The sequence below is a fragment of the Parasteatoda tepidariorum genome, chromosome 1, assembly GCF_982258835.1.
Source record: "Parasteatoda tepidariorum strain Cologne lab strain chromosome 1, Ptep-v5.0, whole genome shotgun sequence".
Taxonomy (NCBI): Eukaryota; Metazoa; Arthropoda; class Arachnida; order Araneae; family Theridiidae; genus Parasteatoda; species Parasteatoda tepidariorum.
Genome location: NC_141755.1, coordinates 87279710 through 87423888, shown reverse-complemented (window position 1 = coordinate 87423888; position 144179 = coordinate 87279710). Strand labels below are relative to the sequence as shown.

The window sequence follows — 144179 nt, the reverse complement described above, 5'->3', positions numbered from 1 at the left end:
CAGCATTATTGTTTGTACGCGGCTGTTACAGCATCATTGTTTGTACGCGGCTGAAACCGGTTTACACTTGCTTTGGTTCGTGTATCACTTGGTTAACATTGTAATGCAATACGTTTAAAATAAACACAAATCGGAAGTATATAAAATAACTTCTAATTAAAAACCTCTTACATGTATGTTTAAATATAAAAGTATTGCATATAAACTCGTGCAAAACATGCAATTATGAAAACACTGCAGTGAATCTAATAATTCGGTCTAATTATTATAACATACTAATATAATACCTTATATAATAATTATTCTATATTTATATAATATATATCGTCTAATTTATCCAATCGACGAATTTATATTATATATCGTCTAATTTAACCAATTGATACACGAACGTAAACAAGTGCAAACCGGTTTTAGTCGCGTAAAAAACAATAAAGCCGTATAGTATCACTTGTATACATATAATCTTATAGTGTGTCTAATAATTTTGCCAGCCTTCACATTTAATGGCCTAGAATTATATTTTTTTCATTGACATTTGGAAACCTTCTTAGTTTTCTAGGAAGACTTTATAAATAAATTCATTTAAGAGAGACGAGTCTGTTTTCCTTATTTATTTTGACAAAAGAATGCTCCCGGAATCAAGAGTAGCGAATGAATTTAGAGTTCAAATTACCATAGCATTATCTTGATGTGTAAAGAGTTCATTTAAAGTGAGTATCACTTATTCAGTTTTACTTCATTACTCGAAGGGTTGAGAGACAATTTCCCTTTCCATAAATGACTCAGGAGTTTTAAAAGGGAAGGAAATGATTAAATGGTTAGTTTGCAATCATTAGGAAAGTTGCACCGTGCTTATACTATGCCACTGGCATATTTCATGCAAATTTAGTGTTTGCTGCCATTTTTAAAAATTAATTTGCGGAGTAGTGGAAGCAATTCTTATTTTATTAGTTTTTTTTCTCCATTGGTGTATTGAAATAGAATTGAAAGCTGAGAATGCAGCTATAAAAACTTGAAACTTCTCTGAAAAGCAACAAAAACTTGCAAACTACTTTTATTATAACTCTTCAATTAACAATTAATGTTATATCCGATTTAATATTTATGTATTCCTTGATATTTTCATATTTATTAGATATTCTACTATCTGCTGAGGACATATTAAGAGAAACATCAGTATTCGGAGTACAGGTTTAATGCATACTGGGAGTGGTACTTGATCAAAAAAACATTGATGTAGGACATACCGGGCAGTGGCATTTAACTAGACTTAAGGTATTTCGGACATTTAACAAAGCGGCTATGTGACTGTCAACATTCACCGGTGGCGTACAACAACTACGGTCATTCACAGTAACTAATATATATAGAAAAAAAAAATAAAATAGAATAGAAAATAAAATCGAAATAGAAATAAAATAAAATAGAATAATAAATAAAATGTAATAATAAATAGAATAAAATAGAAATAAATAAAAATATATAGTAAAATAAATAGAATAAAATAGTACAGAATAAAATAAAATAGAATAGAATAAAATAAGATAGAACTAAATAAAATTGAATAAAATAAAATAAAATAGAAAAGAAATGTCTCCATCTTTATGTGGATGAAACAATTCAAATTTTATTTCATTTTTCTTTAACTTATTAATGCGAAACTACATTTTCGGTTATTTGAGTATCATCAAAACCAAAAAATCGGAATCGACTTAATCCTGCGCCTGCTTTATATGCTGTTGTAACTGGTTTGACATGTAGAACTCACATGTTAGTCAGCAGCAAGCAACAGCAATCACATTTAATTCAGTGATTTATATTTTTTTCAATCTTTTTAAATTATTTGTGTAATTATTTCGTATTTAGTACTTGCATTCTTTTGCAATTTACATAATTTGGTTTCACTATTTTTTTTATTTGTGGTGCAAAATAAATATATGTCAATTATAATCAATATAGATTTTATTTATATTTCAATAGGATTAGGCTTTTAATATTTTCCATTATAGATAGTATGTGTATGTATGAGAAACAAGCTGGTTAAACAGTTACCACAATTTTTTATTTGAAAAAAAAATTTGCTTTTAATCCTAATTACTAAACTAAAGCGGTCTGCAATAAAATATAGAATTATTGCAATTTCCTTCCGCTTGAGAAATAAAAATCATTTGTTTTAACCTTTTAACTGTCACGCCCGAGTACTACTTGGGGTAATTATTATTATTATTTTGAGTGCATCCATCGTATTGCTATACTCGAATATATCGGGGGATTTTTTTTTTTTTTTTTTTTTGGCTTTATCTCTTTGTTAACACCGAATCTATCTCAGGAAAAGTTAATTTGGATGCAATTTAGAATAATAGATGGCAGCACTTTACTGAAGGTTTCAAAGGATAGAGGTTTTTGTTCAAAGTGCGTAGAATATTTTGTTGCAAAATGGCGCCCTGCTCTTTGAAACGTCATATAGATTATTTATTCTTTTTAGAAAATAATTAAATTATTATTTTTTCAATTTTTAGAAAACAGCGCTCTACTAGAAACGAATTTCATCACTGCCACGCTGATATGCAGCCGCTTCAAACGAATATGCAGTGGCTGCAAAACCTTATCATTTTTATGCTTGTAATTCGAAATATCAATTTTTAATTACTAAGTATATTTTATATCGTACTAAACATTTGATTTTTACGATCCCAATCATCAAAATAACTTGACAGTTAAAGTTCTTTGAATCATCAAATGCTATTCTTGACTGAATGTTATTATTTTTTATATATATTATTATTTTTTATTCATTTCTGTTCTTTTTCTGAAGATTTGTACATAAAAAGCTAAATTTTAAACTTATCGATGCATCTGACCTATAACTGAATTAACGCGATCGATCATATCAAGATGGTTTGAGGAATAGTTTTATTATGGAAGTTTAAAAAAGTCTTGCAGTGCACGAAAAAAAACTTATTGTTGTAAAATTTTCAATTCATAGTATTGAATCTCCAACCGTCTTTATGTCCTTTGTATACTGATGTTGGAGAAAAAATATTTAATTATACGTTTTGTTGTATTATGCTATTAAATCAATTACTTCACCTCTTTTAAAGTTAATAAAAAGAGAACTATAAAAAATCTGAAAATAAAGTATCATTGGTTTTTACTACAACAACAAATAAATAAAAAAAATATTAAAATGTTCTTTTTTTCTCTAAAAACAAATGTTTTTTTTCTTCTTTCCTATGAAATACACTTTAAAAAGCTCCATGGAACACATAAGCACTTACGAAAAATTATAAAAAAGGAAAAGAATTTGTTTTATCCATTGATTGTTCCAGTCAAAACCACTGAAGCGTTATTTTTCTGCAATTTCTAAAATTACATTTCCTTTAAGAATTAAAATCAATGCTAGCAAACTATTTGTTTACCACTTTTATTTCTTTTAGAACCTTTTTATTGGAATTTAAATGCAATACGAAACGCTTTATTTTACTGTAACGCTGAACAACGTTTTTTGTTTTCGATACAGAATGTGTCCAAAGAAAAAAAAAAGGCTTATTTACCAGCTTTAATGTAAGGAGATGTATTTTTTGTTTTTAAGTATTATGTTACGACGATATTTATTATCATTGCAGATTTACAGTAAGTGCATTGTATTTTCGAGATTTGTCCCTAGAGTTACAAACGGTTTAAAACTTTTATTGAAGATAAAAGGGACAAAAATTACTTTATAACCAGCGTTAAACAGCCGGACTAAATTTGAGCTTACGGCTATTCATGTTCAACCACATAGCCTCTTAATTTTCAACCCCACCCAGAAGACAAGGCAATTCCCACTATTAGTTCGACGACAAGGAAATTCTTACCCACAATCCTTCCGCCACTGAGGATATTTAATATCAGCACTCTATTCAGCGCTAGTAGGGAGCATAATTCGAATCAACCAGTCACTGGGATTCGAACCTGGTATGCTTTATTGAAAAGCGAGCTAGTTGACCAAGTATCCAAGCATTAAAATTAGTTAAGGATTTAGTTAATTTTTTGTTGTTGCTGAAATAATAATTTGCTGTCATAGCGGGATACAAAAATATATCAAGATTAACAGAAGTCCGGGCCATTATTTAAATTGAAATGATTTGTCATGAGGCGGAAAACATTGCTTCGTCATTTTTCCGTTATTAGCGCGATCTGTTGATGCATTTTGAAACTAATTTTGAATCTCAGGGAGAATAAATCTTTTGGTTTCCTAAACAAATCAAAATTACTTTGTCCTTCCGTTTGTAAGTGATTTATCTGATTTCGGGTCACTTTTTGATTCTCTAGAATGAATAAGTTTGTATTGAAAAAATTAGTTGCTTATATGAAAATGCAGATCAAAAATACAAAGCAGTAAAAACAGTCCTGTTATTAAAATTTGGAGAGAAATTCAAAGCGTTGTTAAAACTTTCTTTTAAATGCTGTGTAAAATTTTTTTTTAAATAAAAATTCTTGCATTTGTTTGAATTTGGTATCATTAACACATTGAATGCCATGGGGTTCAGCAGTGACCGGCACTGAGTTTGTTCGTAGGGCCACCGGCGATGACAAGATTATTAGAAACACATAATTCGAGTAAATTTTTAATGCTTTTAATTTTTTTATATTATTATCGTTTCTAAAATGGTTTGAAGAAATTAATGCAATGCATGCTGAGAAAATCATTTTAGCCGGACGGGCAAGCCATGTAAAATTAGCGTGGCATTCAACGTGTTAACAAATATGCACTATCTAAAAGTTTAGAGCATGCTGAGCAAGAGTACTTATATACTGTCAAAATAAATTATACTGGAAAAATTAAATCTTTTTAAACTTGATTATACTATTCTATGATTAATTAAAAAACTTTTTAAAACAGGTTGGAGGTTTTTCTTTTGCAATATTCTTTATAAGTAGAGCCCGGATTTTGATGACCTAAAAAATCTCAATTAATGCCCTTAAAAAGTGCAAAAAATGCCCTTATGAACTGCAAAAAATGCCCTTAAAAGTGCAAAAAATGCCCTTAAAATGCGAAAATTGCGCTAAAAATGCCTTATGACATGACTTAAATAGAAGTAAAAATATTGAACTAAAACAATGTTTTACTCTTTAAAATTATTATGAGTCGTTTCAAAAAATATAAAGCAATGCAATACTTGTTCTACGTTCATTAAAGTTTGACAAATATGTTTTATATCCAAAAATAACAACAAAAAAAAGGAAAATATATTGACTCCAAAACATTTTCATTTTGTATAGAAATTTAAATGAATATAACAACTTCAATCTCATAATATTATTAAATATCAGAATTACAGTGGATTATTAAATTTTTTTTTAATATTTTGAAATGTAAACTAGCGTCTCTTGTCTGAAAGCAAATTTTTATACCAGGAGAAGCTTCTTTCAACGTCTACTGATGTTATTGGTGCGTACTTGAAAAGGACGGTCACACTTACTGACAATTCTTCTTCAATTTGAAAAGATGTTGCTTCACCTGTTAATATCCTAGAAATTTTCTTCATTGTTTGGAAGCCAGTGTAATAATAAAAAATTATAAAAATTAGAAAAATTTAACAAAAAATTAAAAAAATGCTTTAAAATGCAAAATACGCCCCAAAATTTTAAAGAAAATGCCCTATAAATCTCAAAAAATGCTCTAAAGGACAAAGAATGTCCAAAAATGCAAAAAAATGCAAATGTCATCAAAATCCGGGCCTTATTTATAAGTTATTATTTTAGAATTAAAAACACATTCAGTTTCCCGCAAACAAAATAAAATAATATTTCCTTAATGTAAACAAAACATTATTTTTTTGCTTTCTACATGAGATAAAAATATTTTTTCCATTATGCATAAAATTTATTGTGCATTAACTTCGATAAATTTTTTTTTATCATACACTCCTTATCAATGCGAAAAGTAAGTGGACTTAGGGTTGTCTTTTCATAACGATCGGCACTCAATATTTTTCTCCTACAAATAGCTCGTTGCTAAGTCAACTATTATTATGAGTGTTTAGTGAAGGAATAAAGAAAACTATTCAATGAAAGAAAAGAAAAAATACAAATTTGCGAATCGGTGATTTTCGGTTTTGTTGAATCAATGAATCGGAAACTGTGACCGTTAATGAATATGTAAAACAACATGTTAGTGATTCGGCTAGCTATGAATCATTTGAAAGGTGAATTACGAAAAATCTCTTCAGTTTGAAAATGGTCGTAACTCCAATTTCCAAAATTTTTAAATTAATTAATATATTTTTTCACTCCTTTCTTTTGATATAGCTGATGAACAAATGGAAGAAAACCCAATGAATGAATCAGCGAATTAGTTGAGTGAGGCATTTGTTAATCGGTGAATCAGCGTAGTTGCTATTAAATGAATTTATAATAAAGCGAATCAGTGCAAACGAAATTTGTCGAATGCTCTCATCACTTAGCACGTAAATAAAAAAGGTTTATATACTCTAATATAGGGTGCAATATTTAATTCCCAAGAGTTTTGAAATTTTTGCCCTTTTTTTAACTAAATATAATGATTTTTTGATAATGATAGATTTGTTTTTATTTTGCCTTTTCTCTATAGACTAAGAAAAAAATAAAATAAAATGGGAAGTATATTCTGATATATATTTATTGCAAACTAAAAGCGCTTTTAAGTCGCATATGATTCGTATGCATTCTTTTAGCCTAAAAGAGAATTTATCTTTATTAGCGATAAAATTTGTCGCAATTTCTAAGGTTAGTAAACAACATTTTACTACAGTGATAAAGGAAAACCATTTCGAATAGTTTGCTTAATTTACAAAAGAAAAAGGTTGGATCTATAAAATCTTCGTTTATCTCACAAGACAAATAAAAAATTTTTATTTTATGAAAATTGTGTTAGTTCTTTATGAGGTGTTACAAAAAAAAATTTAAAACTCTCTTAAAACCGTTAAATATAGTCAATATATAACACAATTTAAATTTAAATACAGAAATTTGGTTCTGTTTTTTTACTAGCTTTACTTAAAAGTAAAATAACGTGTATCGTAAGATATTCAAGCGAGAACTTCTCTTTACAAGTAATTAACCAGATGAGAGCGAGGAAGAATATAACTAATATTTATATATATACTGTTTTTCAAAGGAACAAAAAAGGCATAGTTAAGAGTCTTGATAAAGCAATAATTTTTAACTATATAAACTTGCTGTGAAGAATTATCTGGTCTTTAGAGCAGACAAATAAATTAAATACATATTTTGAAAATTATTAAACCTTTTTTTTAAATCGCCAAATTGGCGTCATTTTCACTGCCGCTTTCACAGAGTTTACAAATTTTTATGAGCCTAAGTAATAAAGCCTTGGAGTAAGGTTTTAAGTATTGAAAAATTAGACCAAACTGTTACTTTATATATATATATATATATATATATATATATATATATATATATATATATATATATATATATATTTTATAAGTTCAATATATAAGTAAGGCCCGGATTTTGATTTGCATTTTTGGACATTTTTTGTCCTTTAGAGCATTTTTTTTAGATTTATAGGGCATTTTTCCTTAAATTTGGGGGCGTATTTTGCATTTTAATGCATTTTTTAAAGTTTTTTGTTAATTTTTTCTAATTTTTATCAATTTTCATTATTACACTGACTTCCAAACAATGAAGAAAATCTATAGGATATTAACAGGTGAAGCAAAATCTTTTCAAATTGAAGAAGAATTGTCACTAAATGAGACCGTCTTTTTCAAGTGCGCACCTATAACATCAGTAGACGTTGAAAGAAGCTTCTGCAGGAATGAAAATTTACTTTCAGACAAGTACGCTCGTTTACATTTCAAATTATCAAAAAACATTTAATAATCCAATGTAATTCTGATATTTTGTAATATTATGAGATGGAAGTTGTTATATCCATTAAAGTTTCCATACAAATTAAAAATATTTTGGTGTCAATATATTTTCCTTTTTTTGTTATTTTAGGATATAAAACATATTTTTCAAACTTTAATGAACGTAGAACAAGTATTGCATTGCTTTATATTTTTTAAATGACTCATGATAATTTTTAAGAGCAAAACATTTTTTTAATTCAATATTTTTACTTTATTTAAGGCACTTTTTTACATTCTTAAGGGCATTTTTTGCCCCTTTTGAGGGCATTTTTTGCACTTTTTAAGGGCATTAATTGAGATATTTTAGGTCATCAAAATCCGGGCTCTAATTATAAGTATATATTATAAGTTCGAAATGAAGATAAAACAAAGGAAAATTACAGACATATGAAAAGAAAAGGGGGGGAGGAAAAAAATAATCAAAAAATAACATACAACTGGGGAAAAAAAAAATTTTTTTTAAAAAATCCGGAGAATAAAAGATATGATCTTTTAATTTTTTAAAATTTTTTATCCCCCCCCCTTTGTTATTTTATTATTATTATTTTTCTTCCCCCCCCTCCTTTTTTTCCTTCATGTGTCTGTAATTTTCTTCGTGATTTTAGTATTTATTTATTTTGTTGTTATATATATATATATATATATATATATATATATATATATATATATATATATATATATATATATATATATATATATATATATATATGGGTCATTCTCACGAAAATGTCATTTTTCAGTTCATTAAATCCCAAAAAAGTAAAGTGAATAAAAAGCTCTGAAACTTTTTATATTAATAGAAATCTGTAATGGCATTATGAAGAAAGTATATATCCTATAAATTATACTTAATATTTAAATTAATTAATTAATTTCACTTTTAAAAAGTGAGGGAATGACATTTTATTTTAATACTTGTTTTTCTCTAAGTTACAGCTACCTCAAGTTTGAAAATGATAACATACTAAGTATATCTAATATTTATTATAATTTAGTTTTATATATTTAATAGTTTTTACAGGTTTGGGAAATAAAATTGGCTGGCACGATTGAACAAAAAAAAAAATTTCATAATATACTCATCTTGAATCATTCCCTCACTTCAGCATCATTCCCTCACTTTATACACTAGTGATGGAATGACAAATTTAATAAAATTTAAAAATAACAGTTAGGCCTAATTAATTTCTGAAATCAATCACACACAATTATATTCATACAAGAAAGCAACATATAATTATCCACTTTCTCGATGAAGTTGTATTTTATTTTACTCTAAAAAACGACATGAGGGAATAACAAATGTAAAAAATTTTACCTGGTTTGATTCATTCAAATTTATTCCACAGCAAAGCTTCTTTAAGTTGAAGATGGAAACATACTGCAATTTTGTTCTATGATGCCAATTGTTAACTTCTGAAGTTTTTATTAAAATATTTTTATTCTAAGAACATTGCAGGTGATAAGAACATTGTTGTGAGGGAATGACGCGAAACACTGGGGACAAAGTTTAAAATAGTGCTGTGTTAATATTTTTATCAGAAATTAAATTTAAAATTGATTTTCTGAATTCTATATTTCAATATTCTGAAATAAAAAACACGAATTTGTAAAATTATTTTTTTAATTTCAGAAACAATTTTTTTTTTTTAAATCAACAGTGGGGACATGTGAGGGAATGACATATTGGTATATTTCAATTACCTAAAGTAAATAAAAAATAAAAATTGATAATTTTATTTTTATTCTTGTGTTAGCCTGCATTCTGAAGGACACTTTCCCTGAAATTTTTTTTTTTCGTAAGTTGTAAAACAAACATAAAATGTACTGGGGACATGAAAATGACTGTTTTTGTGAGAATGACCCATATATATATATATGTATGTGTGTGTGTGTGTATGTGTATATATGTATGTATGTATGTGTGTGTATGTGTATATATGTATGTATGTGTATGTGTATATATGTATGTGTATGTGTATATATGTATGTATGTGTATGTGTATATATGTATATATGTGTCTGTGTGTATATGTGTATATGTATATATGTGTATATGTGTATATGTATATATATATGTATATATATATATGTATATATATATGTATATATATATATATATATATATATATATATATATATATATATATATATATATTTTATATGTATATTACATATTTTATACTTGCTTGACGAACATTTGGGAAGTTGATGTGTTAATATGCATTGATTTAGATTTTATTTAATTCCCTGAAATTTTTTTTTTCGTAAGTTGTAAAACAAACATAAAATGTACTGGGGACATGAAAATGACTGTTTTTGTGAGAATGACCCATATATATATATATGTATATATATATGTATATATATATGTATATATATATGTATATATATATATGTATATATATATATGTATATATATATGTATATATGTATATATATATATGTATATATATATGTATATATGTATATATATATATATATATATATATATATATATATATATATATATATGTATATATATATATATATATATATATATGTATATATATATATATATATATATGTATATATGTATATATATATATATATATATATATATATATATATATATATATATATATATATATATATATATATATATATATATATATATATATATATATATATATATATATATATATATATATATATATATATATATATATATATATATTTTATATGTATATTACATATTTTATACTTGCTTGACGAACATTTGGGAAGTTGATGTGTTAATATGCATTGATTTAGATTTTATTTAATTATTTTATCAATGAGAGTAGCAGAGAGATATATATCTTTATATTTCGCATCAATTATAAAGCACCATTTATGCGGCTATTTATTCTGTAAGACACATTCACCTGAGCAGCATCTTAAAACCTAAAAGCTTTTTAAATAAATATATAAAATATTCTAAGAAGCTTTAATGACATTTTTTATTTTAAAAATGCATGTTAACTATTTGATTATTAAACAACCACTTAGTCTCAGATCAACGATCGTGCTTTTACTTGATCTTTCGTCACTTAGCTTCAATAATTTACACAGAAATACTTTATTTATGTATAATATTTAGATTATTTTGACTTAATAATTTAAATCGTGTAATGTATTTCTAAAACTCATTACTGTCAATTATATCATGTAATGCATAAACGTGAGAGCTAATTTATTGAAAGGTTATTATAGAATGAAAACAAACTAATTCGTTCCGTATGATATCCATTTATATTTAATGCCGAAACTTAAAATTTACTTTAATTTTCTTGTCAGAAAATTCGTTTTCTCAATTAAATATGCTTTTTATTTCTCTATGCAGTAAGCGTATTTACTTAGTTATGTGAGTTGTAATATAATCCTAGTTACATCGATGTTAATTAATTTAAGTTAGTTTTTTAAATGTTTGAAATTATTGAAATCGATTAAAAATATTTTATTAGTTAATGTTTTGTTTTAAAATAATTATTTTTCTTTACGTTGATTCCATTTTATTTTATCCAGTTTGTTATAAATAACTGTTTCGTCATAACATAATTTTATAAAAATTGGGTAAAAAAACATTCCAGATTTTTTTTTACAGACAAGTAACCATTACAAATTATTGACTAGATGTAAAATTTAAATACGATTTAATTACAATTCATTAATTTAAAAACATGGAACTGCCTATGCAACGCTAATTTAAAGAAGCTTCTAAAATTTCTCAAGGTATGTCTAAATTCGCAGAATGTGAAATTAACAATTAATGATTTGATAGCTCTCCTTCCGAAAATATTACGACATTTTTATCCAGATTACGGCTATCCCAAATATTTTAAAAATCAATGACTTGATTAATAGTTAGCACTTATTAATCTGATTATGCCCCTTGGATTCATTAAGATAGCCTCTTATTTTGTTAGAATCTGATGATTAGAAAAATAGTTATTTAAGGACTCTTTTTTATTACATGTTTTATACATCATTTGGGAAATTGAGCTTTGCATATGTTGATATGAATGATCGCAATTGGTGGTTGCTGATTTTCACCAGTGAATGTAAACAATCACATAATGGCTTTGGTAAATGTCCGAAATATATTCTAGGTCTAGTTAAGTGCCACTTCCCGGTATACATTCGCCCGGTATACCCTACATCAACGTTTTTTTAGGGTTCAGGGCCACTGCTCGGGATACATTTGCCCGGTAAACCCAACACTGATGTTCTCTTTAAAGTTGAGTGCTACTGCCCGGTATGCATTTAACCGGTACTCCGAACACTGATGTTTCTCCTAATCTATTCTCAGCAGATTTTGAAATAACGAGTAAATATAATGATATCAACGAATAAATTAATATCAAATCCGGATATAACAAATATTTCTGACATTCACTAAAGCGACAATGTGATTGTTGACAGTCATTGGTGAAAGTCGACATTCTCTTCATTTTGGTCATTTACGGTAATATATATATACATGTAATACAAAAATAATAAATACTTTTGTATTAATAAAAGCATTAAAATTCTTTCGTTTTCATAAAATGTCTTTGTTAAAAAATAAGCGTAGAGATATTCTATTTTGGGAATTCAAGGCTGAAAACATACCATTGAATTATAATTAGATTTTTATTTCAAATGAGGAGTTATTTTTAGAATCTTTCCCTCTATCACTTCCATATTTGGAAGCATTAAATGATTTTCCTTAATGCGTAAGGTTACAAGACAGAGAATTATTACTCATTTTCTATTAGTATTTAATGCGGGAACGATGGTTTTCGCATGTCTCTTGCTGAATAATGTGTTCCATGTAAGATCTGACGGAACCATCCGGAGTTTTGTCCACGCCCCCTCCCTTGTGGAGTGTGGATGTGAACTGTTATAACCACCATCCTACCTTTAAATAAACCTTTTGAGAACGTATTATGCTTTCTGACTGAATTATTCAAGCAGAATATAACAAGGATGTAGCCCTGTTATTATATATATATATATATATATATATATATAATATATATATATATATATATATATATATATATATATATATATATATATATATATATATATATATATATATATATATATATATATATATATATATAGTGAAACTCTTCATTCATCTTAATGGAGTGGTGATAATGAACGCTGATCTGATTTAATACTTTCATTTTCTGCTTTGCTCAACGACAAATCGTCTGTCTGTTTCAATCTTTGAAAGCTGATACTTAATGAAGATTGGTTTTACCTCTGTAGGCTGATGCTTAAAGAATTAGAAGAGAATATTTAATATTTTGAGAAAATAGAATCCTATGATGTTTAAAAAAAACTCGTAATTTAATTGACGCATTACATTTTTAAAAGGAATAAATCAGATAGTCCGATCTATTGAAGTAGTTAACTGTAAATCTGTGAAAATAAAGAATTTTTTGCCCTTTTCAAGCAACCTTTAAGTTTTGTTAAATCTTTTCGCCAAGTTTTGTCCAAACTTTTCGCCAAGTTTGGTTGAAACTTTTTACCAAAAACATAATTTGGCGTGTTAAAATCGTAACCGAGGCATTATTTTAACTCATCTACACTATTATCATATAAAAATTAGTTCTGACTTAAAAACGGCAAATATCTTAAATATTTTAAAAATATTAGTTTGGAAATAACCTATTTGGCGATACTTACATCCCGTATTAAAATCATTTACACCCATGGATACTTCTAAATGATTTAATTTTCTTATTAGTCCAAACAATACTGATAAAAAAATATTTTATTTCCCTAAAATTATGACTTTTCTTGAAGCGCGTTTTTATTATTAGCTCAGTTTCAATATTTTTTTAATAACTTGAAACACACTTATAATTATTTGCTAGTAAGTATACGCATTTTAAGATTTAAAAACACTCTTTAGCTAAATAAGATACCTTTTCAGATGAGAATAAAGATCAAAGTCAAAATAGGCATAAAATATGCAAGAGACTAAATAGTTATGTTAATATACTGTAACAAGAATGATGATAAGATGTATCTATTAAGAATTTTTCCGGGTTTCATTGCGTAATTATAACTTAAGTATAATTTTGCTTTTATTTAAAATGAAGCATCTTGTAATTAGGGGTTTAAAAAAGCTGTCTGAGAGTTAAAAGAAATATTTTATCTGATAAATAAACTTTTAAAGGGATATGTCTGGGGAAAAGCATAAAGCAAAATCCCGATACCTTTTTTCTGTAAGTATGCATAAAATACTGAAAAAAATGTGACTTTCTTTAAGAGTTATGATATACTGTATTTAATGATTTATTACTTACATTTTTGCTGAAAAATCTATTGAAGACTTTTAAAAGCCTTTTAAAATAATTAAAGCAACTTAAATTTATTCGGTTTTTTGAAATTGAAGCATCTTGTAGTCAGGGGTTTAATAGACTGGCAACAGAAAGAATTTATTTTTTCGGATAAACACCCAGTCAACATAATATTGGGATAAAAAAAACATTTATAAAGAAACATAAAATCCTCAAAAAATTAATACATTTGAGAGACTGATAATAATTATTATAAGTATCATATTTGGCAAGTTAGAAACATTGCACTCTCAACAAAATGTTTTTCTACTTATGTCGATTTTGCAATCCTTGAGCAGTATTCCGTTAATTTTTAGAGTCATTTCGTCTTGATTTGAGACGAAACGCTAGCTCTCAAATTTATGACAAAATTCTTTACTCAACTCGAAATCTCATCGTAGTGCATTGTGGACGATTGTTAATTAGAATCACAAAACTGGAATAATCGCAAGACAATCAAAAAGGGCGGAATTAATCTAAACGATTAAAATGCTGGTTTAGGTGTTGGCCTTGTACGAGGAAGCTCCGGGGTTCGAATCAAGTTAGATACATTAGCGTTACGTGTTTAGTTTTTTTAGGGGGGGGGGGCAAAATAGCATGACGAATTATTTAATTTCGGCGAAATTCCTTTCGTTGAAGAAGCGACAATGGTTATTTCGAAAAGCTTCGGTAGCGCAGTAGGCAGCGGCTCAGTTTCAAAACAGTTAATTCGCGTGGTGGCTCAAGGGAGCGTTCGCCTTCCATTAAGTATAACCAGGTTCGAACCCCAGCGATGGATGGTCGATGCGAGTCCTCACTCAGCTCGCATTGACCACAGTGCTGACGTAAAATATCATCAGTGGTAGACAGATCACGGATTAGAATCCCCTTTCCGCCAGGCTAACCGTGGGAGGTTTTCGGGGTTTTCCTATCTTCCAAAAAGTCCTCCACGGAAGCAAATTTCTCCCAATATTTGATCCAAGAGTTCTTTTGTCTTCTAGATTGGGTTCAAAATTACAAGTATCCGGAGTTGAACATAGGGTCGGCTGTTCAGGTACAGTTATAAAAATAAAATAAAATATACTTTGACAAAATATTCACTCAGAGATTATACTAGAAAACGGTTTCGTCAAAAATGAAGATATTTATTGATGTTTGTATATCCAGTTTTTACAGTGAGTATGAATAATAAAACTACATGGGGACATGTAAACGTCATGTATTTAAGAGCTTCAAAATACTATCTAGTAATAGAAATTATCTCAGATAAACACATTCTTAGAATGAAAAACCGAGAAATAAATTTATGTGTAGGAATGCTAGAGAGATAAAAAGTAAAATACGCGATGCCTTTTTCTTTCTACTTTTTTTTGTGAATAGTATATTTTTTTGTGTGAATAGTTTAGGTATTAGCGGGAGGAAGATAAGTTAAATTGGCAGAAAACTGCGCTGGTGATTCAACTCTTTCAGACCACTTTCGATTTCCCTACAGTGTGAAATAAAATGGTAAGAGAACTTCTATAGACGCGGGTAGAATACCAAAAGAATTTTCGAGAAAGAAATAGAGAATTTCATGTTAGGAGATGTTATTTTCCTCTTTCCAAGGAAAATAAAATGATTTCTAGGCTGAGAAAATTTTTCTGGAATAACGCAATTCGTTTGAGTCATTCTACAAAGAAAAAATATTTCACTTTAGATTGCTTTTAAATTTCAATGAGTTGCAATTGGAGCTCGTTTGAAATCCCTTTTCTATGTCCGTGATTTATAATATGGGTCTATAACGATGTTAGATTAGATAATTATTTTATTGAATAACCATCGTTGAACAGCCGACCCATTTTGAGCTTACGATAACCAATGTTCAAATTCCTAGCCTTGTCATTTTGAACCCGATCCAGAAGACAAGAGAACTGCTGGATCAAGTATTGGGATAAATTTCTCTTCTTTGCTAAAATTAATTCTAATTTGCGTTACAAGGAGGGGAACACCTTCCACGGTTAGCTTGGTTATCATTATTGTCAGACACTATTGCTCATTATTGTTCTTAACCAAATAAAATTAGGGCAAATTAAATTAGCCCTGCAATTTTGTACCCAATCCACAAAGCAAGAGAACTCCTGGATCAAGCATTGGGAGAAATTTTGCCTTCGTGGAGAACTTTTTGATAAACTAACCCTCATTTGCGTTACATGGAGAAGAAAACCTCAAAAACCTCCGATTAGCATGATGGCAAGGGGACTCTAACCCATGATCCGTCTACCACTGAGGATATCATTACGTCAGCACTGTGGTCGGTGAAAGTCGGGTGCGAAATTCGTATCGCTGTGATCCGAAACCGGGTTACCTTTGGGAGGCGAGCGCTCTACCTCCTGAGCCACTGCGACTCGGATTAAATAATTAGAGGAAATCTTCGATAAGCCGAATATATTTTTCTAAACATTTCTTTTAACCGAAGTCCATCACGAACTGTTTTTCTATAGAGTCAAAATTTTTTTATGGTAATCTTAACCGTGTGTTGCCACGAGGAAGCTCTGTTTGAGTTTTTAGAAATGAATTAATATGTTTAGAAAAAATTCAACAAAAAAAAGCAATATCTATGCAGCAAAAAATTGATCAATTTATGTGCGATCAAAAAACCTATGTCATCACCAACTTGGATTTGATGAAGTATATTTTACAATGTTCTTGAAAATTATTTCTAGAATATGTCAAAAGAAAAATGAGAATTTGTAGTTATTTTGATTCTTTTGGAAATGATTAAAAATGCCGGTTTGATTTTCAATTGTTAATAAGTTGGCGATCGATGAAGTAACAATATAGGTCCCCTATCTCTCTAATCATGAATTTTGCAGCAACGGGAGATTTTAATTATGGGTTTTCATTGCAATGAATAAGAAAAGATGTTGCAATACAGAACATTAAATAGATTCAAACTGCTGTAGTTCATGCATCTATATGTTTCCGAACTAATATTTAAATATTTAGAATTTCGCACTATTCAGTGACTCAATAGCCGGAAAAAAATTGAAAGTTACATTAAAAAAAAAAACTTTTTTTTTTCAAATGCAGCGCAAATTAATAAAAAAAACATGTCACTACTACTTTTTCTTCAACTGTAAATAAACCATTACTACAATTCCTTCATTAGGTATCCATTTAAAGTACCTTTAGTAGTACATCAAGTGCATTTTTTATAACTTTAAATGCCCTACCACTGTACCTATTTTTTAATTTATTTTATAACTGTCGTTGAGCAGCCGACCCAAGTTTTTGGGTTTACGACTACTAATGTTTAACTCCGTAGCCTTGCAATTTCGAACCCAATCCAGAAGACAAGGGAACTGCTGAATCAATTATTGGGAGAAATTTTGGCTTAGTGGAGGACTATTTGATGGTACTCACCCGCATTTGCGTTACATGGAGAGAAAAACCACGAAAGCCTCCCATGGTTAGCCTGACGTCAAGAGGTCTACTACTGAGGATATTTTAGGCAAGCACTGTGGTTGGTGTAAGCTGGAAGCGGAGTTTGTATCGACAAGCCATCGCTGGGATTTGAACCCGGTTCACCTCATTGGAAGGCGAATGCTATATCCCCTGAGTCATCGCGGCTCTGCAGTACCCTTTACCAATTTTTACAATGCCTATAGTATTTTTTATCATCATTAGTTAAGCATCGCTAGCGTCAATAATAGCTTGGTGATTCTTTTAAGACTTCCAGAAACAGAATAGTACTGAAGCTAACAAAAATATAAACCTTTTTAATTCTCATTTGTGCAGTATAGCTTTTATTTTTGATAAATTTCACCGACTGATTCCTGATTTTACGAGTGAAAAGTAGAATTTCAGTATTCAAAAATCAGTTTAGTTGCCTAGTGGGAATGGTGCTACACTGGCTTTTCTCTAAGAACTACCCTTAAATTTCATTCTCAAATAATCTTTCATAATTACTATTTTATTCATATTTTTTAAAAATTGCTGATTAGAAATGATCCCGAATCGCGAATAAATGATCTTTACTTTGTTTAGCAACCTTTTTTTCAAATTTTGCTCTTGTGTTAGTCTCATTTTATAACACTGTTCAATTCCCATTAAAACTACTTATAAAGTCACCTAAATATTGCATAATTAACCATTCTTCCCGCTCTTGAGCCATTAGAATGTAATTATTAACTATGACAAAAAGTAGGATTAAAATATTCAAAAACCTTTTACTGAAAACGCGATATATGCTACTTCTAAACATTCAGGGAATTATTTAAATTGTTTATAGAATCTTTTATCTTCCTTTTTAAAATATTTAATTCGAATGTTCATTTAAAATATCATATAAAATCCCTTAAGTGTAAACCAGGCAGCCTTTCTACAATCGCATTGCAACTTCATAAATAAATCTTAATAAGTCTCGTCAGACAAGATTTCGCTCTCGCCTTATAATAAAAGTTTTGCATTTAAATGAAGGTTTGTATATCTCGCGAGAGAGCTAGCGGATAACTAATGATTGTTGTTTAACATAATTCCTCAAATTTTGTTTCGGTTTGGTTTGAAAGTTTGTTCCCAGTTGGTGGTTCATTCAGAAGTGTGATTACATAGCATGCATTAGTGCTACAGTCACAAATATTTCTTCGAAATAAGTATAATTCGAATAAAAAACCAAGGAAGGAAAATTCTAATTTAGATGCGTCGAATAAAAAATATTTTTGAAAATATGCATGAATAATTTCGGGGTGGAGTTTATTTTATTCAGACCTGAAATCTAAGTGAAAAGATCAGTTATATTTTATTTTAAACTAGCCGCTTAAGGCTGCCAGCTGTCCGCCACGCTAAAGGTTTTCACAAATAAAGTTTTTTTTAAAACATAGCAGGAAATCGGAAGATTAGTGGACAATTAAAGTGTTCCTGTCCAGCAGTTTTGTCTATATATCCAGATGAACAGCGACAAATATGAAGCGTTCTATTTACGTATCGAATATGTTGCCTCATTTTTAATACAAAAGTTAAACTTTCCTCTACTTTGATAAATGTAAACTAATGCGAATCTTATAATTAAATTATTAATTCCTTCGTATATTATTGGTTTAAGTTGTCGAAAATTAATATTTCAATTGTAAGGTTCGCATTAGCATACATTTATAAGAGTGGAGAAAAGTATATGCATTTTTTAATTCGCGATCGCAACGAACTATAGGGGGCGTTGTTGTATGAGACGCTTACCTGCGATTTCCATATGAACCGTCATTCAGTTATTCTGGAGACCTCGTTAATGTAGCGTGTAGCATTGAAACGTTCCTTCTTTAATGTGGCTTATTAAATTTAAAAAAGAAAAATGCTTGATCTTCTTTCTTGTACAACCGAAAACAAAATGGTATCTCTTTTTATTAGAGAAGGAATATCCAAAACACATCGGAAAAATATTTGTACATTAACAGAAAAAAATATGTATATTCTTATAAGAGTTAAAACCTAATGCCCGAGAAATAGTATTACTAAATTTAATGATATAACATGAAAGGCCCATTTAAACTTTACATTCTATAGTTTTAAGAATCATATTAGTTCAAAAATTAAAATGAACAAAAAGTATACATAAGCCTCATAATTTTATGAAATTTAATTTTGTAAACAACGTTTTTTGACAACAATTTTTATCAAAAAATTTCAAGTTTCAATAAAAATCATTATTTAGAAACTAAGAAACGTAAAATAAAGAATGCTGACGAAACAAAAACAAAAAAAAAAACAATTCTTTTTTGTCGCCATTTTTAGTGCTACGAATATTCGTCTTTGGGATTTGCCAAAAACAAAACAAGATGCAATTTTATTTTTTCAGGAGGGAAATATTTGACCGAAAAAAAGAAAATGTACCAATTCCCACAACACAAAACTTTATCTTGGCAAACGTACGTTTTGGAAATGTTATTTCATTTGGAATCTTATTCATCAGAGTTCATATGGCGATATGATTGTTTTGAATCTATGCTAAACTCTATATCGGCTCATTTTCCACTGAAATCCAATTAACTATTTTGATTTTAAATAAAGTGTTTTATTTTATGAACTGTCGCAAAAATTTTAAGTGTAGATTGGCGGCACTTAAAAACCGCCAAATCTGTAGCGGCGGTGGCGTTAATACGTAAGTACCAAATTTTTATTCCATACTTTTCTGAATCATATTATTTCAAACATTGGAATATACAAGAAGTATACATAAACACATAATGTTATACCATTTAATTTTTCAAAAGTATTTTGAGAACAATTTTTATCAATAAATTATAAACTAAAAAACGGAAAATAAAGAATTCTTAGGATAAAAAAAACGATTTTAAGAATTATTAACATTGAAATAAAAACTTTCATACTGTTTCTTTTCTTATTATTCTTATAGTTCTTAATCAGACGTAAAAAACCATTCTGTAGAGAACCATCATCAAATGAAAAAAAAATATTTACAAGCAAATTTTTTATTGTAAAAATCATTGCACTTACCTGATTTATGATTCCCGGAGAATTCCAAAATGATAAGTTCCTTGTTTGAAAACTTTATTCTCAAATAATAGATACATAGTTTATACCTTCATTACTTTTAGATAACATACTACACAGCAAAATTTTATAATTGATATGAATTTGAATATGTAGCTAAAAACAGAATAGCTGAATTCTAGTTGAACTTATTCTTTCAAAATTAAAAAAAACTTACCAAGAAAACGATTTAAATTAATTAAGAATCAGCACAAATGGCACTATTTTAAGTAACTTGGATAATTTTTTATTGTTGTTTTCCGAATTATATGGATACAGAAATATATACTATTCTATAACGAAGAAGAATATGCTATAACTATTACAATTCTGTATGTTCTGAATTCATATTTATTCACTGGAATGACGAAAGCAATGTTGACTTCACTTTAATTCGTAATGAATTGAAGACAGAAGAAATGCATTTTACCTTAATACACACATCTGTAACAGTATCCGAAATCGGAAGTCATCAGTTGCAAGTTTGTTGATAATAGAAATCAAAAATTATTGAGGAATTTTTCTTCAAATGTTTGGCGTGTTCTGTTCCTGAAAGATTTACTAATATTCTGGAGATTTTTTTCAAGTTCTTCGGCCTTTTCCTTAAGGAAATTTTGTTTCTTATTTGCTGCTAAAAAATGGCGTCTGATTCAGCCAATGACTTTGATGGAACTAAATGAAAACGTGATAAATTAATGTCCGATATTTACAGGCTCCCGCTAGACGGCGTACTCGAGCGTTGCGATCGCGAATAGTTTTTTGAATATGGCTCTTTGAAGACGAAAAAGCATAGATTTTCTTACAAAATGACTGATAACTAAAAAATTAATCCAAATTTTTGAAAAAGAAAAAAAATACTTCTTCATTATGTCAAAACACAATTATGTGCCGAGTTTCGTGCCTGGGCGAGGCTTCTGGGGGTCGATATATTGTGATTACAGACAGACACACACACAGCCGCGTTTATTATTATGTATAGATATCAATTATAATTCATTGGGCCGGGAAAGCCTGATTGGTAGGGCGTTGAACTCATGTTCATGAGAACCGGAGTTAAAATCCAGCAGGCCGGAGACTCCTCGTGTATTAAAATGAGACTGGTGCTCGTTAAACCAGTCGGGGTCACAAAGCCCTCTAAGTTCCATAACAAATTAATACTTCTAGGGTTATTGATCCAGGATTTGAAATTTTTATTATTGAAAAATATGTTCCAACTTATTTGATGGATGGGTGATTTAATGATTTAAATTCTAAAATTGCCTGTTCGTTATAGTTTTCTGCGGCTTACAAAATCTTATAAATAGGTGTCCAAGCTTTTAAAATTAGCGAAGTTTGAGTTTGAATTGAACTTAAGGTCTGAACAAAGCTTAGGGTTTTCAAAACTAGTTCATAGTCCCATGAAATGCGATGGCGATTTTGCTTAATTGTTTTGATTGAAATAACCTCAGAAGGGCAAGACAGCAGCAATCACTATTACAATAACTGAAACACGTAATGTAAACGTAGCTTCAACTTACAGATCCATTTTTTTTAATATCCTAATGTCCAATGTATCCTAATGTTCAGAATAAATTTTTGATTTATAATTTTTAACTCAACATAATTTCTTGATTTTTTTTTTCAATATAATTTTTTGTCATTATTCATTTTCGAAAATGATAGCAAAAATACCTTTTGATCAAGTGTTTGAAGAACTTCTTCACTGGCGTGGCAGTCCTGGGTGGGCTCTGGCCGTCTCTAGCTGTTTCCTCCAATTTTCCCTCTGGAGACTGTCCTTCAGTTTAAAGTGCTGATGTCCTTCTCTACACTGTAGATCCACCTAAGATGTGACAAAAATATTTTCTTGCAGTTTCTGCCTTCCTGCATTCTGATTAAATGCCCTGCCCATTTCAGTCTGTATTTTTATGTATTTAAAAACATCCGGGCTCCCTTAGGATTTTATACAGTTCCGAATTAATTCTTCTTCTTCACGAGCCGTTTACCTGAAATCCTCCCCAGATGCTTCGTAGTACTCTTCTTGAAAAATTGCAATCGCTACCTCGTCTTTCCAAGTCAATTCCCAAGTGTCAGAAGCATAAGTAAAGACAGGTCTTATAACAGTTTTACATAATCTAATTTACTTCCTAATTTTAGAAAATTGAATCTCGTACATTTTTTCAGACTCAGACAACTTCTATTGGCATTTGTGATTCGTTTATGCATTTCTGTAATAATAGCCTTGTTGTTGTTAAATTTTGCACCTAAACAGTGAAGCAATTCATTTTTTCAAACTTGCATTCCTCATTTTCTAAATGACTAATTTGGAGATCTGAATTTAAGCATGTCATATAATTCTCTTCATGGTCTTCGTTTACTATTAAATCCAATGTCTTTAACTTTTGTTTCTAAATTAAAGGCTTGTTTAAGTGCTTGGGTTAGTCCGGTTCCCAATAGCGATATCACCTGAGTAGTCCAATAATTTGAGTGACTTTCTAAAGATATTTTTCCTGGTGTGCATGTAGTGCAAAGAGACGATTGTAATAGATCAGCTGACAAACAGCTGAAAATAAATAATCTTATGTTTACAAACCATTACTTACTTAACTGCATTACTTAACCATTACTTATGCTTACAAACCATTACTTAACTCTTTAAGAACCACCAATAGTTTCCTATATCATTTATATTATGTTACATGTGCATTATTTTATTTGTCACCTTTCACAGCATAAATTAAAATTTTTAAAGCCTTAAAGTTAAAAGTTTAACCCTTTAGGTCTCTGCTCATTATTATTTTTACTCCTAAAATATCACTACTATTTTGATCAATAAAAAAATATATCACAACTATGATAATATTTATAATTAACTATATTTTAGTTGAATTTATGAACTGTTACAATTGGCCTCGTAAGTGGCGACAATTGTAACAAGTGCACGACTGTCAAAAATTGTTAATAATTAATATAACAACATTTAAAATAAGGTATTTATTTTCTTTTCTAGTGGAGGATAGTCTACTTTACTCGTCTGTCAATTAATACTAATAATATATTGGATTTTTTGTTAGTTAAAAATAGTTAAGCAAAAAATGTTACAATTGACCCCACTCTCCCCTATTATATTCAGTTTTGAAATCTATGAAAAGATCATGGTCGTCAATTCCGCACTTTTTCCAAAGCTGTCTTTGGCAGAAGATATTCTCGACTGTTGATTTTCCCTATTCTAAACCCACATTGATAATCACCATTCATATTATCAACATATGTTGACAGCCTATCAAATAGAAAAGTGGAAAACATTTTATAAGATGAACGAAGAAGAAGAATTCCTCTATAATTACAGAAATACAACAGATCTCCTTTCTTATGTATCATACATATGGACAATAATTTTCAGGTGGGATATCATATGGGCCGGATAATTTATCATGTTTAAGTTTTATTTAATTGCAATTTCTATTTTAGCTAAAGAAGGTGGTTTAATTGTCTTATTGTGTTTATTGATGCACTTTTTTGGGAAAAGATTAGCATTCAGCAATTCATCGATGTGTTACCCCCATTTGTCAATAATATCACTTGCGTTACTAAGGATGGCTCTTCCTCTACAGACCGTAGTTCTTAATTTGAAACTTTTCTGTACAAAATTAATTTTACGACAAAGAATCTTTGCTTTCTCCTTCTCCCCTAAGATGTTTAACATCTTTTAAGAAATTTCATGATTTTTTTTTCTCACTCTCTCTCTTTTTTATTTAGTTTTTCTGGAATTTTGCATTCCTCCACAGCATTTCTTGAATGTCTTATTGTAGCATATTTCTGTATGCCCTATTTTTATTTTCAGTGGCCTTGCAGTCCAGGTCAAACCAGTTTTTTCCTGTTTAGGAAAAAATAATGCAGGCAACCACCATATCAGGGTCAGCAACAAAAAACACCAAGTTTCTGGAATTTATTGTTGTTAGCATCATGCTGGCTATGTCTGCCAATGATAAAGCGAAATTTAACCTATCTATTTTACAATCTTATTTTACATCATGATTTGGACACTTGGAGAGTAAAATATGAATTTCCTCAAATAAGGCATCCTTTTCCTCCTACTCCTTATCCTCAGTTGAATATTGATTAGATTATAAAGAACTTCTCGTTTCAATCTAATTTTACTTAACCTAGATGTTTTTGGTTGAAAGTCAATGACAAGGTGTCTTGTACACTGAATCCTTTTCCGAATACACATTTATTGGGGTCACAACTATAAAAATTTGTGGGATTCTTACTGTCATGTATTCCTTAACCAATCTTTCTCATTACCTGAAAAGCCATCTTATTACATTTACCCATTATTTGCGTCAAGGACCACCCATTGCTTCTATAGAGAGAGCATAAGTTCCATGATCTTATTCTCAAGTTCTTAAAATTTTTTCAAGTCGCCTACGTAGCAGCAGTCCAGACTATTCTCCCTTCGATTTCGTAACGGTAAATTATTTTTACAGAGTAAGATTGTTGACCTTACGCCTAACCGCAAACTTGCAGGACCAGGGTATTTCACTTTTTCTGGTACCTACTCATCGTAGTGCCCGGCATAGGAAACCCTACAGGCAGCCATGCTACCTCTGGTGTATTTCCTCGGGTCATTGGTACACACAAACGTTAAGGTAGCAAGCAAGGATAAAAATTTGAGTCAGTAGAAGAACAAGTTAACTCTATATATTTGAGTTAAATCCTTCTGCTTTCTTTAAAAAATGATTCAAAAATATGTCAATTGTAGCATTTGGTGTTATAAAAATTTCATAAATTATTTCAATGTAACTATTTTTAAATTAAGTTACAGTGCAAAAGTATGTAAAGAAATCAAGAGATTGCAAAAATTAAATAATTGTTTTTTCGTTCTTTGTATGATATTTTTTTTTCAACTGACAGCGATAGCATTACACGAAAGGATAATTCCAAACATCTGAATATTTAAATATATGCTACACATTTTTTTCTATTAGAATTGTTCCTTTTATAAAAAATAAAATAGCAATCTGTTTACGTAGCTTGCAAACTAAGAGTTGCAATAAAAAGTTACTCGTTAAAAAGTAAAAGCGTAAATATAAGTAAAGCAGGAACTATTTAACAAAAACTGGAATATAATCTATTGATAAATGAAAAAAAAAAATATTGCGTAGAAAAGCTTAACAAAAAAAGTGAACGCTGACTTTTTTTTTAAATTTATTTTTTTATCGTTTGTGAGGAAGGAAACAACGTTGTGAAACAGCGAAAGAACTATAAGAACATTTAATACTTCTAATGATATTTTTTTTATTGATAAGATAAGCTTCTTAAAATCGATTTTATTTAAAGTCGGATTAATACATAGGAGATTATTTTTTTTATAATAGATTGCACAGATAAATAGTGGCTTGAAAACAAAAAAATAAAACATTTTTTAGTGAAATTTTTATTATAAAAGAAAAACTAAGAGTTAGACTAGATTGCGCTGCACAGAAGTGACTCACACACTGTAAAGATGTTCTTAAAAATACAATGAGAAAGGCACGTATCTCTGTTCAATTATGTAAGTTCTTTTTCAAGAGAACATAAGAGTTTCTCGTCAACGGAGTTACAGAAAATGCCGATTTTTCCCTGCGCAATTTTCCAAAAGCAATTCAGATTTGATATTTAAATATATTTCATTAGTTAGCAGCAACCGGTTTGATGTAGTGAGTAGATTTTGCCTTTTATGGTTAACACCGGAATTTGACTTCCCGACCTAAAACTGGTTGTCCTATAGACTTGCACTTTATCCTAGTTGTGTCTAAATAGTTCAAATTATGTAACATCTTCAGAGTCGAAAAAGTCTTATTGTTTGAAAGCTGGGAAGTTGTTGTTGCCGAAAGCCTTTAAAGCAAGGGATTATCTTTGTATACAAGTGGCGCCATCTATGGCCAATAATTCGTCTTTTGCAACACCCATACGTCACACCCGTTTATAAGGCGGACCCATTCATGCATCCATTCATTCATTCACAAATCCTAATTTTGTCCTGAACCAGAGAAAGATCAATCTTTAATTCAGTACCCCCAGAGGTATAATTTGCGATGAGAACGTGGAGGAGTTCGTAACCCGACAGATTTAATGTGCACCAGTCACCATTTACTACATGGGGACTCTTGCCAGTTGGAGTCCAGCTCTCAGCCAACCTGGCTATCCCGGCCAAAGCTGGGAAGAAGTAGATAATTTTGCTTACGTAATATTTACTTTCTGTGAAATTTTTTGATATGTAACTTTCCTTTTTTTAAGTTTCTGTAATTTTACATAAGACTCCGGATGAATAATTTCCAGTAGATTATCATGTTAACATGTATTAAAGTGCTTCTTTTATTCTATTCTCGTCATGGTATTGTGTTTATTATTGACATAAAATCTTTGAGGAAAGAATGATTTTTAATTTACCACAAAATGTTTCTTTAACTTCATATCTTTGCTGCTGAAGTAATTGGATTTGAAGTGAGCAATTGGATCGAGAATCTCACCGAATGTGAGCAAGTCTACGTGCAAGCAGAGAGTACGCTTTTCATTTGAAAATTTGCCTACAATTAGAAACCTAAGTTTAACGTTAAAAAAAAGGCACACTTTCTTGGTGCGTAATTTCAATTTCTATTTTTCACTAATTTATTTGTTTATCTTTGTACGAAAAATAAAACCTTGTTGCCGCTTGCAATTTTTTTTTTTTATAATGCAAAAATTCATTCTCGCTTTTTGTCGTTAAAATTTGTATTATATTGAGGGGAGAGTTGTTATAGACATTGTCATCCTTTTTCTATGAAAAGGTACCCCAACTTAGAAAGGAGTTAACATGTCTTATGTACTAGTAAACTGGCGCTGTATTTTTTGTAATGGTAGACACAGTACTGTACTCCCGCACCAGAATTTTAGCTGTGCTAGAATTCGATGAATGAATACCACTAGTTGAGTCATTGCTGTTTTGAGAAAAGCTGGGAGAACTGTATTAAGATCATCATACTTTTGAGTGCTGATCATGAGAGCTGTAATAAATTCAGCGTCGTGGTTGCTCCTGTATTATCTTTAGCAGTCGAGTATATGCATTGTACGTTGTGTGTGATCGAGACTGAGTAGCAACAGCTCGAGGTGGATAACGTCGCAGTCGCAAGTCAACAGTTCAATGTGGAATCCATCGAAGTAGGCATGTCCAAATCGATGTGGGCGTTTCTGTCAAGGTAGACGTGTTCACATCACGTCCGGGTCACCAATGCGGGACAGTTGTTACGACAATGTCAACCCTCATCTATGAAAAGGTGACCCAACATAGAATCGAGTTAACATATCTTATATACTAGTGAATTGGCTTGGTATTTTTGTAGAGGTAGGCACACTACAATATGAAAACATTGCAAACGGCAGCATTCTCCCCGCAACCTTATATAATAATTTATTTATAATATAAATGTATGATGTTTTCTTTTTTTATATTATAATAATTTATTTATAACATAATAAAAAATAATTTATTTATAATGTATACATTATAATAGCAGAAGAGCCTTTATGACATAACTTTTAGCCAACTTTATTTTTAGATCGATAAGTACCTCCTATATTGGGAAAGTAATAGCGGCCGATGCGCAATGTAGAAAAAATAAACACAATCTCGCTCTTAACCTAAATGAGCCTCTTGGTTGACAATCGGCTTTTGTGGGCATTCTTTACATTTCATGTCATCAGAAAAGGTAAAATTTCGCCAAATGAAATTTTTTGCTATTCAATACCTATTTTTGAATTCACGTTTCAAAGGAAAGAAAATACTTTGCTTAATTTTTAATTTCTGTTTTTGTTAATCTTCGTACGAAAAAGAAAACATTATCTATCAAACCCACTCTTTCTTTTTAATTTTGGTTTTCTCTTTATCTTATTCTCGTCTTTCGATTTATTTGTATGGAAAGACGTCATTAACAGTTCAACTTAGAAAAAAAGCCTAAGTATTATAGGCGCTCATAATACGAATTATCTAAAATCTAAAGCTGTGAGTTTCACCTTTTTTTTGTTGCTGTTCTGAGGAAAAATATGCAGTAAAATATGTTTATGAGGAAAAATAAGCTGTAAAAAAATATTCTTGTGAAAAATAATCTTTCCTATTGCCGTTTTTATGTTTGTTCTTTTCAACTGTGATTTTGTGTATTTATATATTTTGTATCGTTCCGAGAGTCGATATCGTTCCGAAGTTAAAATATTTTTATTTATGATGTTCATTTGGAATTTTGCGAAGTTAACGGATAAGCTATCTCTCCTAATTTAGCATTCAAAAATTTTCTAAAAATTCTTGTTTGGTATTCTGAGGTGTTCCTTTCCAAATCGATGTCTAAAAATCAATTGAAATTATCCCCACTACAAATCGATGTTTAGAAATCAATTAAAGCTACCACCGTTATAAATCAATATTTAGAAATCAATTAAAATTACCACCGTTATGAGTCAATGTTTAGAAATCAATTAAAATTACCACCGTTATAAATCCATGTTTAGAAATCAACTAAAATCACCACCGTATAAATAGATGTTTAGAAATCGAATAAAATTACCACTGTTGTAAATTGATGCTTAGAAATCAATTAAAATTACCACCGTTATAAATCGATGCTTGGAAATCAATAAAAATAACCACCGTTACAACTTTATGTTTAGAAATCAAATAAAATTACCACCGTTATGAGTCGATGCTTAGAAATCAACTAAAATTACCACAAATATAAATCGATGTTTAGAAATCAATTAAAATTGAAAAATCACCACCGTGTAAATAAATGTTTAGAAATTAATTAAAATTACCACTGTAGTAAATCAATATTTAGAAACCAATTAAAATCACCACAGTATAAATAGATGTTTAGAAATCAATAAAAATAACCGCCGTTATTAATCAATGTTTAGAAATCAATTAAAATTGCCAACGTTATAAATCGATGTTTAGAAATTAATTAAAATTGCCACTGTTATAAATTGATGCTTAGAAATCAATTAAAATTACCAATGTTATAAATCGATGTTTAGGAATTAATTGAAATCAACACCGTCAAAAACCAATATATTTTTATTTGAATTCAGATGTTGTCTTCTCATTTGAGCAATATATACAAGGTGATTCATAATGACCATCCCTTAACATATATTTTTGGAATCTTTTTCAAGAATGAAGATAAAAAAAAGTAATGATTGTATGCATGTTTCACGGTAAGTTTTCTTTTATTGCTTTTTTGAATTTGCCTGTTGAATTTAAATTAATACTAGTAAAAATACACTATAAAAATGCTAGCAAAAATATATTAACATGTTGAATGCCATAGGGATCACCGGTGGCCGGCATTGAGTTTGTTCGTAGGGCGAAGACAAGATTATTAGAAACACATAATTCAAGTAAGCTTTTATTTTTTTTAATATTATTATCGTTATTAAAATGGTTTGAAGAAATTAATGCAATATAGAACACACAAAAATAGTTTTATTAATATTCACAGAGATGCCAACTTGCTCCGGACAGCGAATAAATATTTTCAAGTGGTAGTTTATTAATTGTGATTCTTGGTTTATTAAATTCAAATTAGTAGATTTTTATCCAATACTATTTCTAAACAATTTGTAGGCTTACATAATTCACCACTTTTTTCAGATATGTCATGCTAAACCTTTTAAAAAAAATTAGTAAAATCTGTCTAATATTTGCAAATTTAGTTTGTAGTTATTTACCGTTTGGCCAGATGGGCAAGCAATGTAAAATTCGCGAGGCAATCAACGTATTAATACTAGTAAATTAATACTAGTAAAACCACTGAAATTCTGCAACGAATACAAACACTGCTTTAATAAATAAAATAATGGATAAATGCGTCATTTGTAACAAATAACCTCCTTTCATTCAGATCTCAACACAATTTCCTGTTTAAGTTAATCCTTTATCTACGGAAGTTGAAATTAAATTATGACTTAGACTAAAGGCCGCTCTCTTAGAATATTGACTATCTCATAATCAATTTCCATATCCTATCATACCGCTAGACTGAACAACTATGTACATTCTTCAAAGAGCTCTTTAGCGGGCATTTGCTGGTCAGTTAAAGTAAATACCCGGTATGGAATGCTTTGGACTTAGCCCTTTTCAGTTTCCGGACGAATAGATGTTGGCATTCCAAGCCATAATCATATTTCAGAAGTGTTTTATTAGCTACTATTTAATAACTCGGGCGGAAAAGTGTTAGTTGAATTTGCGATTAACACGGGAATAGTATTTAACCAGCTAACTTGAGTTTGGATCGGGATTTAATATTGCATTACGAATATTTTGACTTGTATTTTCTGTCTGAATGAAAGATAATCTTTTGTCTGACGCACAGATTTAATTGCAAAATGAGAATTCAGTCAACCTTGCAGTGAATGGAAACTAATTTTGATACTTTAAGAGCAAACCATGATTTATGTGTAGAATTTAATTCCAATATAGTCTGCATTTTTATAAACTAATAAGCTAGTAAATCTTGAAAGTAACAGAAACAGAAAGACATGCTTGAAGATATGAAGCTTCATTTGTATCTAAAAGTAGGGATAATAAATGCCTACATGTATATGAATGCCGATTTCCTTGTAAAGGACACGAGTTTCTCGCCACTTGTCCATAGCACGTGAAAATACATTTTGACCTGATTTGACTTTCTCGGCTGCAGCGGTTCTCCTAGTTTATTATTTTTCTTTTACCTTAATTAATTTTTTTTTCTGTTTCACTCTCGCTACCACAGTTTTTCAAAATTGTTTTTTGAGAACTGTGATGGCTTAGGGGATAGAGCGTTCGCCTACCAATGAGGTGAACCGGGTTCGAATCGCACCAATGGCTGGTCGATACGAATTCGCATCCGTCTTGCACCGAGCACAGTGCTGACCTGAAATATCCTCAATGGTAGACGGATCCTAGGTTAGGGTCCCTTTGCCGTCAGGCTAACCTTGGGAGGTTCCCGTGGTCTTCCTCTCCATGTAACGCAAATGCGGGTTAGTTCCATCTAAAAGTCCTCTACGAAGGCAAAATTTCTCCTAATACTTGATCCAGGATTTCCTTTGTCTTCTGGATTGGGTTCAAAATTACAAGTCTACGGAGTTGAACATTAGAAGTCGTAAACCCAAAAATTGGGTCGGATGTTCAACGACTGTTATAAAATTAAAAAATATATATAAAAAAAATTTGTTTTTCTCTGTTATTTTCCGTTAGCACGTTTTCCGTTTTAAATCACTTTTGATTCCCTCATTCTCGACTGACAAGTCTTGAGAATCGGTAACTATTCTTGAGCGCTTGAAACAATCTGGCTATTATTACTATCATCATATTTTTGAAGCAAATGAAGTTTCGTAATTTCAAGTTTATGAAACAGACCATATCATATTTTGTATTATTTCTTAGAAACTCATTTAATAATTCGAGTGTTTAATGCAATGGCTATACTTCCATTGTTCAAGAGGTTTTTAGATCAGTTTTCGCCATTTTTTTTATTACATGTGAACAGCTAATTCATGTCAAATTTGCGATTATATCCATCCTATTTGGATCGGAAAGAACAAAATAAATTATTTTAGCTGATCAGCTTTAGTCTTGTCTCCAAAGTTTCTGTTTTTATTTTTAAAAAAAATTCTGTCCCATTATATAATTTTGTTTTTCTCGAAATGAGTTCCATGAAATTGAAAAAAAAAATATTTAGAGAATATAATTTAACAATGCACATAATTATTTTTTTCTTAAATTCTTTAAATTCCATACCTTTTAAATGTTATACCCAATCTTTATTGGGCATTTGTTGGTCGGATGAAGTAAATACCCGTCGTGCAAGGCTTTGGACTTAGGCCTTTTCAGTTTCCAGACGAATAGATGTTGGTATTCCAAGCCATAATCATATCTCAGAAGTGTTTTATTAGCTGCCATTTAATAACTCGAGCGGAAAAGTGTTAGTTGGATTTGCGAATAACGCGGGAATATATTTTAACCTGCTAACTTGAGTTAGGATCAAGATTTAACATCACATTAAGGAAGCGAATATTTTGAGCTTGTATTTTCCGCTTGAATGGAAGATAATCTTTTACCTGATACGGGTTTAATTGCAAGATGAGATTCAGTCACCCTTGTAAGAAGTGGAAACGAGTCTTGTTACATTCCTTAAGAGCAAATGTTAATTCATAAGCAGCATTTAATTAATACATGCTTTGCATTTTTCTAAACTAATAAGCAGGTAAACAAAGAAACAAATTCATAACTTGTATTATTTTTTTAATATTTGTTGAAACGATTGTATTTCCTTGCTTGACAGACTATTAGATGAGTTTGCCATTTTTTAAGCGTTTTTCTTATCTATGTTGAATTAGACAGGGTATGTAGCGTTTTTAAAACGTGCTTAAAGGTACTTGTTTTTGATTACATTTTTTAAAAGCCCTTAAAGGTGCTTTTTTTGTTCGGAGTTTGTAAAAAGTGCTTAATTTTCTATCCATTAAAACAAGATTTTTTTTTCTTTTTGCATTCGATTGTCATTCTAAATTACTAAAAATGCGTGATTTTCACAATTTTCTCTGCAATATTTATCAGAAAATAGTTATTTTATCATGATTATGCAAAGTTTTTTTTTAAATGATTTTGTGTTCTATTGATTTTATGTTTATAAATTAAGAACTTTAAACAATAGAAAGAAATAATTTTTATTACTACACAGATCCGAATCATGATTTATTTTTGGAAAAAAAAGATTAAAAATATTTTTGAGTGCTTGAAAAGTACTTAAAAGGTGCTTACCCTGGTTTAGATTAGCAGAGACTTCAATTATTCGATACTGTTACATATTTTTTTCTTCATTTTTTTTTGTAAACTAAAGCAGAATTTTTGGAACAAATAGAATTTTGTTTTGAAAAAAAAATGTTTTAGAACTTATAAGTTTAGCCTTTGTGACTTTTACATGCATCAATTTAAGTTACTTCTGCTTAGTGGAAGACAAAACTGTTTTAATTCTAATTTGTAAAAAGATAATATACATATTGCTCTTTTTACTACTAGGAAAAATATTTTCTTAAACTGCGAATATATCCTAGTAGTGGAACTCGCTGTAACACTTTTGCGGTTGTATCAATTCGATGTGCATCGTTAAGTAAACATATTAGCTGCTTATCTGCAACACATTTAATACTTTTTTTCAGATTTGTTTCGAAAACATCGGTTTTTGTTTAGAAGATTCTGTTTCTTATAGAATTTCGTTTTTCCCTAAAAAAATTCGATACAAATAAAATCATTAAATTAATGCACTGATTTTTTTTTTTTTTGAAATATTTAATTCTCCAAAATAAAGGGAATAAATAAATTTGATTCCAAATACCTAGATTGAAGTCGAACTCAGCTATAAAACCAAAACTTATGGATTAAGTAATGAGACAAACTCGGGTTAATGTACCGTTTTTGAGTTTAATCATAAAGAGCGCTTCATATCCTCAGTGGTAGACTGATCATGGGTTAGAGTCCCCTTGCCAGCAGGCTAACCTTGGGAGGTTTTCCTCTCCACTTAACGCAAATGTTGGTTAGTTACATCAAAAAGTTCTCGACGAAGGCAAAATTTCTCCCAATGCTTGATCCGGGAGTTCTCCTGGATCAAGCATTGGGGATCAAGCATTGGGGATCAAGCCTTCTGTATTGGGTTCAAAATTGCAGGAATGCAGAGTTGAACATCGATAGTCGTAAACTGAAAAATTCGGCCTGCTGTTCAACGACGGTTATAAAATAAAATAAAATAATCAAATGCTAATTTTATTTGATTAAGCGCAATAATAGTTTCTTTCAATTCATTACTTTCATTTCGGTAGTTTAAATTCACTATATTCACTATGAATCATAAATGTAGTGTATTCTCTGAGTTACTTAAATTGTTGAAGAACGTAAAGAAATGAAAAAGTTTTATTTTCTCAAATGTCAGAGAATAAGGATATCCACCTTCCATTTCCATTCCATATCACCTGGAGTTAAGTTGTTCAGTAGAATTGATAAAAGGTAATTAACTCATTAACATTTTAATCCATTTCTCTTTTACACATTTTAATCGATTTCTCTTGCAGTGAAAACTCATGATGCAGAAAATACTCAAGACAACTGCAGTAATTTTGACAACTTTGCTCTAATTTTTTTTTCGTTTTTGTTTCGTATGAATATGATAGTTATTTCATATTCTTAATGTATTTTTCGATATCTTGATGAGATGGAGTTATGATATTAAACTGATCCGTTCAAACGTTTACGTTTAAACAGAATTACGTTTAAATATTTGTTTCAATATTTTTAACGCAAGATACCTTCTGCGTTAAATTTACATTCTGATTGATTCATGTCTTGGAAATCCAATTACTTCAACTTCCAATTAAAGTTTACATCTTAAAATAACAGCTCTATTTCACTTTAACTGCATAATTGAGGTGCCATCAATCTAAACTGAAATATTTGTCTTAAATTAGAGTAAGACTGCTTCAATTAAAGTGAATTAGATTTATTGACTTTTATTGATGAAACGAGCCAAACCTGATTAAGATGTTCCAATCTCGGACAGAATTTCTTCGAAATAGAATTAAAACTTTAAACATATACGAAAGGAAAATTGATCTCGATATCTTTTCTTTTTGTTCAGTTTTTACAATATCTATATGAGAAAAATCTTCGCACTTTAATAGTATTTGTCTACATAGATTTTTTTTATGTATTTTAAAACATTTATGATTTTTCACAAATGTTTCACTAAAATACTTATGATTTTTCACTAACACTTATGATTTTTCACTATGATTCTTCGCTTTTGACCCAGATGAGTCACCGGCCGTGACACTTTATACGGTGACACTTTTATATATTTTTTTCTTATGCTGTAGTTACAGAAAAATATATATTTTAGTATTTCTTAAGGTATTACTATAAATAATATAAAATAATTAACATGAAATAATGGAAAAAAGTATGGAAAATATATTTAATAAAAATTCTGCTTTAAAGGGTTAAAGTGTTTAAAGAAATAGCTCTGATTAAGTATTTTATTTTATTTTTTTAACTGTTTTAAAAAAGAAACTTTGCATTTAATGCTCTGCAGTATTTTGAATTATTTTCATTTGATTTTATTAAAATGTTTTCTTATTTTAACAAATCAATTTAAAATTATTCCTGTCAGTATTCCTGTGTTAATCCTGTCCAGTAGTTTTGAATTCCTGAATTTCGAAACTGTTTCTAAATTTGCGAAAACACCAGTAAATGAAGCATATGAATTATTAAATAAAAATAATTTTGTTTCTCTTCAATAACGAGTAAATTCTCTAAAATGCTAAAAGAGAGAAATGAAAAAAAAATAAAACATTTGATTTTTGGAACAATACTAGTTTTTTTTCTGTTACAGTGTTTCTCAATCACAAAAGTCACAGGATGAAGCGCTTTGCATTTATTTTTGTATTTATATAGCATTTGCTTTGCATTTATATTGCATTTTAATTTTTAAATGTTTTCTTAGATTAAGAAACTAATATCAAATTATTCCCCTGATGTGTTGCCTGATGAAGAGTTGTCCTGCTAACACTCATATCTTTAATTTTTATGGTTTTTGTTTTCAGCTGGAGTTGTTTTTCTGACTTTTTTAAATTTCAACAATCACATAGTCACTTTGGTGAATGTCCAAAATATTTGTTATATCCTATTTGATATTAATTTATTCGCTTTAATATCTATTGAGGAAAGATTAGGAGAAGCATCAGTGTTTGGAGTACCAGTTAAGTGCATACTTGACAATGGCATTTGACCTTAAAGAACATTAATGTAGGACATACCGGGTAAACGCATACCAGGCAAGGGCACTTAACTAGTCCTAGTATACATTAGTAAGTAGATTGTCAACATTCATCGGTGGATGTCAGCAACCACCATATTCGTTCATTCACAGTAACATAAATATCATTACCCACAGTAAATAATAAAGAAAAATAGTTAAAAAAATAAATCGTTTTTCACACTAATTTTTAAGTGGGTTCCTTTAGAGACTCCTTGAAAGAAATAATCTATAAATTTGTTAGTATTTTGGGCTGTAATATTTTTTTCCAGTGCCCACCTGGATAATGACCTAGGTCATACAGGCGCCTGAAGGGCGGATTTGTTAGCCACTCTTTCAGGGGCACCATATTAGGTGGGCCAACGTTGCCCCCACAATAGGGACAGATAGTACAAAGAAAGAAAGAACATCCATGCCTTACTCGGGAATCGAACCCAGAACCTCTCTGACGCAAGAGTAGTTCCCTAACCCCTACACAGGCCGGTTGCCTGGGCTGTAATATTGCTTCATAGAACAGCAAAGAAACTTACTTATTAACACATATTGGAAAGGAAAATTATAAAAAAACACTTTTTAACCAAATATAAATAGAAAGAATGACTTAAAGTGTGTACTAACTTTAAAGTTTCTGTTAGGTGTTTTTTTAAAGTTGCAAATGCAATTGTATTCTTAAAATATGCAATAATGAAATATTTAATGTAAAAATAACTTTGAATTTTATATTTTTCTACCCAAAAGATTATTTTAAGAAATTAAAAGACTTTGACTATGTTGACTATACTTTCTTTGACTATGTGACAGAATGTTTCCTCCACTTCAAGGAATTACTATTTGCATTATCTGTTCCATCGTTCGAGCATTAAAGAAAAACTAAAATGAGCACTTCCCTGTACATAACCTCAGCTTTTTATTTCTGCTCTCCTCTCAAAATAATAAGAAAATTCAATTTCTGTTCTGTTTCTTCCAGAACAATGTCATCCAAATGTAATTTTCAGAAATTCAATTATATTTTAGTAATGGAATAGAAAGATATAGGTCAGTGATTTAGAAAACAATTGTGAAAGAAATACAATTTCCAGAAAATGAAAGAATAGAACACGATTTTCTTTACTCTTTGTAATTTTCTGAATACGTTTTTTGCATTTTATTTTTATCTTAAGGCATTGATGCAAAAAGGTGATTTAATTTCCTTCTTTGCGTTGTGTTATTTATATTTTTGAAGTTTCTACTATGAGCATGGTAGTAAAACTAAAAATTTTTCTTTAAAAAAAATTTTTAAAAAATAAATTTTTTAAAAAAATTAAATCAATTTTTTTTCATATTTTGTTTATCAGTCAAATCTTGTGACTGAATTTATTAACAGAACTTAATATTATTTGAAAACAATAATATATTTAAAATAGTTGATATTTCTGACTAAAATGTTTCAAAAACTATTGTATAATTATTACAAATCTATCACCGAATGAATGAAATCGTGATTATTTATGTTCAAATTAAGGACCCTGAAATGATAAAGGCAGATAAGCAATTAGTTGGATATCCAATGAAGAGTTAATTAGTTTCGATCAGAATACATGAAAGCAGAAAAAAATATTGCAAGTTTTTCTAGGAAAAGCAAGACTTCCATTAGTATTCGTAAACACTACACTCTAAAAACTGTACCTCTGATTTCAGAGGCACATTTGAATCATTTGTGCCTCTGAATTTTAAGGGCACAACGTACCTTTAAAAATGAAAGGCACAATGTACCTCTGATTTCAGAGGCAAAATCAGATGTACCTCTTAACTTGGAAGGTACATTGTACTTTAGATTTTGCTTTTATATACCGCTCATTGAAACAAGCATTTAGTGGTACCAAAACCTGTTATTTACCAGATTTGAACACATTTTTTTTTACCTATTTGTAATTTGCTAGCACTTTATATAAAAAGGGACTTTCTGTTTGGTTTACACTATTACCAAGATATTAATTATAATAATTATTAATGAAAAATATTTCTCAATTCTTTGAATATTGTCCACTTGAAAGTAATCATTTCAAGGGATTCCATCTAAGGCTTTTTCATAGACAATTATGAAATATGTAAATTTATACCATTTCTTTAATTATGTAGCGTTTAATGATACTTCAACAACTACAGTAATGCTTTTCTAATCAGATATAGGTACAAAAAGATAATATTTATTTCTGTTAAGCCAAGTCAATATAATTCATGGATTTTTTTTCTTTTCCAAAAAGCATCCTCAAAATGGAAATTTATTATAAATTTAGATATTTTTTAAATATTTAGAGATTTCATAAAATAGTTTTATAAGGATCAAAAATTAAACACTAAATATCATGAAATCTAATATCTTTTATTTTCACACATAAACAACAATTTTACATAATTTAGTAACAGTTGCTATATGATGTATACAGTTGCACAAATTTGGAAAAACATAGAATATTTTATAATGATAGATGTAGATTTTGACAACTTGGATATTTTATAACATGAAATATGCTTAAACAAATGACTTAAAAAGTGTAAAATGAAAGATTTCTTTCCATTGAAATGAATTTTTTGAAAATCCAGATTTTGGCGAAACGTATTAACCCGTTAGGCGCCATCATTCCCATTTTGGGAACATTAGCTTTCAATTTGTTTAGAACTAACTGTACTTAATATTATTTAATCGATGATTTTATTTGAGCTCAGAATATATGAAAAGCCTTCTGCAATTTTTTTGGAAAGCTTGTTTCAGAATTTTTTTTTAATTGTATTTTAAAAAACGTGAAATTCTGCATTTTTGCCCCAATCATTAAACATGCATTTGTTTTATAAATATTATTAAAATAAAAATTACTTTCGTGCTTAAACTTGATTACAACAATCGGATATAATTCTCTTTTCTATAATCCGAATTTCGATGTCTACAGTATTTCTTAAAATGTCCTCTTTCACCACAATAGAAACATTCACGTTCAGATCTAAATTTCTTCACAATACTTGGCGAATTCCATTTCTCATTAAAATGTTCTTTCTGGCGATCGTTATTACACGGAATAGCTTGTGGATCATACTAAAAATTGGCAATTAGATTTTCTTTAAAGTAATAATAATTATCATCATAAATTTCTGACCTTTCAGCAGGAATAAGCTGTTAAGCACACGAAAACCAAAGATCGAAATTCTTACTAAATCTCTTCGCTTTCTGTTCAAAGAGTTCGAAGTACCGTCGAATTCCACACTTCTTGGCATCAATTTTAAACATCTCATTCACTAATTTTTTCTAAAGTAGGAAATCCTTAATAACAATAATATTTGTCAAAAATTCTTTCAAAAACTTAAAACATTTCTGGAACGGATCCCACCGCTGCCATCAATTAATACATAGCTGTAGCGTATCAAGCTATATTAAAGAACTGTTCAGTTTTTTTATAAAAACATTTTTTTCACACCACAACAAATACAATAACAAATATAAAGTACCCGTAACGGGATAGTTAAATCTTATAAAGGAAACTAGAAAAAGTGCCCGTAGCGGGATATATGAAAGCTCACCCGTAACGGGATAGATAAAATATCATAAAACAAACTAGATAAACCCGTAACGGGTAATATGAAAACTCAAATTCAACACAAAACTAATTCTAAAAAATCAACAACTTTCTGCTGTTCTAATTTTATCGTCTGCTTTTATTATTTGTATTTCGTCATAAAATATTTCATTAATGTGCGCATGCGCTTCTTCTCCGTTACATCGTACCGAAGAAAAAAAAGGGAAGCCCATTTGAGAGGTACAGGGAACCGGTAAAATCCTTTCGTACCGCGCATTGACTCGCGTTTGCTTTGGTGCCTTTCATTTCTTGTGGTGCCTCTCATTTTTAAAGGCACATTAGTTATGTGCCTCTAATGCGAGAAAATAAAGGGTACATTTAGCTTGTGCCTTTTATTTAAGAGGTACAGTTTTTAGAGTGTAACAATGTACACCGAAGAGCCATTACATTATGACCACCCTCCATCTATAACAATGGGCTCGCCCAGGTTTTCATGGTTTCTCGCCCAGGAACAATGTTTTCCTGGGGCACATTAGGACCCATAATCCTCATAGAACAATCCCTGACGTCTGTAGGCTACTTGAAGACCAGGTTACCCCATTCATGGCAGCAGTTTTTCCTGCGGGGGATGGTGTTTACCAACAGGATAATGCACCGTGTCATAAGGGTCGAATTGTCGAGGAACATTCCAGTGACTTTCAAGTCATGTCTTGGTCCCTAAATTCACCTGACCTTAATCCAATAGAGCATTTGTGGTCCTACTTGGAAAACCAAATTCGTGCTGCCACGCTACCCCCTCACGATGTGAGGGAATTGTAGGACCAGTTGGTGAGTGCCTGGTACCAGATACCTCAGACTACCTATCAGCACCTTGTGGAATCAATGCCACGGTGGTTGCTAGCAGTTTTGAGAGCTGAAGGTGGTCCTACATGTTATTAGCAGGGTGGTCATAATGTAATGGCTCTTCGGTGTATATGTTACCGTGAATCAGGAGAATGTTGACTTTCACCTGTGAATGTCAACAATCACAAAGTCACTTTGGTGTCCGAAACATTGTTACATCCGATTTTATATTAATTTATTCATTGACTTTATTATATTTATTCGTTATTTTTATTATCTGCTGAGGATAGATTAGGAGAAGCATCAATATTCGGAGTACTTGTCAAATTTTATAGTGGGCAGTGGTTCTGAATCTTAAAAAAACATTGATGTAGGACATACCGAGGAAATGTATTCGGGACATTGGCACTTAACTTGACCTAGTATATGTTACGGACATTTACCAAAGCAACTATGTGATCGTCAGCATTCAAAGGTGGAAGTCAACAACCACCTATTTCGGTCACTCACAGTAACATATATAATATGTTTTAAGGCCTTTCATATACACGTAGTATTATTAAACAAATAAAACTGTAGTATTCATAAACACAACGGTATAATTGAAATATGTTTTTTACTAGCGAACTATTTAACAGACAGCTTGATTGCTTGCTTGCTTTCGTATGCCTGTTTAGGCAGAGGGGTGCGATTGTTTTTGTTTTCCAGTGGCGCCATCTATGGCGAAGAATTCGATTTCTGCCACACCATACGTCACATTCGTTTTATAGGGCGGACCCATTCATACATCCATTCATTCATCCACAGATCGTAATTTTGACCTGAATCAGAGAGCGATCGATCTCCAATCCAGTATACCCAGAGGTATGGATTTGTTATGGGAACATGGAGGGCTTTGCGACTCGACAGATTTAACGTGCATCAGTCACCATGTACTACACGGGGAGTCTTCGGCCGGCGGGGTTCGAACCCACGAACTCTCGGACATGGTGGAAAATTATAATTTAACAGTTTAATGTTGCTCTTATCCACTTTTAGTTTCTAATGATATTTTTTTTATTTAAGTTTATTTTGAAATATAATAATTCACCCTTATTATTTCCCTAATTATTTCTTTATATAAAACTTTTTATCAATGAAACGAACCTTTAAAAAGATTCACATATATTAAAGGGCATATTAAAATATAAAATGTTTATATTTTCAAGCTTTTGAATGTTGAATTGGTTTTAGAGACAATTTAGAAGCATAATTCTTATTAACTACTGATATTTAAAGCATTAATTTAGCAATAGTCTTATATAATGGACCATTCAACTAAATATTTAATCGTCTCGCTAACTACAAAAGCCTTTGGTAATTCCAACGTATTGCCCACACTTTATATTATGTCGTAATGTATTTGGCAGTCTTATAATATCAGTTGTTATTCTGTATTTCGGGTACTCAATAAGGAAGATTTCAACATTTGAATATAACAGCTCTATAAACTTAATTGAAAGGATATGAATAGAATTAATTACCTTTCAGCGGAATGCCATGCATATTGTCAGAGAAGAATGAAATTCATATATATCAGCTGAAATTATTGCAGTGCATTATATTACCCAATTGGAAACTTGTAAGTGACGTCACGCATGGGTCACCCAATCAGGTTCAACACATGCGCTTGACGTTGCTTGCAGGTATCCATTTAAATCTGATCCGAAAATCGGTTCAGTGTGATAATAAACCCTAGAGGTAAAAATGTAATGTTATCACGTGGTTCGATGCAATTCGGGTATTGAAATTGCTGATGGTTTAATATAGTTTTAATTGTAATATTTATTTATTTTTTATTTTTCCGTAAAACTGTAGTAAAACAATATGGTTTTAATCTTTTAATTATTTAAATCTTTATTGAAATATATATTGAAACAATAAAATATTTATGAGTAAAAAAAACATGCAATTTTAAAATTTTTAATTAAATGTAAAATAGATATTATATTGATATATATTATTTAGTGTAAAAATAATTTAGATTTAGATACTGTGAATGTGAAATAATAATATTTCTGAAGAATTAGTTTCTAACAATGCATTTTAAAATAAATTTGTAATGATTTTTATTAATTTTTAAAAGTTTTGCATCTTTCCCGTGAATCACCCGATTGTCACGTGATTTTCATTAAAAAATCATATAAAAACAACGTATTGTAATTAAGAAAAGTGTAAATGTTCAAAAAGATTTCTTGCTATTTAAAAAAAATCTTTTTATACGTAAAAATTCATCGAAAGCGTTAATAAAAAAGAATTGCGTTCATGAAATTTCTTAATTTTGATGAGGTTTCTATTAATTTTTGAAACTCCTTTTCAAAGATAGACTCATTAAAGGCAATTTTTATAATTCTTAGCAGGGTTTTAACATCATTTTTGGAAAATATCTTTTTTTCAGGCGTAAAGATTTACCAAAAATATTTACAGAAACACTTTTGAAAATTTGCTAAACCTTATAAATTTTTAACGAAGCGTTCTGCTTATTTTTAATAACACTTTTGGCCAAAAAGCTTTATCAAAAACACTAACAAAGAAAAGCAAAAAGCTTCCTGCAAAGTTTGTAATTTATATGAGAGTTTCTTATAATTTTTGAAAAAGAGAAAAAAACAAACAATTCGTTTACTATTAAAATGCATCAAAAGAATTAACAGAAAATAAACACATTTAAAATTTTATACTCTAGTAAATACTGTTTTTTTATAAATGTATAAACCTGATAATTGATCCAATTTATATTGAATGACCAGTTAACAAAGATATAGCTACGTTGTAAAAAATGCTGTTATGAAGTACTGGCATCATGAATACCAGTTTTGATTGCCGTAAAATTTTACGGAACAATAAATCTAATAAACCGTACTTTTTACAGTAATAACTAAAATCAATGAGTCTCTAAAATTAAATAAATATTACTGTAGAAAGCACGGTACTTCTTACAGTAATAACTAAAATCAATGAGTTTCTATAATAAAATAAATATTACTGTAAAAAGTAGGGTATAAAATTTTACGGTAAAATGGATTTTACGGATGCTGCATTCATGATGCCAGTACTTTTTAAAGTAATTTTATTCAGAATTGCTTATAGTGTTGTAGAAGACTATCACGTATTATCTTACATGTTTAAATACTGCAACGGATGAACTGAATGAAAAACTGAAGACTATCGAGTATTATCCTACATGTTAAAATAACGGAACGAATGAACTGATTGAAAAACTGAAGACTCTCGAGTATTATCTTACATGTTAAAATAACGGAACGAATGAAAAACTGAAGACTATCGAGTATTATCTTACATGTTAAAATATTGGAACGAATGAAAAACTGAAGACTATCGAGTATTATCCTACATGTTAAAATAACGGAACGAACGAACTTAATGAAAAACTGAAGACTATCGAGTATTATCTAACATGTTAAAATATTGGAACGAATGAAAAACTGAAGACTATCGAGTATTATCCTACATGTTAAAATAACGGAACGAACGAACTTAATGAAAAACTGAAGACTATCGAGTATTATCTAACATGTTAAAATATTGGAACGAATGAAAAACTGAAGACTATCGAGTATTATCCTACATGTTAAAATAACGGAACGAACTTAATGAAAAACTGAAGACTATCGAGTATTATCTAACATGTTAAAATATTGGAACGAATGAAAAACTGAAGACTATCGAGTATTATCCTACATGTTAAAATAACGGAACGAACGAACTTAATGAAAAACTGAAGACTATCGAGTATTATCTAACATGCTAAAATATTGGAACGAATGAAAAACGGAAGACTATCGAGTATTATCTTACATGTTAAAATAACGGAACGAACGAACTTAATGAAAAACTGAAGACTCTCGAGTATTATCTTACATGTTAAAATAACGGAACGAATGAAAAACTGAAGACTATCGAGTATTATCTTACATGTTAAAATATTGGAACGAATGAAAAACTGAAGACTATCGAGTATTATCCTACATGTTAAAATAACGGAACGAACGAACTTAATGAAAAACTGAAGACTATCGAGTATTATCTAACATGTTAAAATAATGGAACGAATGAAAAACTGAAGACTATCGAGTATTATCTTACATGTTAAAATAACGGAACGAACGAACTTAATGAAAAACTGAAGACTCTCGAGTATTATCTTACATGTTAAAATAACGGAACGAATGAAAAACTGAAGACTATCGAGTATTATCTTACATGTTAAAATATTGGAACGAATGAAAAACTGAAGACTATCGAGTATTATCCTACATGTTAAAATAACGGAACGAACGAACTTAATGAAAAACTGAAGACTCTCGAGTATTATCTTACATGTTAAAATAACGGAACGAATGAAAAACTGAAGACTATCGAGTATTATCTTACATGTTAAAATATTGGAACGAATGAAAAACTGAAGACTATCGAGTATTATCCTATATGTTAAAATAACGGAACGAATGAACTGATTGAAAAACTGAAGACTCTCGAGTATTATCTTACATGTTAAAATAACGGAACGAATGAAAAACTGAAGACTATCGAGTATTATCTTACATGTTAAAATATTGGAACGAATGAAAAACTGAAGACTATCGAGTATTATCCTACATGTTAAAATAACGGAACGAACGAACTTAATGAAAAACTGAAGACTATCGAGTATTATCTAACATGTTAAAATATTGGAACGAATGAACTGCATGAAAAACTGAGACGGAATTATTCTGAAAAACTAACTTATTTAAGAATTTTTTTTTTTTTACATAAAATCTTTAAATTTATCAAAAACCTTTTAACTGCTTATAGTTTAAAACTTATCTTAGAAATTTTTAAGTTAGTTCATTAAACTTTATGATTGAATAGCCTATTTTATAGTTCCATGGGTAGAACTATACATCATTGAATGATAGCTTACTTGACTTAAGACGTAATCTTTCTTCTTTAGATTCAAAAGAGATCCCTGAGAGAAAATTGATGATTTGTGTCTAAGAGGATTTATTTTGCTTTTGAAACTAAACTTTTATGTATCTTTCCAAAGATAAATGCTCTCTCTGTGTAAAATACTCCAACAAAATTAATGATTCATAAGCGATCAGTCAAGAAGAGCGTTAATATATTAACTTTTATTGTGCACTTTCCCTTTTAAAGGAATTGTTCATTTTAAAAAACGTGACTTAAACTTTCTTAAATTCACGCAACATGAATTTTAAAGTATACATTGTTACAGTTGAGTAATTCACACTCTTTCAGATCAAATTTTAAGTATTAAATATTCATATATAATGTAATAATTATATACAATAATATATAATAATTTATATAATTATTTATATAATAGTTTATTTGGAATATAATAAACATAATACTTTATTTCAAATGTATATATCAATATAGAAGAGCTTCTATGAAACAATTATTAGCGAACTCAATTCTCAGATCGATAAGAATCAGCTTTCTACGGAATGTGTAAGCGGCCGGTGCGCAATGTCGAGCACATTCTAAATATACCACTCTTGACTTAAATGGACCTCTTGGTTGACAACCGACTTGTGGGTATTCTTCACTTTTTTTTTAATTTTCAATTGATCAGAAAAGATAAAATATCATCAAGTAAAATTTATCGCCGATTAATGGTTCAATCTCTGTCCAATCTAAACAGACTAAAAGTAAAGAAAAAAAATGATTAAAAAAGTTTAGTTAAAAAAAGGCCTTATAATTATTTAATTCAATCTGTAAAATCGCGCGTGGAATGTATCACACCCTAGCCCACCTAAAAAATTGAATGTTTGTAATTTATGATGCCTAAGTTCTCTAATGCATGTAGTATTTGACTCTTTACTTGACCTTCTGAGAAAATTATCGCTTGAATAAGTGTTTTAGAATAGGATTTATTAGCATATTTTGTTGATAATGGGATATGATACACCCTCATGCACCAGCTCGTGTCTGTTTTCTTTTTTTTTTTCAACTCCTCATGTGTATATTTTATTTTATTTTATCCGTCGTTGAACAGCCGACCCATTTTTGGGTTTACGACTGCTAATGTTCAACTCCGTAGCCTTGTAAATTTGAACCAGAAGACAAGGAAATTTCCAGAGGTATTGATTTGTTGTGGGAACACGGAGGACTTTGCGACTCGACAGATTTAACCTGCATTAGTCACCATTTACTACACAGGAGTCTTCAGCCGGTGGGGATCGATCCGGCCTATCCACATGTGTATATTAGAAATAAACGTTTTGCTTGTAATAGTGTGAATATTTCTGCTCGCAAAGTTTCAAACTTTCAAACGGTTTTAAGTCTTGTTTTAGCCAATTATTCAATTACCTAATGACAATTTTTTTCTGCTCTAAATATTGCTGTAATTGATGCTCGAATCCTTTTGCTTTCAACTGCTAATCCTCATCCAGATCTAGATGTGGACAACTTTTTTAAAGGATTTAGCATTGAAGCTAAAAGAAGAAAAAAAAAAGCATTGAACTGAATTTTGAACAGCTTGAAATTTTTTAACTGTCACTTTTTGTAATAATTGTGATAAAGAAATTAATTTAAATGTAACCAAATTACTTATTTTCATAAATTATCTTCATTTTCTTTTTTTACTGAAATTAAATGGCAGAATACTTACCTAATTTTATTCAGTATTAATTATTATTTTTTTTCAGAATCTGAAATTTTACCGAACGAGCACCCCAAAGGCATCAGTAGAAATTTTTTCAGTGGGTGAAATCAGGAAAGCATCTGATATGTTTAAAAGTATTACAAAGTTTTTTATATGTATAATTAAGTTCACCTGGGCTTATCAGAATTTTTTAAAAAAATCCCATAATTATTTATAAATAATGTATTAAACCAATAATTGCTTTGTCAAAAAATTTACATTTAAATTTGAAATCCAACAACGGAAGAAAAACTACCAAATTTTATTTAAATTAAATGTGCACAAACATGTAATTGCATACGTGAATGAGACGAAAAAACACAACAATTTTATATCTAATTTTAAAAAGCTACATTTAGAATTAATCATCGAAATATAACTACCATCAATATCAAAAAATAGCTTCCCTCGTTTGATATACAACCTTTTGATGCAGTTTGCAGGGTAGGTAGCGTTTTTAAGAAGTCCTTAAAGGTGCTTATTTTTGATTTACACTTTTTAAAAACCCTTAAAGGGGTTTTTATTATTGCTTAATTTTCGATTTTTTAAAATTTTTTTTTTTACGGTGTCGATTGTCGTTCTAAATTACAAAAAATGGTTAATTTTCACATTTACAAAAAGTTACAAAATTTTAATTAGTAGGTAGAGATTAAGAAAAAAGTGTTTTGTTTTTGTACAAATATTTTTTTATTGTTAGAAAGAAATTTTTTTATTGCATTGGATATATTTTAATTTTTTGCTAAAGAAACTGACCACAGTTTCACAAATATATTCTAAATTACCTTCGAAGCAAAATTGTAAGCAATATATTTTTATGGAATATAATTTTTAAAAAAGAAATGAATGAAAAGGAATATTTTTTTGTTATATTTCCAATGGCCATTGTTACAAAAAGACTTCCTCGCCACAAAAGGGGAAGGAACAGATGAGAACATAAAGAAAAGAAAAACGTAACAGGCTCGGCGATGAAAGTCTGTGTGACCGCTATAGGACTTATTGAGTACATAAAGGGGTGTCCTTTCGTGACGGACAACGGCGAAGATGGTCTGCATCTATCTTTTCTTGAAATAACACACGCAAGGCTTCTCTTGATAGCATCATATAGCTTGCCAAAGTTTTAGATCAGTTAGCTGCAAAGCGTTACCTGGGTGCACAATTAGGAGGTAGAACTACACCCTGTAAAATGAGATATAAGATCATTTAAATGCCTCGTTCTCTGATCTGATTTAACGTTAAACGGTTTTTAAGATTGTGTAGATACATATTTATGGTGCGTAGCTTTTTTAAAAAGTTCTTAAAGGTGCTTATTTTCGATTTTCGTTTTTTTCAAAGCCCTTAAAGGTGCTTTTTTCATTGAATGTTTTTAAAAAGTGCTTAATTTTCCCTTTTCAAAAATGAGATTTTTTTTCGCTACCATGTCGATTTTTCGCCACGTATTATGCAAAAGCGTGCTTTTCACATTGTTCTATTCAACGTTTTCACAATTCATTTTGGCGCACGATCGGTCCATAGCGTATGAAAGAGCCAATCATTTTAGGGTAAACTAACCAGTGAAGAAACATTTAAGCTTCGCTTGCCTTTTAAAAAATCATATTTATTTCAAAGTTCATAATTTTAGTTAAATGACAGTGTCAACATGTTTGTTACTAATTGCAAATTATGTAAAAAAATTGTGGAGAACATATTGTTTTAAAGTTTGGGAGGCTCAAATAACAAGTAGTAAGAAGACCAAGTGAAGGAACAGCTCTTGCCAGTGAATGAACACCCAGTAAAGGAGCACTTAATTTTGGTTATTTTTTAATACACTTTATGAATTTATAAGCCATACAAATATTTAAAAACAAGCCTATTCTTGAAAATTATAACATATAAATACTTGGAAAATGTTAACTTTTTTTTGTAATCATGAATTGAAAATTAAAGTGTCAACATATTAACACATACTGTTCATTCACTGGGAAATCTATGCCCAGTAAAGGAACATGCCCGTTCCCTCACGGGTTAGAAGTTGTTTTTCGTATTTTTAACATACTTTTGATGCGAAACATCACTAAAGGTACAAGAAAATTAAAATTTATTTCTTATTTTCATTAACTTAGAAAAAAACCAAGTAAAGGAACACTTGTTCCTTCACTGGTTTTTCATTGTTTGGTGATCCAGTGAATTAACACCCCTTTATCTCAGTACTTTATTATGCTATGATGCTTAAAAAAAATAAAACGTAGCTTCAATAACTATATTTTGAATTCTCTTTTTCACAGTGAGAAAAATATAGCTCTTAGATGCAATTAATTCCACTTCAAACATATAAATACAAACACTCACCTTATAATTTTTTCAAAGAAACAAGGTGTTGCAGAGATAATAACAAATTCAAAATTTTTTCCAGAGAAGTCTATTTGACCAGGTAATCCAAAGCATTGCTAGATGACTTCCTATTGTTTGGCTGTCAGCTATTGTTACCAATCAATCTAAAGAAAAACTTTGAAATTCTTATTTTCAATCAATATATTTGAAATGTTCCTTCACTGGGTAGTGTTCCTTCACTGGTTGGTTTAACCTACATGTTTGATGAGTCAAGCAGTGGACTGATCGTTAAGACACGGTTCCCAGCAGATCACCGAAGTCAAGCATCACTGACTGCTGTCGGTGTGCGGGTGGGTGACCACTTGGATCAGCCTGCGTAGGGACCGAGGGTGTGCGGTATTGGTCCTCGTTAAAGTGTTCTACCGTAAAGTGCTCGACTTCGCGTTCAGGTCGTCGGGCTACTGAACTGGGGGTGCCATCCCCTCTGCGGAGGATCAAAATTGTGATGGCATGTCTTCGGATCATCCTCAGGTATGTTTCCCAGACCGTCGCCAATATCCCATTTTGCAGCTCTAGTGCGGCGTAAATGAACAAAGCAAACATGTTTGATGAAATACTTGCGAGTCCATATGTGCGTCTACTGAGCTGGGTTCGGTGAGATTATTACCTTCCCATGTGCACCGCTGCTGCATTTTGCAAGATATTCTCAATTTCAGACTTCATTTTCCACCCTCTGATATCGAGCCAAAAAGTCTCTCAATCATTTTATAACGGCTATTATAATCAAGAAAAGAATTCTTCGGCAAAAGCCAGTTATTTTCTCATGATCATCTAGAGTCTTATTTTGCATTTTGTTATTATTATTTTGCATTTTGTTAATGTATACAATACTTAAAAATACCAATAGCTGAATAAAAAACTGTGTCGACTTTCACCGGTGAATGTCAACAATCGCATAGTAGCTTAAGTGAATGTCCGAAACATTTATTATATTCGATTTGATATTAATTTATTCTCTAATATTATTATATTTATTCTATATTTTAATATCTGCTGAGGATAGATTGGTAGAAGCATCAGTGTTCGGAGTACCGGTTAAATACATACCAAGGAGTGGCACTTAACTAGACCAAGTATATATTTCGTTCGGACATTTACCAAAGCGACTATGTGATTGTCAACATTCACTGGAAGTCAACAAATTCGGTAGATCAATATATATATATATATATATATATATATATATATATATAATACAAAAATTAAATAATTTTGTATTAATATAAGAATTAAAACTCTTTCGTTTTCATAAAATGTCTTTGTTAAAGAAAAAGCGTAGAGAGATTCTATTTTGGGAATTCAAGGCTGAAAACATACCATTGAAATATAAATAGATTTATATTTCAAAGGAAGAGTTATTTTTAGAATCGTTTCCTTTTTCACTTCCATATAAGGAAGCAGAAATGATTTTCTTTAATGCATAAGGTTACAAGGAATGTACGAAGTGTGCCTTTTTACCTCAAATCTATGTTGGTATAAAACGTAAGAACACATAGTTTTGCGTGTCCTTTTCATCATGATGTGATCCTGATAAGCTGTTCCGGATTTGTCCGGAGTCTTGTCCACTCCCCCTCCTTTTCAGGAGTGGGGACGTGACTGTTATCAATACCAGCCTACATTTAAATAAACCTGTTTAGAACGTCTGATGGCTTAAGACTGCAATTATTTCAAGCCAAATACAACACTGATAACAGGGTTGTAGCCCTGTTAATACATATATATATATGTGTGTGTGTTACCGGCAAAGTATGAAACGGCAGCATTCTATGGAATGCCTAGGCATTGTATATGCCGAATGTTTTGAGGCAGAGTATGAAATATGAGAAGTATTACATACTTTCCCTAGGCATTGTATATAATACCTAGGCATTCTATAGAATGACAAATGTCACTGAGGCAAAGTATAAAAAAACGTCCTGATGAGGTTGTTATATGCATTTCTGAAAATTAAAATGTTATTCTGAAAAAATAATGAGAGTGTCATTAAAAAAATTTATTCAAAATGCGTAAAGAGAAATGAAAGTTGTACAAAACATAATTTAAGCCTTTCTTGTCAAGGGAAGCAAAATTTTCATATAAAGAATAAGAAAGTGACCTACTTGTTGCAACATGGCAGGCTTGACCGCCATTCTGAATTTGACATTTTGGAATGACGTTTTGACGAATCAGAAATGTATTTTATACTTTGCCGGTTTCTCATTTGGCATTCTATAGAATGCCTAGGAAATGAGCGAAATATAAATCATTTCATACTTTGCCGGCTAACTTTAGGCATTATATACAATGTCTGGGCATTCTATAGAATGCCGGATTTCAAACTTTACCGGTAACATATATATATAATTATTCTAACGCCGTAAGCCTTCACATTGAAGCTTATGTTCAAATCATCTCCTTTGAACAATAATGAACGCATAAATATTCTTCCCGACAAACATATTTCCTATGAAAATCAAATTATTTCTGTTCTTGGGGATAGAAAATGATTCGTGAAACTCAGAATATTTATGACCCCAGGGAACTCTTTAATTTAAGGGAATTAATCTTAAGCAAACTTTTCAGTTAATCAACTGCTCACATAAATTATTTTGAAAATGGCTTAAATAAATCTTTTAAGTGTTTGCATTTTAATCTTAAATTATTTGTATTCAAAACTGTGTTCCCTAATGTAAAATAAATTGTAGTAAATTATCATTCTTTATTCAAAGAATTATTAATGAATTTTAGGTTATATCTAATTAAAATTTTTAGAAATAATAAGATAATTTAATTTTATCAATCGAAGATTATTCTTAATCTTACGAATTAATATTAAGATTATATCATTCTTATAATACTTTTTTTAGTGAGTAAATAATTGAATATCTGCTTTATATTGCTGTAAATTAACTAGATTAAGCGAAGATGATTTATAATTATAAGATTAAATATTGAAATTATATGAATCTAACAATATTTTTATTTAAATGAACAAAAATATCCCGCTAAATAATACCCATCTTAATTTTTTTAAATTTGCTAGATTAATCGAAGCTTATTCTTCATTCTAAAATTAAATGTTGAGATTAAATCTGTCCAGTATATTTCTTTGTATGTAAGGTAGATATTTATTATAATAATAATGTGCTTGTGAATTAATGAAATCTAGATCTCGATTAAATCCTATAGATCTATTGAAGCTTATTCTTTATTCGAATATTAAATATTAAGTTATTAGCATCTTATATAACTACATTTATGTCTTTGTTATAAATAACATCATCATCTTAGCACCTTAAACATCTTATATCTTTGTTATAAATATTCATATTGTTGAACTAGATTGTACTCATACAATGCTATATTTTTGTTGTTGTTTAAAACTGAGTTCTTTATTGCGCGAAATATCGTTGATTCACAAAAATAAATTTACTAAGTTTACATGCCATTTACATTATTTAAAATAACTAGAATTATGAAGTAGATTGTTCCTTTATCCCAATAATAGTACTAATTGAAATAGATAATATTCGTTTATTTAGTGATCTGCAAATAAAGGGAAAGGATTTCTCTGGCAAGGAAGGTGAAAAGGTCTGTTCTAAGATTGTTCATATATCATAATTATAGTAATTGAACTAGATAGCATTCGCTTATTTAGTGATTCGCACTATTTTGTGATCTGCAAATAAAGGGAAAGGATTTCTCTGGCAAGAAAGGTGAAAAGGTCTGTTCTAAGATTGTTCATTTATCCTAATTATAGTAATTGAACTAGAAAATATTCGTTTATTTAGATGATTCGCAATATTTAGAGATCTGCAAATAAAGGGAAAGGATTTTTCTGGCAAGGAAGGCGAAAAGGTCTGTTCTAAGTTCATTTATCCTAATTACAGTAATTGAATTAGATAATATTCGTTTATTTAGTGATTCGCATTATTTAGTGATATGCAAATAAAAGGAAAGGATTTCTCTGGCAAGGAAGGTGAAAAGGTCTGTTTTAAGATTGTTCATTTATCCTAATTATAGTAATTGAACTAGATAATATTCGCTTATTTAGATGATTCACACTATTTTGTGATCTGCAAATAAAGGGAAAGGATTTCTCTGGCAAGGAAGGTGAAAAGGTCTGTTCTAGGTTGTTCATTTATCCCAATTATAGTAATTGAACTAGATAATATTCGCTTATTTAGTGATTCGCACTATTTTGTGATCTGCAAATAAAGAGAAAGGATTTCTCTGGCAAGGAAGGTGAAAAGGTCTGTTCTAAGATTGTTCATTTATTCTAATTATAGTAATTGAACTAGAAAATATTCGTTTATTTAGATGATTCGCAATATTTAGTGATCTGCAAATAAAGGAAAAGGATTTTCTCTGGCAAGGAAGGTGAAAAGGTCTGTTCTAAGATTGTTCATTTATCCTAATTATAGTAAATGAACTAGAAAATATTCGTTTATTTAGATGATTCGCAATATTTAGTGATCTGCAAATAAAGGGAAAGGATTTTTTCTGGCAAAGAAGGTGAAAAGTTCTGTTCTAAGATTGTTCATTTATCCTAATTATAGTAATTGAACTAGAAAATATTCGTTTATTTAGATGATTCGCAATATTTAGTGATCTGCAAATAAAGGGAAAGGATTTTTTCTGGCAAGGAAGGTGAAAAGGTCTGTTCTAAGATTGTTCATTTATCCTAATTATAGTAATTGATCTAGAAAATATTCGTTTATTTAGATGATTCGCAATATTTAGTGATCTGCAAATAAAGGGAAAGGATTTTTTCTGGCAAGGAAGGTGAAAAGGTCTGTTCTAAGATTGTTCATTTATCCTAATTATAGTAATTGATCTAGAAAATATTCGTTTATTTAGATGATTCGCAATATTTAGTGATTTGCAAATAAAGGGAAAGGATTTTTTCTGGCAAGGAAGGCGAAAAGGTCTGTTCTAAGTTCATTTATCCTAATTACAGTAATTGAATTAGATAATATTCGTTTATTTAGATGATTCGCATTATTTAGTAATATGCAAATAAAAGGAAAGGATTTCTCTGGCAAGGAAGGTGAAAAGGTTTGTTTTAAGATTATTCATTTATCCTAATTATAGTAATTGAATTAGATAATATTCGTTTATTTAGATGATTCGCAATATTTAGTGATCTGCAAATAAAGGGAAAGGATTTTTTCTGGCAAGGAAGGTGAAAAGTTCTGTTCTAAGATTGTTCATTTATCCTAATTATAGTAATTGAACTAGAAAATATTCGTTTATTTAGATGATTCGCAATATTTAGTGATCTGCAAATAAAGGGAAAGGATTTTTTCTGGCAAGGAAGGTGAAAAGGTCTGTTCTAAGATTGTTCATTTATCCTAATTATAGTAATTGATCTAGAAAATATTCGTTTATTTAGATGATTCGCAATATTTAGTGATCTGCAAATAAAGGGAAAGGATTTTTTCTGGCAAGGAAGGTGAAAAGGTCTGTTCTAAGATTGTTCATTTATCCTAATTATAGTAATTGATCTAGAAAATATTCGTTTATTTAGATGATTCGCAATATTTAGTGATTTGCAAATAAAGGGAAAGGATTTTTTCTGGCAAGGAAGGCGAAAAGGTCTGTTCTAAGTTCATTTATCCTAATTACAGTAATTGAATTAGATAATATTCGTTTATTTAGATGATTCGCATTATTTAGTAATATGCAAATAAAAGGAAAGGATTTCTCTGGCAAGGAAGGTGAAAAGGTCTGTTTTAAGATTATTCATTTATCCTAATTATAGTAATTGAATTAGATAATATTCGTTTATTTAGATGATTCGCAATATTTAGTGATCTGCAAATAAAGGGAAAGGATTTTTTCTGGCAAGGAAGGTGGAAAGGTCTGTTCTAAGATTGTTCATTTATCCTAATTATAGTAATTGAACTAGAAAATATTCGTTTATTTAGATGATTCGCAATATTTAGTGATCTGCAAATAAAGGGAAAGGATTTTTTCTGGCAAGGAAGGTGAAAAGGTCTGTTCTAAGATTGTTCATTTATCCTAATTATAGTAATTGAACTAGAAAATATTCGTTTATTTAGATGATTCACAATATTTAGTGATCTGCAAATAAAGGAAAAGGATTTTTTCTGGCAAGGAAGGTGAAAAGGTCTGTTCTAAGATTGTTCATTTATCCTAATTATAGTAATTGAACTAGAAAATATTCGTTTATTTAGATGATTCGCAATATTTAGTGATCTGCAAATAAAGGCAAAGTATTTTTCTGGCAAGGAAGGCGAAAAGGTCTGTTCTAAGATTGTTCATTTATCCTAATTATAGTAATTGAACTAGAAAATATTCGTATATTTAGATGATTCGCAATATTTAGTGATCTGCAAATAAAGGGAAAGGATTTTTCTGGCAAGGAAGGCGAAAAGGTCTGTTCTAAGATTGTTTATTTATCCTAATTATAGTAATTGAACTAGAAAATATTCGTATATTTAGATGATTCGCAATATTTAGTGATCCGCAAATAAAGAGAAAGGATTTTTCTGGCAAGGAAGGCGAAACTTGTAACTTACAACATTTATTTGTATTATTATATTCAATAATTGCACAAAATTTTGTAGGCTTAGATTAAATATTTATGGAAATATAGACATTTTTAGAAAAAAAAAATTTTTCTCTTTTTTTTTCTATAACTTTAAAAATATTCATTAAAATTAAACAAATTTTTTAGAGAAGTTTAAAATTAATTATAAAATTTTTTCATTTAAAATTAATTTATTCCATTAAAATTTGAAAAAAAAATCATCGAAAACTATGAATTTTTTAGTAATTAAAGTAGTTTTTTTATACTGCTCATGCGCTGAAAAAGATTAAAAATTTTTTTTCGTTGTTTGTTATTTGGCATATAATGAAAAAAATTCGATTTGAATATTTTAAAAATTTAAAAAAAGCTTCACGCAATTTTCTAAGTAGTTTTTGTACTTTTTAAAAGAACTCGAAATGTAAAGGGATTTTCCACAAATATCATTTTGTATCATAATGCAAAATTAAGTAACAAATAATTATCACTTACAATAAACGTTCATACACCAAAATATGATTCTATAAGGAAAGAAAATATGCGAAAGAAAAGATACTTTAATGGGGGGGGGGATCCCCAACCATGCCGGTGTCATTTTTTATAAATCTTGTTTAATCGTACAAAATGAAATTTGAAGAAAACCCCCTTATCATTTTGAGCTTTTTCTTACAGAATACGAAATTACTTCGAAAATTGCTTGAAAGGTTCACTATAAAATTTAGTAAAAAAATTTTTTCCCGTGCATGCGCAGTATAAGAGAACTGCTTTAATTACTCATAAATTTCACAGTTTTAGACAAATTTTTGTCAAAATTTGAAACAATAATTTTATTACTTATTTCAAATTGTCCCAAAACTTTTGTTTAATTTTAGTGAATATTTTTAAAGTTATGGCAAAGACACGTAAGACAAAAAAAAAATAGTTTTCATAAAAATGTCCATATTTCATTAACATTTATGAAATTTTGTGTAAATAACGCATATAATAACAAAAATAATTGTTACAATTTTAGTGCTACATTTTTTTGGCATAGGGTGTTCAAAAATTTTAATTTTTCATTTATTGTTGGTCCCTTACACTTTTAAAAGCTTTGAACTTTGATAAGTATGAGAAATTGCATAACCTAACACTTCAAAATTTATAAAATGATTCTCTAATTATTTTTTGTGAAAGATAACAAAATGTGTCACTAAAGAAGTGTTTTTATTACTTTGTCAACCGCTGTATGTAGTTCACTTTTATATTTTGCTCAATGTACGTCTTTAGGATTAGCAATCTTTTGTTAAAAGAAAAATATTTCAATAACTGCGATTAACTTTTCCAATTTTGTGCAATGAGTTTATTCACAATATTTTTGTCTTTAATAATAATTCTACTTTTTAGCAAATAATATTATTAAATAATTTAGATATTTATATAAAATCCCTGTAATTGAAGTAGGTGCATCAATATGTACACTTATACATCTTATACATAATTAAGCTTAAAAACATGTTGTTTTGATTAAACACGCATTTCTACAAAAATAAAGTAGGTATTTTGCATTCTTTTTTAAATTTAATTAATGGATTTTTCTGGAAAAAGTATTACTTACAAAAACTTTAATTTAGTTTTATTTTTATTCGATATAAACCCAAAATATCCATGTAGTGGTAACTTTTAATTACACTTTAGTCATGTACTCTGAGTTTCCTGCTTGCACAGAGGAAAAAAGAAATTGTAATTTCAAAAACTTTTTTTTCTTCTTTTAAAATTAGACTAAGCATAGTAATTAGCAACGAGCTTTTTAAAATTAGTTTTTACCCCTTTCTTTTTTACTGTTATTTATTTTAAAACAAGAAGATAATGAATGTAACCGAAAATTCTTTTATTCTTGTTAATATATATTCTAATTCTTCTTAATATTTATTTAGAATAGAAAATTCTTCTTAATATATATTTAAAATGAGACAAATTGTACGATAATTGTAAAATATTTATTTTATCAAAAGTATTTTTTAAAATAGTTATTAATAATATAGTTTACAATTCCTTTGTAGCTTTAAATGATAAAGGTTTATAAAAAATGTGTTTATAAGCAATGAAATATGCTATATTTTAATGCATTAGATTGATTTATATTAAAACTTCCGCACTAAGCCAGTCTTTCCAAAAAAATGACCGAAATTTAGTAATTTGATGTAAGAAAAGTTTCAAACAAATTATTTAAACCATTATTTTCTTTGATGATATCGCACAATAATTAGAATACACCTTCAATTTTTAAATGAAAGAAGACTGACACGACTCTCTGAATTCTTATCCTAAGTTCTTGGTGGTCTTACTTTATGGCCATTTATAAACTGTGTAACTGCCTTTACAGAGGATACGATACATAAATATCAATTTTACTTTTTTTCGTTTGAAAATTGCATTTTTTTTACGGGATGGGGGGGGGTGCGATCTATTATGCAATTATGCTTGCCCTATACTTTTTATTGAAAACAGCAGTTTCGAGTATTAGTTCTGATTTATTTTAAATTCGATGAAAGTGTCTTTTTGTATATTAATAAAGAAAAAGTTGCGTCATTACTAATTTTTCCGTTAGTAATCAAATTCTTATTAAAAAGTTATATATATATATGTAATAAGCGAGACAACAGCCTCTATGTTATCCCACCAGATGTCGCTCGCAGGAACAAGAATGTATTGGAACTTTCTCGATGTAAATGAAGAGAGTCAGTTGATATTGTTTCTAAAGGAAACTGGTAACCTTAGTGGTTAAGATTCTGAGTGAATCTGTTATTCGTTAATTAATGTTTGTTTCTAAGTGAAACTGGTTGTTTTTAGGTAAAACTTGGAACCTGTGTGGTTCGAACCTAATTGCTTAAGAGTCTATGTGACTCATGTTATTATTGAAGAATAAATATTATTGTTATTGAACATATGGTTGATTGAATTAGTTGATGATAACCAACATCATCGCATTATGGTGTAGTTGATATATATATATATATATATATATATATATATATATATATATATCCCAGTACAACCTTATTCCTCGAGGATTAAAATTGTGATGGGAAGTTTCGGATCCCCATCCCCTCTGCAGATATGAAGAGGGGATAGCTTTCCCAGTTTTGGCAACCCGACGACCTGCACACGAAGCCAAGCGCTTTGCAATTGAACAGATTAACGAGGAACGATTCCGCATACCCACGGTTTCTTCACAGGCTACCCCCTAACTGATTGCGGCCAGTGATGCTTGACATCAGTGATTTACTGGAAAACCTGTTTTGCGATCAGTCCACAGGGAAACTTTATAGTACAAAAACTCTTACTGACTAGAATTAAAAGAAAAAAAGGAAAGAAAGTAAAGTCATCAATTTATCCTACATTCAAATTTTAAAAAAATGCATTTTGATTCAGAAAATAATAAGTACCTCAAAACTGAAACGCATTTAACTAGATGCTTAATGAAATGAAAATAACTGCGCCTTTTACTTTTGATAATAATCTAAACCATTAAAAAATTATTTTTATGTCTCACTTTTTTTAATCAACCACCTTAAGTTTTAAAAAATATCAGATAAAGTGGAAAGCTTTACTTTAGACATACATACTTTAGACGTTATACTAACTGTGAAGTGAAAAAAAAAATTAGTTCAAGATTTTCTGCCTCCTTCGCAAGAGGTTAATAAGAAAAAACTCAGTATAAAATTATTTAATTTCAAAAAGGATCTACATGCTAGATGATGTTAATATATACACTAGGTAGTTAATTTTATAACATAGACTAGTTAACTAATGTTTTATCATAACTGTATGCATATAGAATTGTTGGGTCGGTCCGAAAAGTGTCTTAATGTTTTGTCTGACCTAAAAATGCCACCTATCAATACATTCTGGCTTATCACTATTTTGCACTAAGCCCTTTAGAAAAGAAAATTATGTTGGCTAGTCGGAACCATTTAAAAAGAAATTGTGAGCTTGCTTAATAAGATTTCATTCTAGGTTTCTGAAGAAATTTCTCTTTTATACCCAAGTGAAAATTCTTGATGGATCCATCAAAATATTTTGATGGTTTATGTTTGTTTCTGTGCGATTCTTGATGGTCCAACATCATTTGATGGTTACCTTCCTCCCACATTTTCTATTATGCGTTCATGGTTTTTGATATGCCAATAAACTTTTCTTACTCCATGATGGAAAATGCTACTTTTATACTATGACAGTTAACCATCAAGCGAAGTTTGATTCTCATGGACAAACAATCCATGATGGTTCTAACTATAGATTTCCATGATTGTTTAATAGAAATTCTTCTTGGTTCTCTGGAATATACCATCAAAACGATTTTTTTTTAATGTTGAACCATCATAAATCAGTCAGAATTCCTACATTGAGATGATGGTTGTTTATGATCATTCCAACATTTGATCTCTAAGAAACTATAAGGGAAATTTCAGATGGTTCAACTAAAGCAAACTATCAAAACAAGTTGCTATTCTTATGTTGGACCATCATAAATCAGTCCGAATTCCTACTTTGAGGTGATGGTTACTTATGTAGATTACCATCAAAAATGTAATATTTCATGATGGAATTATTGATGGTTACCATCAAGATTATGTTGGTCCATCAATGGAAAACAATCAAAAATTTTGACTTGATAAATTAATGAATTTTCGAAAAATTATGAAGATTAATAAGGTTATTATTGAACAGGTAATAGTATTGGTTAGCTTAGAAAGCTAGTAGAAGTTTCGACATTATTTGTAACGATGTTGTAAAAATGTACAAATGTTAACTTAGTAATTTCTTGATTTTAAAAAGACAAGTAAGCTTACAAAAACAGCCATAATTACACGTGAATATGACTAATAAATGAATGAGTTAATGAAATGATTTTTTGGAAGGATGAGAGTGAAATAAATGAATAAGTGAGATGAATTGGAGAGTTAATGAACGAATAGTGTGAGAACTGCATTGCAATGAGCTTTCACTTCCATGTTAAATGAGATATAATTAATGCAATTTAATACTTCGTATTTTAGAGTTCTTATTCTAATTAATGATACACGAATATAAATGAAAATAATTTTAAACGAATTAAGGCATTTAAGAATTGTATGCTTGATTCTTAGCATAATTTACTTACTCCAATTTTCGGAGAGAGAGATTTCAAACATTGTCAGATATTCCGTTAGACTTATCCCTTAGGGAAAACTAGAAAGTCTGAGACGGTTAAAAGCTTTAGTATTAACATAACATAATTTGAAAAGTATTAGAATTACAGATAAGATATTAAGGGATTGAAAGAAGTGAAAGCTTTTTAAGAGAAGTTTGAATCATGTTAGGTAAAATTAGTTACAAAGGATAATTAACAACTTGTATATTTATTCCCTTGGAATAGGGATTTATAACTTATTATGATAAAAAGATTTCATGGTTTCGGGGAAATCATTTAAAATTATGCTATTAGAATAAAATTCAATTCTTAAATGAGACAGACAAAAATATTAAATACCCAGCTAATTATGGACGTTTCCAAGAATTAAATGAAAGAGCAAAGTTAGAAAGATTTAAGTTGAGAGTGACTTGGATATTAGACATTATTGAATAGGTGTATGTAAAATTCTGCATAATAATTGTAATTTAGCAATCGAGTAGTGAAAAGTGGGATAATACACTGCTGGACAATTGCTAAGGACGGATAACACTATCTTCCATAGCAACCACAAAATGAAAGGAAGCAAAATGTGGAAAATTAGAATACTTGCTGGATATAGTAAGAAGAGGTATGCGTATGCAAATTTTTTTTCCACGTCTGCTCATCATGTGATAGCGCTGATAAAAGCTTGAAAGGTTTTGACGCGTGTGGAGAGTTGTTGTTTCAAGTCAAAGTTTTACAGGAAAGATTTAGTTGACGAACTTGAAATTTTCGGCATGTCTTCCCGATATAACTTAGATGATTTTAATCGAGGCCGAATTATTGGAAACATCAAAAAAGGGCGAAAAATAACAGATGTTGCCAGGGAGTTCGACATCGCTCTCAGCGTTGTTTCACGGCTGTGGAAATCATTTAAAACTACTGGAATGTGTAGTAGGCGGCACGGGGGAAGTCGTGTTAGAAGTACGACGCCTGCAGAAGACAGATAGATCGTCCTATCAGCAAAAACGAACAGGCGCACCACTGCTCATCAGGTGGCAAATCAGTTTCTTGCTGTCACAGGAAAGCAGATCTCCCGAAAAAATGTTGCCAGACGTTTGAGGGAGGAGAACTATACGCCAGCAGACCTGTTGTGTGTGTCCCATTGACCAGACAGCACCGTACTGCCCGTCTGCAATGGTGTCGTGAGCATCACAATTAGACTGAACAGGACTGGGCATGCGTACTATTCTCAGATGAGAGTAGGTTCAGTCTGTCATCGGATTGTAGACGCCAACTGATCTGACGCGAGAGTGGTATTGGTTATCGCCCAGAAAATATCCAGGAAAGGAACCGATATCCGACATGCAGTGTCATGGTGTGGGCCGGCATCATAATCAATGGCCACACGCGCCTACATGTGGTTGCGAATGGGACTATGACGGGCCAACGATACATTGATTAAGGTCTATTTCCTCATGTTCGTCTTTTCCGTGGTGCTGTCGGTGATAAATTTGTTTTTATGAACGACAACGCAACATGTCATCGAACACTCGCTGTTCAGGATTGTCTAGACAGCGAGGGTATTCAATGCCTCGTATGGCCATCACGTTCTCCAGATCTGAACCCCATTGAAAATGTTTGGGATGCTTTGGGGAGGCAACTTGCTGGTCGAAACTATCCTCCGACAAACAAGAACACCCTCATCCGTGCACTGACAGAGGAATGGGATAAATTGCCTCAACAGCTGCTGGATAATGTTGTGCAAAGTATGATACGACGTGTAGAATGTTGCATCACACTCCACGGTGGTCATATCCCGTACGGACACCTTTCTTCAAGTTGCCTACTAACATTTAGATGCATTATTCCATTTTTCCGTACGCAGCATCAAATGAACATTTATTTTTCTTTCAGATGTTTCATAGCTTTTGTACTTTCCAGAACAATGAATATTCTTTATTCTAATGTCTGAACATTGTGGCAACTATATTTTATCCTACTAGGCCTCATGCCTCGCTTAATTTTATGCTACATTGCAATTTGTTATCCGTCCTTAGCAATTGTCCAGCAGTGTATTATAAAAATGGGGTTTAAAACCTTCGTAAAGCTCAAATATTATATTTTCAGTACTTGAAAATGTGTGAAAATACGCATTGCCTGACTTAGATTTTGTTCTGTACTACTACTACATGTTTAGGAATAATTTAAAATGTTTCCTTTTTGAAATATAGTAGTCTATTGGTGTAATATAGTAACTAATATAGTAGAGAATAGGTGTTTTTAAAATTAAGCATAATGCTCGTAATTTAGTAATCCAGTAGGAAAAAGTGGAATAATATTATGAAAATGAGCGTTAAACCCTTCATAAAGCTCAAATATTATATTTTCAGTACTTGAAAATGTGCGAATATATGCATTGTCTGATTTAGATTTTTTTCTGTACTGCATGTTTAAGAATAATTTAAAATGTTTCCTTTTAGTAATATAGTAGTGTATTGGTGCAATATAGTAACAGTAATATAGTAGAGAATAGATGTTTTTAAAAATTCAGCATAATGCTTGTAATTTAGCAATTCAGTAGGAAAAAGAGGTGTAAATACTATGAAAATGAGCGTTAAAACCTTCGTAAAGCTCATATTTTCAATGCATGAAAATGTATAAAAATGTGCATTGCCTGATTTAGATTTTTTTCTGTACTGCATGTTTAAGAATAATGTAAAAAATTTCCCTTTATAAACATATTAACAAATGTTTGTTATTAAATCTTTGGGGAGTTATTTTTAATTTTGTGCAGAGCTCAAAATGCGAGTCAAAAGTGTATGTAAGAAAATGGCGACAGCAAAAAAAAATGCGTCTCTTTAATGTTCAACCCAAATTTAGCAACGAGGAAACTTTAACTTATTTAAAAATGTAGCATAAATAACAAGTCGAAGTTCCGCTTCAGGCTCTAGACTATTGAGTACATTATAGACGTAATTTTTTAAGCGATGTTTTCTTATTCAGAACTTTGATCGATAAAGTTAGTTTTAAAGCAATCTAAATCTACGTTCACTATTACAAATTTATAGATTAATATAATAAAATGTAAAGAATTTCGAATTTATTTGACCTCATTAGCTTATTCATCACAAAAAAAATATTCATAAAAGACGTTTCTCTATTTCTTAAATAGTTATTTTCATTTTCTTAAACACTAAATCTTGAACTCTGTCCGTTTTCTTAAACGCTCAATTTGAGCTCTAACAAGAATAAAAAGCTCACCAACGGATTGTCTCAGAATTCTGAAGAAATTGACACTAAGACGTAGCAAAATGAATGGATGTTGTTTGGTTAAATATGATTTTTTTCCGAAAAATTGTCAATTAGACCCTTTTTCCCCATAGCCCTTTATTTCCTTTCACATATTAAATTCGGAAGAAAGTATTTTTTCACTACCATAATAAAGTTTGTTAAACCTAAGAGAAAATTTTAGTAACGATTCTTTGTATACTTTTATTAAAAATTCTTACGCCTCAAAACTTCCTGATTATTCACTAATCCTTCATAGTAAATTTTGTGACCCAGAAAACTTTAATTAATTTTTCCTAATTAGGCATTTGAGAAAGTAAATATAGAGCTTTAAATATTAAATAAAGGTAGAAAAATTTTGCGTTCTTCCTGCTTAAACGGTTTATTTAAGCATTATTTTCGCGAACGTCAAATATTTAGCTTAATGAAGTTTTTATGCGACCTCTTTATTCTTTTTATAGAAAATTTGAAAATTAAGTTAGGGTACAACGTTGAGAAATATTATATTAGAAATTCTCTTACAATTTCCGAAAAATTATAATGCGATAAGGATAGAGTTAATTTAGGGAAGAAAAAATGGAAAAAATTAAAGGAACTGGTGCTTTAAATTAAAAAAAAAATAATTCCAAATTTTAAAAGATTTTATAATCTAACGGCATATATATATATATATATATATATATATATATATATATATATATATATATATATATATATATATATATATATATATATATATATATATATATATATATATATATATATATATATATATATATATATATATATATATATATATATATAAGTTCAAAATGAAGAATAAAACAAAGAAACAGTTTTATGCAAATGAGTCATTGCGTCACAGCGCTGCCGCTAGAGGGCAAGATATCTATAACACGGGAATGCTGGACATGTGAGTCATCAGTTATACTGTGTTGCTTGCTCAGATATGGGAAAAAAGTGATTTAACTTAATTTCAACGTGGAATGATTGTGGGTGCGAGATGTGTCGGAACGAGTATCAGCAAAACGGCTGCACTTGTGAAGTGTTCTAGAGCAGCAGTTGTTAATGCTTACAAAGAATGGACAATCAAGCAAAAAACCAGGTCTCAACGTCAGACTTGTGGCGGTCACAGGGTACAGAATACTCGATCAGAGAGAAGGCTGGCGAGGGTTGTGCAGCGCAACAGGAGAGCAACAGTGCGAAAAATTGCAAGTGATCTTAATCAAGGAGAAACTGTGAACGTCTTTGAACGGACTGTTCGACGCACATTGCGCCGTATAAGGTATGGAAGCAGACGACCTGTTCGTAAGTCTCTACTGTCTCCTTTAAATAAGCGCAGACGTCTCCAATTTGCAAAGGAGCACAAACATTGGACGGTAGATGTCTGGAAGAGGGTCATGTGGTCCGATGAATCATGATTTCAAATGCATCACGCAGATGGCAGGATGAGAATATGGAGAAAACAGCACGAAAGCATGGACCCCAACTGCATTGCCACGACACTTCAAGCTGGTGGTGGCAATGTTATGGTATGGGGAATGTTCTGTTGGTATTGTATGGGTCCTTTAATTTCCATACCACAACGCCTTAATGCCTAAGGGTATTTAAGTATCATCGCAGATCAAGTACATCCGCTTATGTCAATGGTGTACTCTAACGGGGATGGATACTTCCAGCAGAACAATGATCCTTGTCATAAAGCTGGCATTGTCCTCAGATGGTTCGAAGAGCATGAAGGAGAATTTAACTTGCTTCGTTGGTCAGCACAATCCCCAGATCTCAATCCAATTGATATTTTGTGGAATGAAATTAACCGGGCGCTCAGACAGATGAATCCAGTACCATCGAATTTGCAGGAATTGGCAAGTGCAGTTCAGTGAGCATGGTCTGGCATACCTTCTACCACCTACCAACATCTCATAGAATCCATGCTCAGACGAATTAAGGCAGTAATACGCGCAAAAGGTGGCCCAACAGCGTACTGAATAATAATTTGGCCACTCAGTGTATATATATATATATATATATATATATATATATATATATATATATATATATATATATATATATATATATATATATATATATATATATATATATATATATATATATATATATATATATATATATATATATATATATATATATATATATATGAAACATACTTCCTCACTTCCTCATACATTTGTTCAGTTAAAATTTTTAATTTAATTATTATAAAAAAATATGTTAATTATTCAATTTTGCAGCTCAATTGCACTTTGTAATTTTAAATCAATTTTCAATAAAACTCTTTTATAACATGTGAATAGCAAACAACCGTAATCATACTTTATAAATATTCCTTCATTTATTTATCAATACGAACCGATTTTTTTATATACTCATTATGCTTATTTAAAAAAAAATTTTTATTTGAATTATTATAAATAAAATGTTTATTAATCAATTTTGCTTTTCAGCTACAGTTAATGTTATTTTAAATCGAATATCAATAAAAATCGTTTAAAACATGTAAATAGCGAACAACAGTAATAATACTTTATCTTATACTCTTTCATTTCTTTATCAATACCAACTAATCATGTTATTTTAAATCGAACATCAATAAAAATCGTTTAAAACATGTAAATAGCGTACAACCGTAATAATACTTCATCGTATACTCTTTCATTTCTTTATCAATACCAACTAATTATGTTATTTTAAATCGAATATCAATAAAAATCGTTTGAAACATGTAAATAGCGTACAACCGTAATAATACTTCATCGTATACTCTTTCATTTCTTTATCAATACCAACTAATCATGTTATTTTAAATCGAACATCAATAAAAATCGTTTAAAACATGTAAATAGCGAACAACCGTAATAATACTTCATCGTATACTCTTTCATTTCTTTATCAATACCAACTAATTATGTTATTTTAAATCGAATATCAATAAAAATCGTTTGAAACATGTAAATAGCGAACAACCGTAATAATACTTCATCGTATACTCTTTCATTTCTTTATCAATACCAACTAATTATGTTATTTTAAATCGAATATCAATAAAAATCGTTTAAAACATGTAAATAGCGAACAACCGTAATAAAACTTTATCTTATACTCTTTCATTTCTCTTTCAATACCAACTAAATTGTATTGTTGAAATATTTATTATATTTGCTTAGTTAAACTTTTTAATTGAATTATCATAAGAAAATGTTTATTATTTAATTTTACTGCGCAGCAACAGTTAATTTTATTTTAAATCTAATTTCAATAAAAATCGTTTAAAACATGTGAATTGCAAACAACTCTAATCACACTTAACCAATATCCTTCCAAAAATAACAAGATAAAGTTAAATTATTTTACTGAAGAGTACCCCGAAATTCACCAAAGATTGGAATTTTCGTATTTTCTGTACAATAAAGTATCGCCAAAAGAATGACAACAGAACTGACTGTTCCTTCCAGAAACTCCATGCTGACAAGGTTTTCTTAATTTGACCTGGTTTTTAATAAGTGATTTTAATGACGTTTCTGTACTTTTCTGAGCAGCTCAAATTTTTGAGTTGCCGTGCTTTTAGAATACATGCTGGATCAGCCTGAAAACAGTTACATTATTTAAATGAAAATTAATTTTAGCTAAAAGCTCTTCTTGATTTAGCCCTGGTTCTAAATCAATTATTTTAATGAAGTTTCAGTACTTTTCTGACCAGCTTAAATTTTTGAGTTGCCGTGTTTTAAGAATGCATGCTGGATCAGCCTGAAAACAGTTATATTATTTAAATGAAAATCAATTTTAAATAAAGGCTCTTCTTGATTTAGCCCTGGATCTAAATTAATTATTTTAATGACGTTTCAGTACTTTTCTGAGCAGCTTAAATTTTTGAGTTGCCGTGTTTTAAAAATGCATGCTGAATTATTCTGAAAACTGTTATATTATTTAAATGAAAATTAATTTTAAACAAAAGCTTTCTGAGCAGCTCAAATTTTTGAGTTACCGTGTCTTACGAATACATGCTGGATTAGTCTGAAAACAGTTATATTATTTAATCGAAAATCAATTTTAAATAAATATCAATTTTAAATAAAAGCTTTTCTTAATTTAGTCTTTACTCAAAATCATGGAATTTTTGACGTTTAAGTATTTTTTCATAGCTCAATTTTTTTGAGTCTCTAACGATTTGAACGCATATTAATTAAACTGAAAACAATTTGAATTAAATGAAGAATAATTTTAATATAAACCTCTTCTTGGTTTTGCCCAAGTACTCTCTTGTACAGTTCTGAGAGATTGACTTCATGTTTAACAATCGCATGTTGGATTGGCTTGAAAATATTTTTAATTAAATTTCCAACCAATTCTAATATTTGCATGATGATAATATTCATAGGTTTTGAAACTTATTAAATCCTGCACGATACATTTCATTTCACTCTCTATTGGTCGTCTGTTTGTAAGCTTCTAAAAAATAGTTCCTCCATGCGTCTGGTGAAAGAAAATAAAACCTGAACATGGGTACTTGCATATTCTTGTAGACAAGAATGTTTAAAATATTCACCACACTTATTGATGAGCGCTCTTGAAAGTATTTCAAGGATTTCAAAGCATAAATATGTAATACTTACAAAATTATTGAAGACGTTTCCCTTTGTGTTTTATTAAAGAAATATCAAGAAATGAATTAAGGAAATATCAAGAATATATATATATATATATATATATATATATATATATATATATATATATATATATAAGTTTCAAGAGTTTGCTGCTAATCTTTATTTCAAGCAAATTAAATTCTATTTTAAAGACAATGGCTCTTTAGTCAAAGACTAATCGTAATCGTAAGTATAAAGACTAAGCCTTGATGAAGAAAGTTAAAAATATCTAGCTCAGTTCTAGATGTTCCGAATGAAATTGCATTTATTAAAGAAAAAGAAAAGAATACTAATTTTTATGTTTTAACCTTTTAAGATAAATTATTCTTCTATGTTGAGAATCCAAATTTATATGCAAAACTACTTCTTGAGAATTCTATTAAGACAATGCGTTTTATTCAACCGAAGCATAAAGACTAATCTTTAATAAACAAAATTAAGAACGTTTACCTCAGCTGTAGATGTTTTGAATGAAATCGCATTGATTAAAGAAGAAAAAATAATGCTCATATGTGTGTTTAACATGTATTTCATTATAATATAAATTATTCTTTTATGTTGAGAATTCAAATTTATATGCAAGACTTCTTCTTGAGAATTCTATACTTAAGACAATGCTTTTAATTCAACCGAAGTATAAAGACTAATCTTTGATAAAGAAAGTTAAGAACATCCAGCTCACTTCTTCGGAATAAATGAATTTTCTTGCAAGAATTCTTGGCTAGAACTTTTACCCAAAAGAACACGACCTGATTTAATGCTAGTTGTAAATTTCCATTAACGCTTAATAAGTTGGAAACGTGAATGCGATTGAATACTTTCTGGTAACCATGGCGACAAGTAAAGAGACTGGTATGTAATAATAAAAGCGGTCCGATGAGTCAGAAGCATGGTAAAGTCTCCTAAAGTCATTCTTATTGTTGTTCTATAACTTAATTGATTTTTGAAAGGGTCGGTATATCCTCTTATGATAAACTCTATAGTTTAATCCTTCATAAATATTTAACTTTTTAAGAATGAATAAATATTACCAATATTTATATAGTGTTACCCGTGATTAATAAATCGCCGTAATAGTTTATTTTATTCCTAAAAAGCCATAACAGATGCACTCAGAAATAAGGTGCCATTAATTAAATGATTTATTTGGAGCGAAAACTTACCGGAAATAGTTGAATTATTTACAGGAAGTGGTGGATAAATTGCGAACAGTTTTTGCTTAGTTTCCAAAAAAATAATGGTAGTAATTTAATTTTCTATGTTGAAATACACTTCTAATTGGCTTCTTGCAACTCGAGAAGAAGTAAAGTGAATATGCCTAGGCATGCAATTTAAATCAGGTTTAATTGGACACCTGTAAGCGTCGTCACGTGAGTGTGTCGAACCTGATTGGCTTATGAATCGAAAAACTCCAAGATTTATCTACGATGAAGTTACCTATAATTATCCAATGGTTTTACGATTTGTATAAAGAGAACATTTTATTATAGTTTTAAGATTTATACACAATAAGAAATATGCGATATTATTTTTCTGATCCAACAATCTTGGTACTCGGGATTACATTATCATCGAGGACAACTGTGTCATTAGGACTACTTTGTACTCAGAACATTCTACCTATGCATTTCAAATGAGAGTTTTGTCAACTTAAGAAGTTCACGGACGAAACAACCAACTATGAAATTGCATGCTATTGACAGAAGCAATTATCATGTGCAATGCTTTGTTCAACACGGTGAAGTAATCTCTAGATATTGTAAACTATAAATAACAAATGAACTCTATTCATAATGCAATATAAAAATTCAAAATCTTGATAAAACATCGAAAAAATTTACTGAAAATATTGTTTTTGCACTGAGAAAAGTTATCTTAACTCAAAAATGGCGGCAACTACTTTATACCAATTAGGGGTACCACCACGGACGTAGCTATAGCTTTTACAAGGGGGGGGGGGATCGAGAATTTCAATTATATATATATATATATATATATATATATATATATATATATATATATATATATATGTAATATAAGCTACTAATATTTCAATAATCATACAGGTGTGTAAAATATTTGTTTATTGCAAGGAAAACAATGATCAAAGAGTATAGAAAAATGTTAATTGCTTAAAGTAATAAATTTAATCTTTTGCGCCTTGTTGATAACTTATTTACAATTTCGTCGGAACTTTCTCGATTAAACTTTCGTTTCTTTCGCTCAATGAAACATGCAAAGCCAGGGATTCTTCAGCTTTTGTAAGGTGCAAACGAAATTTTTTTTCCACATATTTCTTAAAAAATTATTTTTCAAGGCAAGACGTATATTATAAGAAGTTCTATGCGATATTTGGAAATATGGATATTAAAAAAAACTCAAGTTAAGGGGGGGGGTCCGGACCCCATAGACACCCCGCTTATATACGCCCGTGGGTACCACTACACCCAGAACCATGAATATTTCCTGGTGTAGTGAAACACTAACACTACAAGTTGTTTTAAGCTCTTTGCTGTAAACTAGTTGCTACCACTATACCAATGTGGTAAGTAAAATCTAATCAATATCGAACACTTATGCAAATCGAGCATTTAACTAAGCTAACATTTAAACAAAAAAAATATTTTAACATTCTGAGCATACAATTTTAAGAATCTGCTCTAAAATAGAGCAATAAAATTAATGGATTTATTTGTTTGTGATAAAAAAATCATTTTAGTGAATATTTAAATAATCATTAAAGCGTTTTAATTTCGAACAAAAATATAAATGCGATGTTGTCAAATTCAGCCTTTTATAATTAATGGGAAAGAAACTTTTATAAAAATATCTTTTTTTTTGTAGAAATCTTCTAAAATATTTTATTCCTCCTTTCCGAAACTATTTAAGCGTAAAAGTTAACTTTTTTTGTGCCCAATCTAGCGATTAGATTTCAATCAGAGAATGTCGAGAGAATATTGGCAATAGAGGCCACAAGAGAATTGGATTTCGGTCAAGATTCGGTAATCTTCAGGCTTTCAATAAGCGTCAGTTAGTCAATAGAGATTTTCCTTTCACTTGGATAGCGAGCAATTAGCGGTCATTTTAGATATTGCGGTCATCTCCCCGAAGCTGATTTTCGAATTGCTCCGAATAAATAGTCTTTGTGTTACTGATTCACGATACCATGACCTACATAAAGAAAACTACTTTTCTAGGTGTATCAGAAAAATAATATTTCTAGTCTAACAAACGAAGAAAAAAAAACTGAATAATACACAGTAGTCTTATGAAGATGTTTGTTAATTAATTATTACTTTGTTAAATAATTAATGGTAACTAGTTTGGTTAATGTGTTTTATAGTTTATGACTTTAAGTTAAGTAGTAATAGTAAATCTAAACTTTTAGAGTGAGTAAAATTTTATTAAAATTTTTTCATATGCAAATATTTTTAATGGTAAATATGCATTTAATATTTTTCTTGAAGTTGTTTAAAACATTTGTAAAAACTTTAATCGTTTAATTAAATTTGTTTTAATACAAATGAATTATCAAAAATTATGTTTTATTACTATAAACGTCTCAAACTGTGAGATCAATAATATTAGCTGAAGGTATTTTTACCACGTTTATATCAACTTGCCTTCGTGTATGTCTGTTTGGGTGGAATTTTGTAATCGATTTTAAACTAACTTCCCGACTAGCTACAGACTTCAAATTTGGCACATAGTTCAGAATTGGATGATAATGCATGAAATTGAAGAGAAAGAAGACATTACAAAGCAAAATAAAATTAAAGAAAAATTAATATTTTCGCGAATGTCTTTTGTTGTCGATTCGATTATTTCAAATTAGTGCACATGTCAGTTGAAAAGTTTTGTGTACAGTGAGTGAAAAAATTGAGATTTTGGAAGTGAGTACAAGAAAAAATCAAAATACAAAATAATATTTTTAAATACCACGTTTTTGTAGTGGAGAATAAAAATTAAAAAATAAAAATTTGAAAAACGAACAACATGGTGCGCATGAAATACATAACAGTACATATACACATACATATACACATTTTCTTACTCATACACATGCACATCCACATATACATCCTCATACACATGCATATACACAAACATATTCCACATACACATTCACATTCAGATACAATTACAGATATACATACACATATCCTCATGAGCTCACATACACACACTAATATAACATTACTGTTATGTATTTCATGAGCTCCACGTTTTTCGTTTTTCAAATTTTTGTTTTTAATTATTATTCCCCACTACAAAAACGCGGTTTTTAAAAATATTACTTTTTATTCATTTGTATGATTTTTCCTTAATTTATGATGACCAAAGTAGTCATGGTTTATTACAATAGTTATTATCCTTGCTCCAAATGCGTAAAATACAAATAATTTTTATAAGATTGTTTCGTACAAATCATCACTGTTCGGCAATATGCTAATATGATGCTAAAATATTATTGCAGAAACTACTCCATAATTTATTTTTAAAATCAATATTTTAATCGCAAACTGAAACTGGTATAAATTGAAATTATAAATAACTGAACAGCTTTTGAATAAAAGGAATTTTCAAAAATATTTTAAATAAATAATTTGAGTGAGTTATGAAGACCTAAATCAGAGTAAATTATGAAATTAAAAAACTCCATTATAAGCTAAAAGTGAAAAAAATGTACCTTGCAACATGTTATTATTAAATAAAATAGATCAGAAATTAAACTGTTTACTTTACTAGTTTATACTTTTCTATTTTATTATTGATTACTATTTTATACTTTTTGAGGTATATTTATAAGCATGCAACGAAGAAACCGCAGGAATGGTTTCAAATTTCTTAGCTGTTGTACCATTTATCTCAAAGCTTTACGCCGTCATTCCTATAAATTTTATTTTAGCTTTTTAAAAAAAAGAAGCCAGCGACTACAAAAACTTCAACTTTTATTTTATGCTGATCAAGCACTCTGCCAAGTAAAATATATAGTAGGTTGGGTGTATTTTCCTTTTATCTGATGCTTTTATTTTCGTTTTAAGACATAAGGAAGAGATATAACCAGGCACATTCCGCTGCATATGTTCTCTTTCGTCGATTTTCGGCCGAAAATTATTTGTTTTATTTTTTGTTCTTTACATATATATCTTTATTTATTGCTAAATAAGAAAGTAAACAGGAATGTATTTGATGTTTTGTGCGAAAGGCATGCTTTTTTTGTTTGGAAAAGTTATTTTTCTGGCAATGCTATCTTCTTCCTCCGAATAAAAAAAATATTAGCGCAGTTAAGAGTTACTCATTTACTGCCTAATTTTAACAAAGATAATTTTAAATTTTTTTTTTAATAACTCACATTGAAAATCCGAACCAATTCCAAGTACACCATCAATTCAGTTTAACTTCTCAGATTTAACAGGGATGAGCATTGGAGCAAAGAAACATTAGTATAAAACTTTTTGATGGAACTAACCCGCATTTGCGATACATAGAGAGGAAGATCAGCGGGAAAAAATCTCACGGTAGCTAGACTGCAAGATAATTCTTACCCCTGATCCGATTCACTGAGGATATTTTATCTCAGATTGGGTCGGTGCGAGCTGTGTGCAGAATTTGCATCAATCAACCACAGCTGGATTTCGAACCTAGGTTACCTGATTGGAAAGCGAGAGCTATTACTTGAAATCTTGCGTACGGAAGCTAACATAAATTTGTAACTCCCTTTCATTTTAAATAATTAAAAACAAAATTTATTTAATTTCAATTTCCAAATTAGGGTAATTGTTAACAATTTTTGTATTATAGTTTTTCAATAATCAATGCAAAAAACAGTCTGCATTTAAATTCCATTTTAAGATAAATTGTGCCTTTTCAGGTAATTTTCAAGTAAGGATTCCAATGCCCATGTAGAAATTTCCATGCTGACACTGCGCTTGCTCAACACTTTTTACCTATGTAAAGTGTAATATAGGTATGGTGCTTTGAACCTATGTAATACTATGTAGTAAAGGTATGGAATTTGCGTAACATTAGAATGTCTACAATTGGCTACAACTTTAGTTTTAAAGAAATTTCGTGATAACATAATTCTTGATCAAAAAATATGTATTTATAATATTATTAAATTTTTGCGAATTCCAATATCTTTTTTAGACATGATTTAAAATGGATACAACTAAATTGCCAGTTTTTTTAATATTTCTTAAAAGAAAGAAAATTAAAGGCTTTGGCATCAAGTGGCCAATAAACGTATTCTTAAAAATTTTGTTAAGAGCGAAAGGTAAACGAAACTTAAAAGCCGCAAATTACACGAACTCTTTGCTTACGGCACTATGTATGATAAAGCCATGCATTTTGGCCCACCTGTTATACCAACCGTAAGGAAAAGGTTAATTTATGAGTCCTGATTTGAGTAGATTATAACATTTTCATAAACATTGAAAAAACAATTCGTATTGATTATGAAAAACCCTGCATGTTAGTAAGGGTTATTAAATAATGTTTTTTTTATTTTTTATTCATTGGTATTGAGATAATAGTAGATTTGGAAAAAAGAGACTTCATCTATTTAACTTTTATACGTCCCACATGCCATGGCTCCAATCTTTTATATTCCAAATTGTTGACATAAGTTTCTTTTACATTTTTGTTTTTTATATGTATAAAATTTTCTTTGCAAATTCACCTATGATTCTGTTTTCCTGATTAAATTACAGAAGAAAGCCTTTCTGAAAGATTTTTTTCTGAAGATCAAATAGGCAATCAAAATCTTTGCTACTTTTTTTTTGTGGTAGGAAAGTTTCTTTAAAAAAAAAAAGCTATTGATTTTGATTGCTTACAAGAGGAAAGAGAAACTGCAATTGCTTCCACTTTTAATTGCTTCCCATTGTTTGAATATTCCTTTCTTACTGTTTTTTTTATAAGTTGAAGTCTTTGTAGAATGATTTTTAAATTCTTCGTGTTTGTTGTTACTTTCTATGCTATTCAATTGATACGAATTTTTAATAAAAAAATAATGAGGTATTTTTTTTTTTAAAAGAGAGAAGTATCAAAAAGTGAAAATTTTAAAGAAACATTCTTTAAAGGTTTAGGGTTTATAAGTTCAACATAATTATGCAATTACGAGTTTGCTGAGGGTTTGCGCAGATTTGTGTCAAAATAGATTGAAGAATTTTGATGTTTAAAAGTGCCTAAAGTCAACGCTGTTTTTTAAGAAACATTACTGCACTGATATGTTAACATCAGCGTTTTGTCTGTTATGAGATTTCTTTTATAATAGTGTGGTACTGTTACTATAAAATAGAAAGTCCTATCGCCGAAAAACACGTTTTTTCATCTGCATCAAATAAATCTTGTTGTTGTTACTAATGCCACTTGTCAATATTAGCAAGCCTGCTATGGGAATTTAAGCGATTTAAATGCAGATGGTGCAATTCTTGTTTTTCTCAAGTGACGCCATCTATGTACGACTTCATACACTTACACGTCACAGCCCGTTTTACAAGGAGGACCCATTCATACTCCTTTCATTCATTCATTCATCCACAGATTGAAATTTTGACCGGAACCAAAGAACGTTAAATTTCCAATTCCGTACCCCCAGAGATATTGATTCGTTATGGTACACTTTGTTACCTTAACAGATTTAACGTGGGCCAGTCACCATTTTTAAACGGCAATCTTTCGGCCGCGGGATTCAAACTCACGATCTCGCGAGCATGACCCCAACGTCCAACTAAACAGAATATCCCAGTCCTTCAAATAAGTCTTAAAAGTTTTGACCCCTAAAACTCCCATTATGGGAATAATTACGTTTTTTTTTACTGGGTCACCTCATTGAAGGCTAGCGTTCTGTCTCTTGGACCAATACGGCTCTATCAGATAGATAGAGCTATCTGAGTAATTACATCACAATCATTGTAAATCTCCAGAGGATAAAAGAGAGAATAAGGAGAAAAAACATCATCGATTAATTTAAATTTTATTAATGTATCACTAATATAAATTATGATAATATGACTAAATATAAATTATGATTATCTTACATTAATTTTTATGAAAGTGTACGAAATATACTCTATTAAGTGAAAAAGATTCATGAAGTATTTAAATTTTGTAATGAAAATAAGCATAATGAAAAATTGGAATTTATGTTTTCTATTCTCTTTTTTTAAACACAATCCTTAAAAAAAATTCTTTTAACTTTAAACACGGAAAATCGTTTATAAACAAGTCATTCTCAATATCAGTCAAAAGTTTATTCAAAAACTTCATTACTGGTAGCTGATAACGACTCTCCTGTTTGTTCTGATAAGGGGAACTTTGTCGTGAAGTATAGTCGTATTATCTTTATTCTCTCTTTTATCCTCTGTATATTTACAGTGATTGTAATGTAATTCCTCAGATAGCTCTATCTATCTGATGGAGCCGTATTGGCCCAAGAGAGAGAACGTTGGCCTTTAATGAGGTGACCCAGGTTTGAATCCCAGCGATAGCTGGCGGAAACGAATTCCGCACCCAGTTCGCATCGACCACAGTGCTAGTGTAAAATATCCCTAGCATTAAACGGATCATGGTCTAGAGCAGGGGTTTCGTATTTTACTCCACTGCGCAGTTTATGTTCGTTACATCAGTCTACTAAATTGATCCGAGCAGAGGCTTTCCCTTTTCTTGAATTTATTGGCTAGAATCCCCTTGCCGTTAGGCTAACTTTGGGAAATCTTCGTGGTTTCCTTCTCCATGTAACATAAATGTGGGTTAGTTTCATCAAAAAGTGCTCCAAATTTCTTGATCCAGGAGTTACTCTTTTTCTGGACTGGGTTCAGGATTACAAAGCTATGGAGTTAAATATTGGTAATAGTAAACTCAAAATTTGGTCGGCTGTTTAACAGTGGTTATAAAAATCTGTCTCATTGCTCTGGAATGTAAAGTGGGTGAACTTGCACATGCATTTTATTTTATTTTATAACCGTCGTTGAACAGCTAACCCATTTTTGGGTTTATGACTACGAATGTTCAACTCGGATCCATCGATTTCAGAGATTTCGGATGTCATGAAAAGATTTATTTCATTATACCACTTCTAAAATGTCACATTTCTTTGACTTTTAAATTAAATGGGGGTAATTTAATTGTGTATTTGTAATATTATCGACTGCTGAACATCAACTTAAAAATTGATTCACATTTTCCTGTGATTTTATATTTTACAGAAGTTTTGCTTGTAACAGCTGAGGTAGAAAGAAAATTTTTAAGGTTCAAACTTGTGACCTTCTCTACCTCGATCTGGAAAAATTCCGTCCTTCCATTTAGTCTGGTTTTTTTCACCAGTTTCTCTTATGTGCATCGCTTTTAAAGAAGAGGTAGTTTTATAGGGACTACTTGGATGAGCGATCTCGCTTTTCAACCAAATGCTGCGTGGAGGAAGCGTGTTGTTGTAGTTAGCTTACGTCGCACTAGAGCAGCACAATGGGCTATTGGCGACGGTCTGGGAAACATCCCTGAGGATGATCCGAAGACATGCCATTACAATTTTGATCCTCTGCAGAGGGGATGGCACCCCCACTTCGGTAGCTCGACGGCCTGCACGTGAAGTCGAGCACTTTCTTGCAGAACAGTTTAACGAGGACCAATGCCGCACACCCTCGGTCCCTACGCAGACTAATCCAAGTGGTCACCCATCCACACACTGACCGCAGCCAGTGATGCTTGACTTCTGTGATCTGCTGGGAACCGTGTTTTAACGATCAGTCCACTGCGGGACGGAAGCGTGTTTGAATCTCATCATAAACTTTGATGTATTTTTGTGATACGCTACTCTAAACTTGTCCCTACATTGAACTGATCGTGAGAAGTGGCTCTTAGTGGATTCGCCAAGTTTAAGCATCATCTGTGGTCAGTGAGCTGGTGGGTCACAACTTTGATTAAGATCCGAAGTAATCCTGGACGCGTGGTATCGGTCTAAACCGTTTCATTGTCAACCGTTCAACTTCATGCGCAGGTCGTCGGACTACTAAAAACGGACGAACCTACTCCCTCCGCAGAGAATCAAAATTGTGATGGTATGTATTCGGATCACCTTAAGAGATCTTTTCCAGACTGTCACCAATAGCCCATTAAACTGATTTAGTGATCTAGCACGACTTAAATAAAGTAATACTTATAAATAGTATATTAAGTAAAAGCAGTATATAAAGTAAAGTAATACTAGTAATACTACTCTAAACTGTAGTATTTGTTCTTTAACTGACATGGATTTTTAAGACGTTCTTTGCAATAAGTACTCGAACCAGAGTAAATTTTTATAATAATAAATAAATAACTAAATATAATGTTTTATTTTCTATTTGAATCTGTTATTTCAAATCGTTCTATTTGCTGTGAGTGTTTTTATGTAAACGTTGCATACTTATCGTTTCGTCAAACTCTTTGAAGCGTGGAGGTAACGAGTTCGAATCCCACCGCAAACCTCAATATATCTTCGTACTGTTCTTCTCTGAATTGTAGTCCCGCAGTGGACTGATCGTTAAGACACGGTTCCCAGCAGATCACCGAAGTCAAGCATCACTGGCTACGGTCAGTGTCCGGGTGGGTGACCACTTGGATCAGTCTGCGTAGGGACCGAGGGTGTGCGGTATTGGTCCTCGTTAAACTGTGCTACCGTAAAGTGCTCGACTTCTCGTGCAGGTCGTCGGGCTACCGAAGCGGAGGCGCCACCCCTTCTGCAGAGGATCAAAATTGTGATGGCATGTCTTCGGATCATCCTCCGGGATGTTTCACAGACCGTCGCCAATAGCCTATTTGTGCAGCTTTAGTGCGTCGTAAATTAACAACAACAACAACAGCAATTGGGGCCGAGCGACGCTCTGTAAAGCGTGGAGGTGGCGGGTTCGAATCCCGCCATTATCCTGGATGTATCTTCGTACTGTCCTTCTCTGTATTATGCTATCTGTTCGTCTCTTTGACAAAGGTTTATAAGCCTAAATTGAGCACACAAGCCTGCAAATGTATGCAATTCCAATAAACCAATAAATAAACTGAATTGTATTATCTGTCTTTCTACTTGTCAAAGGCTTATTTACGTACATAGGTAACTAAACACACAAGACTGCATGCATGCGCACCAATAAATATATACTTATAGTTTCGAATGGAAAAAATCAAATCTATTTTGTCGTGAAAGGTGTTGGTGGTTTATTCTTTGATATTGTGTTTTTCGGTGTATGTAACAAGTGGACTTCATAAACTTTTTGATTGACAGTGACTTTTCTATATCTTTTATTTTGCCCCCGTCTCTTATAAGTTGATGAATGCTCAGGAAAATTTCCTCAGTTATGACTAAATGAGTAAGTTATTTATGTTTCATTATTTATATTTTATTGCTTTATAAAAATAGATTTTTCTCGCTGGCCGGCCCCAAGGAGCATGCAGTGTGGTCAGCCTCCAAATAAATTATATGTCAGACAAAGATGCGAAGTTACAAAATCCGAAAAAAAAAGTTAGCAAATAATGAAATGTTTTAAAAAAAATGTTAAAGATCAAAAAAGGAATCCAAGTTTAGATCAACGTCTATTTATTTTAAGATCATTAAAATCTCCAGAATTTGATTACAGTCCAAAGTTATCATTTTGTTGTCCTCTGTGGTTATTTGAATTCTAATGTTGCACATTTTTTGACAATTTCAATCAACGCGCTCTTAATTTTGTATCACTACTTGGGTACAGTTCCTTGGGAAACTTTTCTCTCCGATGTCTTGGTAAAGTAGACATTTGTGAAATTATGTAGTACTCTAAATTTAGGTAAAGTTATTAATTAGACTTAAAAATTTATGACTTCTGTTTCATAAGCAACTTTATCGCAATTTTAATTAAATATTTAATACTCTTATAAACGAAAACGAGAACTACGCATTTTCAACAAATATTTCAACAGAGAAATTTTTTCATAATTTAGGTGTTTTTGATTTTTTCTAAAGCAAACGCTTGCATTTATTATTTATTTTTGTCATCCGTAAGCTTTATTTATATTCATAACTTATACTTGTCCTTATGCTTTATTTGAATTTGCACTGTTTCTTTAAATTCTTATGAGTTATGCTAATCCGAATATTTTAGTTGAACTCTTGTTTTATTTAAGCAGATCCGTATTTTTTATCTGAACTATTTGCATTATTAATTTAAATATGCTTGCAACTAAGTATCGGTTAATAAAATAATCATTTCATGTAACATGCTCAAAAAAAGAGAAATTTAAAGAAAATAATTTGTAATGGCATTTTAAAACTAATTTACCTTTAATTTATGTGGCATTTTCTAAATTAATTTTCACTTATTAAGAGACGGTTGAGTTACTTTATTCCGATCTGTCAAAGAATAAAAAATATCCGTTCGTATTAGTTTTTTTAAAAACATTTTAATGTTTTAAAAGTTAATAAATTTTTATTCTGAAAAATGAATAGAAAATACCATTGTTTAAAGTTTGAACTCAATTTCTGATGTTTACAATTAAAACCTAATAATAAAAGTGAATGATTTAAAAATGGTTTACCTTTTGACTTAACTGACTATTAAAAACATTGATAAGCAAATTAAGTACCCCCCAATGTATTTGGATTTTAATTAAAATCTTAAGCTTTATCTAACTTCTGTCATTGAATACTTAGCATTCCCATTCATCACCATGGCAATCAGAAAGTATTTAATCACAGCCTTAATTCGCCCGCGTTAGCAATGATTAAACTCTACTTGTTAGAGAAGTTTGTTGTAAAAAGGAAAATGATACTGCAAGGGACAGTGTTATTTCTTGGAACAGTTTTAACTGTTTTTAATGCCCTGAGTTATAATTAAAAGAAATAAACTTTTTAAATTTTATAGAAAATAAATAATAAATTCCTCAATCAATATATATTTTGTAAATATTTCTGTCATGCACTTCCAAATTAAATATTTATTTAAGTAACAAAAATTACAAGATGGTGAGCGACACTTGGCTCTCTCTCAATTCCTTCAGCTTTTAAAAAGTAAACAATCGTTTGATGGTCGACTTTTTAAACGATCCAGTTCGTTGTTTTCGCATGACGTCATTATTCTTTATTAAATCACAATTATTTTATTGATATTTAATAGAATTTACTCTAACTACAATTAGAATGTCGAAATCTTAAGGAATAATCAAATAAAGTTAACGATTTTTACAAACTTAGGGAACTGAATCTGGCCTTCTTAAAACGCAAGATGTAAATTCTCGATTTCTAAATGTTTAATTTATTTAAATTTGTTTTTTGATGCAAAAGTTACAATAAAAAATATAATCCATGCAGAGTTGGAAAATATTTTGAAAAGTTTGTTTTTAAAGCATTTTAATTCAACTAAAAATAGTTTGCTTGTAAAAATGGGAGAAGAATAGAATATATTTTTTCTTCGCTTAGATGAAAACTGATTTAACTTTTTAGTATGTTTTTGAATGTCAGCATCAGAACATCTTAGAGCACACGCCAAGTCATGGTAGTCACCCATTTGTTTTGGAATTTTTGACTACGGAATGTTTCTTAAAACATGGTACTTAGCGTTTTTAAAAAGCCCTTAAAGGTGCTTTTTTCATGGCGTGTTTTTAAAGAAAGCTTAATTTTCACTTTTCAAAAATGAGATTTTTTTTCTTTATCATGCCGATTTTCGCTGCTTATTATGCAAAAGCGTGGTTTTCAGTGTTCTATTCAACGTTTTCACAATGCATTCATCCACAATCCATTTCGGCTTACCGTCAGTCCGTAACGCATGATAGCGCCAATCATGTTACATATTTGATGTAATACTTGGGAGTTCGCATGATATACAGAACTGGATTTGGTGAGATTATTGCACTCTCATGTGCAACTCTGCTGCCCTTTCCAATTTCGAGATATTCTCCATTTCGGGCTTCTTTTTCCACCCTCTAAAATCGAACCGAAAAATCTCTCGGATCTTTTTATGGTGGCTAATATAATCAAGAAAGTAGTTCTTTGTCAGAAACTGGTTATTTTATCATGATCATGTTAAGTCTTTTTGAAAATTATTTTGCATTTTGTTAATGTATTTAGTGCTTTACAAGTACTTTAAAGGTTCATATTTTTTGTTGAGATACTTGACTACACACCCTGTAAAACGCTTATTTCGAGTTATTTAGTCCTAAACTTGTTAGATGACTGAATTTGAACATTCGCTCAATGAAAACTTAATTTTCAACAACCGGTATAGATAAAATAAATCAAATTAACGACTTAAAACTACTTTTTTTTTCTTATTAAATATATGCAGCACTAGTAGTCTTGAAAAAAAAGTACAAAACCATTCGGCATTGGTATACTATGCTAGCCCAGCATAAAAATCCATCATACCATGTTGGATTTGATATGTTTGCCCAACATACAAATCCATTATACCAGGTTGGGTATGTTAGCCCAATTTAAAACTGGCGCCAATTCCTAAATTTTGATGTTAGGCAGATTTGGTGGTCCCCATCAAGCTGTATGTTGGTCTTTGATGGGAATTCAAGATGGTTACCATCATATTTATGTTGGTCCATCAGAGAAAAACCATCAAGATTTTTTGCCTTAGGTATTACAGGTCTCAAAAAATAAAAGGTCTACCGTAAAGGCCGTACTTATCAGTTATTTGCAGACTCCTTAATTTATAAAAAAAATATTCACATTGGGATTTGCGAACTAGTATTTAACCGAGAAAAAACAAAAACGCTTTAAAAATCTCTTAAATCCCGCCGGTAAAGGAAAATACATGTAATAAACAAGTTTGATTGCTAAAATAAACAGAGTGGAGTTTAAAGACCACTAATGGAATCACCTTCAAGTCTCAATATCTAACTAAACATGTTTTGATGTTAAGCTGTAGAGGATGACAAATACAAACATCATTTGACTAAACATGTTTATATATGTCTTTCTATAGTAATTTGTCAGATTTCGATGGCGTTTTTGTGTTTTCAACAGATAAGTTACAAAAAATGTGGAAACATTTCCAAATTCTTCCCACTCAAATATGAAGAAGGAAAGAGATACCCTGGTAGTAAAATCATCATAACTAGTTTATCCTTAGTGGCTCTAGAACACATTAAGCTTTATTCTCAATTAAACGGATTTCTGATGACAATAATACCACCTTTATTATTATTGACCTCAATAATGATTTCGTAATACATTTTATTCTTACTCGCTTACATGTTATTTTGTTTCACTAATGTTCATAGTTTTCATATTTTTCATTTTATAAGGTTTCGAATCATATTATATTAAAGGCCGGCCAGGTGGCCGAGCGGTTAGCGTGCCTGACTGCGAAGCCATAGGTTGCGGATTCGAATCCCGCTCTGGGCATGGATGTTTCTCTCTCTTTGTGCTGTTCTCTGTTGTGTGTATGATGTGTGAATGTGGCGTACCCTATAAACGGGATTGTGGCAGTGTGGCGTGGGCAATGTTGCTCGCCTCCGTGACTTTGGTTCACAGGTGCCCACTGGGTAACGCGAAATGAGCAACAATTCTGGCATAGTATAGGCAAAGATTCAAATTCAGTGCCTGCCATTGGAAAAAAAATATTATATTAAAGGGTAAGATTCTGTATATAATCCATTATACCGATATAAACTCACCCCTATAAAACTGCTAAAACAAAGCTGTGAGTCAAAACAGTAAAAAAAAAAATATTCTTAAAATAAGGACGTACTTTCATTTTATATACGTAATTTGTATAGCTTAGATTTGCCAAATAGATTAATATTAAAGATCTACAACTGATGACGCATCTAGACGGGTAATACATATTATGCAGGGTGTTCCGTAAAATCCGCCTTCAATATATACTTTTGGAATGCTTATAAATGCTAAAGAGAGAAAACTATACGTTAGAGATCGTAAAAAATATTTAAGCAAAGAAAAGCATAGTCGAGAAAGCAATTAATTCGCTATAAGAAATATGACAAAATATTAGGGAAGGTAATCGCACGTAACATCAAATCCTCGTTTAAAAGGGGGAGAAAAAGATTAAGAGAAGTTGAAAGACAATAATTGCGAACACCTTCAAGTAACAAAAGCAGGTACAGGTTCTGCATTTTCAAATAGTTATAAGCATTTCTTAATTGTGATTTCCCATGTTTTTATGACGATTTTATTTATTCCTAGCAAAACTAATTTCAATAACAACTATCAATTTTCAATTGTTCATTTTTTAATTTTTTTTCTGACAAGGATTCCGATAACATAAACAATAAGGGTGGTCTTTGTAAAACACCTTGTACAAGTTCTTTTAAACCTTTACTATAACCTTATCATTAAACGCTTCTTACGGCTGAATAATTCATCGGCAAGAAAGAACAGTTTCTTTGAAGTTCATTGTCAGTTTATAGCAGAGGAAAAAAGAAGCGTTTTGTCGAATATTTTATTAATGCTCGAACAAACACGCTTTTTTTTTTTTGCTAAAGTGTGGCTTTAAAAAATTACATCACGTTTTTTTCTTACAAATCTTATTTCTCTGTTCTTTTTGTTTCTTCAAGCTTGTAATTTTACTTCGAAAAAAATCCTTGAGCTGATGGGGTAAACACTTACAAATAATGTAAAAAAAATGGAACGTTGCCTAAGAAAATTTACGTTTTTAGCGTTCTAATATAACATAAGTCAAGTTAAAGTTATAGTATAACAGTTTTTATTATAATTACTAATGGGGATTTTTCTCACGGTTTATAAAGTTATAAATAAAATAATTAATGTTCTTACTTTTATTACTGTTAGCATGCGAACAAAAATTTTATAATCTGCAGCAATGCCTGCTTAGTTAGCATTTGATACAGTGAAGTATTTTTTTAATATCAATATACTTTTTATTATTTAAATTTGATTGTTTTTATAAAATTTAATTAAACTTATGGCTATTAAGAGAGGTGTAATTTTTGTTGTAGAGAAATGCTATCGGTAAATTTTTGACATTTTTCATGGAATTAATAATCATGAAGTCTTCATTTTGAGTAATAAAACGTAATCATACTGATGCTATATTTCGTCATCACACTACGACTGATGCAATCTCGTCTTACGTCTATGACGTCAGCATACAAATAAACAAATGTTCATCTCAATACTTTGTTATCCTTTTAAACAAAGCGCGTATGCGTTGATAAACAAATACTAATATTTTCTTTCTATAATTCCTCTCTAAAAAAACATGAATTGCATGCTGGTATTTTCATTTGCTCATAAATGGTTGCAGTAGTTTTGCCAAAAGTGTCTGGTCATGGTTTTATCCACCTGACGATGTTTTGTCTAACTCACATTTTCTAATTTAAAAAAAAAGTTGATAATGATTCGTAGATCTGAATAAATAAATGTAGGTTCGCAAATACTATACTCTTTATACACTGCTTGACAATTGCTAAGGAACAGTTACATTTTTCGAAATAATTAATAGTAGACATTAATTGAAGAAATGAAAATAAGTACATATTTAGTAGAGACAATGTGCATTTATTATGATGCAAAATAGTAAAAATATTGTCACATCGCAAATATTGTAAAAAAAAAAAATTGTGTCATCACAAATATTGTATATTCCTTGGCTAAGGAAGGCAGAAGTGCCGACCAACCTTGCACCACCATCACTCTTGCAGACGCAAATGCAGTTGCAAGACACAGACTTCTGCCCCATTCCTTCAGGAAACCCCTCATTACTGACTGTGATTGCTCCAGAATCTTAACATCAACAATTACAAGACTAAGAACAAACCACTTTAAAGGGATGAAAATTCTTCCGACAAAATACGAACTTATATTCCCTGCAAGAACTGCACCGATATCCAACTTACCCCGGATCACATTCTCGAGTGCCCAGCCCTTACCCCATATGTTTTACAACTGGGTATGGTGCCACTGGCTTCAGAACTTCGTGAGATCCTCTACAGTAATGATGTATTGGAGCTAGCGGATGCAGTTTTACAGGCACATACGAGGCCATTTAATTGTCCATGGACACGATAAAAAAATTAAACTATCGGGGTGTTTTGGGGGGATACAGTCCCATTTCTCTCTAAATGCATTATGTTTTTCATAGTTCGAGCAGGCTCTATCAGAATCTGTTTCGGAAACGTTTACTGAAAACAGTTTCAAAAAATTAAATAGAAATGTATGTTGCAAGGTTTGACTTTTCACATGATTCCAGTGCTGATTTTGGTTTTGAGTAATTTATCTTTAAAGCGAGCCTTTCTACTAAATTTTGTACCAATATCTTGTTACGAATGGTAAATATTCATAAATTACCTTAAACCAACTTATAATAAACTTCAATAGTTTGATTATTGTGATTAAGTTCATAAGCATTCGTCGTGTAATAATTTTTGAACATTTCCTATTTTGGATCTTTAGAATAATTGTTAAAGAAGACAATGTGTTATCGAAAACCAATATTGTCCATTCCATACTTTTATAATTTATGTTTAAACTTTGATGACGAAAAATTATTTTCAGTTTATTGCATTCGTATTTATCACCTTTTGGTTAAGAAAAGATTTAGATCTCTGTAAAGAAACAAAAATATAAATGTTAAAGGCTCTATATTCATTCTAGTCTTGTTCATAATATATATGTTACCGTTTAAGTGCATAATTCAGTTATTTCATAGAATAACTAGACAAGTCAGTTAAAAATATTTCGTACTTTACCTAGTTATTCTATGAAGTAACTAATTATTCTATGAAATAACTAAGGATAGACCGTTAAAGCATGAATAAGCAATTTCAAAGTTATTTTATAAATTAATTTATCATAAATAGCTAAAATTACCAAAAAATACGTATTTTCCCATTGCGGATGATTAATTGATAACTAATAATGAAAAGCGAAGATATAATTTATTATTGTTCACATTAATAACTACGTCTAACAGCAACGAGATGAAGCATATACGTCATTGCTAAGCAGCTGGAAGCGGTTTAAAGAACTTTCGAGTGCCGTATTTCATACTTTAACGTTCAAGTAATTTTTATTTTATAGAATACTTATATAGTTAAATTGTAGAATTCAATAATTTTATATACTTTAACTGACTTGGCTTGTTATTTCATGAAAAACCTAGTTGTATGAAATAGCTGATTTCACATTTTAACGGTAACATATTTGCCCTGTTAAGGTTGGGTATAGAAAGAGTGAAAAAGTTGCAAAAAGAATAACCATTTAGAAAAATAAAAAAACTAAAAATTAATAATGGCCGGGTGAAACATAGTTAGTTGTACATTTTACGAAGTTTGGCTAACCCAGAAAAATAGTAATTCTTCTTCTTCAAAAACAGTTCTAGAAGATACCAAGTATATTTAAAGCACGTACCTTTTTTATCCATAAAAAGATATCCAGTCCTGGATCGGAGATGAGTTTAGGATGAAACAAACAAAAACTTTTTGGCTAGTGAAAAAGGAATCAGTCCAGTTCTTTTTTGAAAAAAAATTACTATTGTTTTATTGGAGGAAAAACAAACTAGACAAATCACCATGTTGAGGCACGACATCATTTTAGGAATGGCCCATGCCAAGGATGTGGAACTAGTGATGACTGGAACAGGAGTGAAAAATGACCGTGGGGGATTTCCATCCCTGACGGTAGTTGGTCAGCGGATCATCCTTTAAAAAAACTGGAGATTTTATCAGGAGAGTTCTTTATTAGGCATTCAAAACCGATTTATCAGGAAAATTCTTTGGTAGGTATTAATCCAATTTGTCAGGAAAAGGAAAATTCTTCAGTAAGCAATTCATCAGAGATAATGAAAAGTACAGCATGGCGATAGGTGAGTTATTTTCAGCGAACAAAGCCCAACATCAAAATGAAGATGGCGCAGAGAAGCCATCTTCGAGAAAAAAAAGCTTCTCCACCTTAGGGAGGTGGGAGCAAAAAATGTTAAAACTCCGTTAAGCGGAGGGCAGCAAATTATATGACATCAAATTATCGAAAGCTATCCGTCTTTCGCGCTCATCCTTTCAGGATATTTATAAATTAGGCTGTGACCTAATGTCACATTATACCCCCCACTGCAGAAAAAAAATTTTGAAGAAAAAATTTTTTTTTTTTTTTTTTTTTTGCCAAAAAAATATTAATCCAAAAAAATTTATAAATGAAATTAAGTTCTAACAGCCTGCAACTCCAGTTCACCACTACTCCACTTACAAATAGTCAGATGTTTACATAACAATCTATATCAAAACTTTTGATAGTAAGAGTCTGAAATGAGAAAAGCTGTGCCTCAAACATAAGACATACAAAGAATTAGTAACACATAACAACACATACATATAAGCAGCTTTACATGGCTGCATCTTGATTAGTGAAAAGGCAAACAATGTTAATTGTTTGATAAATGGACGAAAAAAAAAACACAAAACAATCTTAATTGTTTGCTAAATGAAAACAAACATTTTGACACAGAATCGTCAACACATGTACTATAAATTAAACTTAAACAACATATGCCTTGATGCATGTGAATGCCTATAAGTGCAATAACACCCGTATAAAAAAATTCAGGCTACATGAAGTAGACTGAGAAAATCTTCTCCAAAGAAAATAACATTAAGGAGGTAAAATGAATAATTGATTATTCAAAAAGAAAATCTCACTTATTAATAGTGGAAAAGCAATTTTTGAGGTAAAGGACATTAACTCAAATTATTCCTTGTAAGAAGGAATTGAAAAAAATTGATTTGTTTGCTGGAAATTATTATAAAAAAATTGAAAAATTGCAAACAAACGAAAAAAAAATCAGGCTACCATTGTAGACTGACAATACTCCGAGCTTGAACGAACAAGAAAACTTTGTACAACATTTTGTACATCAATCTATTAAGTGAATTTTGAGAAAAAAATTGAAACCAATCAAACAAGATTGATAAGTAGTAATCCGAGTTAAAACGACAAAAAATTATTAGTACACATCAAACTGTATACCTGAAACAAATCAAAGTCATTAGTAAGTGCATTAACATTATTAATTTTAGACTTGAAAAAAAATTTTAAAAAAATTTGCAATTAAATTTACTAGTTGTAACAGGAAAAGCCTAGGCAAAACATTAAACTTAACAAAAACTGCAAGGAATATTAACACTTAAAAAAACAACAAATTGACTCACAGAACCTTGACCAAAAAAAAAAAACTGCTAAAAACAAAACAAACACAAAACAAGGCCTTGACACATTGCTTACAAAAAGCATTACCTAACAAAAATTGCTGAACAATATACAATTAACAAACTCAGCATCAACAATTTGTATAAAACAACAGAACACAAAACAATAAAAATCATAACAACCGTTGTGACACCTTGAGATGTACAATGAGGTGTACTTGTATACATTACTAATGCAAAGAGAATTCACACTCTGCAAAAATCCAAAAAATTTTGTATGTAATAATAGTGACTTATGACATACTAGAAAAGGAAAAAAAATACTGTACAGAACTACAGGGTCGAAAAACAAAAAATTGGCATTCGAAAATCAGACGTCATTAATTAATTACAATTATGTGTTTACGTAATTTAAAAAACAAATATTAACATGAAATATTTGTTAAAAAAATTGCAATCAGTTAGACATGAACAACGTTGTATCATTTGTTCGTTTATAAAAATTAGTGATTACTTAATCAATGTATTATTGATTATGAAAGAATTGATGATTATTTCATATTATTACAACACAAACGAAAGAATGTTCTCAAACAAAGCAAAAAAATGTTTAACCTCAAAAGACATTTAATTATTAGTTTAACATTAACAGTGAAGGTAACATTGCGAAAGTTATGTACTTTAGTAATTATTAACATATAGATATTCAAAGGTTACGCAAAAGATTTTCCTCAAAGAGCATCAAAACAATTCAATTATTCAATAATTGACTCGAATCTTTTTTTTTTTTTTTTTTTTTTTTTTTTTTTTTTATTTAATTAAAATTATTATTATATATATATGTCATATATATCATCTGGTTCTTTGACCAGGGTATCATAATTGATTTTCTGGTTTCTTTGACCAGGAATACCTTCTGATTCATTTTTGATCAGGAAACTAAAATTAATAATTAACGTCTGGCTCTCTTATGGCCAGGGAAAAGTAAAAGAAAAAAATTTCTGGTTTAGTTTACCAGCAAAAATCGTTGAGCTCAGGTATTGCCCAGAGCAATCGGGACATATTTTTCCCAATTAGTTTAATAAATTAATCCCAAAAAAAATTTGATGCATCTGTATTACCAGACACGATTCAGGAAATTCACTATCCCAAATATTTTAATTTTTTTTTTTTTTGTAATAATTCAAGTAAATATTAAATAATCAGATACTCCAGTAAGAAAATCGTAACACATTCAAACATATAAGCTTGGAAAATCATACATCAAAACATTGATTCACTAAAATTGAGAACATGACAGAATAAAAAAAATTGGGAGAGAGCCAAATTTGAGAACATTAGATAATAAAAAATTTGGAAAGAGAATTATTTTTTTGAAAAAAAATGATAATAATTGACCAAAAGAAAATCCAAAAGTAAACTGCTGATCCTCCATCATGAAAAAAAAACCCTTCATTTTTGAATACCTCATTCAATTAAAAGCAAATTAGTAAAATTAGAAACATTAAAAAGTTAGAAGAAATAAATTTATAAATGCAAAAGTCATTGATATTGTATAACAACTGCTACAAGACCCCGCTGTTCCACGGATATGTAATGACCAGCATCACACACAACGATGCCCAAATAACACTCGTCACACATATATCAATAAGTTACTTACAAAAATTATTGTCAAACAAATTATTTGATAAACTATAAGGATAAACCTTAGGGATAGTAATATTGTTAAAATTATCAGGCATAATTATTGAATTAGAATACGTTCTATTACGGGTTTGAATTGGGGTCATCTAATGAGAAAAAAAAATTTAAATAATAAAAGTATCAATTACACAGGTATTATTACTAATTGTAACCTTTTGATAACCTCATGAAAATAATATATTGAAATATAATAAATTTTAGTATCAAGAAAAACACAATTAAAAATTAGGTAACCCTTCAAATTAATCATATAACGATATACTTGCATAAACAAGAAATATCAACCATTAGAAAAAAATATTGTCATTAATTATTTCAAAGTGCAAATAAATACCCAAACATTTTAAAAAACCAATCAATTGTAGTATAATATATTAGAACACTAATAATTTAGCAATATAGGAGAGTAAGACATTGGCAATACATATTAAAAATCAATTCAATAACCTTTCAACAAAATAATCAATTAAATTATTAAACATGACCTGATTCAAAAGCATAATAAGCAAAATTTTTAGTACACATAGAATTTACCAAATATTAAGTAATGATTATTATTTTAACCAATTGCTGTGAAAAAATTTTATAGAATAAAAGGAATCTTATTTTTAAATTGTTATATGAAGAATTATTTACCAAATCTTATCCAATTACTACTTATTATTTAATCAAAAATATTTATATTAATCATCCTAATCAAAATCGTTATTTTTAATCACTATTATAAAACAATTGTGATATTCAATTACAGAAATTATGACAAATAATTATTATTATCTCAACTTAAAAAAATTATCTATTTGGTTATTGTATGAAACAAATTAGTAAATAACCAAAACAAGATATTAATTAACTAATCAAAACATAAAGTCTATTAAAAAAATTTGATTACATTGCATAATTTATTATTGTTTATTTGGCTATTCTATCAAAAACTATTGAAATAAACAATTCATTTCCTACTCCAAACTTAAAGAAATTTATTGAAATTAAATGTATTAAACATTGAATAATAATATCTTACTTTACTCATAGTAAAAAAATTTAATTTGAAATAATACACATTCCCTGGTCAAAATAAATATAATTAAAAACTATATACACCAACCGAAAAGCGGAACGGCACCAGATGCCCTGTTAAGGTTGGGTATAGAAAGAGTGAAAAAGTTGCAAAAAGAATAACCATTTAGAAAAATAAAAAAACTAAAAATTAATAATGGCCGGGTGAAACATAGTTAGTTGTACATTTTACGAAGTTTGGCTAACCCAGAAAAATAGTAATTCTTCTTCTTCAAAAACAGTTCTAGAAGATACCAAGTATATTTAAAGCACGTACCTTTTTATCCATAAAAAGATATCCAGTCCTGGATCGGAGATGAGTTTAGGATGAAACAAACAAAAACTTTTTGGCTAGTGAAAAAGGAATCAGTCCAGTTCTTTTTTGAAAAAAAATTACTATTGTTTTATTGGAGGAAAAACAAACTAGACAAATCACCATGTTGAGGCACGACATCATTTTAGGAATGGCCCATGCCAAGGATGTGGAACTAGTGATGACTGGAACAGGAGTGAAAAATGACCGTGGGGGATTTCCATCCCTGACGGTAGTTGGTCAGCGGATCATCCTTTAAAAAAACTGGAGATTTTATCAGGAGAGTTCTTTATTAGGCATTCAAAACCGATTTATCAGGAAAATTCTTTGGTAGGTATTAATCCAATTTGTCAGGAAAAGGAAAATTCTTCAGTAAGCAATTCATCAGAGATAATGAAAAGTACAGCATGGCGATAGGTGAGTTATTTTCAGCGAACAAAGCCCAACATCAAAATGAAGATGGCGCAGAGAAGCCATCTTCGAGAAAAAAAAGCTTCTCCACCTTAGGGAGGTGGGAGCAAAAAATGTTAAAACTCCGTTAAGCGGAGGGCAGCAAATTATATGACATCAAATTATCGAAAGCTATCCGTCTTTCGCGCTCATCCTTTTTATAAGATACAAAAACTTAAAATTGAAGTTGTAGTGCATGTTGTGCAAGTTAAAGTTAAATTACCTAAAAATCACGAGTTGAGACGAAAAATTGATTATGCGTTAAAAGTTACGGTTGAGAAACACAACAAACACGCGGAGATGAAAGAAGCCGACGACCAGTGGAATTCTCAGAAAAAAAAGGGTGGAAACTTCTCGAAATAAAGGGGCTCTTTTAAGGAGCTGGTAAGGAATATTAGGGGGAGAATGTCCAAATTGCGCTACCGCTTAAGGGGCTAAAGAAAGATGATGAAAATAAAAAAATGTATTACAAAGTTAAAAGAATTAGTATTATTGATTAAGAAAAAAACAGGATATTTATAAATTAGGCTGTGACCTAATGTCACAATATTAAAAGATATGCTACATTACAATAAAATCTTTTTAATTTATTTGATAAAAATTGTCCTGATTCATATTACATTATTTATTCAACTTGGCGTGTTAAGTCATGCTATCAAATTTCAGCCACTATACAGAGTGACCAGACTTATTTTTGTTTGACTTTCCGTTGCGTTTGAGGAATTAAGGTGGCTGAACCCCAGTGTCTTTGATTGTTTATCCTAATCTAACACTACACTACACTACATTGTATTGATTCTAATACGTCATTAAATTTTCTTCACATACGAGGGTTGCTTAAGTAAGGGCCGTTTTGTTGTGTACACTAATAGGTGACTCATGCGTCGCAACGAGTGCTTGTGTCGTGTCCCGACATTCCTTGAGAACAAATGTTCTCAGTTGCTGCTGTGTTGGGAAACTGTGCGATCAGTTCTGTGTCTTTAAAATGTTCGAATTTAACAAATGATCCACTACGCACAAGATACTGTCAGTGATGCGTTTTTAGTCGGCAGAAACCCTGTCTGCTGCATACATTCACTGGCAGATTTGTGAAGTAGCAAAATTCCCTGTCATGCTGAACAGAGAATGTTGCTACTATATGACAATGATTCTCTCTCTACAGCTCAGATCCCAGCTTTATTGGACTCTTTTGGCTGGGAAGTTTTGGACTACCCCTACCTACAGCCCTGACCTCGCGCTGAGTGATTTTTCATCTTTTCCGATATTTCAAACACTATTTTGGCGCCAATCACTACAACGATGACGAATACGTGAAAACGGCTGGGTCCCATTTGGTTAACAGAGCGGGCGGCAAGTTTCTATGAAGAGGGTATTCTGTATCTAGTCTTTAGATATGATAAGTATTTAAACAAACTTGGCGACTATACTGAAAAGAATAGAAACATATGTAAACTCAGAAAATAAACTTGTTTCTCGAAAATTTTCTTTCGTTTGGTTTTCATTTTCAATAGGCCCTTACTTAAAACTAATAATACGAGGGTTGTTTCTTAACAAGCGAGTTAATCTGAATGCCTTACGCCAGTTCAACTTAATTCCGTTCATGTTATTTTTTATCAAGGGATCTTTTGGATATCTTACCGCAATCTACTCCACTCTTTGGGATTTTGTTTCCACTTAGTTTTAAATTCAACTGTAAGTTTAAAAACATACTCTAATTTAAAATGTTTTCTTTCTGCAATAGTTACAGTAAAGACGATAGAATCTTGGTTATCAACAAATCAACGAAATAACTACGAGCATTTATGAGATACTATAAACGCATACTTACTCCGTTTTTCACGCATATTCTCTAGGTTAATATATAGGATTAATTGCATTTGGTGAATCATGATTTGGCAAGAGAAATATTGTTCTTAGTTGTAGTTATTGATTCGATTACTGATTGAATTTTAGATACTGAATGAAGCAAATAATAAGGTTTTTGAGTCAGTCAACTTTCGAAATGTCTTTTGGTGGTTTGATGTTTCGAGTACTGTTCTGTCCCATTTAAATATAGTTTACAACTGGTATATTGCACCAGTATTATCAGATATTGATGTCGGACATATTGAATTTCTTGTGTTGTGATTTAGTCAACCTTCGAAATGTCTTTTCGGTGGCTTGATGTTTCGTGTACGATTTTGTCCGATATAGAAATAGTTTACAACTGGTATATTGCACCAGTATTATCAGATATTGATGTCGGATACATTGATTTTCTTGTGTTGTGAATCAGTCAACCTTCGAAGCGTCTTGTAGGTGGTTTGATGCTTTGAGTACTGTTATGTGCCATTTAAATATAGTTTACAACTGGTATATTGCACCAGTATTATCAGAAAGTCAGTATATCTGATATACTGACTTTCTTGTGTTAAAAAATAAGACACTTAAACAAATAGCGCCATTATTCGAACTTTTTTTCAAAGCAGATTTATTTTTTAATAGTTTACAACTGGAACTTTATAAGCCTAGTTAGGGGACTTATTGGTGTTCCTTGCATTGTTTGTATACAATCAATTATGGAATTTTAAAGTAAAATATATCAAGATACAATGATGGATATATTATAGTATATTTTTACAAGACGCAATATGCAACACTTCATCGTACAGTTTTAAAACTTCTAATCTAATTTACTCATTTTATTCAGCAAATAAAGTACATTAGTTTCCATTTTTATACCTACATTCTATTATATTCTAGAATTTAGAAGATAGCTTGCGAAGAATTCCCAAAAATCAATAGTCAACGTATCAGTGGTAAACGACGAGGAACAAAGATCATTCAAGAAAAGATCGAAAATTTCTATAAAAGAGAAGTTTTGCACTTTTTTTTTTTTTACTGAACACTCGATTTATTTTTTGTGCAAAAGTTTGGCCCAATTTCACACCAACAAAGCTTTGCTAAAGAAGTTCAGTGTAAAAAAAATAGTGAAATGGACTTTAAAAAATCCCATATTTCTTTTAGAACTCTTCTTTTTTTCTTATAAATAACCTTCATGGGTGATCTTTTTTATTCTATAATAATATGAATTGACTTCCATGTGATACACCAAAAGGTTATGACAGTGGAAAAGTTTTTCAGAACTTATTTTTTCTATATTACAATTGAAAATATGACAGTCAATCAATATTAAGTATAAAAATGTTTCAAACTTCGAACTTTACACTTAAAAAGTACATCCCAACTTTTGTACAGAAAATTACCAACTGAAGGAAATTCTTCATTATTTTGAAACACGTAATTCCAATAAATATGAAAATTCTTTTAAATGTAGCATTACTTGATATTTCATTAAAAATTAACGTTTAAAATCAGAAATGGTAAAATTTTTTAGTAAAACCTACATATACACGTTTCGGTGTTTTACTGGTACTTTCATCCATTAGGGATAGCAAAACAGAGTGGAATTAACCTGGAAAAGCTTACGATAGTTAGATATACAGTTAAAGGTAAAACAATAAATTGACAATAAGTGTTAGAAAATAATAAATATAACTTTAAATATTTGAAAGATATGGTATAGTATAGTAGCAAGTTCATTAACAATGGTTTTTTTTACGATCTAGTAACTCTTTCAAGAATCTAAGTCAACGCATTCATTTCTGAATAATATGAGGAAAAATCGAACCTATGGCCTTCTGCCCTGCTGTATTTTGCAACAGTTGAGAGGTGCTGTTCGTAATTTTTGTCGTAACCTTTACAGTCCCCGGCCAAATTATTAGAAGCACTATAAGATTCTATGTAAAATCTTTATTATTAGGTGATACTATACAGCTAAAACCGGTTTGCACTTGTTTACGTTTATGTATCAATTGATTAACATCGTAATGCAATTCGTTAAAAATATATACAGAGTGAGGGAGAGTGGGGTCAATTGTAACAGGGTACGATTGTAACAGAGCAAAAGTTTCGAGTGTCGGGTTCTAGATTTGGTTCCTAGGTGGCGCACAAGGTGTATTTAATAAATCTACATGTACACCCCTGATGGCAACCATTTTTATGTACTTTTGAAAGATATTTTCACGCCACGCAAGTACTTTTTTTGGTATTAGAATATTATATTGTAACAAAGTAATTTTGTTTAAACAAATAAAAATTAGTAACCGAATATGTAAGTGGACACTTTAATTAACATTTCAATAAAAAAAAAGATTAGTTTTGCTAATTAACTAGCATTGTTTTTAACAAATGAAGCTGAAATGGCGTCTTGGGGACAATTGTAACAATAAGTAAAGGGACGATTGTAACAGCTGAAAAGAAATAATCTTATGTTTACAAACCATTACTTAAGTCTTTAAGAACCACCAATAGTTTCCTATATCATTTATATTATGTCACCTTTCACAGCATAAATTAAAATTTTAAACCCCTTAAAGTTAAAAGTTTAACCCTTTAGGTTTCTGCTCATTATTATTTTTACTCCTAAAATATCACTACTATTTTGATCAATAAAAAAATATATCACAACTATGATAATATGTATAATTAACTATGTTTTAGTTGAATTTATGAACTGTTACAATTGACCTCGTAAGTGGGGACAATTGTAACAAGTGCACGACTGTCAAAAATTGTTAATAACTAATATAATATTTAAAATCAGGTATTTATTTTTTTTCTAGTAGAGGATAGTCTACTTTACTCGTCTGTCAATTAATACTAATAATATATTGGATTTTTTGTTAGTTAAAAATAGTTAAGTAAAAAATGTTGCAGTTGACCCCACTCTCCCCTACATAAAAAATCTCCCGAATAAAAACCCATTACATGTATGTTTAAATGTAAAAGTATCGCTTATAAACTCGTGCAAATCATGCAATTATTAAAACGCTACAGTGTGTCTAATAATTGGACCAAATTATTATAATATACTAATATATACCTGATGTAATAAATATTCTACATTTATATAATATATCGTCTAATTTATCCAATCATCGAATTTTACATTATATATAGTCTAATTTAACCAATTTATACACGAACGTAAACTAGTGCAAACCTGTTTCAGCAGAGTAAAAACAATAAAGCTGTATAGTATCACCTGATAATTAAGATTTTATATAGAATCTTATAGTGTGTCTAATAATTTGGCATGGGACTGTTGATAGCAAGATAAACAGAAAATGTCCGTAAATGGCCATCACCATCATCAAACTCTTAAAAATGCATTCATGAAAATTTTATACGTATAAATTTATAAGTTATTTCTGGTTTGTGTATATGGTGAGAAACTATTAATCCTACAATTATTAATCTCAAACTAAATTATTAAACTCAGGATTAGCAGAAATCGTCATATTTCGTGCTCTCTTTTTTTGCTCAATGAAAGAGAATATGCTGATTTAATTCACAGTTTGTGATATTTTCTTTGAGGAAGAAGAATTAAAAATTAAAATTCAGACTCACATTTTTACCCGTAAAAGTTCACCCATAAAAAAAAAATCCAACTTATCTTCTTATGCTCCTGTGAGAAAAATCGAAAATCCGACTTTAATCCTTACGTTGGCCTGTAATATTTGGATGTCATGCAATTATCACAATAACAACTTCAAACATAGATACTGCATTTTAAATGACGAAAAATACTTAAGCTTCATACTGTTTAAAAAATAAAAGTTGCTTGAAAAATCAAAAAGTAGTTTGAAATGTTTTTCAAATAATTGGTCTTACTGATTAAAAAAATAGATTTGTGGAAAAAGGAATATTTTTACTGCACATTTCTTCCAGATCATTACATTTAATAAGTGACGCCCGGTTGCTTAAATGGTAGCGCTTCACGCTCCCGTGCCGCAGGTCTGGGGTTCTATCCTTGGACCAGGCATGATTAACTCAGCCTTTTATTCATTCAGTGGGTCGATAAAAAGGCACCAAGCATGCTTGGAAACTAAACACTGGGGATTCCACGTTCAGCGGACCACCCACTCCTCCTGCACTCTAGAGTTCAAGGTCAAGGAAAATTGGATGGGCACAGTAGGCCGATGGACTGACAAGCTATTGAGTTTAGCTTTTTTTTTTTTAATTTTTATTAGTAATAATTAATCTCTAATTTTTTTGCAATTTTTTGATTTAGTAAGGAAGGTTGTATTGGTAAAATGTAGTATTTATGTAGAAAAGGTTTTTTTTTTCTTCAGAAAAACAAAAATCGGAATGCCTGTACGATAGAAAAACTTTATTCTTTAAAATATTTAACTTAGTTATTTTTTTTATGGTCATTTGTTTCAAAGTAGTGAAAGTTAGAATGTGGTTAAGAATTCAAAACATTTTTAGAATATGAAAAATAAATAATACATAAAGAAATGAACAGAAAAATATATAGTATGAAAGAAGTTTTTATTTTTTTTTTTTTTCGATCTGAATATCCAAAGAGTTGAAAGAAAATTACATGGGATTGAAAGAAAAAGGTATATTTGAAAAGAGAGCGAGCCAACTGATTTTGAAACCAAACTCAAAAGTCTCGTATATAAAAAAAAAAAAGTTTTTCCTACCATCTTCAGAATTTATTTTCCAACTAGTGAAAGTGCAATGCTTTAAAAATAAAAGTATTTTTCTCTTCAATTTTTAGGGACGATACAGCACTTGAAGCACTTTTTTCCAAGCTCTCTTGTCCGAGTGCTTTGGTAAGTATTTTGAAAGTGAGGTTTTTGGGAAGCAAAAATAAAGTTATAAGAAATAATACTCATGCTTTACCACATTTTCCCCATCGTTAAACATTGGAGTAAGTCTTCATGGTTTTAATTTTTTCAGAATATATAAGAGAAAAGTTGAGTTATTATATAAAAAAAATATTATAGGTTTTTAATTTGACTCGTCTAAGTGTTTTTTTTTTTTTCAAAATTTTTATCACAGCTTTTGACATTAATTGCGTGTTTGAACAAGTTTTGATATTTCATCGTGGTGAATAAATGAAAAAAGAAATAATATATACTTACGTGAGTTTTTTTTTAGATTTTTTTATAACCGTCGTTGAACAGCCGACCCAATTTTATAGGTTTACGACTACTAATGTTTAATTCCTTAGACTTGTAATTTTGAACTCAATCCAGAAGACAAGGGAACTCCTGGATCGAGTATTGGTAGAAATTTGCCTTAGTGGAGGACTTTTTGATGGAACTAACCCGCACTTGCGTAGCATGGAGAGGCAAACGACAAGAACTTCCCACGGTTAGCCTGACGGCAAGGGGACTCTAACCCATGATACGTCTACCACTGAGGTTATTTCACGTTAGCACTGTGGTCGGTGCAAGCCGGATGCGGAATTCGTATCGACCAGCCATCGCCGGGATCGAACCCCGCTTCACCACATTAGAAGGCGAACGCTCTATCCCCTGAGCCATCGCGGCTCCTGTCAGTTTTATTGACTCGGAAAAATTTAATAGTTAAATATGAATTACATAAATATTAGCGTACTGCTTATTCTAGTACGAGGTGATCTGTAAAAACAGCCCCAAATATGCATTTTTAGAATCCTTACAAGGTTTAGACGAAAAAGTAAGCACATTGGAGAACGCAAATTAATATTTAGGCGGAAGAAAAAGAACACAATAAAGCTATTGAAATCTGACTAATCACAGTACTGAAAGGCGAATGTAATAACATGTTTCATTGGAAGTTTTAAACTTCGTGTTTCTAATAATTGTCTTCCAATTCCCTTTATAACATACTTTTAACAAACATTTTGTTTAACAGATTTTTCTCAATGAGGCATTTTTTTTCCTGTAATGTCATTTGGTCGATTTCGATAGCGTTGTTTGTTTTTTCTCCCTCCAAATGTGTATACGTTTGTTTACATTTTTACTAAAGGCAGTCTTTTACAAAGCACTCTGAATCGTTTTGCAACTTTTCTTTAGCAAAACAAAATTTTCTTCAAACTACTAAACTTTATGAAAGCAGAGTTTATAGATTTTCCCTCGCTTCAGATTTTTGCAGTTTTCTGAGAAATCCAAAAACAAACCTACTACGTAATAGCGAAATCCTCACGTGGTTCGAGAACTAAAAACTTTCAGTTGGGGGATGATAAAATGAAATTTATGCCTTACTATTTCAAGGTTTTGTCTTATCTTTCCAAAGCTGAAGACGCATCTAATAGGATTTGATGTTTTTCTTCACACCCAAATCCCTGATTTGTTACTTTTTGTTTTAAAAGTGCGAAAATATGGATGAGGTTTATGTTTACGAAACTAATACTGAAAAAGAAAGGAGTGCTATGCTACTTACCTTTAATCATTATTTGCGCAGAAATATAATAAAATTGTTTACAATATTTTCTTATATTTTTTACTGCCTTTTTTGGAAGTAATACATTAAAATTGTTTACTGCATAATTCGTCATTAGATTAATGTTTACTTACGTCTGTTATTAAAATATCTGCACAAGTTGTTCGGAACTTGGCTGATTGTAGAACATACAAAAATAGTTTTATTTATATACACAGAGATGCCAACTTGCTCCGGACAGCGAATAAATATTTTCAAGTGGTAGTTTATTAATTGTGATTCTTGGTTTAATAAACTCTGTTTAGTTTTTATCCACCACTATTTCTAAACAATTCGTAGGCTTATATAATTCACCACTTTTTTCAGATGTGTCATGATAAACCTTTTTAAAAGACTAGAAAAATCTGTCTAATATTTGCAAATTTAGTTTGTAGTTATTTACCGTTTGACCAGACGGGCAAGCCATGTAAAATTAGTGTGGCATGCAATATGTAAACCCACACGCAGTTTAGAAAATGGGCAAAATTAGGAGAAAGCATTCATTATTTTCCTTACCGACTACATGGAAAAACCAGTTATGCTATGTGGAGAAGATTGCAGATTAAAATACGACTTTTTACGTGCAGAACCGTCAGTGGGAAAATAGAACATATTGCTGTTTTGAATTACAAGTTCACTGCCATATACATTACCAGAAGAAAATTTAAAACATTATTAGAAGTATTTACGTTCCTCAGACATTTACCAAATATGTTATAATCAATTCGATTATTATTTTGTCAGCAGATGTTAACAAAACACAATCTCCAGAAGGCAGTTGATTAGTTAAAACTTATTTCAAACAACTTTCTGAAAAATTTTCAATTGCGTCAAACGATTAACTAGTACATTATAAAAAAAAGTTGAGAAATATTTCAATAACAGTCACACAAAATAAGCGAATGCGTTGCATGGACTGGAACTGATAACTTTTTTTTTATAATTTGGCCCTAAAGTTTGAGATCAGTACCTAAGTAGTTGAATCCAAATATGGGTATGCAGATATATAATATAAATATAAGTTAACACCGTCCCCCGAAGAGAGCTGGAGTTTTAATCTATAACTTACTGAAGGGATTTGGGAACTTGCACTTTTCTATATAGACAATCGTATCATTTCTATCGTTCGTTCATTCGTTTATCATTTCGATGCATTTTCTTTATGCTGAACTAATAAAGCCTCAACCACGTCTTTACAACTAGTAAATGAGAAGTTATGAAAAACTTATGATTAATAAACTGTGCTTTTCTGTGTACTATTAGTACACTGCGTATTTTCCCACTATTGTGCAGACAAGTTTTACATATTATGAATATTTCAGGATTAATGAAATTAGATTGAACCAAGTAAAATTAAATCAACACGAATTTATTAACTTCAATTTTGACTTCCCCTTCAAAGAAAAAAGAATTATTTTTTTTTCGGAAATAAAAAGAAATACCTATCTGACAGCTTTACATAAATAATATATCTTGAAAATTTCAAGAAAACCAATATGTCAAGCAATTGAGAAAAAAAAATTGCTCTTTTAAACAGATTTGCTGTTATTTACGTTATAATAAAGAAAACTGATATATTATTGGAAACATTTACGTTTTTAGACATTGACCAAATATGCTATCATAATTCAAAAATTATTCTGTCACTGGATGTTGGCAGAGGCAGAACTTAATCTCAAAAAGGCAGTTGATTGATTCAAGCATATTTTAAAGAACTTTCTAATAGATTAGCAGCTGTGTTCCATGATTAGCAAGGATATTGTAGAATGTGTTGATAGATATTTAATTAGCACTCACATATCAGTTGAGGCGAGTGTATTGCAGGGCCTAGTTACGAACCTGAAACCTGTCGTCCCCCTTAAAAAAATACGTATTGCTAGGTTTCTTTAAACGTTACTACTATTCATTTTTTTTACAGAAAAATGTGAATTTGTGCTGTTTTAATAACAAATCCATTGTTATATATAGAGGACAGCTCAAATATTATTCTTCGTACTTACGTTTCGAGACATTTTCCAACCATGCTATTAACAATTCGATAATTATTTTGTCACCAGATGTTAGCAGAACTCAATCTCACGAAAGCAGTTGATTGGTCCAAACACATTTCAAACAACTTTCTAACAGATTTGCAGCTGCGTTCCCATGATTAGCAAGCAGATTGTAAAAGGGGTTGAGAGGTGTTCGAATAACACCCACTTCTCTTTGCGCTTGGCAATCTAATTCATCATCGACGAAGAGGACTACTCATCTTAATTAGCATTTGCATTTGAAGCATCTGTGATGAACTCAATAAGATGAATTAATCTCTTGGATCAGATAGGAGAGAGATGCTGATTTCTCCATTATTTTACAATAAACTGGGTTTTGATGGAAAATTGGGCATCCTTCATCTAGGTGAAATTTTCGTTTATTATTTTAATAAAATGAACGATGATTGAAATTAGGTAGCGATATATTTTAGCTATGATATAGTGGAGTTTGCTTTTGTTTTAACCCATTGGAAAAATGGGTCTTGGTTTGAATTTGGTAGCGTGCACACACTTTTCAACTGAGTTCAAGAGTAATAGTAAACAGTGCGCCTGCGTTGCTATTTCGACCGCTGCTGTTTTTTCTTATTTTCACTAGCAGGCATTTTTAATGTATTTACATAATATTAATTTAAAGTATTTTTATATTCTTTTTATTATTAACGTATAATTACTGGCTTGATGGTGATTTTAATTTGAATATGAATGGTGAAGAAGGAAAAGTAATTTGTAACGTCTTGAAACTTGATGGCGTCCACACACTTTTCAACTGTGCTCAAGAGTAATAGTAAACAGTGCGCATGCGTTGCTATGTCGACCGCTGCTGTTTTTTTTTATTTTCACTAGCAGGCATTTTTAATGTATTTACATAATATTAATTTAAAGTATTTTTATATTCTTTTTATTATTAACGTATAATTACTGGCTTGATGGTGATTTTAATTTGAATATTGAATGCTGAAGAAGGAAAAGTAATTTGTAACGTCTTGAAACTTGATGGCGTCCACACACTTTTCAACTGTGCTCAAGAGTAATAGTAAACAGTGCGCTGCGTTGCTATGTCGACCGCTGCTGTTTTTTTTTATTTTCACTAGCAGGCATTTTTAATGTATTTACATAATATTAATTTAAAGTATTTTTATATTCTTTTTATTATTAACGTATAATTACTGGCTTGATGGTGATTTTAATTTGAATATGAATGGTGAAGAAGGAAAAGTAATTTGTAACGTCTTGAAACTTGATGGCGTCCACACACTTTTCAACTGTGCTCAAGAGTAATAGTAAACAGTGCGCATGCGTTGCTATGTCGACCGCTGCTGTTTTTTTTTATTTTCACTAGCAAGCATTTTTAATGTATTTACATAATATTAATTTAAAGTATTTTTATATTCTTTTTATTATTAACGTATAATTACTGGCTTGATGGTGATTTTAATTTGAATATTGAATGCTGAAGAAGGAAAAGTAATTTGTAACGTCTTGAAACTTGATGGCGTCCACACACTTTTTAACTGTGCTCAAGAGTAATAGTAAACAGTGCGCATGCGTTGCTATGTCGACCGCTGCTGTTTTTTTTTATTTTCACTAGCAGGCATTTTTAATGTATTTACATAATATTAATTTAAAGTATTTTTATATTCTTTTTATTATTAACGTATAATTACTGGCTTGATGGTGATTTTAATTTGAATATGAATGGTGAAGAAGGAAAAGTAATTTGTAACGTCTTGAAACTTGATGGCGTCCACACACTTTTCAACTGTGCTCAAGAGTAATAGTAAACAGTGCGCATGCGTTGCTATGTCGACCGCTGCTGTTTTTTTTTATTTTCACTAGCAAGCATTTTTAATGTATTTACATAATATTAATTTAAAGTATTTTTATATTCTTTTTATTATTAACGTATAATTACTGGCTTGATGGTGATTTTAATTTGAATATGAATGGTGAAGAAGGAAAAGTAATTTGTAACGTCTTGAAACTTGATGGCGTCCACACACTTTTCAACTGTGCTCAAGAGTAATAGTAAACAGTGCGCATGCGTTGCTATGTCGACCGCTGCTGTTTTTTTTTTATTTTCACTAGCAGGCATTTTTAATGTATTTACATAATATTAATTTAAAGTATTTTTATATTCTTTTTATTATTAACGTATAATTACTGGCTTGATGGTGATTTTAATTTGAATATTGAATGCTGAAGAAGGAAAAGTAATTTGTAACGTCTTGAAACTTGATGGCGGCCATACACTTTTCAACTGTGTTCAAGAGTAATAGTAAACAGTGCGCATACGTTGCTATGTCGACCGCTGCTGTTTTTTTTTATTTTCACTAGCAGGCATTTTTAATGTATTTACATAATATTAATTTAAAGTATTTTTATATTCTTTTTATTATTAACGTATAATTACTGGCTTGATGGTGATTTTAATTTGAATATTGAATGCTGAAGAAGGAAAAGTAATTTGTAACGTCTTGAAACTTGATGGCGTCCACACACTTTTCAACTGTGCTCAAGAGTAATAGTAAACAGTGCGCCTGCGTTGCTATGTCGACCGCTGCTGTTTTTTTTTATTTTCACTAGCAAGCATTTTTAATGTATTTACATAATATTAATTTAAAGTATTTTTATATTCTTTTTATTATTAACGTATAATTACTGGCTTGATGGTGATTTTAATTTGAATATGAATGGTGAAGAAGGAAAAGTAATTTGTAACGTCTTGAAACTTGATGGCGTCCACACACTTTTCAACTGTGCTCAAGAGTAATAGTAAACAGTGCGCATGCGTTGCTATGTCGACCGCTGCTGTTTTTTTTTATTTTCAATAGCAGGCATTTTTAATGTATTTACATAATATTAATTTAAAGTATTTTTATATTCTTTTTATTATTAACGTATAATTACTGGCTTGATGGTGATTTTAATTTGAATATTGAATGCTGAAGAAGGAAAAGTAATTTGTAACGTCTTGAAACTTGATGGCGGCCATACACTTTTCAACTGTGTTCAAGAGTAATAGTAAACAGTGCGCATACGTTGCTATGTCGACCGCTGCTGTTTTTTTTTATTTTCACTAGCAGGCATTTTTAATGTATTTACATAATATTAATTTAAAGTATTTTTATATTCTTTTTATTATTAACGTATAATTACTGGCTTGATGGTGATTTTAATTTGAATATTGAATGCTGAAGAAGGAAAAGTAACTTGTAACGTCTTGAAACTTGATGGCGTCCACACACTTTTCAACTGTGCTCAAGAGTAATAGTAAACAGTGCGCCTGCGTTGCTATGTCGACCGCTGCTGTTTTTTTTTATTTTCACTAGCAGGCATTTTTAATGTATTTACATAATATTAATTTAAAGTATTTTTATATTCTTTTTATTATTAACGTATAATTACTGGCTTGATGGTGATTTTAATTTGAATATGAATGGTGAAGAAGGAAAAGTAATTTGTAACGTCTTGAAACTTGATGGCGTCCACACACTTTTCAACTGTGCTCAAGAGTAATAGTAAACAGTGCGCCTGCGTTGCTATGTCGACCGCTGCTGTTTTTTTTTATTTTCACTAGCAGGCATTTTTAATGTATTTACATAATATTAATTTAAAGTATTTTTATATTCTTTTTATTATTAACGTATAATTACTGGCTTGATGGTGATTTTAATTTGAATATTGAATGCTGAAGAAGGAAAAGTAATTTGTAACGTCTTGAAACTTGATGGCGGCCATACACTTTTCAACTGTGTTCAAGAGTAATAGTAAACAGTGCGCATACGTTGCTATGTCGACCGCTGCTGTTTTTTTTTATTTTCACTAGCAGGCATTTTTAATGTATTTACATAATATTAATTTAAAGTATTTTTATATTCTTTTTATTATTAACGTATAATTACTGGCTTGATGGTGATTTTAATTTGATTATTGAATGCTGAAGAAGGAAAAGTAATTTGTAACGTCTTGAAACTTGATGGCGTCCACACACTTTTCAACTGTGCTCAAGAGTAATAGTAAACAGTGCGCCTGCGTTGCTATGTCGACCGCTGCTGTTTTTTTTTATTTTCACTAGCAGGCATTTTTAATGTATTTACATAATATTAATTTAAAGTATTTTTATATTCTTTTTATTATTAACGTATAATTACTGGCTTGATGGTGATTTTAATTTGAATATGAATGGTGAAGAAGGAAAAGTAATTTGTAACGTCTTGAAACTTGATGGCGTCCACACACTTTTCAACTGTGCTCAAGAGTAATAGTAAACAGTGCGCATGCGTTGCTATGTCGACCGCTGCTGTTTTTTTTTTATTTTCACTAGCAGGCATTTTTAATGTATTTACATAATATTAATTTAAAGTATTTTTATATTCTTTTTATTATTAACGTATAATTACTGGCTTGATGGTGATTTTAATTTGAATATGAATGGTGAAGAAGGAAAAGTAATTTGTAACGTCTTGAAACTTGATGGCGTCCACACACTTTTCAACTGTGCTCAAGAGTAATAGTAAACAGTGCGCATGCGTTGCTATGTCGACCGCTGCTGTTTTTTTTTAATTTTCACTAGCAGGCATTTTTAATGTATTTACATAATATTAATTTAAAGTATTTTTATATTCTTTTTATTATTAACGTATAATTACTGGCTTGATGGTGATTTTAATTTGAATATTTAATGCTGAAGAAGGAAAAGTAATTTGTAACGTCTTGAAACTTGATGGCGGCCATACACTTTTCAACTGTGTTCAAGAGTAATAGTAAACAGTGCGCATACGTTGCTATGTCGACCGCTGCTGTTTTTTCTTATTTTCACTAGCAGGCATTTTTAATGTATTTACATAATATTAATTTAAAGTATTTTTATATTCTTTTTATTATTAACGTATAATTACTGGCTTGATGGTGATTTTAATTTTAATATGAATGGTGAAGAAGGAAAAGTAATTTGTAACGTCTTGAAACTTGATGGCGTCCACACACTTTTCAACTGTGCTCAAGAGTAATAGTAAACAGTGCGCATGCGTTGCTATGTCGACCGCTGCTGTTTTTTTTTATTTTCACTAGCAGGCATTTTTAATGTATTTACATAATATTAATTTAAAGTATTTTTATATTCTTTTTATTATTAACCTATAATTACTGGCTTGATGGTGATTTTAATTTGAATATTGAATGCTGAAGAAGGAAAAGTAATTTGTAACGTCTTGAAACTTGATGGCGGCCATACACTTTTCAACTGTGTTCAAGAGTAATAGTAAACAGTGCGCATACGTTGCTATGTCGACCGCTGCTGTTTTTTCTTATTTTCAATAGCATGCATTTTTAATGTATTTACATAATATTAATTTCAAGTATTTTTATATTCTTTTTATTATTAACGTATAATTACTGGCTTGATGGTGATTTTAATTTGAATATGAATGGTGAAGAAGGAAAAGTAATTTGTAACGTCTTGAAACTTGATGGCGTCCACACACTTTTCAACTGTGTTCAAGAGTAATGGTAAACAGTGCGCATACGTTGCTATTTCGACCGCTGCTGTTTTTTCTTATTTTCACTAGCAGGCATTTTTAATGTATTTACATAATATTAATTTCAAGTATTTTTATATTCTTTTTATTATTAACGTATAATTACTGGCTTGATGGTGATTTTAATTCGAATATTGAATGCTAAAGAAGGAAAAGCGATGTCTTTAAACTTGTACATAGGCATGCAATGAAAATTTATTCCGACGACAACAATCAATTGAGGCAGGTTTTGCAACCCATGATTTGAAATGTGGTGTTTAACGGAGTTAATCCAGAAAGAAAAAGCGTTTGACCAATGGCTAACAAGTGATCGAAATAAGGCAATCACAACTTTTTTGTTTATTTTGTTTCTTTTTGTGTTTGTTTTTCTTTAACATCCTGAGGCACGAATTTTAAATAAATGGAGTAAAATTTGAGTTTAAAGTAGACATTTGAGACGTGAAAGAAAGTAAAATCATAAATTCTTTAGTTTTTGAAAGATATTAGTTAAAGTTAATTTGCAATTTTTCTTTTAGAAATTTTCATTTATCTGAAAAAAAATATGAATTTGTATTTTAAGCGTTTTTAGCATATTGTTGAACATTTTTTCACAGTGCTTGTTCTCATTTTATTCATGAAAGAAAGTGTTAAATAATAAAACATTTTTAGGGCATAAGACTTATCAAAAGGTTTCTTAAATTTTTTTTTTACCTTTTTTAAAATGATTTTAAATTTTTCATTGTAAATTAACTCCGAACAATGAGAAAGATTTAACAAACAAATGTTGTCGAATATATTGGGTATTGAATTCCAAGAGGTAAATACTTAAACTAGTCTTATTTAGCTATATCTACTGGGCTACAAACGAAGGATATGAAAAACATTTTATTTTGTATTTCGAACGACTGCACCACGAAATGAGAACAATATAAACATAAAAAAAATAACATGAAGGAAAAAAAAGTAGAGACTTGGTGACATGAACGTCTATGCACCAAGAATTTCCCTAGCGCACCAGTAACGGTCGCACAAAGATCCGTCATTTATTGCACTCCAGCCGCAAAGGTGATTTGCAGCAATTTGCTACCAAGGATTGCATAGTCTGTTGAAAGGGATGGAAAATTTAATATATATGAGACGCTGTCTAATACATAAGTGTTGCCCAATATATTGGACACTGGGTCGCAAGAGGCTATTAAATAAGAAAATGTTTTCATATATATATATATATATATATATATATATATATATTATAAGATGAAATATTTACTTAATACAATAAAATCTATTTTAGATAAATCCAATTTTGTGGTATATTTTATATGCACTTCTTATTTATTGATTAAACGATTTATCAATTCTGAATCTCTTTTTTTTATTATGGGTTTATTTATTTGATTATAAAGTAGAGTTATTTAATTTTCCAATTAACTAATAAATTTCTGATTTAAAAGGCAAAAAAAGAAATAAAATTTTTAGAAATTTTTTGTAACTGTTTATTTAAAAAAATTTTTTTTAACCGCATTGTTTGCCTTGTTAAGTAACATGCAATTTTAGGGTTGTTTTTCGAAAGCTTTGTCGTCATGTAAAAAGATACTTTTTTGCAAATAATATGCTATTTTCATAACTTCTGTAAGTTTGCAACACTTATTCTTGACTATTAGATTAAGTTCAGCTTATCTAAAACTGGCGTTATCTATGCTCATTTTGAAAATGGAGCGAAATGCCAATATGGAGAAAAGCCACGGTTTTATGGAAATGAAGAACATTTCTGGTCTAATTTTTTTAATATTTAAGAACTTACTCCATAGCTGCATTATTTGGGCTCATAAAAATTTCCAAAAACTGAGAATAAAACAATCATTTTGATAATTTTCTTCAAGGTGACAAAATGTCGCCAAATTTGCGATTTTTTTTTTAGAAAAAGTAATATTTTTTAAAATATTTTTTTGTTATTCATTATTATTCATTATATTTTGTTATTCATATTTTGTTTTCGTTAAATCAGAGATAATTCTTCACAGCAAAATGCTATTTATAGTATAAAATCATCATTTTGCTTCAAGTGTAAGGCACTTAAACTGTGGCTTTTTTATTTTCCTTGGCGACAGAGCTTCGAAAACCATATTAACAACATACTGACGTAATGACTAAATCCTAGTTTTCCCCTGAATTTTCTTCGTGTAACAGATGCCTTCTGTTTCCGAAGAAGGATTTTTATTTCTTTAAGAGCACTGAGATTAAAATACGAATGCAATCTAACTACTTAAAAAAGAAGTTCAAAAAAGAAGCATTGCTGCTTTATTCTTTGATTGCTCTAGTAAAAGTCACTGATGCGTTATTTTCCCCACCATTTCGAAAATTAAAGTAGTTTTAAGACTATAACAATTGTTTTCAAAGTTTTGCTTTCACTAGACTAGAAAAATGATAATTCCAGAAGTTTTAGTTAATAAAATTCCACGCTTTCAAGGAATTAAAACGAAATGGCAAAATTATATATTCATCGAGTTTTTTAACTCCCTTTTCTCGCTTGTCTGATCGGCTGAATTATCATTTATACTGAATGAATACTTTATTAATTACTTTGTTATCATTTCATAAATGTACCAATATTAAACTACAGAAATAAAAATACTGAACCTGTCTTTAATGCTATGTAATTATATCAACTTTAGTTTAAAAATATGTTTTTATTCACTATGTTAATATATTTATTTCATAATTTCAATTGATATTGAATTTGACTCGTACTGTTTTTCTAGGTATATGTAATCTTAACTTTTTAACCTTGTAACTATTCAGAAGAGGGACATTTCTAAATCAAAACAAGAAAAAAACTAACTTCTAACATTTTACCCGTCTGTGAACTGCATATAATATCTCTAAAGTGCAGAAATAAGTTATTGTATATTCTATACATTATCTAACTAATATACATATTAACTAGACAGATTCGTAAAAGTGTTAATGCTGTAATTTATCAAATTATCTGATAATCTGAATACTATCTAGCTAATCTAAAAAAATTATCTACTAAGCACTGCTTAAAGCGAAAATGAAATCTTTGCTGGAACGATACCAGCGTTTCTGTCCACTCAAATTAATGTATTGTTATTTATTTAATTTTCACTATCTGAAAAATCAAGTGATTACAACAATCTTTGCATATCTCGTAATATGAGTCCTATATACTTATGTGCGCATATACCTGATTTATATGTCTGTCTAATCTATTCCATAATAGAGACTTTTAACTGGGTAGCTTGTGTTATAAAGAAGCCTGATCCCTTGATTGATTTTAATGTTGATACTTTTTCTTCTGAAGCCACTTAAGTAGTCTAAAATTAGCAACATAATAGTTTAATATTCTATTTAATACATAGATGGCAGCACAATTTCGTTTTGTCATAGCATCTGAGATCATTATGGTAATAAATGTAACATTTTTTCACTGGTTATATATTTTTAAAGACAATCATTAAAAAGACGTTTTTAAATAGTGCATAAAAGTAGGTAGTGTCAATTATAAGAAGAAAAAACATTTATTAGGTTAGATATTGGTTTATTATACACAATAGATATTACAATTAGATATTGGTTTACGTTTCCAGTACTATCCATGTTATGTGGGTAGAGAAAATGAACGTATTTTAATTTAGAATCATCTTTAAATCTTTTATAATATTTTATCAATTTCTTCAATATAAAAGGAAAGATTTAGCTCCATTCAAACTGTCAAATTTAAGAATTGACATAGAATATATTAAAGATCTATATTTTATACAAAATATTGATTTTCAATTTGCCTCTATCCAGCGACAAAGTAGCTGAGTATGAAATGATTGAAAAGCTGTCTAGAGATTCTTCAGATAATGCTTTATGTTCACAAAGCTTATAAAAAATTAAAATTGATGTGACGTTTTTTTTCCCCTTTTGCGTCGTTTCATTTATTAAGGTCTGGTGAAAATAGTTTTACCATAAAAGTTTCCAGCTATTTTTGTTTCTGTTACGTTGAATTCATTATTTTTAAGAAAACTATGACGAAGGTTCACTCTTTGCCTTGTGATAACTAAATTTATATTCATCTTAAAGTACATCTGTGCACCCTGTCTAGTAACATAATTAAAATATTTATTGTAAAAACTGTTATTTTGATATACTACTTTAAGTAGCCTAACTAGTGTGGCAAAGCAGAAAGCATTCCAAAATGCATTTTTTTTTAACTTCATGCAATTTTTGGAATTTTTAATAAAGCTTCTTAGATTTTTTTTACTTAAATCATAGAGATATTTGAGCATCAAGTGTTTGCTAGTTTTCCTTTCATTAAAAAGAAGTTTGAGTAGTTTATTTTTTTAAATATCTATTAAAATGTTAGTTTCACAGTGTTTAAAATTACTTAATAAACACGTTTTCTAAGTTAAAGTTTATAGTCTACCTCTAAGTTAAACTAATATAAAAATATATTTTTTCAAATATGCATAAAATGTTGATAAAAAATTTTTTTTTCTCAATAAAACAACATATTTTGACTAATATAAAAATCTATACTAGACATTAAATGCAAACTTCCCTGATACTTAAAATATTTAGTAAAGATTTCAAATGATTTTTGAAAATTTTATTAAGAAATTAAGGGAATTATTTTAGAAATTATATTATTATTTATTATTTTATTATTATTTATTATTTTATTATTATTTATTATTTTATTATTATTTATTATTTTATTATTATTTATTTTATTATTATTTATTATTTTATTATTATTTATTATTTTATTATTATTTATTTTATTATTATTTATTATTTTATTATTATTATTTATTTTATTATTATTTATTATTTTATTATTATTTATTATTTTATTATTATTTATTATTTTATTATTTATTATTTTATTATTTATTATTTTATTATTATTTATTTTATTATTATTTATCATTTTATTTATTTATCATTTTATTTATTTATCATTTTATTTATTATTAGAAATTGTTATTTTAGAAAGAGGGAAGAAATAATTTTGTTAAGAATTTATTAGGAAATTAAGTAAAAATACGAGATGTTAAAACTTCAGTAGAATAGCTGGAATTTTAAGTAAATAGTTATAAACATTAGGAAGAAGAGGGAGAAATAATTAACCCTTAATAGTTTATTCACCACAATACTGGAGAACGGAATTATAAAACAAAACAAATTAAAAAACCTCATAAAAGAGAAATGTTAAAAGAGTGCTACATAGGCAATAATTTCAAAAGTAAATCAGTTCCTCTGGTATTACTTCGATACAAAATAATTGTTTTCATTTCAGATTTCTCTTCGCTATGTTTTCAAATCTAGATTTAATAATTGGGCTTGAGAGGGTGACCTACCCCAAATTTAATAATTAGTCCACGCGATATTTTAAGTTATGAAAACAGAAACAAAAACGTACTTTCTTTCAGTAAACATCTTTCTTTCAAACTGATTCGGATTTATGACTCCCCAAAATAAAGGGGCTAGCTTGACCCAACAATTGGGACTATGTTTCTCCTAGATTGCAGTTACCCCTATACATTAGGGGTCACAAATCAGTTAAAAAAGTGTTTATTTAGAGAAAGTAAGTTTTTGTGTCTGATTTCGTAATTTAATTCGTCTACACTAATTAATTAAAATTTTAAAGTCACCCCCTTAAGCTAGTAAAATTAAGTAATGGAACGTGAAGGATCACTCGGATAGTCAAAAAATTATTCAGGATAGTTCATTTTTTGCGCATTGTACATATTTAATTAACCGTATGCGTTACTAATGCAATTTAATGTGGCTAACGCAACAGCAAATAAAAAAAAATAGTGCGTGGAGTCCCTCCGCGTGGAAGAAGTTAAACTTCCTAATCTACGACGTTAATTGTTGAAGAATCAGCAGTCGTAGAAGGATCACTAGTTCTATTCAACGACTCTTTTTCTTGCTCCGCTGGCTTCCGTGCTCTGTAATCACGGTAATATTGTGCATTTTTCCCTCGTGGATCTCTTGAACCAGTGGAAGTGCTTGTGGTTGCCTCATCGTCTCGCCCTGGAAAATGTATTTGTATTAATAATGTATGTGAATGCGTCATAATGTAATTTCAGAAGAGAAACAATCAATTGATATTCACAAGAGACGTACCTTGACAACCTTAAATCCGTCGCATTGTCCGTGAGATTGTTTTCACTCATTTTTTACAAAATCCACTAAATGTGAAAATAAAAAAATACTACCCTATTAAATTATATGTGTATCAAAACATACTAAAAAAATATTTATAGAAAACGATACTTTTATTATTATTATGCTAGTGAAAACCAAAACAATATGGAAATGAATGAGGGAAAACTGGATCCCACCACGTGATTTCCCTGCCAATAAATATGTAGCGTTAAACGAACGCAACCTTGTTGGAAGTCGTATAAGAAGTATAACTTCAAAAAAATATTTAACGTATTCACCAATAAGTAAATTTAATGTATCTAACGAAATAGCCACCAATAATAAGACATAATGTAACTAATCTAGATTTGAAAAAAAATATCGAGTTGTTTTTCGCATCAATAAAAACAATTTAATATAACTAAAGAAACATGAATTTCAATTTATACGTTAAATAACCAAGAATGTAGAAGTAAATTAAAATAAGAATTTATTGTCTTTTTCTGATTGACTGTTTGTTATTAATTCTGTTGAAACTTAAAGTCATTAATCACTCAGTAGAAATGCACGAAATCATCCTCAGAGATTAAATACTTGATTCTTTAATTTGATTCATCATTCCCCACCCCCCCCAAAAAATATGCAATCTTAAAAAGAGAATAGGAGAAAGATTAGAAAGCATTTTGACTTTAGGGAAGAAAAATTACATCTAGCAGTAATGAAACTATCATTGAATGATTTATATTCATTCGTTAGGAAGCTTAAAAAAAGGAACTACGCAAAAGTATTAAATGCATTATTGGAAACCACGGGAAAAGAACGATTTGTGATTCGGAGAAAAACTATTTTGTGCGCGGAAAGAGTTTTTCCACAATACAGGACTGCACTGCGTAATAACTCTTGGCGAGAACTAATTTTTAATTTGATTTATGAAAACTTGATAATCCTCAAAATGTAACAGATGGCTGGCTATCCAATCATCATTTTTGTGAAACATTGACATAAACCGTCCTTTCTCTATTGATATTCATATGCAAATTAGGGAGGTCGTAAAAAAACGAAATATCGAATTTTTTTTAAGGGCATCCACTATAAAGGTACCGTTTGCTATAAAACTAATATTTTGAATGGTTCTGCTTGAAACGGTAAATCTTATGCCATCCTCTAAGCTCCAAGGTTTGAAAAAAAAACTTAATTTTAAACAAAAGAAAGAAAAAAAAGACGTTTTAGGCTATAACTTCTGAACAGAAGTTATAACCTAAGTTATAGCCTTCTCTCTGTTTTGAAAAACATCTGGGCTTATTTTGTAGATAATACTTACTGGTGGAACTTTTATCATTGAGACGTCTTTGCCAAATGATCTAATCAAAGGATAAAAAGTGTTTTTCCTAACCCTACCTGATAAAAATAGTTTGAAGAAATGAGAAAAATTGCGTACGATTGGTTCTGCTTGATTAATTAATAATGAATATTTCTTTGAACACGATAGGCATAAAATACCGAATTGAAAAAAAAATATGAATGAAAAAAGCGGTATTTGAATCAATGATTGAGTTATCTGAGATAATTTAATCATTGATTCAAATCATAGAACCATAAACCTTGTAAAAATAGCAAATTTAATAATTAGTGATTGTTTCTCAACTTCATACATCCCATATTCATTATGCAACAATAGTTTTGAACAGATAAAAAAAAAAGAAAAAGAAAGAATACCCTGCTTATTCAGAATAAATACAATAAATGGTGTAGAAACTTTGATGCCGCTACTTTCAATGTTTCTGTATCTAATTTTCTTAAACGAATAAAAGCTCAAACTAGTATTATGCCTTGAAACGGAGCTTATGCGACATTTCAAACATTTATCTAAACTTTTATGTAGATGTTTAAAAAGGAAAGACAGATACTATTTCAAGAAACTAAATACGAATTAAATTAATCAAGATAGTACGTTTTTGCGTTGGATTTTATAACCTAAAATATCGTCTGTACCAGGGCTCGAAAAACCGCCCGTCCTCGGCGGTCAAAAATTCCCCGCGGGCTACAAATTTCTTGAATCCAGCGTTCGCGCGGACGGCCATTTTCCCGTTACGTGATACATTTTCAATTTTTGTTATCTTACAAGAGTCTAGCGCCTCCCTTCTAAAATGACCCTCTAATCTCGAAATACAGCAACATACTGCGCAAGGTGGAATTGATGTTTTCTCTGTCTGGGAGTACTGCAGCGGTAGAAAGGGGCTTTTCAGCAATGAACTTACAAAGAAAAAAAAAACACGTTACTTACTGGTCTTAAACAAGAAGCGTTAAACGCATTTATGAACATCTACCTAAATGGAAAACCTCTTTCAGATTTCTGTGCAGAAACATCTGTAAATCATTGGCTTGATTGTGGAACTGGCAAATGTCATATTTGATTCATTTAAAAAACGCAGTACCATCGGATAAATTGACATGATAATTGACAGATAACTTAACCTTTGTATTTAAATTATTTCATCAAAGAAATAAATTATTTCATAATAGAAATACTAGGTTTTACTATTAGTAACGTATTTCTTTTATTACTGTATAATGCAATCCTAGTATTTGTAATCCTAGTAACTACTAATTCATAGTGAAATTTATATAAATGTTTGCAATAAATAAGAGAAAATTATATTTTTATTTATTTAGAAGCGACGGGTTAGTTTCAAAGGAGGACGGGTACATTGTTGGACAAGCCGTCTTCGGGGACAGGTAAAATTTCTGAGTTTTTTCGAGCCCTGGTCTGTATTAATTAGCATATTTGAGATCACCGCCTCGAGCCTGATTAAGCCCTAGAACGTAAAGATCCGGTCATTAAATTAAATGTTTCTTCAGGTTGGTCCGTTTATTTTGCTCACTGTTTGTTATCCATAATCTTACGGGAATTTGAAAATATAAACCATCACATTTTTTTACGTTTAAAATTGCCTTTTTGTAAAATTTATAATGCAGTATTTTAAGTTTACTAATTTTCATCTCTTGCTTTCAGCTTTACGCTATAAAATATAAATTAAACATAGTAAATTGCAATAAGCGAACTAGGTTAACTAAACAAAACTAAATAAATACCAAAATGGAATGAAACTAAAATAGGTTTATAGAGAGTATATAACACAATATTTAAAAGAAATCCCTTTGAAATTACGAGCCTTTATGATAAGCTAATTTAATAGGTTAAAAAGAATATTAGCCTGACTTGTGTATGCATGTTTACATTAATACATTTCTTTAAAAGTAACCAACCTTTCCTCCTTAGAAAACTATATGTTTGAAAGTTAAAAAAAAGAATTCTGACGTTATAACCTACGTTTTTGTTTCGGAAGGAAATTCTAATTAAAAGAAAACGTAGTGTGTCAAATTATTTCACTTTTTTTTCCTCGAATGAAATTAATATCTAATAAAAACCTTACATCTTTTCATTACAATAACAGCAATAACTTCATTTCTTCGTATTTGTATGAAGCTTCATCATTTTCATTTTTGACACATAAATTGAAATTGGATACGTTTATTTTTATCTTCAACACAAAATAAAAGAGCGAAAAACTAGCTAAAAAAATGTTTAATTTTTCGAATAAACGAAATTTAATAATTTTTCTTCAAAAGAATAAAAAAAAAATACTATTGACAAATAAAATTGAAAATGTTTCAGATAATTGAATTTTTCTTTGAAATATTAGGTTTTGGGAAGTTTGTAAGCTGATGAATGCACACCGTTGCTTAGAAAAAAAAATCTAAATTATTTTTAATTTGCTTGTTATAATAAGAATATAGAAATTAAAATTTCGGATGTGGAGATAATTAAAAGTTATTTCTCTATGCATGAAATGATGTTCTAAAGTAGGAAGTTTATTTTTTAATAAAATACAAAGAATTTTTTTTTTTCAAAATCTCAGTGAATTAATGTTTGTCTTAATTCATTACATAGATTTTCTTTCGAATCAAAAATTAACAATAAAAAATGAACTTAAGTGTTAACATTAAAACGAACTGCTAAAACAGTTCAAAGTGAACTGCTAAAACTGCAAAATTTACTAGAAATAAATAAAAGAAATAAACAAAGTATAATATACTCCGTTAATCAGATAGGCCTGTGCCATAAATTAATAAAATTGTACTTTAATAATGCTGTTATTTATTGTTATTTATGCTGTTTTTGCTAACATACATGTCTTTATATTTCGCATTGCTTGTTTTTGGTTTCTTACTTTTTCATTTAAATTCTTTACATAAGACAAATTTGATTTTAGCTGTTTTTAGCGCTTTTCCATTTTGACTTATTATTTTAAAATTTTTATCTTAAAATTTATTTAAATCAATTTCATATTTTGATTGGATTAACTTAATTAATATATTAAGTCTATAGTTCACGTTTGATATATCTGCATATGGTATCACAAAATCATATATCCTCTTGAAATCACAAAATATTGTTCAAATTAAGAAGAGAACCAAAACGATATCGGTATTTGTCGATGCTAAAGTGATAGAAACTGTAACCACTGTTAAAAACGATGAACTACATCATTTATTTTTCTGGAATTTGAAAACGATAACAAATTACAAAACGATGGGTGATCTAGTTGCGCCTTCGTTACTGTTTAAGTGATTTTTTAAGTGATCTAGTTACGCCGCTGATGTTTTTCAGTTTTTGATTTGTGTTTTAGTTATGTTCTAGTTCGTGCTTTAATATTTTAGTTGTGTTTTTAATCTGTTCTAGTTCGCGTATTAACAACCACAGCAATCAAAAAATGCTATTATGATTTTTAATTTTTTTTTTTCACTACGTAGCTTTTTTTTACTACGTAAATTTCTCTTCTCTCCACGTGCGAAATATCATTGCTGATCGGCAGTAATATATGCACATTTTATACGAGATATAAATAGCTTTAAATTTGAATATCTTCATGATGAAGTATGTTTGTCTTTTACAGACTTTGAATGTTTCAGCATTTTTTAAAGTTAAAAAAAGAGCTGAAAAGTAAGCTGAAGGAAAAACTTTTGCTGAATGGTCTTTAATTGCAATGCAATTTTTTTATCGCTACTTTAAAACGAAATATTAAGATTTAATTTATATACTCCATTTTTTTTACTATTGCTAATGAGTGGAAATGTTATAAAAATAATTTTTTTTTTGTGGCTAAATTCATATTTGCTTACAGATGACGATTTTGCATCAATTTTTCTTGTTAGTTTTCCTTGCAACAGAAAAGAGCAAAACGTGTAATTTAATTGTGTTGGAGGAACATAATTATGATAAACTGTGTTGTAAAAGTAAGAAAGAATTGTAAAATGGCAAAATTAAATATATTTCCAGCTAAGATGTAATATCATGCCCTTTATTTGTCAAAATTTCAAGTGACTATTTTTTTAAAATTTTAAACCTTTACTTTTAAATAGTATTTAAAATCAAAAATCTCAAAATAACGGAGAAGAGCATTAAGAAGATATTATATAGTGATATTAATTGTATATAGGCAATAAATAATTTTCAGGTAAATATTTTTACTTTGATTAATTTTATAATGAGAACTGCTAAAAATGAATAGATTTTTGTTTTTTAATGATCTTACCGTGTGACATTTCTGTCCAAAGATAATGTACAAAACGATAAGACTGTAATTTTCCATCTTTAGTAATCAGACATACCCCTGATGTACTAATAATCAGTATTAAACATTATTTACTATGATAGCCATTTTCATTCGGAGTTCATATTCACCCACGTTTATTGGGTTAAATTATCCTTTCATCTGATTATCATTTCAGTCCACCCACCTGGAGTAAATATAGCAATAATGAAGCTAGCGTTCCACGCAATATTTTTAAACGAGAAAAAAAAAAAGATTGCGTGGACTGTAAAATTCCTGTTTATCTTCTTCAGCAGGTTAACCAGGAGTTGGCACTTGGCTCCGTCTTCATCACGTGGTATGCGACGATACTATTTCGCTATTTTTGGGAGAAGGTTGTGAGCAATCCTGAACGAGGTTGCTATTTGGCGATCATATGACAAAAATATTTATTTCGCAAACTTTCTCTGCATATTTCTTAACATTGAATATTTCATAAATTTGATATTTCGAACCAATTTTTATGGCATTTCTCTCTTTTGAGTGAATAGTTTGTCCTTTTTGAGACATTTTGATGGGAAAACAGCAGCTATTAAATTTAAAATATATTTAATTAGCTAGAGAAACGAAAGGTATAATAGCAGATGATAAAGCGAAGTAAGTGACTGAAAAAGAAGTCACTATTTGTGTTTGGCGCGCATTAAGGGTTGTCTCAATTTCAAGGGTGGATATGTTTCACTTCTTACTCCCGCGCATGAGTTTTACAGTTCCGACCAATCAATACCTCCTAGAAGAGAGAGGACCTAACATTGGCTACCATAAACGAGAAATTTTGAAAATTTAGTAATCCAAATGTAATAACAAGTTTTATATTTTCCCCACTGCGCAGTTATGCGTTATTTTGGTATAAAATTTAGTTCAATACATCGCTTGATTTCATTACAATGATTATGTAATGTTTGCGTTCTTGTAGCTGTACTGTTAGCCTTATAGCTGTATTGTCTATTGCAATCATAAAAACTGCAGTCGATTAACTAATTAACTATATCGAAGCTACCATATTGGTAAGCTAAATTTTTATGTAGGATTTTCCATAAATAACACACTTAATGCATTTATTATCCTTATCCAAATTGAAAATAAAACAATATGAATACCATGATATCCATATGTAACAAACCACAGCTGAGAAAGGTGGTTTTTCTTACAACTGTCGTTGAGCAGCTGACCCAATTTTGAGTTAGACTATCAAAACTCAAGTCCATAGCATTGTAAATTTGATGGAACCAACCCGCATTTGCATTACATTGAGAAGAAAACCACGATAACCCCCCATGGTTAGCCTGATGGCAAGGGGAGTCTAACCCATGATCCGTCTACCACTAAGAATATTTTATGTCAGCGCTGCTGTCGATGCGCGTTGGAATTCGTATCGACCAGTTACCGCTGGGATTCAAACCCAGGTTACCTCATTGGGAGGCTCGAGCTCTATATATAGCCATCACAGCTCTAAGGATTGCATCAGAAAGGTCCTGGGTTCGAATCCCGGCCAAGGCGTGGATGTTTCTTTCCCTCTCTGTGTGTTCTATATCCTTTCTTCTTTGTGTGTGAAAGTGACCTGCCCTATAAACAGGTTGTGGTTGTGTGAATGGCGTGACAGAAGTCGAATTCTTGGCCATAGGTGGCGCCACTGAAAAACAGGAACAATCGCACCCCCACTGCCTAAACAGGCATACGACAAAAAAAAAAGAGAAAAAAAAAACAGCTCTAAGGAAGGTGATTGTACGAAACGCAAAAATTTGACTGCAGGTTGAAACTTGAATACGTTTTCTAATTATCGCATTTCAACTCCTGTTTCACCCTGAAATAAAACATGTTTCGTGTTTCACTCGCTTTTTTTAAACTATGATTTGTCACATTTTGATAAATATAATGTTGCTTTTTTCTATTTGAATATTGATTCCACCTGTATGTTAAAACGTTTTCTCTTTTTTATCAGCAATATAAAATTCAATTTATTATATGTGATTTATGCGGAATACCCGTATAGTTAAAAAAGGAATTTCAAAATAGTCATGTCGTTAAAGAAATAATAGAACTAACGAAAATATGCACTTATATTCGAAAATTCTAAGAAAAAAAATTCCAAGTTATGATTCAAAAGCTCATATATATAAACTAAAGAACAGCAAAACGAACTAAAACGACTTCATGAACAAAATATAATATGCATGAACTGAATTACAAAATATACAATATTATACGAAAATTGAAATCGAAAAATACTTGTGCCACGATACAAAAATTGTTCATTTACATGAATGTAAACTTCATAAGTTTGAAAATATCTCACAACTTTGAAAATTTTAAAATTAAATAGTCAGGCTTTTCAAATGTAACAGTAACACACGGAAATGAAATCTTACAAAAACATTCTGATATCTACAAAAATAAACAAACTTGTTTTTTTTCCCGATTACTTTCTTGAAATTGTACTTCTTGTGAAATTGCTTTCTAAATCACTGTTTCATATCTTTTCTACTCCATTGCTGAATGTAATTGAATTTCAGAAAAAGTACTTTTGGATGACACTATTTATATCAAACAGATTGAACTTGAGTTTTCTGAAACGTGTCTTTAAGTGAAGAATATGAAATTATATTACTTTGTAATGGTTTATTGGCTTTTTCGAGACATTTTTAGATAGATTGTAGAAGTTAAACACTATTTATTTATTTATTTATTTTTAATTCTGAAGGGAGAACTGAATATAGGATCGTAAAACATATGATATATTCCCTTTATCTCTAAAAATAAAAATAATAGATTTTTTTTTGTAAGCCACTATCTCATAACTCCAGAAGCATTTAGACTAGGAATTTGAAAGCTGAACATCAGTGACAAAGAGTAGTTTTAGTCCCAAATCCTGAAAATTGTTAAAAATCTGTTACCAAGAGACATTTTAAAAATTATTTTTTTCAATTAGTATTATTATAAATTCATTCAATTAGTATTTCAATTAGAATCGACGCCTGTCCCGCAGAGGACTGATTGCAAAGACTCGGTTCCCAATAGAACACTGAAGTCAAGCATCACTGGCTGCGGTCAGTAAGCGGGTGGGTGATCGCTTTGATAAGTCTGCGTAGGTACCGAGGGTGCGCGGTATCGTTTCTCGTTAAACTGTTCTAACGGTAAAGTGCTCGACTTCACGCACAGGTCGACGGGCTACCAAAGCAGGGAAGTCATACCCTCTGCAGAGGATCGAAATTGCGATGTTACGTTTTCGGATCATCCTCAGGGATGTTTCCCAGACCGCCGCCAATAGGTCATTGTGCAGCTATAATGCGACTTACATAATGCACCTACCATAACGACGCATAATTCAAGGTCATTGTGCAGCTATAATGCGACTTACATAATGCACCTACCATAACGACGCATAATTCAATTTCAAACTGCTCCTTTTTCTTTTTCAATTATAGTAGAAGACACGATTAGTGGTGTATATTATTTTACAGTTGCTTTTAAACTAAAACTAGTTTTATTGAGAGTTTATGTCATGATCTTCAATAATTAATATTTTTATCTTTTTGTATAATAAAAGCAAAAGTAAGACACCGCGGACGGCAAAGTCAAATTTTATAAATTAATTTTATTTCCAACTATTATGGAATGCTTAGAATTAAGAAGTTTAAGAATATTTGTTCACTTGTGTTAGCAAAGGTTACGTAATAATATTTGAATAAATTGGAATCAAAAGATTCCGCTGGCAAGCATCCGCTACTTTTAAATTATTTAAACAAATCTATAACTGGACAGAGAGACAGATTATTATGCTTTTAAAATTTCTACCGGTTTTAAAATGTTTTGCTTTAGTTCACTATCAATAAAAAAAAAATCTTTCACGAACCTCTCAAACAATGGAAAGTATGCAAGAATGAGGAATAGATTTTGTTTCAAGTTCTAAATATATTAAAACTACTAAAGAATACTAATACTAATTCTAGGCCGGGACAGCCTGGTCGGTAGGGCGCTGGGCCCATGTCGAGAGTTCGTGGGTTCGTTAATCTGTCGAGTCGTAAAAGTCCTCTATGGTCTCATAACAAATCAATACCTCTGGGGGTACTGGATTGGAGATCGATCGGTCAGGTCAAAATTGCGATCTGTGGGTGAATGGATGTATGAATGGGTCCGCCCTGTAAACGGGTGCGACGTATGGTGAGGCCGAAGTCGAATTCGCCATAGATGGTGCCACTGAAAAACAAGAAACACACACTCTACCTTAAATTTGCTCTGTTTCACCAAGCAGGCTTGCCCAGATGGCAAGTGGCATTAAAAACAACAACAGCAATACTAATTCTCAAACAATGGAGGATATGCAAGAATGATGGACATAATTTATTTTTTTAAAGTTCTAAACATATTAAAAATACTAAAGAACCATACGCAACTAATTTTTGTCTTTGTTTCACAGTTTTCTAATTCTTTAAAGTAGCTGTTGAAATAATAAATTTAGAGCAAGCCTTTATAATTTTATCTTTCATTTTTAAATCGAAAAATTCAATCCAAACAACTTCTCTAAATTAAAAAAAAATATTTTCTAAAAACTTTCTGTTTAAAATATAACATTCGATGCAATTTATAATCTAGATGGAAACAAATAACTAAATTGTGTCAAAATGAGTTACAAAGTCAACCGAACACAGAATGCGAGACACATTTATTAATTATGTGCAAAAGTGCCTTTAATACTGTTTGTTTTTTAATCTTGTTTGTCTTTAATGCTATTACTTTTTTTTAATGTTACTACTTAACAGATATTAATCATATTAAAGTTTTCTTTATCCAATCTTGAACTAAAATTCTCTTCCTTCGCATTTTTTATTTCTTTCTCTGGAGTTCTCATTTTCTGGTTGAAGAGTGAGCTGATTTGCAGCGTCGAATTTTATTTTACGTACATTCTTAGGAAGAAGATTGTTTTATTTTAGCGCCGATGCAATATTTACAATAAACTTTAATAATATATTTCTAATAAATTCGTTTAATCAGTTTATCTCGATCGCCAAACTTATGAAATAAACAAGGATATTTAAAGGATCCATATTGATTATTTTTAAAAAAATAATTCTGTATTAAACAGTGCTTAATAATTATTAGCAGTTTTTCAATAAAATAGTTTTTTTTTTTGCGAATAAGTATATCTAGAATATTCCATCATCGCTTTAGTAAATTATACAAAGATATATTAATATTTAAATCCCTTAAAAAGTCTCGAATAATTGCAAAAATGTATACTGTGGGATTTATTTAAAAAGAAAATATTATAAAATAAAATATGCTTCGATTTCATTATAAATTCAATCCCGAAAAAGAATTTAATTTTCGGTTAAATAGTTCCTGAGTAATTAAATTTTCGTATTTGTAAACTTTTATTTCTCTAAAAAGTGTTTAAAATTTTCCATTTAAAATTGCATAGATTAAAAGTACCAAAAATTAATAAACCTTACGCTTAATTGTTTCACCGTTATAAAGTTTTAATAAAAAGGAAAATATTCAAGAAGTAATATCAGGGGCTAGTATTTTTTACGGCCTATTTAGCTAAATTATGGAAACCATTTTTTCCAAACGACAGCTAACAAGTCGAAAAATGCAAAATGGTTTAGTTCAAGAAATTATGTTTTATGCCTAACTGTCTACTTCGATACATTATCTGAACAAATTAATTGTATTTTTTAAGATTAGGCCTTCACATCTACGTCAAAATACATGAAGTTAATTTTTTGTTTCCACTCAGAAATTGTATTTTTCCCATGTCAGAATGTAAATCACGTCCTTTTTTTTACATTTGTTTATCTAGTTTCCTTTCAAAACATTTTCAATCTTTTTTTAATGTTATATAATTTAAAAAACTTAAAATTTAACGTATACAAATTTTTACATAGATGAAATTGTATAATTTTAAATGACGAAATACAAAATTAGATTAAAAGAAATAATATTTCTTAATTTTTGTTTTTTGAAGAAATGTTCTATATGAAGAATGTTTAAATAAATAAGTTAACTTTTAACATTTCCCCCTCCTTTATGTCAAAGTAAGTGTAGCACGTGTCTGAAAAAGGTCCAGCGATTTGATCAGCTTAGAAAAAGCTAAAAGACATAGAAATGCACTTTAAACTGCGAGCTGCTTAGGAAATCAGTCTTTTTATTCCCAATAAATAAATATAGTTACATAGCTCGTAAACTCTGAAAATTATGAAATAATTCAAATATCCACCTTTTCCAAAAATGCGATACAAGCTGAGAACAAAATTAAGAAGTACGCGTGAATATATTTCTGTTGAAAGTTCGACGCTGCTCTAAAACGCCTTATAGACAAGCGGCAGTAATCATGATTTTGAAGTTTCCTTCAGAAGGGCATGCCATGATACCCTTATCATGGACTGCCATGGACTTTGGACAAAATAATTTAGCCTATATTTAGCAACTTATAATCTATATGAGATATAAAGTAATTTACTTGAGATTGCAAAAATATTAACTATAGATTATAAGTTGCTAAATATAGGCTAAATTATTTTGTCCAAAGTCCAATTTATTAAATTTTATTGAAAAATTTCTGTTTTAGTAAAATTTTTACATGAGCTTATTGTGTAAGCGTATGGTAAAGGTGGTCTAGCAATATTATTTATTCTAGTATAATATTCCAAGGGAGGAGGTCTGCAATTTTATTGGCTTTATAATCCTGAATTGTTGCAAGCACTTTTTGCAGATATTTCAAAGGATTGATGTTATTTAATTTAGCAGTTTCGATAATGGAATAGATAATAGCGGCAGTATGACCACCATTGTCTGATCCAGCAAAAAAGCCAATTTTTTCGTCCTATGGCAATTGATCTTATTGCACGCTCTGCAGCGTTGTTGTCAATTTCTATTTTACCATTATCCAAAAATTTCATCAGTGCGTTCTGATTGTTTAAAGCATAAGAAATAGCTTTTGCCGTACTGCTTTTTTTAGGCAGTTGATCATATGCTTTCCTAAAACCTGCAAACAATTTTTTCACCAGTACTTTAGATTTTTTCTGTCGTTCCTCTAGCCTCTTATGTCAGCTTCGATGCCATAAATTTTACCAATCTGCTCCAATATAGCAATAGCAATGTTGGCTTTATCATTTGCTATTGTTACTTCGTAAAACTTACGGCGTACATGAGCCCAACATGCTGCTTCCTTTATCTTATCAGCTGATTTTTCATCATCGATATATAGTTGGTTATAACCAGAATAAGCGTCAGCATGCAGCACTCCTGTAAAATCTTTGAGATGCTCAAGTGGTCTTGTCCCTTTCCGATCAGGGCTATAAAAATAGCAAACTGCAGCTGGAGACTGATCCCCATGAGGTCTACCATCTGATACATAGGTCCATATTCTACCGATCTTGGTTTTACCAATCCCAGGAGCTAGAACCCTCACAGGTGTATCATCACCATGTATCTGTTTACCCGAAAAGATACATTGTTGAATTGCTTTGGCTGTTCTAGCAATCTAGCACACTGGCCCGCCCAACTCGCCATTGTTGTCCTCGAAATCTCCACTCCTTCTCTCTCGTAAATTTGCGACTGACGATATAGTGGTAGATTATTGCAATATTTCTGAATTAATATATGTGCCAGTAACCCAGACCCCGGCTTACCTTTATCAATGGCTTTTGATGGTGCGTAGGCGGTTCTGTCGCATCTGTAAAATGAAATATTTTTACCATAACTTAAAGTATATAAGTGAAAATTGTATCTTACTTGTTAATAGAATTGAATCTACAAAAATGTATATTAATCATTATAATATAATGATAAGTATTAATCATAAGTTGTAGTGTAAATTTCCAGTTTTATAGATGCGACAGAACCTATATACTTTTACATCAAATTTTTATCCAGCATATTGAGGTCTATTAAACCATTTTGGATTTCGCCAGTCAATAGCTTCTATCAACATTGATAGCTGGGCTGTGGTAATTCCAACAGATTGCTTCTCGTCAACCTTAGGCCATATAAATTTACCGCTATCAAGACATTTGTAATATAAACAAAAACCTTGTCCGTCCCACCACAATATTTTTATCCGGTCAGCCTTTTTACCCCTAAATACAAATAAGGCACTCTTGTGAAATTGATCTGACAATATTGATAAACCGTTAATCCCCTTACGCATGTCAGTACAAACGGTACAAAGATATATCTTGCTATCATACCCTATATCTAGCATGATCTATCCAATATTTTAACTATCTCTAATAATTTACTACTACTAACATTACCTTCAATTGATAAAGAAAAATCATTAAATGTCAATTCATCTTCTTTTAATATTATACATTTTGTCTCCTCCTAACAAACTTCCGATAAAGGCTCTATTTTGGTCACCTCAAAACCGAGTCTTGTTGCTGGTTTTTGAAGGTTTATTACCATTTTGGACTTTGGACAAATTACCATTAGATTTGGAGATAAAATTTGTCCCAATTACAAGAAACTTGCATTAAGCAAATATTGGTATGTAGTTGATATTTTAATTAATACAACTATGACGATATGCAAGAGCTACATACTGGGATTCAACAGTTTAGGAGAGAGTTATATCATCTTTTTCCAAAACGTTCGGATGCAATGATGAATTTACTAGATGCGTTAACTAGTTATGGACATCGATGTAGAAGCATTATACAATTAAGCAACGTCAATTGTTTTGATAGACAGTATTAGTAGCATTACCGACGCCATCGCAAATGGATTGCCGTATGCAGACTTTAAAAAGATAGGGAAACTGATTTACGATTATGCAAGCAAGAAGAATCAAGCAAAGTATCCTCTTTTTATTATTGATTGTACGCCGAATCCCAGAGCTTATGCAAGGAAGCTTGTTGATAGACGTATAACACATTTTCCGAATCCCGCACCTGGGAACAAGCCAATTGTAGCTGGTCATCAATATTCAGTATTGACGATGCTACCGAATAATCTATTAGAAAAAGCAAAACATTGGGTAATACCGATTTCAACAAAAAGAGTAGAGAGCTGTCCAAAGTCCAATAATTAAAGTTGGAGGATTGAATGAAATTGGACTTTGGGCAAAATAATTTAGCCTATATTTAGCAACTTATAATCTATATGAGATTCCATTTATTTTTCTAAAATCTTATTTACTATATGCTTTTTAATTTCCTGAAATATTCCTGCTTTGCCAAATATCTCAGATGGATCACTTTGTGATAGTATTTCTGATACTACTTTTTCTATAGTCGGATTTGATACTTTACTCTTATTCTTCATATTAGCCTCATGTAAGTTGTTTTAATTAATTTTATAACTTACACAAACTTCCTGACACCCTCATTCTTTGCTCAGGTGATGTTTTAGTATATCTTCCAACATTTACGGCAAATATATTTCTGACTTTCCCCATCAGTGATAATGTACATTGGGCTGAATTAGGATGCTTAAATTTAATCAATATCTTCTCTTTTCGCCGAGTTGGTTGATGAGCATTCTCAATACGATTATTTAGTCTTTTATGAGTGCGATGCTCAGTCTTAGTACACATCAGCTTAATGTAACTCCTGAGCTTATCAGTAACAATGACTCTTGGGGCTGGAAAATTACCCAATAATCTTGATAAAAAGCGAATAGCTGATTTCTTGTTACGACGTTTCTGCAGTAATACTTCTAATTCATGCCCCTCAGAGTCAACAGCTCTCCATAATATAAATACCTCGCCTTTAATCTTAATATTCATCTCATCTAAATGCCATTTATCAGTTGGCTTCCTCTCTCTCTCTTCCTAATAACATCTTGAAAATAAATTGCACCAAAATCTTACTGTCTCATGACTTAAAATAATACCTCGATACGCCATCTGTTCTTGTACATCTCTGTAACTATTATTGAACCGATGATATAACCATAGTGCATGGCTCATAATGCTTACTGGAACACGATGTCTCTTTGGGGATTAGTACGCATAGTGGTAAAATTTAGGACTCAATAACAACCAGCTGAAGCTGGGGTGGGTTGATATCTAGACTAGAAGTCGCTATTACTAATATTATTAGACTGATGAGCATCTGAATGATTATTAATGTAATTATTTATGATATCATCAGTTACATTACCGCTAGTCGAGCTAAAGAATCCCCTACCCCAAAAATGACATCCCCAATATGTCTTTCTAATTTCAGGAAATTCTTGTTGAATTTTTCTAGAAGAACGACCTTTAGCAACTTTAACAAACTGACTTACAGATCTATGAGGTGGAATTTCAGCCATAATGTGTACGTGATCAGCAGATAGAACCCCATTGATAATTTTAATACCAAGTTCTTCTGCCGCCTGCGCAATTATCTCTCTGATCCTAACTCTTAAGTTACCCTGTACTACTTTGTAGCGATATTTAGTGATCCAAACAACATGAAAGCGATGGTAAAATACAGTGTGGCTAATCTTGTTATAATCTGTCATATATGATATTTTAATATACATAAGAGTATACTCTTATGTATATTAAAACATCATATATTCAAGTTATAGTGAATTGAAATATTAGAACAAGGACTGAAGTCTTTCCCAGCTGAAGCTGGGGGTTTGAACCAAAAAGGTGACTATAAAGCATTCCTTGTATTTACTCAATACTTAATTTACCTCTCTCTTAACTTGACGGTGCCTTACAACTTCCTTCAAAGACTAAAGGGGCAATAATATCTTTATTACAAAGAGCAGCTATCATAGACACCCTTCTTTTATGTTGAAATATTTTCTTACCATAACATCTTGATCCCTTTTTGCTCCATCCATTTATAGGACATGCATTATCCTCTATGCCAGATTCGTCTAAATATACTATATCTTTTAGTGCTGTATCTTTTATTTTCTCTATAAATTCAGTTCTTGAATTCTCATCTCTTTTAGGATGAATAAAAGTTTTTTTTATATGTGTAACCCAATTTTTGAATAGCTCTCCAAATAGTAGTAGGTGCATATTTTCCTGATACTTTAGCAAGTGCTTTTAAACTCTTATCTTTATTATTATCGATAAACTCTTTAAACTCTTTTATGTCGGTTATCTTAATACTGTGACCTTTTTGATAATTCTCCTTAGGTTTTATATCTCCTGTTTCTTTTTTTTATATCAATCCACTTATGCAAGGTTTGCCTTGAAATATTAAGTAATTGTTTAACCTTAGTTATACTTAATCCTTCCTCTATTAGATTTAAGGCTCTTATTCTTAGTTCATACGGATATGGCTTACTCATTTCTAGTAATAAAATTTTATTTACTTATATCTTATTACTATTGATAATACTAAATGTCAATAGCTTAAGGGTTTATGCTGTACTCTGCTTATCCTACTTATATCAATCTTTTTTCTATTGTCCAACATATGCGACAGAACCCAAAGGGCTACCCCTTTGACTACAGAACTAGGATTTAAACAGATTGTTGATCTCCTGAATAGATAAACCGGTAATACGAGAGATTTCAGGGATAGAGTAATTATTAGAGAACATATTTTTTGCTACTTCAATATTTCGTTCAGCTTTACCTATTTGGATACTTTCAGATTTACCTTCGGCTTTAGCAGTTTCTATCAGGTAATCCTCAGATGCCTTATTATCCATAATACGTTTAGTCTCTTGCTCATAAGTCAGCAATTCTTCTTCCGTCCAATTAAACTGATTTAATTCTTCATAAGCTCTTTCTATCACTTGATCAGAACCTATGATCTGACGTAAATCTGATTCACTAGTTTCATTAGCATGTTTAAAAAAATAACACCATTTCTCTATTATATTAGTTAGTAAATTTATATCAGTGATTTTAAACTTTGGTAGCTCTATAAAAGTAAAGAAAAAATCCTTTAAATCATGAGAATAGCTATCTTTATCCAAAATAATATGATCAGACTTATAGAAGACTTTAAAAATAATATTATCACTGATAGCAATAAATATTACCGACTTTAAATCTATATATCTAGCCCCTTCTTCCTTCCCTTTATTTAACTGCCGTGAATAGGCTTTAGCCGCATAATACTATGCTCTCTTCTCAAAGCCTTCTTGTGGAGATACCTGCATCTCAATAATTAGCTGCACTCCATTTTCATCTTTGCATCTACTATACTTTGCTTCTTTGAAGCAATCTCTGGTTCTTGAATAGTAGGTAAAAATGTTACTTCTTTGATTCTACCTTTAAGCTCCAGCACATCATTAATGAAATGAATATCTTTATTCTTCTCAGAACCAAATATACGGCAATATCATTTTTAGGATCGAGAAACTTAGTAATAGCCATAAACAGTAATTATTAATAGTTGTTACAGTTCCTACACGTTAGTTATTATAACATAAAGCTAGACAAACTAACAGCACAAAATACTAAATTGTCGGACTCTATTGCAAATAGTAGAGTAGGTGTGTTTTGTCGCATCTATAAATCATACTACATCAAGATTGTTAAAACTAAGGTTTTGGACATTATGATGCCATTAACATAGCAAAATTCTCAAAAGTAGAAAGATTATCATTAGCTCCAATTATTTGTCTTTTTTGAATCATACGAATATTTTCTATACCGGTAATAGTCATTTCTGCAGAATGAAAACTCTTAAAACCAAGCATTGGCTTTGTACGTTTTTTGATAAACCTATGATCTTGTTCTACAAAATTATTCAGGTATTTGGTCTGAATAACCTTAATTTTATAATCTTTAGGAACTTCTGTATTCAAATCATTAAGAGCAGCCGCATTACTACCGCTTTTATCAATTACTACTTTCTCAGGAAAATTATTCTCTCTGAAGGCTTTACGAAAAAGTGCAAGTGCTGCTGGCTTGTCTCTATGCTTACGTAGAAGAAAGTCTACAGTATTACCAAGACGATCTAGTGCTCTATATAAATAAACCCATTTACCGTTTAATTTAATATAATACCAAATGCAATAATTAACACGGTGTATTTATCCAGTCTCTATACATAATTGATTTTACTAAATCTACATTATGAGCAAATTGATTCCAAGCGTAACAAGCCATAGTGACGATATCTTCATATACACCATAACATTGGTTAGACAAGAAATGATTTTTGATCCATTCCCAAACTTGTTCCATTGCATTAAGTTTCGGTGCATAGGGCGGAAGCGGTATCAAAGTGATATTGCTTGGCACAGTTAGTTTTTTGGCTGTGTGCCAACCTGCATTCTCTGTTAGTAAAGCTATATGTCGGTTGCCTTGAATAGTGCGAGAAAGGTCTTCTAAGAATTTATTCATTGCCTGTGTGTTTGCATATGGTAAAATTAATGCAAAAGCTTATCCTGTATCATGGCAAGCAGCTCCATAAATATATGTTGAAATGAATTGCTGTTGCCGAACTTTACGGGGTCTAGTGCCACGCTTAGCCCATATACGAGTTAAGCTACCTTGTTGCCCAACTCGAGTTTCATCCTGAAACCATATATCAACTTTACATTTATCGATATTTTTGGGTAATAATTCTGTTAACATGTCCGAGAAGTTTTTTTATATGTATTTTGAGTCTCTTGATTTGACTTTGGATGCATTGAACGAGAAGTAATCCAGCTAAAACCAAGTCGGTGCATAGTATTGTAGACTGTTTTTAAAGCACATTTAGCACCATATTCCTCAAGTAACATGATATGTAGCTCCTTTCCAGTTATATACCCACCAGTTTTACTTTCACTGAGCGTATTGATTTTATCAAAAAGAGTAGACTCTTGTATGGTGTTAATCTTCCTAGGAGCACCGCTTCTTTGTGATTCAAATAATCCTTCAAAACCATGATTCCTGAATCTTCTGAGCCATGATTGCACAGTCATCCAGTGTGACTTCACTATTTCAGATATGGCTTTAAAAGATTTGCCTAATTGAAGGTGATACATCGCCAATAAATGTATACGATTTCGACCATGCGGCTCATGTTTCATCATTTTTATAAAATCATGACCATGAAAACCTTGCGGTAATATTAACCGAGTTATTTGAGTACCTTTTATCAGTTAAAAACCCTTTTTACAACACTGCGTTAATTATTGCAATTGGTATAACATATTCCGTTAGTAATACATTAAATTCTGCAATAGATACTTTGCAATATAATGGAGCAAGCGTACATTACATAATAGATCAAGAACCAAATGATAAAAAAGAGCAGCAATACCAATACCATAATGATTTAGAATCAAAAGCCTTTTATGCTGGAAAGAGTAGTTGGAAAGGGCAAGAAAAGGTTAATGACTTTGGCATAGGAATCATGTGTATTAATGATGCAAAAAGCACTTTTACAACTTCTCAAATAACTAAAGTAATAAAATTACTTGTAGATATTAAAGCTAGATACCCAAATTGGGATAATAAGGATAATCTTGTAGGGCTCGGTGAAGTTGCTGAAAGGCACATCGCTCCTGGAAATTTTAAACAACTTGCAGATGCTGGGTTTGGTAAATTTATACCTACTACGAAAGCACAAGCAGAACACATATTAATAAGAAAAGGTGATGAATCTGAAAAAGTTTCTCAGGTTCAAACACAGTTAAAAGACCATGGTTATGGTATTGAAGTTGATGGAAAATGTGGTGACAAAACGACAACTTGGTTTGAAAAATTTAATACACGTTATGTTCCAGAGCAATCCCCTCCAAATGCATGTAGCGAGGCTAGTCAACTTGTTTTAGCTGGACTTCACCCTCATCATGTAACTTTAACAGGTGCAGTTGAGTTAGTAAGTGACCTTGAACATGTTGCTTAATGGGTTCTGTCGCATCTATAATACCAATTGCAATAATTAACGCAGTGTTGTAAAATGGGTTTTTAACTGATAAAAGGTACTCAAATAACTCGGTTAATATTACCGCAAGGTTTTCATGGTCATGATTTTATAAAAATGATGAAACATGAGCCGCATGGTCGAAATCGTATACGTTTATTGGCGATGTATCACCTTCAATTAGGCAAATCTTTTAAAGCCATATCTGAAATAGTGAAGTCACACTGGATGACTGTGCAATCATGGCTCAGAAGATTTAGGAATCATGGTTTTGAAGGATTATTTGAATCACAAATGCTCCTAGGAAGATTAACACTATACAAGAGTCTACTCTTTTTGATAAAATCAATACGCTCAGTGAAAGTAAAACTGGTGGGTATATAACTGGAAAGGAGCTACATATCATGTTACTTGAGGAATATGGTGCTAAATGTGCTTTAAAAACAGTCTACAATACTATGCAACGCCTTGGTTTTAGCTGGATTACTTCTCGTTCAATGCATCCAAAGTCAAATCAAGAGACTCAAAATACATATAAAAAAACTTCTCGGACATGTTAACAGAATTATTACCCAAAAATATCGATAAATGTAAAGTTGATATATGGTTTCAGGATGAAACTCGAGTTGGGCAACAAGGTAGCTTAACTCGTATATGGGCTAAGCGTGGCACTAGACCCCGTAAAGTTCGGCAACAGCAATTCATTTCAACATATATTTATGGAGCTGCTTGCCATGATACAGGAGAAGCTTTTGCATTAATTTTACCATATGCAAACACACAGGCAATGAATAAATTCTTAGAAGACCTTTCTCGCAGTATTCAAGGCAACCGACATATAGCTTTACTAACGGAGAATGCAGGTTGGCACACAGCCAAAAAACTAACTGTGCCAAGCAATATCACTTTGATACCGCTTCCGCCCTATGCACCGGAACTTAATGCAATGGAACAAGTTTGGGAATGGATCAAAAATCATTTCTTGTCTAACCAGTGTTATGGTGTATATGAAGATATCGTCACTATGGCTTGTTACGCTTGGAATCAATTTGCTCATAATGTAGATTTAGTAAAATCAATTATGTATAGAGACTGGATAAATACACCGTGTTAATTATTGCAATTGGTATAAAACTGGAAATTTACACTACAACTTATGATTAATACTTATCATATTATAATGCTAAATATACATTTTTGTGGATTAAATTCTATTAACAAGTAAGATATAATTTTCACTTATATACTTTAAGTTATGGTAAAAATATTTCATTTTACAGATGAAGCTGGTTGATTGATATCTAGACTGGAAGTCGCTATTACTCTAAAGAGATATTACTAACGCCTGTGCAATTATCTCTCTGATCCTAACTCTTAAGTTACCCTGAAGTCTTTCCCAGCTGAAGCTAGGGGTTTTAACCAAAAAGGTGACTATAAAATGACTAAAAGAAAATTAGATGTTGCAAATACTTCAAAAAAACAAAAAAATAATACAGACATTAACTTAGAAGAAGATGTTATTAAGTATCACTTAATGCCATCGTTACAACATGTATCAATGAGCAATATAATAATTACATTATGGAATCAAGCAGATATTAAATATCAAATAGTAAAATTATTCAACGAATATGAATATAACTTTTTTACAAATATTTATAAATTATTTTTGAAGATTGAAGATAAAGTATTAGATCAAGTATTACAATTACCTGTACCTGATTGTATAAGAAAACTCTTATCAAATATTGTACATCCTATAGGGTATGAAATATTTAACTGGATAGAATATCAAGATCGATATATTTTTAATACTGATTATAGATATCAATATTCAAAATCCATAGCAATAAATTATATAGATTATTTAGTTTGGACAGCAAGAGGTGTAATAGATTATAAAGAGACAGCAAAAACTTTATTAGCTAAAGAGGAAAAGTTATTTGATGGTAACAAATATGATATTGCTTGTAGCTATTGTTTGGAAGATGATATAGCAATTATTGCCCCCAAGGTTATCGATACTACATTATCCCTAAGGTGTATTAAGAGGCAAGCAATGGTACATTTTTGGACTGCTCATATAACAGGAGATTTTACTAAATTATATAAGGCGTTTTCTTTTTACAATAGAAAATATAGTACTAATTATAGTATAAATGAATGTCTATTTAAAGAGTTAATAGATAATGATTGCACAAATCAAGTAGGAATAAAATATATCTGGGATAAACTGAGTAATGAAGCAAAAGCCAGACAAATAGTTTCAGCAATAAAAAATACACATAATACTGATATTAGATGTTTTCTTCTATCACAAATAAGTAAAGAACAAGAAAAAGAAGTATTTAAAACTTATGATGCTACGCAAATACTACTAGGCTTTCTAGATGATTGGTTATGGGGGCAGTATTTTTTACCTACTATACATCACATATGGGATATAATATCTGGATGTGATTATCTTAGTGTATTAAAAGGTATTGTGAATAAAATGGAAAAAAATCATGAAGATACTGAAAAATATAATCAATATAAATCTATATTTAAGGAGTTATGGCAATATGCTCCTAAACATTTAAAAGAATATGTTTTTGAACACAACAATGGTCATAGTTGTCATAGTATATTCTCCAGTTTATTTTGCAAGGAAAATATAGATATAATTCAGTCAATATTACGTGATGCTAATGATATACAAAAGAAGAAAATAATATTTTCAAATTATGAGGTTGATATATGTCGTTTCCTAATAACAAGTAATCAATGGGATTTATTAGAGATATTTATTGATTATACTCTTTTTGCTAGAGAAGATGTAGAGTGCTGTAAACAGGCACTTATAAAAAAAAAAGGACGAGAGATAGCTGTACATTTTATACAAAATAAAGAATGGAATAAAGTAGAGCAATTCCTACAATGGGCTTTTAAATCAGATTATGAAATGAAGGAGTTTAAGTCAAAATTAGCATATAGTAAGATTTGTGATGATATCTTAGAATCCATTGTAGCAAATAACAAAGCAGATTTTATGGAGCTAGAGTGTTTTTTAAAATGGTGTGCTTCGGGTAATGCAGAAGGAATTGTTGAGTTAAAAATAGAAATACCTCAATTATATTTTGATGAAGTAATTTGTAAATTAATAGCAGAAGATAAATATGAATTGTTAGAGCCAATTTTAAATTGGTGTTTTATAAACGACCAAAAGCAAATTGCTCAGTTTAAACAAAATTTTTATTACGATCATGGAAATTTTGAAATAGTAAGGTTAGTAGTCAATCTAATAAAACAAGATGATCAATTACAATCATTTAACAAGTTTCTGTATTATTGGTGTTCTACTGATGAAGAAATAAATAAGTTTAAAACACGTATATTATATCCTGCGGAAGATACAGTAGGTGTATGTATGGAATTATTGTGTAAAGATATGTTTAAATTAGCTGATGAATTTGTTAGTTGGTGCTGCAATTCATCACAGAGACAAATAGATAACTTTAAAAACCAGTTAATGATTGACTATTGTATGGAGTATCTTTCTGAAGGAGATGATCCACGGACATTCTATGAAACAAAATTGCTTAAATGGTTTAATCCATCTATAGAGACCACTATAAGATTTAAAGAAAAATTTATAAATTTTTATTGGTTTAAAGACGTTTTACCTGCATTAGATAATTATATCAAAGAACAAGAATATAATCAAGATAAAGCTATAAACAAGGATATAAATAATATTTTACACGATTTAATATCAATTGTGGAAAACCAAGACCACGATATTATGCATTGCAATGATGATGTAACGGTATGTCTTATTACTGAAAATGCAAGTGTAATATTATAACTCAAACTATTATGGAATGTCTGTAGTTTCAAAAATATTTGTTCCTAGTGTTAGCAAAGGTTACGTAATAATATTTTAATAAATTGGAATCAAAAGATATTTGCAACCATCCGCTACTTTTAAATTATTTAAACAAATTTATAACTGGTCAGAGAGACAGATTTTTATGCTTTCAAAAATTCTACTAGCTTTAAAATGTTTTGCTTTAGTTAACTATCAATAAAAAAAAAATCTTTCACGAAACTCTCAAACAAGATGCAAGAATGTGGGATAGAATTTGTTTTAAGTTCTAAATATATTAAAACTACTAAAGAATTCTAATACTAATTTTAGGCCGGGATAGCCTGGTCGGTAGGGCGCTGGGCCCAAGTCCAAGAGTTCGTGGGTTCGAACCCCACCGACCGAAGACTCCCCGTGTAGTAAAGTGACTGATGCACGTTAAATCTGTCTAGTAACAAAAGTCTTCCATGTTCCCATAACAGATCCAAATCTCTGGGGGTATTGGATTGGAAATCTCTGATTCAGGTCTAAATTACAATCTGTGGATGAATGAATGGATGTATGAATGGGTCCACCCTGTAAACGGGTGCGACGTATGGTGTGGCAGAAGTCTAATTCTTGGCCATAGATGGTGCCACTGAAAAACAAGAAACACACATTCTGCCGTAAATTTGCTCGGTTTCACCAAGCAGGCTTGCCCGTGTGGTAAGTGGCATTAGAAACTACAACAACAACAATACTAATTCTCAAACAATGGAGGATATGCAAGAATGACGGACATGATTTATTTGCCTAAAGTTCTAAACATTTTAAAAACACTAAAGAACCATACGTAACTAATTTTAGTCTTTGTTTCACAGTTTTCTAATTCTTTAATGTAGCTGTTGAAATAATAAATTTAGAGCAAGCCTTTATAATTTGATCATTTATTTTTAAATCGAAAAATTCAATCCAAACAACTTTTCTAAATTAAAAAAAAAAAATTTCAAAAAATTTTCTGTTTAAAATAAATATTCGATGCAATTTATAATCTAGATGGAAACAAATAACTAAATTGTGTCAAAATGAGTTACGAAGTCAACCGAACACAGAATTCGAGACATTTATTAATTATGTGCACAAGTGCATTTAATACTGTTTGTTTTTTAATCTTGTTTGCCTTTAATGCTATTACACTTTTTTTTAATGTTACTACTTAACAAATATTAATCATATTAAAGTTTTCTTTATCCTATCTTGAACCAAAATTCTCTTCCTTCGCATTTTTTATTTCTTTCTCTCGAGTTCTCATTTTCTGGTTGATGAGCTGATTTGCAGCGTCGAATTTTATTTTACGCACAATCTTAGGAAGAAGATTGTTTTATTTAGCGCCGATGCAATATTTACAATAAACTTTAATAATAAATTTCTAATAAATTCATTTAATCAGTTTATCTCGTTTTCCAAACTTATAAAATAAGCAAGGATATTTAAAGGATCCATATTGATTATTTTTTAAAAAAATAATTCGGTATTAAACAGGGCTTAATAATTATAAACAGTTTTTCAATAAAATAGTTCTTTTTGTAAATAAGTATATCCAGACTATTCCATCATCGCTTTAGCAAATTATATAAACATGAATTAGTATTAATTTTTAAAGCCGTAAATATGTCTCGAGTTATTGCAAAAATGCATACTGTGGGATTTGTTTAAAAAAAATATTATGAAATAAAATATGCTTCGTTTCGTTATAAATTCAATCCCGAAAAAGAATTTAATTTTTGGTTAAGTAGTTCCTGAGTAATTAAATTTTCGTATTTGTAAACTTTTATTTCTCTAAAAAGTGTTTAAATTTTTCCATTTAAAATTGCATAGATTAAAAGTACCAAAAATTAATAAACCTTACACTTAATTGTTTCACAGTTATAAAGTTTTAATAAAAAGGAAAATATTCAAAAAGTAATATCAGGGGCTAGTAGTTTTTACAGCCTATTTAGCTAAATTATGGAAACCATTTTTTTCCTACGACAGCTTACAAGTCGAAAAATTAGAAAAAGCTAAAAGACATAGAAATGCACTTTAAACTGCGAGCTGCTTAGGAAACCAGCGTTTTATTCCCAATAAATAAAATATAGTTACAAAGCTCGTAAGCTCTGAAAATTATGAAATAATTCAAATATCCACTTTTTCCAAAAATGCGATACAAGCTGAAACCAAAATTAAGAAGTACCCGTGAATATATTTCTGTTGAATGTTTGGCGCTACTCTACCACGCCTTATAGACAAGCGGCAGTAATCATGATTTTAAAGTTACCTTCTTCAGAAGGGCAGTCTGTTTACGAGCTTTGTCACTACTTTTTTTTAAATTTCAAGGAAAAAAAAACTATTTTCCGAAGCAGAACGCAGCAAACCTATAAATAAAAATTAGTAGATTTTTATCCACCACTATTTCTAAATAATTCGTAGGCTTATATAATTTACCACTTTAAGGTATTATGTCATGCTATACCTTTTAAAAAGCAAGCAAAAATAGTCAAATATTTGAAATATTTACTTTGTTGTTATTTACCGTTTTTTTATAAAATTATTTTAGCGTGTCCGGAGCAGTTGGCAACTCTGAGCTTAGCTGTTATTTTGCATAAAATATTACTTCACAAGCGAAAATGTTGTTTATTTTTGCATTAATACAGCTTCAGCTTTTATAAAGAATCGAAGTTCGATATATTAATCAAATAATAAATGGCCTTGTCAGACGTGTCATAAACTAAGCGGTATCATTTTCAGAAATATATATGTTTCCCCTTTATTTAACTGCTATCATTTGTGATATTTACATATAAAAATATTGCAGCTACATTTATAAGACGCTTCACTGCCTTAATCTAATGACGACTCTTGGAAGAGAGTTTTGACTTCTTGAATGTTTCACTCTTTTTGGAAATCAAATTACCATCTCTCTCCCACTCAGATAAAAGGTTATGGGGAGAGAAAATAACAGTATTTCAAGAGATGCCCAGCTTTATTTGAAATGTCATCGAACTTAATAGCCATCGAGATTTGAAATATTGCGAGACTACTTCAAAATGAAGTATGAGATGTGATATTTTTGACATGTTATTTATTAAAATTTTGCGCACCAAAATGTTAATCGGTTTCTGAAGATGAGTGTTATGTTGTTTTTTTTGTGTATAATTTATGATATTTTATGCCTTACAGGCTTATTTCTAAATTATTTACGTAATTAATTGAGCATTTGGTTAGAGTTGATTAATTTCTAGCATCTTTATTAACACTAGAAAGACTGAAATTTGGTATGTACCTATATTGCCCAAAAGCAGTCAAAATGACTGGATTGTAAAATAATATGTAAGGTGTAAAGAAATTTGTTTAAAATTAATTTTTAATATTTTTTACAGCATTTAAAGTTTATAACAAGTTATTAGTAAATATTAACAATAAAAAAATTATATGTTGTACAAAATTCTAAGAATTTGTGTCATTATATACATCATTGTTTCTCTGATTGAAATTAAAAGCAGTCAAAATGACTTCCTTAGGCAATCTAGTGTT

The 144179-nt window shown here is 30.3% G+C and overlaps 1 protein-coding gene across 2 annotated transcripts; it reads left to right on the top strand.

Moving 5' to 3' along the window:
- Positions 1 to 80712: 80712 nt before the first annotated feature.
- LOC107446311 (uncharacterized) lies at positions 80713 to 140726 on the top strand. 2 transcript variants are annotated; one of them, XM_043042738.3, is made up of 3 exons: positions 80713 to 81030; positions 100957 to 101011; positions 138061 to 140726. In XM_043042738.3, exon 3 carries the CDS (start codon positions 138219 to 138221, stop codon positions 140625 to 140627), a length of 2409 nt encoding a protein of 802 aa, XP_042898672.2. In that variant the 5' UTR covers positions 80713 to 81030; positions 100957 to 101011; positions 138061 to 138218; the 3' UTR covers positions 140628 to 140726. The 2 variants fall into 2 exon arrangements, with proteins under 2 accessions (XP_042898672.2, XP_015916410.2); XM_016060924.5 differs by lacking the exon at positions 100957 to 101011 and having other exon boundaries at positions 80715 to 81030.
- The last annotated feature ends 3453 nt before the right edge of the window (positions 140727 to 144179 follow it).

Bases quoted from the DNA above. Each gene is read 5' to 3' on its own strand.
- LOC107446311 (XM_043042738.3), top strand. From the start codon at position 138,219: ATGACTAAAAGAAAATTAGATGTTGCAAATACTTCAAAAAAACAAAAA.